The sequence below is a fragment of the Pavona decussata genome, unplaced genomic scaffold, assembly GCF_977016875.1.
Source record: "Pavona decussata unplaced genomic scaffold, jaPavDecu1.1 SCAFFOLD_61, whole genome shotgun sequence".
Taxonomy (NCBI): domain Eukaryota; kingdom Metazoa; phylum Cnidaria; class Anthozoa; order Scleractinia; family Agariciidae; genus Pavona; species Pavona decussata.
Genome location: NW_028145482.1, coordinates 365,284 through 509,462, shown reverse-complemented (window position 1 = coordinate 509,462; position 144,179 = coordinate 365,284). Strand labels below are relative to the sequence as shown.

General features: G+C 38.0%; 8 protein-coding genes and 4 long non-coding RNA genes across 16 annotated transcripts in view; 5 read left to right on the top strand and 7 right to left on the bottom strand.

The window, feature by feature from the left end:
* LOC146478947 (uncharacterized) overlaps window positions 1-7,945 on the bottom strand; it is a 27,323-nt gene extending 19,378 nt beyond the window's left edge. The window contains exons 1-5 of one of the 3 annotated variants that reach the window (XM_085111248.1): window positions 7,776-7,945; window positions 4,699-4,973; window positions 1,598-1,643; window positions 1,168-1,227; window positions 745-792 (exon numbers count right to left, since the gene is read on the bottom strand). In XM_085111248.1, coding sequence (XP_084967374.1) covers window positions 745-792; window positions 1,168-1,227; window positions 1,598-1,643; window positions 4,699-4,866 — 322 coding nt within the window. In that variant the 5' untranslated portion in view covers window positions 4,867-4,973; window positions 7,776-7,945. Of the gene's footprint in view, window positions 1-744; window positions 793-1,167; window positions 1,228-1,597; window positions 1,644-4,698; window positions 4,974-5,166; window positions 5,272-6,707; window positions 6,846-7,775 lie in introns of those variants that run through there. The other 2 variants (XM_085111246.1, XM_085111247.1) reach the window with 2 other exon arrangements.
* Window positions 7,946-13,299: 5,354 nt separating this feature from the next.
* LOC146478946 (uncharacterized) lies at window positions 13,300-16,058 on the bottom strand. Its single transcript, XM_085111268.1, has 2 exons — window positions 15,982-16,058; window positions 13,300-14,485 (listed from the first exon to the last, which is right to left on the bottom strand). Exons 1-2 carry the CDS (start codon window positions 15,997-15,999, stop codon window positions 13,970-13,972), a joined length of 534 nt encoding a protein of 177 aa, XP_084967394.1. The 5' UTR covers window positions 16,000-16,058; the 3' UTR covers window positions 13,300-13,969.
* A 10,949-nt stretch (window positions 16,059-27,007) lies between these two features.
* On the top strand, window positions 27,008-30,040 carry LOC146478945 (uncharacterized). Its single transcript, XM_085111266.1, has one exon. The coding sequence runs from the start codon at window positions 27,649-27,651 to the stop codon at window positions 28,459-28,461; it is 813 nt and encodes a 270-aa protein (XP_084967392.1). The 5' UTR covers window positions 27,008-27,648; the 3' UTR covers window positions 28,462-30,040.
* Window positions 30,041-47,377: 17,337 nt separating this feature from the next.
* LOC146478944 (lutropin-choriogonadotropic hormone receptor-like) lies at window positions 47,378-54,296 on the top strand. Its single transcript, XM_085111206.1, has 4 exons — window positions 47,378-47,557; window positions 48,983-49,054; window positions 49,789-49,860; window positions 52,468-54,296. Exons 1-4 carry the CDS (start codon window positions 47,391-47,393, stop codon window positions 53,921-53,923), a joined length of 1,767 nt encoding a protein of 588 aa, XP_084967332.1. The 5' UTR covers window positions 47,378-47,390; the 3' UTR covers window positions 53,924-54,296.
* A 10,277-nt stretch (window positions 54,297-64,573) lies between these two features.
* On the top strand, window positions 64,574-71,799 carry LOC146478943 (follicle-stimulating hormone receptor-like). Its single transcript, XM_085111205.1, has 4 exons — window positions 64,574-64,828; window positions 66,451-66,522; window positions 67,260-67,331; window positions 70,319-71,799. The coding sequence occupies exons 1-4, from the start codon at window positions 64,617-64,619 to the stop codon at window positions 71,772-71,774; spliced, it is 1,812 nt and encodes a 603-aa protein (XP_084967331.1). The 5' UTR covers window positions 64,574-64,616; the 3' UTR covers window positions 71,775-71,799.
* A 560-nt stretch (window positions 71,800-72,359) lies between these two features.
* Window positions 72,360-77,718, bottom strand: LOC146478942 (adrenocorticotropic hormone receptor-like). Its single transcript, XM_085111263.1, has 3 exons — window positions 77,395-77,718; window positions 75,922-75,999; window positions 72,360-73,408 (listed from the first exon to the last, which is right to left on the bottom strand). Exon 3 carries the CDS (start codon window positions 73,305-73,307, stop codon window positions 72,366-72,368), a length of 942 nt encoding a protein of 313 aa, XP_084967389.1. The 5' UTR covers window positions 73,308-73,408; window positions 75,922-75,999; window positions 77,395-77,718; the 3' UTR covers window positions 72,360-72,365.
* An 11,380-nt stretch (window positions 77,719-89,098) lies between these two features.
* Window positions 89,099-92,375, bottom strand: LOC146478941 (uncharacterized). The gene is made up of 2 exons (XR_014865000.1): window positions 89,873-92,375; window positions 89,099-89,830 (listed from the first exon to the last, which is right to left on the bottom strand). It is a non-coding gene; the product is annotated as an uncharacterized LOC146478941 (long non-coding RNA).
* Window positions 92,376-92,386: 11 nt separating this feature from the next.
* On the top strand, window positions 92,387-103,335 carry LOC146478940 (uncharacterized). 2 transcript variants are annotated; one of them, XR_014864999.1, is made up of 3 exons: window positions 92,387-95,572; window positions 95,699-99,968; window positions 100,757-103,335. It is a non-coding gene; the product is annotated as an uncharacterized LOC146478940 (long non-coding RNA). The 2 variants fall into 2 exon arrangements; XR_014864998.1 differs by having other exon boundaries at window positions 95,699-100,494.
* Window positions 103,336-103,864: 529 nt separating this feature from the next.
* On the bottom strand, window positions 103,865-128,709 carry LOC146478937 (TNF receptor-associated factor 6-like). Of its 2 annotated transcripts, XM_085111262.1 has the most exons (9): window positions 128,588-128,709; window positions 124,075-124,262; window positions 123,892-123,958; window positions 108,944-109,048; window positions 107,312-107,476; window positions 106,250-106,324; window positions 104,762-104,842; window positions 104,373-104,645; window positions 103,865-104,258 (listed from the first exon to the last, which is right to left on the bottom strand). In XM_085111262.1, exons 2-9 carry the CDS (start codon window positions 124,224-124,226, stop codon window positions 104,190-104,192), a joined length of 987 nt encoding a protein of 328 aa, XP_084967388.1. In that variant the 5' UTR covers window positions 124,227-124,262; window positions 128,588-128,709; the 3' UTR covers window positions 103,865-104,189. The 2 variants fall into 2 exon arrangements, with proteins under 2 accessions (XP_084967388.1, XP_084967387.1); XM_085111261.1 differs by having other exon boundaries at window positions 103,865-104,645.
* Window positions 119,136-120,578, bottom strand: LOC146478939 (uncharacterized). Its single transcript, XR_014864989.1, has 2 exons — window positions 120,163-120,578; window positions 119,136-120,013 (listed from the first exon to the last, which is right to left on the bottom strand). It is a non-coding gene; the product is annotated as an uncharacterized LOC146478939 (long non-coding RNA).
* On the top strand, window positions 120,869-122,295 carry LOC146478938 (uncharacterized). The gene is made up of 2 exons (XR_014864996.1): window positions 120,869-121,630; window positions 122,088-122,295. It is a non-coding gene; the product is annotated as an uncharacterized LOC146478938 (long non-coding RNA).
* An 8,214-nt stretch (window positions 128,710-136,923) lies between the features above and the next one.
* The window catches only part of LOC146478935 (TNF receptor-associated factor 2-like), a 15,393-nt gene continuing 8,137 nt past the window's right edge, over window positions 136,924-144,179 (bottom strand). The window contains exons 5-8 of the mRNA XM_085111235.1: window positions 142,789-142,950; window positions 140,689-140,760; window positions 139,801-139,881; window positions 136,924-138,391 (exon numbers count right to left, since the gene is read on the bottom strand). Of these exons, the coding sequence (XP_084967361.1) occupies window positions 137,459-138,391; window positions 139,801-139,881; window positions 140,689-140,760; window positions 142,789-142,950 (1,248 nt within the window). The 3' untranslated portion in view covers window positions 136,924-137,458. The remainder of the gene's footprint in view (window positions 138,392-139,800; window positions 139,882-140,688; window positions 140,761-142,788; window positions 142,951-144,179) is intronic.

Sequence of the window (144,179 nt, the reverse complement as noted above, 5' to 3'; positions counted from 1 at the left end):
CATCACTACCGCTTTCCATAATTTGACAGTTTGAGAAAAGTTAAGGCGGCTCTGGAACCTCTGATTTCTTTTTTTTTTTTTTTTTACTTTGCAAGACGTTTCGTCAAGACATACTGATTACAATTGGATAGTAACAAAATGGTTGTTACCAGCTTCGTTTGTGAGAGGATGTAGGGTTAATTTTTAATGTGTTACATTGCTGTTTTTGTAACCTATAAGTCAAGAAGACAACTGTCACTTGTTTACCATTAATTATGCATTTGTTTGGTACCATTATTGTTTTATCAACTGATAAATGGTGGTAGTATTGACCTATCAAAGTGTAAGTGTTGGAAAGTGCAGGAAACTGGTGCCAGTCACCTTAATTATTACTCACAAAAGGCAATGGCCGTACTCCTTCAGGTTAACATTATGACGGAGTACGTCAAGTTGCGCGCTGCCTTTAAGAATCGCAGCCTCTGGAAAACAAGAGCTGCTTTCCATCAATTAAGCAAATTTCACACCCAATGAATGATTCCATTCTAAAACGGTCAATCTGAGCCATTTGAAGTAATTAACGTCATGGATACATGCATATATTAACGAACACGTTATGTTCATTAATTAATTAATTAATTAATTTAATTATTTATTTATTTTACTTATATTTTTTACTGACGGTAGCACGCATGATGAATTAAGCCTTTGTATTACACTTCTGTCACTAAGCTACAATACTGTACTCATGAATTCGGTTTTACTTACACTTTGAATTTTCGAGAAGGGTAGAATTTCCTTGACTGCTCGTGACGTCTGGAAAAGAGACAGTATGAAAGCAATCAAATTCAATCATCACCACGGTTGATAAGGTGAGTTATAATTAACACTGACAACGAAAATACGTACGTCAGTCGTTCTAACTGTTGGTCAGTTTGTTGGTTGATTACAAGAAGTACTTACAATTTTGTGATATTGATTTATAGTTTTAAATTTTTTTTTTTTTTTTTTTTTAAGTTTTCCTAGCTATTTGACTTTAGAAATGTCTAGTTTGTGCTCAAATACAATTAATTTCGATCACCTTGGACCAATAGTTGGCGATTTCATTGATCCACCAATCGTTTAATTAATCGGACAGGTTTGATGATGGGGCAAAATCGATTTCCTAGGTATGATAACAATTGAGCTCACCTCGCTTTATTCGTCTCAGGAATGGCTTTATGTGCCTACTTCCAAGAAAGCTCATCTTTCCTAAAACCAAAAAGAACTTGTTACGATTAATACGCGAATGAGAGGTTTAGGTGTCTAGTTTGGGCATATGTCACAATATCGTGCTGACAACTCAGTATATGGAGTCCATTTATGCTTGCACCTAGGTCACTCCAGAGAGCCAAGTTGTACTGCAGAAGAGAGTGAAGAATCTCGGGCATGTAAAAGAAATGCGCTATTATTACTGAAACTACTAGATACGCCCCACAAAGCCAAGATATTGTCGTATAAGCACTACAATTGCACAAGCTACCTGCAACTTACTAGTTTGACGAGAGACAGCGTCAAATGATGGCATGGGAAATAGGGGAATCTGTTCGGTGGTAAACTACCCAGTCAAATGCTAACTCACCCCGTTTTTGTAGACACTCCTCAAAGCAAGACTGCCGACTTAATAGCTGCAAAATAAAAGCAAAATAGCACATTCGGCGTTGTAGTTTCATGAACATTGCATGGCTTTGATTCAATTTAGTCAACAAAATTTTAATTTGCTTAAAGGAAACGACTCTTGATCAGATTTCCAAGAGTGTCACTCTAATAACAAAGGGAGCCAAGAAACCAATGGGATCAAAGATAGGTACTGTTAGACATCTTTGCTCCCTGTCCACCAAGTTCCTGTCAGCTCTTTTGGCTTAACCGTGAATATGGAAGTGCCATATTCTTGACATCTGAAGTAACTCTTTAGACCCTATCGGTGGAAGAAGTGCCTTCGTCTCCAATACTTTGCAAGGATGGCGATCGTTCCTTCTCAGGGATAGTATTAAGTAAATATAAAACATTTGATTAGATCCACTTGTTAAGCCTTCATCCACCCAGTGAGAGCAAACGGACTAATCCAGCTTGTAGCCTAAAATGCTTCCAGAAAAGATGGTACAGACTCGAGCAGGTGATGAATGTTTCAGTTTCTTTCAACAGTTTAGCTCCCGCTCGTCCATTATAGTGATCATGACAGACTTCCATCTTATTTTTTGGGTTCTTTCGCCACAGGAAAACCCAAGACTGACCAGTCGTCCTCGGGAGCTACAACTCCAATGAAAATAGCATCGATTCCAGCAGACATGGCTATCGACTCCTGCCGAGGGAGTATTGGGTCTAGATTCAAAATATTAAATAACAGGGCTAACTGCCTAGAGGGTTTTTTGTGACTGTCGCAAGTCTTTGAAACAGTTCATTGTGTAGGATAGAGAATACACTGAATTTCGAAGACATGACAACACAATTCTTGTTCTTTGGCCCTTGCAGCATGAGACAATTTCTATCTCCCGTAATACACGGTACCTGCAGGGTAATGGAAGTTTAGTAGCGGGATGGTTATCCATAGTGGGTGGCATGTGAGTACTGAAGGATGATGCTTCAATATTGCTTTATTTATCCTTAAAGTTGCATTCAGAGGTGTTGGGGCACCAAAATCTCTGTGAACATCAGCCTGGATTTATATTCACTTTTCAACAGATCAGCTTGGTTCAACCGCTTGTCTCTTTTGTGCTTTTTCTATTTGACACCGGCAGGGTGAAAGTGAAAAAGTGTCAATGCCACAGCCATATTCATGCAGATTTTCAACAGCAGTTGATCCCATCTCCATCTTTTCCCTTTGAACCTCTTGTAAACTGTAAGGAGCTTTAACGTTTTTTTTTTTTTTTTTTCTTAAGCGTCCTCTTCAGCTTTTAAACGGACCGCTTCTGCTTCCAAAGCCTTGGTTTTCTGGACTTCCTCAAAAATTGAATGCGGTTTCTCTTGTCCTAGGCCAGATTTAGCTCCGAGCCATGTCCAAACGCGCATTCTCTCAGCTTCTTCCTTAGCTTTTCAAATTTCCTTAGCAACTTGACCTGACCTGAAATTTTTTCATTTGCAGTTTCCCTTTGCTTTCAAGTGACCGCTTGCACTGCCACCACTTTCACTTTCACTGTTGCAGGATCCACCAGAAGCTTTCCCGAGAATGGCCAAATTAAGATCTCACTATCAGCTGAACTCGAACATTCACCTAAATAGACTTAATACAACATCTGTAATGCATCGTTCACTCGACCAAACTCTACAATTTTAACCATTCCAGCACTGTACCGTGTACAGTATCAAGGAAACGCTCGTTGAAGTCATTCATAATTCGGCGAGAGACATGGACTGCAAAAAGGTTCGCAAAGTGGCTTAAGTGCAAGACTAAGAAAAAGTCTGATTATCATTGGGGAGCTGAACCGTCCGGAGCTAGACCATTTACTGGGTTCATATATGATTCACATGCTGCATACTACTAGAATCGGCAATGTCAAAAGTTATATAAAGAGAGATGGTAAATTTTAATCCCGCGCCATGATAAATACTATATCCTCTTCGTTTCACTAACGAGCACACTAGATCCCAAAAGGACTCGGTGTTTTCAACAATTTCGAGATCTACATTTCTGCAGATATCGGCGTCAGGAAATTTAACGAAATAAATATTTCCTTCTAACGGTCTCGAATGGTTTTGAGACGAAAACTGTCCCGGCTCTCAAGGATTGCAGCAGCTCCAAATGGCAAACAAGACAAAAAACTCGCTCGAATTGATCACGGTACAAGCTATCGACATAACAATAACTAATGTTTTAAAGCAACACCTGTCCTTTCAAAGTTCCATGCAAATACAAGAATCACCTTACGCAGAACTTGTCAGGTTTAGATTTCTAAAACATTTAACGTTAATTATTGCTTTCAGTTCACAAGACTGTTGGCGGCGAACCGACATTTAGTACTTTCGAGATAACGAATTTCAACACTTCAAAGTACAATAGTAATATTTTTCCCCGAAGTTCAACAGGGACGGCATCCGGTGGAAACTGAGTCACGTTACAAATAACATTTAATCTAAGATCGTGTTTCATAATCAGATAATGCCCGAATAAGAAAGTAAAATCCATTAATCACCTCAGTCAACATCAGCTTCAGTTTTTTTACCTTAAAAGCAATAAACATGGCCGCCGCTTGTAACGCTACTGACAGTCAGTTCATTGCTTAATTTAAAAATATAAAATTCGTAAAAAGGAATAAAACCAACCAGTTAACCCTGTTCTTCATTATTATCAATGAAATTGATTCAGCCAGTTATTGGTAAAATTTAGGCAACAGTCAGTCTCTCGTTAAAGTGCAGTGGTGTTTAGAAACACTAGAATTTCAAAAGTTATTACAACGAAGCGGTACTAAAATTTCAAGTTAAGAGTCGAGATGCAACCTAAATTAAAACAGGAAGAGCCAAGAAGAAGGACGCGTAAAGGAGGTCGAAGAAAACAACATTAATTTTTAATGAAGCTCTCGTTTACTATCTTGCAGCCTACGAATACAGTTGAGTCTGATCATTCCCTAACTCCTCTAGCGACCAGAAACGCCGGATGACTGGACTACTATGTGGACGAGTGAGTGAAATTGAGAGTTTGCTTAAGACATTGAAATTTTAATAAGCCACTATCAGAGAAGAGCTTACCTTAACACTGGTCGTTGGCCAGAAAACAGGCGAACAATTCTGCAAGCAGTTCTTTATGGTTTGCTGCGACCAGTGAACATCCTGCTTCTCATCAGCAACAAAGCCGTTGCATGGAAGAAAAAATGCATACTGCCAAAGGCTCACAACGAAAAGAAGGCAGTAAAACATGGCAAGCTGTTAACGCTGAGTCGACGACTACTGGTACTCAATGTCGTGACGATAGCGGCAAATTAGTGCTTTGTCGCTGTTGACATCCAGGTCTGTTTTCTTGTTGACTGAAAACAGAAAATTAAAATGGTAAATTCCCGATACCCTTCATGATCACTCAACCCGCTGGATCACGTAATATACCGTTTCTACTTTATTTATTTTGAGTTTACTGCTTCGCTTTTTTAAACCTAAGTATACCTAAACAAAGAATATTCACATTCACTACAATGCATGTGTAGATCCAGAATATAGCCATACCTCCAACAAGGAAGAGGTTTTCTCGTAGACACACTACGCCTCTGGGATTTTGAATTTAGCTTCACGCCTTGCATTAATTTTTTTGGGCCGGTTTGTGGACTCTTCGCCATTCTGTCAATTTATTCTAATTCATACAGTGAGTCGGATGAGTCCTAACACAAAACAACCGGAACTCCATAAGGTGATTCCCCATAAAATGTTTCGTTTATTATCACCCTTTCTTCTAGGAAAGTAGTTCGCGATCGTTCGGTCGGTTTTTGAAAAAAGGGATAAAAAATGTTGAGCCTGCACGATATTTTTCCTGTGACTCCCATTTTACACTGAACGAGCAGGTGTTAGTAAACTCTTTATGGAGTGATGCCAATGCAAGAAAAGTATAGAAACACCCTAGAAAAGAAGGCAAGAAACGACTCAGAGGCATTCTTAAAACAAAATAGGTCGGTCGAACGATGAAAAACGAAATAGTTGATGGGGATGGCCTAATTTAACAGCAGATGTCAGATTGGCACAAGGATGATCGTACACTCACCGATCTTCAAAACACATTTAAATCATTCAAATCGGCTGATTTCCAAAATAAATTATTTTCGATTTCAGGTCAATGGAAACTCTTAATAAATCTTACGCTTGGATTTCTGAACAGGAAGTTTTTCAAAATTCCTGTGTCTCGTAATTTTAAAAAAAAAAGAAGAATAAATTACTGAAAACGACTGGAAAAATTATTAAATATAATACGTTTTCCGCTAGGTACCCGACAGCCCTTGGGGTCCTTCAGTTAAAAATAGCCGTTTAACAGACAGAACATGACTGCTGGTCGATAATGGCCTAAGGGAAAATATAAAGGTGACAAAATGTTTGTCGAACAAAAAGGCATGTCCTCAAAGAGATCTTTTTCCTAATATCGTGGTGTGATATCATTTGAGTCATTGGTAAAAAATTTGCGCTATGTCCTGCTCACACTGGTTCCATGTGGGAAATTCTTTATTGTCTTAAAATACGAGCTTGCGTAACTGTGAACCGATGAATTAACATGACATTTCATAGCGAAACATCTGGTAATACGAAAAACAAATTTAACAACTTTAACCATAGACACATTAATTGTCCCACAGTTGCCTTCAAAATAAAATGTTGCTCAGCGTACGCGCGCAAAGGAAAGGGACATTGGTGGATGGTTGAAACCACAATACCACGAAACAAAGTGTCAATGTCCGCAATACCGAGTCAAAAATCGATGAAATACCGAAAAGGCGTACACAAATGCTAAGTTAATACCGCACGAAAAAGCACTGCTCCGCTATTGGCTTGAAAGGGAAGGGGTAGAGAGATATAAACTCTGGGTAGATCTCTCTGTGATGGCTGTGTTAAGTAAATATATATTTTATTAGTTGGTTTAAATTTTTCGAGTTGACCAATCAGAGATAGTACCGTTCTTGACAGTTTGACGTTTGTTGACCCAAATTCTATTCAGTTAGCATCAGATCAGACTAGCGTACTAATTTAATCCAAACTTCTAATGAAAATATAAAATTCATATTTACCTTCGCAGATTTGCGAGATTTTACACTGTAAGCTCCGATAGTGATTCTCATCTAATTTTTCCTTCCAGACGGCGAACGTCAGATTCGCGTTGATATTTTCTTCAGCGCATTGATGAGAATAGTGAAAACAGCTATGGCCTTTCATGCTAACGACGCAAAACTACTCACGTTTAATGAGCGGCAAAAGAAGGACAAAAATGAGCGGGTGGTCATTTCTATAATTTGCCGTTCGCCGTAAACATTATTCTAACTCTTTAATAACATAAGAAAAATTAACATAAATTATTAGCAAAAGTAGAGCTTTGACGTTCAAACAAATTCTCCCAACTAGTATCATACGATGTGTATATAGAGCAATGAGGAGAATATACACCTTGATATTTGGGTTTAAAGGGTTAAAAGGCAGGTTCACCGCTACTACAGCGCAGCTGGTAATCTCCTACGGTGTAAATTGTCTTAATGACGTCTATACACAATTTGTTATAACTTAAACACATATGAACGGAAGCCGCTTTTATTTTAGGGAGCAAATTATACATGATAAGCACAAATTATCCTTTCCGCAGCATTTTGAGACTCTTTAAAAGACCGATCGGTTGCAAATATTTAGAACTCGCTGTCAAGAAACGAATTTCATGTTGCCCAGGTGAAACCCTCGAATGAACTATGTACGAAAATTACATTCAAACTTTCCACAAAAATTTGAGGATTCTGACCCAAAAGGAAATACTGTTAATACCGCATTCACGTCACAGTCGCTATTCAGAGAATTTCGCCAAGATTTGGTGCATATAGTACGGCGATCGCTCGGGAAGAAAGATGGATCAAAGTTAACTGTGAGGCATCCCTCTAAGAACACTGCATTATGAAAACAACGCGGGGTGATGCATTTTTAAATACAATTGTAAGGCCGGAAGATTCCTATTTTTAGCAATTTGGTAAATACTTGGAAATGTTTACAAACGAAAAACACTTGCCCGGGTTCGGGTACATCGAAATTTGCATTCAATAAGAATTATAATTACAGCGGATGACACACTGAAATATATACATATATGAAATACATACCTGAACTGCGAGTGAATATTTAGTTTAAATGTAGGATATTTTAGATATTTCACTTGCTTGTAGTCATCTTTCGCGGATGTCTTACAAACTCACAAAATGAGCAGCTCCCAGTTGGTTAGTCTGTCAGGAGGGAAGTAATTAGAAACAAGAAGCTGTTACCAGCTTAGGGACCGGTCATTTTTTATCGCCTGGGGCCGGATTTTGGGCTAAACACGATGAAATTTAGCCGATCCCCCCTTTAAATGTTATTATATTGAAGTGATCCCCCCTCATAACTATATATAACTTTACTGATTTCAACCCCCCCCCCCCCCCCCCTTCAAGTCTTTGTACCCATATTCACCTTTCGACGTGTATATTTAGCGTTTTAAACGTTCATGTACAGGTAGTATTTCTAACTATGATGTACTTACAGCATGATAAAGCCGTTATCGCGCAGTCTTTTTTTAAAAGTGTCTCTTGATCCGTGTCTTTCTCTAGTCTGGATCCAGACATCTGAATTCATTTGACATACAAGCAATCTTGCTTCAAACTGCAATCAGTGCTTGAAAATGCAAAGTTACTTTTTTCAGAGTGCCAAATAGCAGTCCGCCAAGTCCCTATCAGCAGGTTATATTTCGCGACAATTCGGCCATCTGGAAGGGCTAGGATCGGTCACTGTTCCTGTCTCCTTTTTTATTTTCATCTATAGTGTAACAGATCAGCCTTTGGAGCTTTGCTCACATTTTTTTTTTGTTCGTTTTTTTGTTTGTTTTCTTTTTGTTTTCCCTTTTTTTTATCCTGTGTTTGCTTGCACAGTAACTTCAGCTATTTGGTCATCTGGTACAAAAGTTAAAACTGGCATACGAACAGTTGACTGTTCATCGAGATCAGCAATGACAAGATCATCTTCGCTACCCTCGTCATCATCTAACTCCGTACCTGATTCTTCACTCTCTTCCTCACTGCTGGACAACTCATTCCCGTTGCCTGGACTTCTCTGTCGATAGTAATGGAAGCGAATTGCCTTCATCTTGTCCAGCTTTATACCAACAGTGGTCAGGCCATGTTTCCTAAGGCACGGGTCGAGCTTCTCACCTTCAGCTTTTCAACTTTGCCATTCTCAATAAGTATGCCCCACTGGTAGTCCTTGTATGTTATTCCTCTTCAAACCTTTTTTTCTCCTTAGCCTCTCTTGTTCTAATATCCTTCCTGATGTTGATATCATTTAGATGGCCTAGGTATTCAATGACATGCTTTTCCCCGACACTATAGTTTGCACAGAAAGCAGCGATGGTATTTGGATTGCCCGCAGAGATGGCGTTTTGATCGTACAAGTCCTTCAGACATTTCCTCGGTTGATAATCGTCTGGAGCACGACCTGTTGTCGGCGTTTCGTACACATCCATAAAGTGCCCGGGATTTTGCTTTTCTGGCACAGGCTGAGGGATTCTTTCTGTTACTGGTCCCACCATTTTCTCTTGGTCCCACCTATCTGTTGTTGGTTCACCAGGAACAGAGTGTGGAGCTTGCATCGCACACTACAAGAAACTGAGGTTTTTTAACAGCATTGTCCAACAAATTGTCGAGTCTGCGTTTCGTCACAAGCAATCTGGGTTCAGGAACTACCTGTTTGAACAACAGCAAACGCGATGGGCGCTAAATAACAAGATAGAGGAGCTGTGAAACAAAGCAAACAATTTACTGAAGAATGAGAGGTATGGAGTGTGCCAAAACATTACAAAGTTCATTTCAGCCACAAACAGCTGCAACAGCAGTGACGTTGCAAAGTGCGAGTCTTGCTTGAGCACTGTAAATGACACTTTGAACAGTGCATCTGATTTACGGTCATTGATCGATAGTAAACGTAAGGAGCTGTTTTCAGAGGATCACACTCTAAAGGAATTTGCAGGCGATGAGTTGGCCTATTTAGTAGTGGCACATGGGCGAATCACTACACTGCACGAGGAACTTCAGTCCGCATTCAACAAGTTGACAACAGCGCATATTAACCTGTCAAAGAAGTTTCCTTTGTGCGCGAGAAAATCAACAATGTCAAGAAGAAAGAAGGAAAATAAGAGGAAGGTGCGAAAAACCAAGGACAGGCGACTCAAGCGGAGAGCACGTCATCTCTTAGGAAACTTGACCTCAATCGAGGTCGCGGGGCAAATTTTCGGTTCAATCGAAGAGAATGATAGAGTTACTCCTGTAGATAGCATCAATGCTGACTTTGCTAAGAAACTAAGAAGGCGTTTGCATCTAGACCCTTTGCTATGGCTACTAGAAAAGGGTATTTTTAGCACGACCCTAGGAAAAAATCTAGAGCAAGTAGCAGCCATTTTAAGGGCACAAACTCCAGGGTTATCCTGCTGAAGGGGACTAAGTGTTGCTGTTGAATCGGATGACGAGGCTCAAGAGGCAAATGAAGTTGTTGAATGGGATGACGAGGCTCAAGATGAGGCAGATAAAGCAGTTGAATCGAATTTAGTATAGAGCTGACACAGGACGCCCATTCCTGGAGAGGCGATAAATGGTTTATGTTTAAACAAACACGCTTTTTACAATGTTTCAGTTATCAGAAGTTTATATAGTTCACAATTTAGAATTCACCTGTCAAGTTTAAAGGTGAATATTAGCTAAGTCATGAACACGTTACGAAAGGAAAATATAGAAGCGTTAAAACAAAGCTTTCTCAATATAAATTGAAATGCACACATTCGCCAGTGTGACAGACTTCCGTTTTTTAAATAAAGTTGTGTTAGAACAAATTGAGATTGCAAATGCTATCATCTCCCAGCAGAATGGGCACATTTACGTTGTATACTTTCAAACTGGCATTGTTCAAGCAGATTTAAGTGGTCCTCCCTCTGAATCCTTCCAACATTTTCAGTGATCCTCCCTTTGGGACTCTCAGGTACGACTGATTCCCCCCCCCCCCCACCCCTCTGTTCTCCTAACAATCAAGTGATCCCCCCCCCCCCAAAAAAAAATCCTCCGACCCCCTCAGGCGATAAATAATGACCGGTGCCTTAAACTCGGGCCATATTTGACCGCGTGGTGCGTAAGCCTACGATCGTTTAGCTGTGATTACCTTCAGCATCGCTAACTCCCCAAAATTTGTAGCACGAATGAAATACAGGGGAAAACAACATTTGTTAAGTAGAATACCTTGTGCTTCATATGGATGCTTTAATTTCCCGGCTTTAATCCTTACGATTTTACCTTTGATTTGGGGACAGAAACCATTTGTGCATTGATTATTTTTCAATACTAACCGTGAGTCAGATACATATTTGTGTAACCCCGGATCTTGATGACGCTAAAAGATCGCAATTTCCGGTATGATCATCGTGAAGGCCACATCCAAGTGTTCTACGCTTTCTACCAAATCTTGTGGTGATCACTGGCATTGTTTTAAAACGCAAACTTTTGAAAGCGTTTTCCGTCATCATTGTTCAAGTCGGGATATTTACAGGTTTGGACAGAAATGATTTAAAGTGGTAATTAAGAATTTCCGATATACTTCTCTTTATGAATGCTTAAGTCTTATTTTTAGTCTTGTGTGCATCCGCCCATCTTGTATGTGACACGTAATTTGGTCATATACAAATTCCCATGCATTATCTCTTGGACAATCGCGACACACACACAAAAAAAATAATAAAAAAAGAACGCGACCGAGAACTTAACTCGGTACCTCACGGCCCGAATAATAATTCTGTCAATTATAAATTGTTAGTTGGTCTCATTTGTAGTTCATACCTAAAACTCCCCAGTTAATAGGTGGTTTTCACCTCACACATCGTCACGCAAGAGAAAAAATAAAATCCTCAACCATTCAATAGATATAGTCGAGAAATTGATATGTTGTAGAAGAGTGATACATAAACAACGTGTGAAAGCCACAGGGCTGTGCGATATCTCCTAATCGAGTTATTCGAGAAAATGTACCACGGAAAATTACAGAGTTTAGTATGGGACGCCATGTTGGTGCCCCGTCTGATGGGCACCAACATGGCGGCCGGAAACCAGCAAAAACATCTGGAGTTTACCTTGGCTATTTCAAAGCCTTTCTCCTCTCTGCTGAACTTTCACACATTGACATTAACGCTTCTATTACATGTTAGCTGATCAGACCTAAAAAAAACACGAGGCGAATCGATGTTTTCATGTACGTGACATGTTTAGAGCAGCAATCCTTCTGTCACGCACTGCGCAAAAATCTAAAATTCAAACTGCTCTATTTTCAAAACAAAGAATGCTATCCTGCTGAAAACAAGCAAGCCGATGGAAATTTAGATTTTCTTATATGTGATGAAGATAAAAACCCAAAATTGTGTTTAGTTATGAATTTTAGTTTTTTATGACGTCATGTGAAAACCAAGAATAGCAAGATATAACTGTATCATTAATCTATTTTATTATACGACTGACTGAACCGCTAGTCCAATTTATAGCAGAGTCAAAGAAATGATTTGCTTGCTTGCTATATTAAAGTTACCGTATACCTTCAGAGGTGTCTCGCGTCCAAGCGATGGAGCGGTGATGTAGCGCGTCCAGTTTAAACTGTAGATACCTAAGCCCATATATCAAATTACAGCTTGTAGAGCTGGCTATCAAACTACACGAAGAATTTTGAAATAAAATGAATTGCAGAGTGTTTAGCACTGTTTTCCCAAATCAATTGTTTTACTTGGAGGAGACACTTTAAATAGCTAAAACTCAAAGGGAATTGTTCGTTTGCCTTCAAATTTGGACAGTAGCTGGTTTAACAAATATAAACAACAAAAACGTGTCTGCGAATTTCTTCTTTCGAAATAGTTTTTTCTCCGAGAGCGATTTTTGTACGATCACTCCACATTTTTTTTATCCTGTTTCGAAAATATTCTTTAACTTTTCACTGCGATTGAATATGGCAAAACGCAGACACGTCTTTTTTAGCGCTTTGGGTCCGGAAACTGAGGAGCAAATTAAATTAGCAAAAAATAAAATTCGCTTTGACTTGTAGCTTTCAAAAGGTGAAAAATTCGACAATTCACTTAATTTCAAAATTCTTGGTATAGTTTGATAGCCAGCTCTATAAACTTTAATTTGATATAAGGGTTCAGGTGTCTACAGTTTAAACCGGACGCGCCACATCCCTTGGACGCGAGACACCTTTCAAGGTATACGGTAACCTTAAAGGAGCACTGTGACGATGATTTCGCTGGATGATTTTGGTCAAAACTGCTCGAACATTTGACAAAGAACCTATTTTGTAACATGAAGTTGCTCTTACAACGTCGGGAGGAAAATATTAAGGTTTTTCTCGCACGAAGAACATACCATAATCAACTTTTAGCGACTTCTCTAAAATACACAGGAAGAACTTGAAAACATTGGCCAATTTTTTTAAGTTGCAATCCACTTCCATTCTAGCCATCCGCAGCTAAACATAATTAATAGTAGTTTCTGTGCACTAGTACTGAGCTCTATTGTTAACAAACTTCAACCAATATTTTAGCTATTCCATTGAAACAATTATGTTTTTTGGCGATTCATAGTGACACTAACAACAGGTGACACTTCCCCTTTAAACTGAGCGGTGTGAAGTGAACGACCCGCCAGTCAAATGATAGACTACGTAGCAGGGGAGAGGGAGCGGGGCCAGAAAAAGTGTGAGAAAAAAGGTGGATCCCAGCGCGGCCTCCTCATTTTGATCCAACTTTTTCTCGCTCCCCGTCATCCTCCCTGATTACGCCTACAAGGCTGGCTAGTCCAGCGACCAACGCAAGTCGAACGTACCAACCAGGAAAGTTTCGCTTAAGGCTGGAACGTTACTACAGGAGTCAATTCACGCATCGTAAACAATATTACCATAATGACATTTCCTTTTGTTTAATATTGCTTAGAAACATAGTTGAAATTACAAAGAAGAAATACTGTTCTTTGTTTGCTTTGCCCTTACAAAATTAATATACAAGTAGTATTTAATATTTCATAAATGATTCTTATTCGATTCATAAAATTCATTAATTTAATGTAAAATAGTCATTGAATTACACGTCTCAAACGTATACATATTTTTTACAGAGTTGTAAATAATAATCAGTGTTCTTTTCGCTTTACATTGTTTATCTCCTATGTACATGGTATATTACCAAATAAATAACCTATAGTAAACATTCCAGAGACAGTCCTGATCCTAAACACCATTTCAACTAGTTCTGAACAAATCATTTGTAACAGTCATAGCGGATTGCATATGTCTTACCGTTTTGAAAAGTTACACTTTTATACTTTGCCTTGCAGTGTTTCTTACACACAGGAATTCGAAAAAAGATATTATAAATAATACGGTAGAAGTACTTTTCAATGCAAGCATTGCCGGGACTCCGAGGATTCCGAGCATTCCTCGCATTCCGATCACTCTTTGCATTGTTCTCTGACGATAACGTGTTTGCATCTCTCTCTGATTCATTGGAGTTTACTTTCACTTGTACTCCAGGTTTTTGAAATACCAGCTTTTCATGCACCTCATTTTCGTTGTCTTCGGGTCTTTGGAGTTCCAAGACTGGAATTTCTTGGACGTCTTCTCCACGTTTTATTGACAGATCCAGAGGATCAATTGTGGCGCCGTTTTCGTCAGGATTAAAGACTTGCAGGACGTCTTTTGGTCTAGCCTTGGTCTGTCCACTTGAAGTTAGGAATATAGTTACGATTAACAAAAAGGAGGCTAGACTGATAGTGTCCTATAAGGTAAATGAATGAAACGTTACCTCAGTGAGACTTTATATTATAATCATTACAATAGACGTTTTGGAGAGGCACTATACCGTTGCCCGATGGATTATTGCTCGTCAGACAACTGATTCACGGACTCAAACTTCAGTCGTTTAAAGCCGAAGCTGTTTAGGTCAGTGATCATTCAGATGCAAGCTTAAATTGAACAATATCTTACTACTGTTCTGATTATCAGACTTCACATGGTGATTTAACCATTCTTACGATTATAATCACGACTTCTGAGCTATAGAGTAATCCCCCGTAAGGAAAAAAAAAAGATGGCGGTTGTTCATTTTACCACAATACCATACGAACCAAACACAGTCAATAAGCACATGAAAAGTTATATTTTTTTGGCGAAGTTAGTCCCTGTAATAACAACATTATTTATGCTAGATTTGAAGTTTTTAGAACTTTTCTGTGCGCTTTTATGAGCGTTTTTAAAGTTTACGTAATTATGGGGAAAATGTATTAGTCGTCATCCTTTTTATTTTGTACGGTGGATTGGATTATTTCTGATGGTACTGCAAACTTGTAACCTCCAAATCTGTAGATGAATCCCAAGGCCAGATGACCATTCAAATAGAAGTTATCTCTGCATAGCTGTTAAGCAGTGCTTTTCTATGATACATGCTTGTTGTCTCTTCCTTAATTAGCATTCTTGGAGGAAAAACAGATACCCAGGGCAAAGTGCCGATGTACTCAATGCCAATGCACTCAATTTTATTTTTTGAGCACTTGAAACACCAAACTGATGCAATACACCCAAAAATAATTTATTATATAGTAAATCATTTTTTCACTTAAAGATGATAACATGCTCCAATATAGAATTGAAGTACGATTTCTGAAGATATTCCAAAGGCATGCCAAGATTTCTGTTCAAAGTTCGAAAAGTCAAAACACGTTTTTTTTTTTTTTTTTTCTAAAGCACTCGTTTAGTTAGTTCTCCAATCAAAAGGCATTCTGCACACTCTTTTTTCAATCACGAAAACCGCTACAAATCCTTGAGCTTTTTGCAAGTTGGTGTAGAAAGTAATTCGGGTTTGGCGAAGCCTTGCGCTTAACTTACTCAGCCTATACAGTACTGTAATTTGCTACAAAAGTCTTGCCACTGTCTAAATCATTGACAAGTGGAATCTACTGCATCAAGTATTCACTCGGGCTTGGGACAAACTATACAGTGAAACAGTTAATATCCTAACTAATAGCTTTGAATGCTGACTGGTTGGCTAGATTCTTGAATTTTTTTTCTAACTGCCAATAACATAACCTTATTTTGCGATCCTAAATAGTCAAACTGATAACCAGATTTAATTTTTTCAACTGACATTATAAGGTTAATTGGTCAGCGCAAAGAGATGCAAAGGCTGACGGACGTTAATAGAGTTTGTTATCGACAGATTAATCGGTTTAACAGCTGAGCCACATCAATAATTGTAACTGGATACGTTTAAATTACCTTCATGCTGAGATTCATTGTGGTTTCTTCTAGCGTACTCCAAGTGCTGTGTCAGTTTGCTTTGCCAGATAGGTGGAAGGAAACTTATGGGTGCATTTCACCTCAGGATATCAGCTTTTATACCCTCAGATCAGGTTACATTCATTAAAACTTTTAGATTGTGATAAATTTAGAACAGAACATGCATTTAAGTTTTTCCGTTTACTTATGTTTTCAACCTGAAACGTAACTTGAAATTTCTAATGCTTAATCAAGAATTATGTATTATTTCCCTATTGTTGTTCAAATCGTAATACAGGTGTAAAAGAGAACTCAACACGATAAAAATAGCCTTTCGAGCTGTAATAGTTTCACAACTGAAAATTTTTGTCGACTTGTAAAAAACAGCACTGTAAGGACAATCCGACTCAGCGTAAATATTTGTATCATCATGTTTTGTTAAACGGCCGGCATGTGATGGTCTAAAATAAGCGATCCTTTGAACACTTCTTAAAGCAAAGTAAACTAATATGACGTTGTGTTCCGTTGTTAACGCTAACTGACTCGCAATGAACATTTCCGGGAAGACCCCTCAAAACAATTGTGGTGAGGATGTGTTGTCTGCCTCCTGAATTCATTCCTTACTTTCAGAATATATCATTTTTACCAACCATTTTCAGACCTGGCCACTTGATATTTTCCCATCTTTAGAGATGAACCACAAAGTGATATCCCATTCAGCCCCAAATCGCTCAAAAACCATGGCTATACCCATCCGACCGACCCCCATGTATGTATGCTCAGTGAATCGAAACCGGACTTTGTTTCGACTTCCTTCCTTAAGATACATCCTCCGCTTCACTCAGTAATCCTTTTAATTTTAGGAAAAAGTGAGATGATGGCTGTAAATCAAACAAAAATGACAACACAGTTCTTGCTTTGACAAAAAGTCGAAACTGGACTCTTTTCTTATCTTCCTTCCTTAGGAAAAATGTTCGGCTCGGTATGCTGGTAATTTCAAGCACAAAGTGAATACCAAGTTGATTAATTGTTTTATTGGAATATAAAAAGAAAAAAGTGGCCATTCTCGTACATACTGTTTTCAAATAATTTTGGGAGAAATAGTTGTAATGTAAGAATCAGAACTTCCTTACCCCTTTCACAACTAAAAAGCGGTTAGGATCGAAACTTAGCTTTCCTTATTTCATTTCGACTCATTTATATTATTTGGTACAAGACCAACACAAAGTACTGCTCGTCAGCGCTTAAATGACAGACCCGTGATTTAAAAAAGTAAGGCGCATTAGCTGAGTAAAAGTTTGGCCAGGAGTAAGCTTAACAGTTAAGAGAACAGTTTAAATAATCCAAAATTGACTCAACATGGTCAAGACAATCTTTCCGATTTTTTATGAGTTTTATGACGTTTGTAAAAGATAAGGGAAGAGAAGCTGTTGAACGCAGCGAAGGACAAGCGAGCCCACAGGAAAAAGCGCTGCAACTCCAATAGTTCAGAGACTATGTAAAGATGAGACCTTTGCGACAGGCTGTTACTCCCGCATTGGTCTATCCAGCCTCAAGCAACACTAGACGGTCAGACTAACTGGGATGCCGGCATCTCGATTGGCAACCGTAAGTGAAGGGTGTTGAATCGAGAAAGTTTGGGGATCAAGAAAATTTAGATTTGTGGGTAGTTAAAAAATTGAAAATAGCCAATCTACTGGCAAACCGAAGTGTTCTCGCGTGGTGAGCGACTGTCTGGTGGTGAGTACAGAATTGCCATTCCTCAGTTATTTCCTTCCTCGTAAATCACATGCTATTTCTGTCATAAAAATCAACTAAACGACTCCCTTAAGGAATATTAAATTTGTTCTCTTATGATCAGTTGTCATGCTTATTGTTGCTAGATTTGTTAACAATGGAAATCCATCAAGAAAACAAAGATCTGTTCTTTTTCAGTACGCATCACCGTTTCACTAAGTGCAAAGAACTGCTCCTCGTCAAAGGCTCAGTATTGTGGACCCCAGAATCAAAGTGGGCCGCGACTTAAAAGGATACCGGAGCCATTTTAATGGAAAAAGGAAGTTTTTTCTTAACCTCCTAGTGGGCCTCAGTCGAAGAAAACCTGCCCTTTCTAAATCGCCCACAATTTGTCGCCATGACAGTCCGTCAGCTATAGAAGTTTGAGTTGCTTTAGTACTAATACAGGATACATTTAAGAAATCGAAGAGTGCCGATTATAAACTCCAACGTTTTAGATTTGCCATTTTTCGCTTCCAAAAAAACACCATGGCAAAGATATGGCTCATTGCAGTATAAATGCATCTCTTAAAATAAGTAGACACTTGCGCGGAATTTTCAAGTTTTGTGTTCATGAATGCTCTTGCAAGTTGAGATACGTACTGACAGATTCATAATGTCAAATAGAAGTCAATATTGACCTGATTTTGCGGCCAGAACTGAGATTCTAAGCAGCGCGCTAGTATTTTATTTCGGTACATGTACATTACATTTCTTTCACTTCAACGTGTTGCAACCTATAACGGGACAATTTCATCAACAAAACCCCACCGCGGTTTTCTGGTACTGGATCGGGCCAAGAGTTCCTTGCTCATAAAAAGAGTAAACACATGTGGAATAATTTTCCTTTTCTTATGATTGCCTTCGCATGCTGATTGACAGCCTTACTATTTATGTAAGATAGAAACTTAGAATACAGTTTCTGATATACTTAAATAATAGGAATTACAGTTCAGAGTTGATCTAGTTTCAGATGCAGATTAATTTTTCTGTCAAAAATTCTATACTGAATCTTTCAACCTGAACAATTTTTAAAAAAGTGATACGGAAGGTATATTAGGTAATTATTATTTCGGACTGGGACGTCATTTAGCTTCTGGTGTTCCTGTTTACGTAGCAACAGCATCATCCAAAGACTTCCATGTAAATATTTGGACATAAAATGGATACGTAATATTTCAGAAACGAGAACGAGTGTTCCAAACTTGAACAATTCAAGAATTTTTATATATGTTCTGTAGTTTGAGTCCCAATAAAAGATGAAGCATTACTCCCATAAATAAACTGAAATAAAATTATCCTTCTTCTTTTTTCTACGGAATGCAAACATGTCAACTCGTACTTAACTTGTCTGATTAACAGCTTTACTGTTTAATACATCATTTCTTTAGTATTACATTCTGATTAAACTTTGTTCATGCTATTAATAGGATCCACACTGAATTCCGTAGTGTATTGCAAAGCACATTGTTTACATTCATTTTACAGGAGTCTGGACATTAATAAAGAGACAAAAGACAATTTATCCAGTCATCATCCCGTGTTAAGCCGATTACGTAATATGACTGGTTGTTACGAAATCAATTGTTTTATGCTGGCCTGTACACGTTGCTCTGCAGAAATGTTTTTTCTTAGCTCGGGGCTACCCAGCCTTTCGCGTCGGTCAATATTTCCTCTGAAGGCTAAAATGTGTCACATATTCTCAGATTTTATTGTAATGAGACACTAGTGTTTGCTTTGGTGATCGTGTTGAGCTGTCATAACTCAGGAAATTATAATTCAGCCGTTTCTTATGGAGGATAAACAAGACACGGTATCAACATACTGGAAGGAAGAAGCAGAGGGAATCAGATTAGACATCCGGCAAGCTGCTTCGTCAAGATCGCTTTCAGGGTCCTATTGTTCGAAAGCCGATTAACCCTTATCCCCGAATAAAACTTAACCGAGGTTTTCAACTATCTTGTTTAAAATGCTTTTCAAACTCTAATTTTAAGCTCATGATAAAGAGATCAGAAGTCTACTTCAAAGTTAAGGGACTAAAATGTTTTGGGAGAATCTTTTACTGATTAGCAATTAAATTCGAATCAAAGTTCACGGTAACCCAGGATTAACTTAATCGAGCTTTGAACAACTGGGCCCAGGTCTTGATAGCTATATTTCTGTGAGGGTCTCAATGGGATGGACGCATTTACGGCTGACCGCTAATATCGTTTGGCTTTTCTATGGCTAACGGTTAATACGCGCTACGGTTAACAGACATCTGAAAAGAAAGTCAATTGCTTTAGAGAAAGTTCAAAATAATTTTCCATTCTTTCAAAACACATTTTTAAGGTCTGTAGGTCTCTAAAGACCTTTCGCGGATGAAAAAAGGCTGAAATAGGGTACATCAACCACTAGACAAGACAAAAAAAGTCCTAACAAGTGATCTCAACAAACTCCAACATGCAATTTTGAATAGAAATTTTTTACGATTAACCTTTTTTTTACGACTAACAGTTAAACCTTTCCATTTTTTACGCCTAACGACTAAAATTTTTGGTCATTTTATGACTAACGATTAGCCCCTGTTATGTGTTCTAACAGTTTAATCTGTCTGCCATTGTAGGGCGGCAAGGATCATCTTCAACTTTCCCAAGGACATGCTATCGGCGGAAGCACTTGCACGCGCTAAATGATAAAACTTTGAGAACTAGGTACAAGCAAGAGAAGATGCATTCATCTTCTCTTGCCAGCTATCTATTCTGAAGCTCATCTACAAGATGTTCCATGATGTCTCGCCCTTGTGCATGTCCTTACATATTTTAAAGTTCCAGTCATCGTACAAATCTTAGAAAAAACCACCTACTAGTCATCCTATCTTGTAAAACAAACATCATGAAATTTTCAATAGCTTACAGAGGGGATAGTATATTAATACTAGGGAAATTATACCGGAAGAGTGCTGCAAGGCAATATCTTTAGAAAGTTTTATTAAAAGGATACATGAATTGAATATAGTTGAAAATATTATTTTAGTAACTTATACAGTAAGAATTTTTAGATGTTTTGATCGTTCAGTTGATAAAGTTTTAGTCTAGATCTTAACAAGTTATCTTAGTCGAAACAATTGTGTAATTACATATGTTTTTTTTTAATCAGCTAGTGTGCACAACCCCACAAGATACCTAGGTTTAATCCTTATTGTGTCTAAATAAAGGTTTTGATGATTGATTGATTGATTGATTGATTGATTGATTGATTGATTGATTGATTGATTGATTGATTGATTGATTGATTGATTGATTGATTGATTGATTGACTAATACTCAAGCTGAATTTTTAAGTGACAGCAAATAAGCCGTGGGTGTATGAGCTGCTAAACAGCCATATTGGATCCGGGAATAGTGCAGCGCACACAAAAATCAAATGTGTCACGCTACAAATTTCTCTCCGATCCGTACATTAACGACACAAGCTTATGGAAGAATAGTTGAGATCTTGTGTGGGTATTGGGCGCCCTCGTTACGTCGCACTTGTCAGTTCAAAACCAAATTCCCCATTTGAGACTCCAGGTACTAATAATTTTACATCGTGTTTGAGGGAGGAGAAGGGGGGGGGGGGGGGGGGGGAGGCAGAGTGGTGAGGACCCATACACAACAAATACACTCAACTTCAAATTATAAATCACCTGCCCTAGTGGGAAATTGAAACGCTGGTGTACTGGTAAAGACCACAAGCTAAGTTTGTTAACCTTCACGCCATAATATGAACTTGTATATTCTCCACACTCGTCTCTATACATTTCCTTTAATACTAGTTGAGAGAATTCGTTTGAACGTCAGTTATTTACCTTTGACGATAATTTCCTCTTTTCTTGCGATCTACATATATTTGATCTAGCAGTAAATGACAAGAAAGTAAATGAAGGTCGCTAAGTTAGAGCTCACACAGGGCCAGCTGAATTTATTTAAAATTTTCTCCCTCACCATAGCCTGCGTTGCAGCCGGACTTGTCACTCAAGACCTATACCAGGGATTGTATAGACCGTCTGCGACGCAGGCTACCTCGCCAATGCGTATATATGTTTCCTTCGTGTGCTTTTCGTTTCTTAGCGTTTCTTTACTCTCTATCGGGTCTTTTCACTGTGCCCCTGACGAGAATGACAGACCTTCTGAGCAGACGAAACTTTGTTTTGCTTTTGTCAATCTATGCTCTTTCTCAATTTTCTTTTTGGTGAGCTCACTAAAATGCGTGCGTGAGATTATCGTTATTTACTTAACATTTAAACGATAGGAACGAGAGCTGACATCGCTTTTCACTCGTTCCTAAAGGATGTGTGCTTTTAAGTTTGCTTTAAAATATCAGAAAATCGATCCTAATAAACGATTATGACTGCAAACAAAAAGAGCTGTCCAGTCGGTCGTTCAGCTGTTCATCTAGTAGTGTCACAAGTTCGTGCACTCGGTTTTTCGTTGGTTTTTTTTCGCCGGCGAGAGCTCGGTGGACCGATTGATAGTTAACATAACTCGGTCATTCGGTTATCCGTTCGCTCGCTCGGTTGTTCGTTCGCACGGGCTTCCGCTTGTTCGTTTGTTTGCGTTTCTGGTTTGTTCAGTTGTTCCTCTGTTTGTCCAGTTCTTCTTGCTATTCTTGGGCATAAACATGTTATAATCAATAAAATTTAACCAATTAAAAGCTGTATTAAAACATTACGAAGAAGTTTCTTCATGTTTTAATACTTTTGGCTGTCGTGCGACTTCTTCTTTCTCCACTGATCTGACACACAAAGAGGTTGCAGTACAAGTTAATCAAGTTAATTAACTTAATTAACTAGTTCTAAAACCAGGTTCTTGATTTCCTGTTGTCTTACTGCATTTTATTTTCTTCATGTAAATCGCTCCACACGTGCACCACCTGCGGCTTCAAGTGCGTCACGCATGCGTGCGTAGACGTACGTGTCCGATTCTCTCTTACGAAGGGTTAAACGCCAGCAATCAAATCTCGGAAGCCAAATTACTCTGTTGGTAAAACTAAACATTCATATATGTCCCGAAAACAATGTGTCTTATTTTCTAAAAATATCTTCTCAAATCTTACGGGTACTTTCATTGCATTGATTATATTTTCAACACTAAATTTTCTCCTAGTCCGATTGGTTTAAATTGATCAAATGACGAGACTGTCATTCTGTCAATCCGACGAAAATGCCCGAATGTATACTTTTCGTCCGCGAAAAAATTCTCCTAGGTATTATTTGAATTCAGTAACTGCAAAGGCTGCTTTCATTGCATTTTTATCAAATACATTGTTCGTCTTTTTCATTTCAGCCTTTTGCCTTAAAGGTCAAATTGGTGATCTGTAAATTTAAAATAATTATGGCAATCTCAGTGGCTTTTGTACAGAAGAATTAATCTAAATGATAGAGATTTTCTTTCTCGAGATTATTGGTCTGACATTTGTCCTTTGGAATTTGATATTATTAAAAATAGCAATAAGGCCTCAAAGCCCTCTACTAGGGCTAATATTTGTTTTAATAAGAACATTAATTACGTAATCAATTAATTAATCAATTAATTAACTAATTAATTAAATTAGCGAACCAGCCAACCACCCAATGCTATGAAATAGAAGATATGTACAAGATGGAGATTCTTGGAAAAAATTTCCCGAGCCCCCAGCAGGACCATCCAGTTACTAGTCTGGAAGCTCTAACCACTAAGCTATAGATGATGCAATTGGACAGCATCGTAACCGCGCGTAATGTTACGTAAGAAATAGGTGAGAGGAAAGCCAATCAAAATCGAGATAGATGCGATTGCTCCTTGGATTGCACTGCTCCTAGTACACGACTCCGCTCAGATGATTACCTTTTCGAAACGTTTACCCCCTACCCAGTAGCAGAAGTGCATTATTCATTGACACAAAAAATGCTTGAAATAATATTTAAAAAAAGAGGAGAAGAGGAAGTAAAGTAAACGTTGTCGACATTTACTTTGATCCCGTATACGTAAACAGACCAGTATAAAATGCGTGATTGCTGCATTTGTTTACAGTTCTGTTTTCTAGGGTTAGAGTGAAAGAAACGTCACACAGTTATACAAGACTGTTCCATCATTTGTGTTTGGTTCATTAATTTCGTGGTGCTAAAAACTTAAAATATAAATAAACTATAAACATTTTTTTTTGTGATATTACGAGTTTAGATCTTGGTCGTTTATTTATTTATTTTATTTTTTTTGCTTTTTTTTTTGTTTGTTTTTGGTTTTTTTTCTTTTTTTTTTCTTTTTTTTTACATACTTTGCTTCTTTATTTTCACCACACATGTTACAAAAAAAGCAAAACAAGAGTAAGAAAGATATATTTTACAATACATTTGAAAATACTAATGACTAAATGTTACAGTTTTTGCAGTTTACAACCCGAAAAGAAAAAAATGATCTAGTAAATGCCTTTCTAATAATGTAATGTACGCGGAGTAGGACATTTTTAATAGGTAAGAGCATCCTTTAAAGCGAGTATTTAGGATATAAGTTATGAAAAGCTTTCTATTTGATATTTGAGAGTGATATCATCATCTTGGTCGTTTATGATAAAGGAACTAGATAATTTTTTTTATTATTATTCTCAGCTTCTCATTTTGAGTTCATAGCCGCGTTCATTATATACAGCTCAAAAGACAAGGGATGGGTGAAAACAACTTTTAGCGATAACTCTTGTCCCGCAAAACAGTAACCGTTGCCTCCCGAAATTTTTTTAGCAGTGGTTTTTGCGAAAGGGAATTCGAACATGTACTTCGTTGAGTTATGCATCAGTCCGATTCCAGGAGAGCACAACCGTTACAAAGTAATAGTCAAACTGTTACGGAGTAATAGTCAGAATAAATGAATAGTTTGAATTTAGAGACAGGGCAATTCTAGCAAGAGGGGGTGTTCGTGCGAGTATAATTTTTAGGTTAACTGTGTAATTAATGTTTACCTTAACTGTATATTTTTGCCTCTGAAAATCCTCTTTGGGGAAGTGGTAATAAAGTATGAATGTATGTATGTGTATGTGTATATATGGTAATTAACTGTAGTATACAAATACTAAGCCAATTATATATATATTTTTTCCATATCACCATATAATCAGGAAATCTAAGATTACACAAATACACACAAATTGAATTGCACGCAAGGACGGAGAATCTAAAATCTGAAGTAAACTGCAAGATAAGATATAATCAACAGATTAAAGCAGGCGGTCGTTAAAAGCTCTCTGCTAGACCTTTCCTTTCCTCGGTAGATAAAGGGTATTATTAAAACCTGGATCATTGTATAAATGCAATTCCAGGAGTTTGATTGGCTTAGCAGCCATGGCATATGAGCCATTTATACACCATGCCCGAGAAAGAGCGAACATTGAATAGTCTTCTTTTGTTCCTGCAAAGCGAAATCAGCAACATCTAGCAATATTTGTTAATCAATTATTCCACAATATTTGTTAAAACATAAGCTAGCGAAAATTAAAGTTTAATTTAATTTTGAAGTTGATTTTCGCTTGCTTATGTTTTAAGAAATCATTATTGATCAAAATATTTGTTAAATAATTATTCCACTTGCACTTGTTGGATATGAGATGGTATTATCTCATATCCAACGCGCGCTAATGGAAAAAAAATACGATGCCGTGCGAGTAAAATATCAGTTGCGAGCGCAAAAAAAAAAAGAAAAGAAAAAAGAACGGGAAGCGATCGCAATTTTCCGCGCGGCACTGAAACCTAACTTGAAAGCTTATAAAATTTTCCTCTTCCTTAAAACTTAATTGGATTCATTTGAGGCAAAAGTTTGCCCATTGCAATATAACATTACTGAGCGGACGTGACCTTTTTACAGCTTCCTCGGGCAAATTAATCCCAGTCGCAAATAATTATGTGATGAGTTTCCCTTTTTTTTTTTTAAGTTGCTTATTTTATTTTCAGTATTGATGAAATCAAAATCACCTTTAGATGCACGTAGTCACGACGTCTTTGAAGCTATCCCCTTTTGAAAATTCGCCACAACTGCCAAACGTTCACACTTAAGCTTTTTTATGTTCCTAAGTCGTACGTATCTGATTTGTTTAAGGTAAACTCAGAATCATATTTCGCCACCACGCTGTAGTTTCGCAAAGTTAAATAGTCACACAACTGGCACTTTCGCAATATTTTCCTTGACAAACAAACATATTAGAATTCAGTGACTCCTGCAGTTTCGTTGTTCCTTGTTTTGAAGGGAATCTCCTTATTAAATTCGTCACAACTACCAAACCTTTAACCTTTTTATGTTGGAATTAAAATCGCCATTTCAGGTTTGAACGGTGGCGAATTCAGAAACATATTTCGCCATGACCGTTGCTGTTTCGTTGTTGACTGCTTTGAAGCAAATCTCTTTTTAAATTCGCCATAACTACCAAGCTTTATACTTTTTATTTTGGAAAGTCGCTATTACAGGTTTGGACGGTAAATTATTGTATTTTCGCTGTGACAGCTGCAGTTGCGCAAAGTTAAATAGTATTGCCTCACAACTCCCACTTTCGCAATATTTTCCTTGTTAAACAAACATATCTGCCATCAAGAAATTTTTTTTAGTACGTATTTCTCTCTCAATTATATTTCCTTTTTAATCAGGTGTCGGTATTGTAATAGTCACAATGTAAAATGACATCCCTCCTTTTTCAATTCGTTGCATTCAGACATCTCTACACGTACTTCCTGTCAAAACGACTTCACAAAGGTGGCCTAAAATGCTAGACAGCAAGGAAGGTCTTAGCTACACTTACTTGGCCAACTGCTAAACAAATTATTACTTATTGTACATTTTCAAACAAGCCACGAACAGGCAGGTTGTCTCTGACGTCACTGGAGAAACAGCTATTCAATACTGATAACTTCTCATGATCATATTTGTTTCAAAAAATTTGGAGCGGCATACGCAAACAAAATAAGCTAGTATTTGTCATGCTTGTCAGTTCGTTGCATAAAAAGGTTTGGCAATAGTATTGGGGCAACGTCATAAAGGCGAAAACTGATCGCATGATGGGGCAAATGATCTGAAAAACATTATTGTATGTTCCACGTAATCCATCATTTAAACTGAACAAAGCTAATGCATTTTAAGCCTGCCAATGTAACAATTTATTACGTGTTTATCACCGCTCAGGTTAAAAAGCGACTATTCTGCAGACATAAGGCCAGTTACATTCAAAAAGAAAACCTTCAATTTTTTTTCCGCAGGGACTCAGTCAATCAAGTCAATACTTCCTGCTATTTCCGTCTAAGCTGTTTTCAGCCGTAGAAAAAAAAGAGCTCCTTTTCTTATATAATATCGTTCCCCATCATTCGAATCACTATTTTTTTAATTTTAATAAGCGTCTCGCGTTTGTCTGGTACTTAGTTTATCCCATGCCATTATTATTCATCCTGCCGCTTGTCATTCAAGATGCGCCAATTCAATACGCCAATGAAGCAGGTGCTCATACAAGTTTTTCTCAAAACATGACATGCCTGGAAGATTTACACAGCTTTGTAAAATTAGCAAATAAAGCAGCAACCCCTTTTACCGAACTGCTTTAGGCAAGTCTTTTTAAACGTGCCTGATATCACACGCGTGACTCGCTTCTATTTTTCGGGGATCCATAATGATTTCCGGCCACAAAAAGGTGTTGAGTCACAATTAATTCCCAAATGCAATAATGACGAACAAGCCAAATAAATGCAAAAATTGAAATTCAAGCACGTCTCCTTTTCTGTCAAGTAGAGTAAATACCAATTTATCAGCCAAGCAATCACAGTTGGAAAAGTCTCCGAGCTGATTATGAACCCAAGGCAACAGATAAAACGTCGTCATATCAGGAGAGCATTACCAATATCAACAAGCCAACCTTTTATTTGGAATGGCGTCGACTAGGGCTATATCCCTGTGTATTATCAACGGTTTACTGAGCATTGTTGGTAGCCTTATGAACGCTCTTGTCACTTTAGCGATCCTACAAAAAACTGAGCTTCAGAAGGGTTTGAATTTACTGATAGTTTCGTTAACGAGCGCAAACATCATCAACTGTCTTGTTGCTCAGCCAATGTACATCTACTTTCTTATTAACGGTGATGTCAGCAGTAGCTTCCTTATAACATTCGAAATTATCGCCTATATCGGTCTTCACGCAGTTGTCTCCAACCTCATAACTCTAACATACCACCGAATGAAAGCTTTGTCGCGGCCTTTCACCTATCTGTTGCAAGTCTCTAGGAAGAATCTTTTCATCACGATTGTTTTAATGTGGATCGTTTCTATCATTATTGGCGTCGTCTTCGCGCCGTCCCTACCGGGAAAAGCTGTGGCTTGCTATTTCCATGCAGTGATGATCGCTCTCTTGATTCTCACTTACACCAAGATTTTGTGGGTATCTAGGCGCAAACGAATCCAGATTGCGGAACAAGTGGGAACAGCCAGTTACCAATACCAAGCCGCTACCATAGAGCAAGAAAACGCCACGGCTACGACATCAGCCATTTTGGTGTGTACAACTCTGCTTTGTTTCTTGCCCGATGTGGTATGTGATCTGATGAACTGGCGGGATGCAAGAGAACAAAGACGGATTTGGACTTACACTCTTCTGTTTTCTTGTTCAACACTGTCTCCCTGCATAGTGATTTGGCGCAGTCAGCAACTGAGGAGGGCACTTCTCCAAATGATCAACATCGTGTAACTGGCCTACAGTGAAACAACTAAAGCGAGTGAATCCTCCTATACCAGGGGTAAACTATTGTCTCCTGTGTTCTTATCTGTATATTTATAAGCTCATGCCGTTTGAACTGCGGTTCGGATGTTTTTGCTGAAAATATAAGTTGCAGAAGGATTTAGGAAACGAAATCTTATTCTCCTCAGGGGATTTACGCGCTATTGTTGACTTTACAAAAATTCTAGCTGATCGTCATATTTTCCATTTTTCTCTTCATATTTGTTTCTCAGAAAAAAAAATGGAATTAGTTCAGTTTCTAGTGCGAACCTTTTGAGCTGGCATTTTGGCATTTTGTGAAAAAAAAAACTGAAATTACCTTCAGTTAAAAGTAAATTCACTGAAATAATGCTTTGGTTGCTCTTATGTAGTACACTGATTTTCTTACAGTTTAATTCAGCTGTGTTATTCGACACGTTTGGTTAATATTAAGCTATCAAAAAAAAAAAAACAAACTCGCCAAAGAAAGCGCACACTTGACCAGTGACAGAAAACAGCTAAGCTTCGTTGTATGAAATTGGTTAAATACCCTAACTGGTAAACGTGACTGGAACTTGGTTATCATTGTCATTGTAAAGCTACTCAGTGATAAAATGGTCATATATGTGTCACTGGCCGATATTGAAAACCGGTTCTAGTTTCAGGTTTGTTTCGACGAACGGCGCTAAATTTCGCAGTTACCTTTCTATGAATTACAAAATGTGTCTATTTAAAGGTTATTTACAAGAGTATGATGGCAATGGTTGCATCGTTGTCGCAATGCTTAATTAATGAGGGAGCGGTCTTCTTGGAGGGTGAACTCATTATTCTTCACTTTTTACCGCCACATAAAATTATAAAAATGTTGGATTCAAACTGACGTAAACCCAATGTTTCCCATTCAAACAAAACTGGCAGCGCTCCCGGTTAGTTCGTTGAACAATTCTGGAATAAAACTCCATAGATCTGACTTGGAATAAAATGGACACATGGGTTAAGATTAGTATGTTTCGAGTAAATCTTGTAAAGCTTCCTATATTTTCTTAATATTAAACTTCAAAGCAGCTGTCCTATTGTTAAGATAGACAGTCAATCAATCTTCTAAGCAATCTACAGTCAAAGTTTAAATTTACATAAATTGAGAAGGGTAATAAAACTTTAAGAGCTTTCCAACAGCCTTGCCAAGTTTTAATGAGTGGTAAAGCGAAACTTTAAAATCAAAAAATATTCGTGGCTACTCAACCGAAGCTTGTTTTTTCTTGGTAGGCAAGAGAATTTTTGACAAAATTGACGAATTACCAAAGCCACGACGAAAATATATATATAACGAGAAGCAACCCTGTCACAGGCGACGCGATAGCTAAAACAATCGCAGAAGTTGATATTTTCGAGAAAAAAAAGTGTGGGCTTGTCGCCCGGCCTCAAGAATAATTTTTGCCGCGCACTTCGACGATTGTTGTCATAGATTGGTTGGACTTTTAATTTGGTTTCCAAACTCTACGAAAACTGATGCCTTTGCACACACGGTGCAGAGGAGTCATATTCCGTCGTATTATTCACCGTTCAGTTAAATAATCCCAAAGCGATCTTTTGCCTTTCAAAAATTAAACGTCTTAAAATAGACCGTTCTGCGATCTTGCTATGCCTCTAGTAAAATTAATGCATAAGACGACAAAAACCGTAAAGGGCCGCTAGGGCTAAGTGGTCGTCGCCCGGTAAGGTTGCCTTTTTCCCGGATGAAAACAACGCTGAAGGAATTTCTTTGCCCATTAGTACTGTGCAGTTTTCGACTTTTTCTTTATTGTTAATTCTGATAAATACATCTCTTGCCAAACCGTTCTGCATGCAAACAACTAAATTTAGTCGTTGGTTAGGGCACGTACACCATCTCGGGCACATTTTCTTTTTCCACGATTCGTGCTCAACACAACGCTGGACATAATGGGCTGACTGTAAATACAAAATGTTTCCCCCCAAGAAAACACCGTTGCAATTCATGTAACACAAGTCATAATTATGAAAAATTCCCTATTGCCTACACAATAGGTATATTTTCCCACCGTTGCAATTCATGTAACACAAGTAATAATTATGAAAAATTCCCTATTGCCTACACAATAGGTATATTTTCCCTACAACGTCACTTCAATAAGCGCATGTTATTCATTTTTTCTTGACAGGTGACAGCCTGTCAGTTCGGAATCAACGCTTTAATATCTATAAGCGATACGAAAAAAAATCCTCGAGAAAATAACCCAAATTAAATAAATTCGCGGGCAGGGGCAAAAAACTCCCTCCCATTTATTAAGAGTTCTATGTACGGTTTCAGTAAGATCTTACCAATAAATAAATAAGTGGCTTTCGGGCGTTCATCTCATATTCAAAGTATTGTTTGTTGTCTAAAAACAAGTATCATGTCAGCTCTTATTGAACAACATTGGGGAGTCGGAAATGACTACTTCAGCTGAAGTGTTCGTTTTTGAAAACTGCATGTCGTGTACCAATTAGCATTTCCGTTTGCTAAGTTAGATGTTAAACTTCTGTAAATGATTGTGTTTAATATAAAAACCACATTCAATGAGCAACCCCATTCGCTCACGGCAAAGGTCTTCCTTGTTAGTAGCGTGGCGGAAAGTTAATTCGAGCAGTAAGCATGATTATGAACGGCACGGTCCACACACGATTTCGGTTAAACGTTCAGAACAAATCTATTTATTGCTAGTGACCTTGGATAGTATAGCTAGAATTATCAACATATTCTGTGAAATCGATTTTTTTGTTAATATTTTCAAATCAAAAGCATTCTGGCTCGTGGTTCTTTTAGAAGACAAAAACGTTCCCAACTCTTTCAAATACTACACAGGTCCAACAGTCAAATTCGAATTGAGGAAAAGTAAAGATTGAGGCCGGAAAAGCTGTGTGATAATTGAAAGCAGCCATGCATGCTTTATTAACATCTTCAAGTGCAGATTTTAACCATTTGGCCGGTGCACAAGGACAAGGACTCCAATCATTCACAATGTCTATGTTTAAAATAGTCGGTAAATGCTCCCATGAGATGCAAGCAAAGCATTTAAACCAAGCCTATTTTCAAAAGGAAGAAGGACTAGAAAATTTTGGAGACGATTTTCCTCACTGCCTAAGTAACTGTCCCTTCTGAAAATATAATTATCTCTTGGGCAAAATCCTAGTAAGCCTGATCTTTAAGCCCGGCCAAACAGATGCGACATGTTGATGCAACATCGTCCAACATTGTTGAATCAGTGTTGTACTCGTTTGGCCACCATCTTGCACGATGTTGGATGATGTTGAACCAAGTTTGATTTCCATCAAACATCGTCCAACATTTCTTTTGTTCTCAGGTGTAAACAACAATGTTGAATTCGTTTGGCCGCCGCATTCAACATTGTTTAACGCGCGCATGCACCACTGACCAGGCAGACTTTGTGGATTTCTGTATCCATGGCGATGACTTTATGTTTATATTATATTTTGCCTCGCTCGTTGCTACGCAAGTATTTAAGCTACAGTATGGCGCCGAACGAACGTTGATTTGCATCTCTCGATGACGAGAGCTTAAACACAAACGATCTCTCTTGAAATAGAAAAAGAAAGGGCAAAGGAGTAAGTGAACCTGTAAGACCACGAAAAGCGGGAAGATGGTCCGACGCGAAGGTCGATAGGTCTCGCGCCATTTTTTTTAAGCAAACAAATATAGCGCGGTTGTTTTCTAAGTACTCTGGGTATATTTTGGTCCCAGACCCTTGACTCCAAGTGTTGCTTGTTCAACACGGTGCAACATCGTCAAGCAATGTTGGATTCAACAACGTTGGGTAATGTTGCAATCGTTTGGCCGGGCCTTTTATAATGATAATGCGAAACATAGGCCATTATTTGTTCTTTGTTGTCGGTGTCATGTAAACCGGTGAAATATTCTCGTGATGAGAGATTTTCTAGGGCCCAATTTTTACCGCACGTTGAATTTCAACCCGAAATTTCGTAGGGAACTGCCAGTATGTTGTTGAACTTGTGCTGCAATTTCTCGAGAGTTCAGGGTTTCCATTGGAAACCCGGTCCGAAAATGGCCACCGCTCACAGAGAAGACACGACGGACAACAACTGTTCTTATTTATATATTTATTTATTTATTTATTTATTTATTTATTTATTTATTTATTTATTTATTTATTTATTTATTTATTTATTTATTTATTTATTTATTTGTTTACTTTATAATTGATGGGAGGGTCGCTGTGGAACGAAGTTACATTCGACGTGGCGGAAATACAGGCTAAAGAAAGGCTAAAAGCCAATTATTTTATTGTTACATGATACTGTATTCAACACTACGTGAACCTCCAATCTGTTTTTAACTTATTCAGAAAGGTCATATTGCTGGTCATAGTGCCACTCTTGCACTCACATTTTTTTCTCTCGCTTCTATTATACCAATCCGGTTCTGGAAGATCCTCGAAACTGGGCCAATGAGATACTAAAGAGAGTGGACGGCCACAGGTAGAGTGACTCTTCAACGTCTGTATATTAATAATTTACAATTTTAGTTGTACAAGAGAGTTTGAAGTTGAACGCATTATCTTTTAACTTTCCGATTGATAATTCATTTATTTCTCAAGTGCGAAGTGAACTTTCTAAATATAACATTATGATCAAAAAAAGCAGCAGAATTTTTTCAGTTCTCGTTTCATTAAAGATACGTATTAATAAAAAAAAAAAAATAGCGCACGATAAAACCAAAATGTAAAAGCAGACGACCTTTTGAATCATTTTGAAGAATTATCTTCCGGCTAAACCATTTTTAAGTTATAAATTTGGGACCCTCCTTCTTGAGAATTGTCGTATGGATTATTCATTTAGTATACTTTGCAATTTGAGCCTGAAAAAGTTTTTAAGATCTTCATAAGTAACGATTGTTATAGTGAGAATGATGTATTTTTTTCAGTGAGTGCCAGAGGAAAACGAAATCCGAGTCATTTTTCGTTTTCCTTTAAATTTGGACACTAGCTAGTTTAATATATAAACAACAAAACACGTGTCCGCGAATTTTTTATTTCCAAATATTTTTCTCCGAGAGCGATTTCTGTTTAATCACTCCACATCTTTTTAATCCTATTTTGAAAATGTTCTGTAACTTTTCACTGCAATTTAATATGGCAAAAACTGTTTCTGTTCCTGTAGTCGAGAATATCTAATTAAAGTGTACTCTGGTCTTACTACTCAATTTTAGGAGAGTGGTGATTAGGCTGATCCAATTGCGTAAAATTGACAGAAACAAAAAAGGCTACAAAACTACATTTCATTTGGTGCCGATATCATTATTCACTCTTTACCTTCAGCTAGGGCCTTATTTGAATAGGATTTACTTTATTTTATCTCAGTTTTATTTGTTCGCTAAAAGGAAACACAAAGTAAAGTTTCCGAGGAATGTCATATTATGGCGGAAGCGGAATTCTTTACTTTTGAATCCTAATTTGGTAAAGAATACTTCTTGAACTTCACGGTTTCCGTGAGAAGATGGAGGCGAGAAAGCAGCTGACGATATATTCATTTCGCAAAAAATTACACAATTCCTAAAAAAAAAAACACTCGATCTCATTATGGATTTCGCAATTTAAAATTCGATTTTCCCTTCCATTCGGACTGTAAGACGGAAACTTAAATCTGATATTTGATCCACTTGTAAGGCTGGATTGATCGCATTACTTTTGATGCAAATAATACAGGAGGAAGAATGTTTCTATCCGCTAAATTCTAAACACCGAGATTTTTTTGCCTATGTTTTGTTTTTGTTTTTACGTGTTTACAATTCGGATGAAACACTCTTGGATCGTTTGATACAGCTTTTCAAACCATTCTTGTTTCTTGCCAAACTTCCCCCTGAATTAAAAGTTCACTAAATGATATTTGAAATCGCATTTCCAAACCTTCTTCATTTATCTTCAAGAATTATTGGTGAGTTTGATGGTTTTGCTCTTGATTTTTCAAAGAGCCTCAGGTAAGGAAATCAAAAGTCACGTGGCCGCATACTTCGTGAACGCCTTTTCACCGGCTCATTTATGATTGGTTCTTTTGGGGACTCATTCTTATGTTACGTTAGAGCTTCTTTTTATCGAGTTGGCTGTTTAATGAATAGAGAATGGCAGCTGCGCTTAATATAAACTCCTGACAATAAAACAGTAGTCAAAACATTAGGTGTACAGGAAGCCATGGCCTTATTTTTCCCTTGCTGAAAAAACATGTTGTATTCGAATATTTTTATTTATTTATTTATTTATTTATTTATTTATTATTATTATTATTATTATTATTATTATTATGATTATTATTATGATGATGATTATGATTATGATTATGATTATGATTATGATTATGATTATGATTATTATTATTATTATTATTATTATTATTATTATTATTATTATTATTATTATTATTTACAAACATTCTTTGGTAAGTACAGAAACTGTTTGTCGCGAAATTTTCGAAAGCTTTTGCGATGGCGGAAAAGCAAAAAATCCTGCAACGAACTGTATGCAAATTAGTCTCAACCAGGCTTTACTGCGCATTTGCCTCAGCTGACATAGCCCCTTAAGGCTTCAACGAGATGCATGGCGCCAGTCGGATCTATCTTGTGCTAATTTCACTGCCCTCTCTTGACCAATGTCAACTTCATTCAGCTTACTTAACATCATATCCATTCCCATGTTATCCTTGGCCGCCCCCGCTTAATCCTTCTTCTCTCTGGTTCCCAGGTAATGCCACTCTTGCAACAGCTGCAGGATTGTTTTTGAATTTGCAGCTTCGTAAATGGTATCCCTGTTGTTTCTCAGCACTACTAGGTTTTGTTTATAGATTTTCTTTTATGTTTGCGGTTTAAAAAATGGCAAGACAATGAATAATTTTACGGTTTCAGATAGAAAATTCGTCAAGGTTGTGAGTAACTGTAATCATATCATCATCAAAAACATTGGACACTTTTAGAAGCCAAAGAGAGAAAAAGCAAATTAGCACTTCTCGATAGTCACGATAAGGAAATTGCAGCAAACTTGTTCTTTCTGGGCACACAAAACAAAAGACATCCAACTCATTAGTCTCCAACTCAGTTTCATGTCTCTAAACAGAAAACAAGAACAAGATAGGCTTCTCTTATTCTAATTCAATTCTCGTTCAACATTTGTATTGATCATGAATTCCCTTACTGGACTTCCTGTTTGCTCTGGCTGCCGAGTTATATTTTTCTTTTTTGTTTTGTACTCAGTTTGATTACAAGCTATAGTTGACGGGAAAATAGGCCAGCATAGTCCAGTTCACGTTTTCCTGGCCTTAAATCACTAAGGGCCTCTTCATATGAGCCCGGTCGACCGGGCTGGCGCGGTTACCGAGATCTCACCTCGCCGCTCTTTTCTTTACAAAAATTTCGATATGTTCATATGAGAAGGAGGGCTGGCCCAGTTGCCGAGATCTCGGTAACCGAGCTGGAAATGTTCCCGTATGAACACTCCAGCCCGGGTACCGGGACTGTCTGTGACGAAACATTTTCAACTGCGCATCCCCCAGCGGCTTGTAAGGTCACTGAAAAGTCGGAACGCGGTTACACGGGTATTTTGGGACCTTTTGGGCATTTTTCATCTCGATAACCTAGATTAAATTTCCCATATAAACAGAAGACAAAATTCGTCCCGCCAACCGGGCTCATATGAAGAGGCCCTAAGTACATGAAAAAGGAGTCCTAAAGTGCGTATGAAACGAGATTTCATTATAAGATTTCAGTAAAAGTCTTGGAATCACTCCAATACTTTTTTATTGTTTTTTTTTTTTTATTTTCTTTGCGCTGAGGTCCAAACTCGATAACTGTAAGATGCTCCTTTTTTGCGCGCTGCCAAAACGATCAGAATACATGTCTTTGACGAATAAAACTGATAAAAAAAACTTGCAATAACAGTGGTGGAAAAAGGATGAGAAAAGGGAAAGGCTTTATTTGGCTGCGCCTTGCATTGAGTAATGACATGGCTGGTTAAATGACGAGTTCTAATGACTATGCAATATTTACCAAGGCCCCTCTTCACGGCAGAGTTATAAGCCAAAATACAGTTAATTCTGTTGACAACGAGAATTCGAGTGACGATCCTTATATTTATAATAGTTTATTTTGAAAAACACAAGGCTTATATCCTAAAGGCGCAGAGAATCGGTAAAAGGTAGGAATTGTTTAATATATGTATATTCTGTTTTCTGCCTTGGGATTTATTCGTCTAATAGTATCTATACTCCTTTTATTTTTATTTTTTTTAACCAATGTTGGTCAGGCCGCTCATCAACACTGATAAAACAACATACGCTTCAAAAATACATTTTGTTTTGCACCAATTCCATTTGACATTTTAAGTTTAGCAAGGTCCTGTGTCTAGCCTCTGTTTCTCTTTCATTCGTCAGTGAAAATTGTAAGTAAAGAACAGTACGTTTTCGTGTAATGTGATAATGGCGGAAGCTCAATACATTTTTCGCTTTGGAACTCCCTCTAACAATTTGGTAAAGAATACTTTTATAGTTTAGTTTTCGAGAAAAGACGGCAGATGAAAAAAAAAAAACACTGACGACATTTTCATGTCACAAAAATGATAAAATTCGTTTTTAAAAACTCGATCTCACTACGAATTTTGCAATTTAAAATTCAATTTTTCCTTTCATCATAAGTAAATAAAGACAAAAATCCACCTGCAGGGATGAATAATGGTAATGGTAATGCATTTATATACTGCATTTTCTATTCATATATATTCAAATGCGGTTTACATCAGCATATGTCCTTTAGCGACCTCATCCTACCCACCCAACCCATGAAATCATGAAACAGCACAAAGACCAGACCAGCACACCGGGAACTCCATGCCCTACTCTTTGCGATTAGTGTGTGGGTTCTTTAACGTCCCACAGGGTTATGAACATTGAAGTTGTTGTGAGACGGGGCCTACGGTTTATCGTCCTTATCCAAGAAGACTAGAAAGTCTAACCATTTGCAGATGTCATTACATAGGCAGCACTTTCTCCTCAGTTATTTAAAGACCCTAAGTGTTGGTCCGGCCGGATGGATGGTTGTATGTATCGACGTTTTTGATGATATGTTCATCCTTTAGGGAGCTCGGATATTTTCGATCCTATTATATATTGCACGTGTGACTATGCAAGCCAGAAAACACTATTGCTTTGTTTTCGATGTATTGCTCCTGTTTTTACAGAGAACTCGAGTACTTAAGTACTTTCCTATCTTAAGGTCATGAAGTTCAACTTTTTCAGCTTAGAAAATTAACAATCACGTGGCTACATATTTCTCGGACGCTGCTCATTTTATGATTGGTTCATTTGGTGACTCAGCCTTATGTCCTGTAAGTCAATCTTTTTATCGTATTTATTGTATAGACACGAGTGTTTTACTGGAAACTACACCGCTCGTAAAATTCACAGGAAACTACATCGGGGACCCGAGTGGCGTATTTTTCAGGCTCACTAATGAGGATATTGAAGAAATCATTTCCTACCTTTTCACGGTTGTTTGTGCAAACACTGTCGGTGAAAAATGGCGAGCGGTAGATTTGTCTATATAATATTTAAAAAAAATTACACGATGTCTTGAAAATATGAATTTTATTTTCTCGTGTTAAAAACAATGTTTTACTCACTCGTTACGCTCGTTCGTAAAATATTGTTTTTACCACTAGAAAATAAAATTCATATCTTCGCTCCGCCGTGATAATATCCTCTATGTATTAGCCCGTAGGGAGAGCAGTGAGAACGACTCTAAACAACGTGATGCACGTGGAGACTGGTTGTCGACGTGTGATTCATTCACCTAATGGTTCCTGTAACTTATTCAGTAAATCGTAAAATGATTTAATAAACCCACAGACTCACAACAAAAACGGATGAGCGAAAATGTTTTTGCTTGGCAATGTTAAAAAGACATTCAAATATAGATGAGAGACAAGAACAAGGTAGGCTGCTTTTTCTAATTTCGCTTTAATTTTCTATTGAACCAAATGTTTTTAAAGTCTGACTCCAATAAATGTGCGAAAATAAAAGATTAAGTTTCTCTTTAATAGCAAACTCATCAAGGTTATGAATAACTGTTCTCATCATCAAAAACACTAGACACTTTAGAAGCCAATGAGAAAAAGGCAAATAACCAAGTCTTGATGAATGATAGATAGTGGTGACAAGGGAATTTTCGCGAAATTGTTCTAGATTGGCACAAAAATCATAAGACATCCAACGCCTTAGATATCCAACGCTCAAATTCAGCTGTATCAAAATAGAAAACAAGCAAGAGCAAGGTAGGTCCCTATTATAATTCTAGTTTAACATTTGTATTGAATTCCTCGCTGTTTAGAGCCAGGGTTATATTTTTCCTTTTGTACTTTGTACTCAATTGCAAGTATCACAACGTGATTAAAACATTTGCACACCTAGTCGAATTCAGGTTTTCACAACAAAACTTTACTACTTAAGCTTAGTTAAAACGAGATTTCCGACAACTGAACGGCAGAATCAAAACTAAAGCAAACATAGTTTAGGTTAGGGCAAAGCTGGAAATGGTCCAGAAAAATTTCCCTTCATATCTTAATATGTGGAGTTGGTCCTTGGAGTGGAAGCACTCCGGTGATGATGTTGTTTCATCTTTCGTATTAAATAAATCTAAACTTGAACTCGTTGAAGGCATTTTTGACACTGAAAAACTAGGCATTGGCAAACGCATAGTGTCTAACTGCCCCAGTGATATCCATATTTCGACCATATTAATTTGAAGCTGGAAATGAATATTGCATCCTTTTTCAATCTTTGCGTACGGCAAAAATTCGTTGGAACTCGAGCTTTTTTATGTACAGTGCACAAACCAGATCTTGGGAAAATGACATTTTTTTCAATATCTTATACATTTAACCGTAATAGTTTGTAAAACTGAAAACTGTAATTTTTTCTATCATTTATAGTTGTTATTACTGCTCTTACAGTCAGCTTACGATCCAGAAGATCAAACGGTCTCAGATTGAACGACTATTGTTCTTAACAGCAATCACCAACATCTGCAGTTTTCTCAAGCACTCCCAATTTCCGCAATAAGGTGTTAAAAGCACCTTTAAAAAGGTCGTTTGCCGCAACTAATCAGGGTCCATTTACAAAATCACCATGATGAACTAACACTCCGTCAGAGGCCAATGAAAGGAAAACTGAATTGGCGGGTATCCACTGGGGATTGTGGAGGAAAAATATCGCGACAAAGATGAATTTGCTCTTAGCAAATGCATCAAGTTAATGAAAAGTGGTAATCGTAAAACAACGTGAGACACGTTGCAAACCAATGAGAGAAAAAGCAAATTATCGAGACTTGTTGAGCGATAAACATGACAAAAAGTTACAAAATTATCAGTCCTAAACGACATCAAATACAAATACAAAAGGAGCACAGGGCATTAGTCTGAAAGGCCAGCTGTGTCTTCATGAGTAGCTGTACAGTTTGCGGAACTGTTTACTCTATATAATAGGAGACCAAGAGACAAACTTAGTACACAAGTCATTCAAGGTAGGCTTCTAATCTTTTTAAGGGAATTTCAGTGAGGCATCAATCCTATACTATAGCTCTCAAATAGAACTATGGTTTCGAGTTTGCATTTTGGAATATGTTCCGTTTAAAATCAGTAGGTTTTCCAGGCAATTTCAGTCAGTTATATATGAAATACATAAAACTCAAATAGAAGGTGAAATTTGAACTGGAAAAGACTTTGAAAATGCTTGTACACATTATCTGATCATGCAGCTCATCAAACTGACACAAAAACTTCGAAAATGGAAATCGAGAAGAAAACAAATTTGTGAGTTAGACAGCGTCATTTTACAATCGGGTACCAAAATTACAAAAACTGGGGAAAATTGAATATTTGAGTAGAGAGTTTTTTTTTTTAATTGTTCATTTCCACATAATATTGCAGTTTAGAATGTCTACTAGTTTATTCTCACCCATTGATTGCATACACGACTTCAGAAACTTCAGTATTCTCCTAGTTTGTCTCAGCAAAAACTGAGGCAGCGAGTTTTCTGTCAGTAACGTTTGGAGAATAGATATTAAACATTTCAAAACAACAACACAACGTTTGAGTTTAGATGACACAATTGTTTCTTATCGTCAGTTCTAGGGTGTTTACAAATTTCTGACTATACATAAAGCGGATAACAATTGGAAGTGATGATTACGAATTGTAGATTGTAGCTATTATATCTACAATTTATAATTAACACTCACTCGTAATCTCTTTCAGTATCTATAGTCACAAATTTGTAAACACCCTTGAACTGACGTTGGATACTGAAGTATCAGAAACATGCCTTCTGAACGTTGTGTCTTGGTTTTGAAATAATTAATATTATTTTGCATTGTTTTCATTTGCTTACCTACGGACGTTATTTTTGCATATAAATTGAAAAATTATTTACTGAAAAGACCAGACGAATTGAAGTTTAACCTGGTGCATTAACATTTAAAGGTGCCAGGTATCATCACAATAATATCATAGGTCGGACTCAATTAGCATCAAATATATACCAAGGTATGAAAAAAAAGGAAAAGCAATCATTAAAAATATAGAAACGGCCCCCTTTTCCCTAATGAGTTGCATGAAAGCTTCCATGACAAACGACGCAAAGAAATAAGCCACAACCGAGTTGCTGTAAACCTCATTATAAAAGCGAGGTTACTGCAAAGCCTTGCATACGGAAATTAGTTTTGTTTGCATATAAATTGAAAAATTATTTACTGAAAAGACCTGACGAATTGAAGTTTTACCTGGACTGGTGTATTAACATTTAAAGGTGCCAGGTATCGTCACAATAATATCATAGGTCGGACTCAATTAGCATCAAATATATACCAAGGTATGAAAAAAAAGGAAAAGCTATCGTAAAAAATCCAGAGATAAGGCCGCCTTTTCCCTAATGATTTGCATAAAAATTTCCATGACAAGCGACGCAAAGAAATAAGCCAATACCGAGATGCTGTAAACCTCATTATAAAAGCGAGGTTACTGCAAAGCTTTGCATACGAAAATTAGTTTCATATTAGTTTCAAATTAGTTTCATAATACAATGAACAGCGAACTTTTAAAAGTTTTAGTTTTATCTTCCAGAAAATGATGTTCTTGCAAGATATTGATTTTATGATTTAAGCCTGGTGAATAAATGGTAGATGCATTTCTCAGTTAGTGGTGACCTTCCGACCGTACTAGTTCGGATACTCTACCACTAAGCTACTGCAGTGTGAAACTTGGTTCATGTGACAAACCTGCTGCATACTGCTAGCATTTGGTCTACCTACCCACGATTCTCAGCCCTGTAGCTCAGTGCTGGAGCATCCGAACTAGTAATCGGAAGGTCATCGGTTCTTTTTCCGAGTATGCCTGAGGTACTAACAGAAAAAAAAAAAAATCATCTACTAACATTTTCTTTTCCCATATCAATGTTAAGGTTTTTGAATACGCGCAAACACACTGAAAAAAAGATTAGCGTGGTACGCTCTCAGATTTTCGATCAAAATGTTCTATAATTCAAGTATTTTATAAGCATGTTCCTTCCCTTCCTATTGTCAATTGCTAACCTTGGAAGATTGTTTTCTTGGAAACCAATGGCTTTTCCTTGTTTACTGCCAATGCGCCATTTTCTCTGGCGTGCCAAAACGAGTCATTGTAAAGCAAGTCGGTCTTTCCATCGAGAATAAGAGATGCTCACAAACGATATCCAACCCGTTTCGCTACTGAGTTTTGTATTTGCATCAGTTCAACGTCTTGACCCAAAAGAAATACGTTTGGACGTTTTTAGCCTAGCGAATTTATTAAGACAGTTTACCTGAAGTTTAACCCTCTCTGTATGTCCAGAAATGCACCTAACCCTAAATTTGGGTACTTCATATAAAACAGGCCTTTTTTTCGTTTTCATATGACTTAATGTTTAACAGAATTATGTGTTTTAGTTAGAATTAAGGTCAGGGGACACTGAAAAGCAATTTACCTCGTGGTGGCTATTCAACGTTTGACTGCATGAACAAACTTATAACTCCATTGCCTTGCACCAACTTTCTGAAAAGCAGCTTTAGCTATATATAGTGGTTCGGTACTTTGGAACAGCTTACTATCAGATTTATGGCAAGAAGAATCACTCCTAAGTGATACATGTCACTACATGTATTTTTACAAACATGGCATTCGTGTTAACTAGCTTTTTTCCAGACCGTTTTTAATCTTAGAGTAAATTTTTACGTATGGAATATCTAGGACAGACTTTGTCAATTTTATTCTGCACTGATTAATTAACTGTGTTTTAATAATGTTATCCAAACCAATTCATTTCATTTCTATTCAATTTTTAATCTTGTGAACGGCAGCAGATTTTCTCAGTGAAGAGTGCCCAAAATAGCATTTGCAGTTTATCAGGAGAGATTTGTTTGGGTATAAACGATGAATAACCAATCATTATCACTTGTCATACTTCTTCCGGACCCCTGACTAAGTTTGAATAAGTTGCACATGAAATTCTACTGATTATTCAGCCGACTCATGTTAAACCACTCACTTATACCAGATGTGATTTTAATCGAAGTCGAAAATAGACTAAGACAAGACCCTTAGGCTAAATAATGCTTTAATTTTCAGGCAATGACTGCCTGGAGAGTTGACTAGTTGGAAGTAACTTATAACATCTGCTTTGTACCACCTACGTGAAAATATTAAATAATTTACTAGCTGTTAAATAAGGAGCATATTTTAATTTCGTTATCAGTGAAAGTAATATCAAATGTCAAATACTAGAATGAGAGGCCTGATTCGTCCCCGATTAAGAAAGGTTTCTTTGAGTATAATTGTTCAATATAAGCATCTCTATTTCAATTTTAATGTATCATCGCCATCTCTACAAACAGAGCCTTAACAAGACACTTTTAACATGCTAATATGGCTTCTTACTCTCCTAAAGCTGATTGGTAGATACATGACATCACGCTGGTGAGGTGTTAAAGTTTTAAATTACATCTTGCAATTGAGAGTGAAAGACGTCTTGAATAAACTAGGAGAAGACAACGGTTAAAGTAATCAAGGTAAGCGGGTCTCATATTGTTTAAGGTCTAAGGAAAACTTTAAGATTAGTGAGCTGTATTTGGGCTGATCACTAGGCTGGTAGGAATGGTCTGGATAAATAATTTTCTTGTTAAGTTATGTTTAAATGCTTGAGTGCGTAGCGAAACATTTTTACAAGCGTGCATTGTGGTCAAGGAAACCAAGCGATCTCCTTAACAAAGGTGATTCAATATAGAGTTAACAAAAAACGGTGGTTTCTTTCCATCCAAATGAAGTCAGTTTCTTTGCTGTACGTTCACCAGTGCCTCTTTCACGAAGGAGATGCAGTTTTAGAAAACAGGCGTACCATTTTTTTTTTTTTACTTTGATCTGCATCTTTGATAAAATAACAAGTAAATTCGATAAATTCGATAAATTTATTGACCACGACATACACTCATAGAAAATTGCAGTAAATAATAGACTAAGATCTTACATAAGTTTACAGTGAATAATAATAGTAAAAGAAAAAGTAAGAAGTGGCGAGGAGACCTCAAGAAACCCCCCGGGCTTATACTGAGAGGTCTCCTCGGAGATATGTTAGGACTTTAAGACCAGTAAAGACATTGTTATGTATTTAGATTTTTTAACATACGGTGGTAAGACTATAAAGACATAACAGAGTCGGATGTTTCACACAATTAACTGAGGAAATCAAGAAGCTTTCTTTTGAAGGCGGATAGACTAGGGGAAGACGTAATTGATAATAGCAAAGCATTCCATATTTTTGGCCGTCTAAAGAGTATAGTAAATTGCTTGATAGTAGTTCGGCAGGTGTGAGGTCGAAAATGAGCTGAGGTTCCAGTATCATAATTATGAATTTGACCACCAGTCAGAAATAAATTTAAAAAGGCCGAGGGCAGCAAACGTCGATAGTAGGAAAACATAAATGTTGCAATATAAAGGGAATTCACTTTAAAAATATCTAGGATATTCAATTGTGCAAATAAAGGTGCAGAATGGGCAAGGTGATTAGAGTTTGTCATAGCTCGCACAGCTCGTTTTTGAAGACGAAAAATGCAATTTAAGTTTGTTACATAAGTAGAAGACCAAACTGTAGTACAATAAGTTAAATAGGGATAAATTAAGGTATAATACAAATATTTTTCAGTGTTTCATGACAAAAAGAAACGAAATCTTGCATTATACCAACGGACTTAGAGACTTTCTTGCAAATATAACTGATATGCGATCTCCAGGTAAGACCTTAATCAATATAAATACCTAAGAACTTAACTTCTGTTACTTGCTTGAGGGGTATACTGTCAAATGAAATTTGGGAGCTAAGGTGGAGAGATTTTTGTTTGGGCTTAATATAACATGGATACAGTTTACATGGATACAGGTGCATGGATACAGTTTAAACGGGTCAGTCCATTTCGAAACACTTCAGAGTAAATAACATATCCGAGTTTAAATTCGATTATTGAGTTTAATTTCCAGTCATGACACTCGTTACATTTGGTCTTTGACGAAGAGTTGCTGTAATTATTTAAAAGTAATTAGTTATTATTCGCGCCAAAGCCAATGCTCTAGTTAATGCTAAGTGAAATTTATCCCAAAATATGACAATTTTCACTATTTACATTCGCTATGTACATTCAGATCATTCGTTATAACTAGTAAATATCCAACTGCTGTCAATTATGACCAAATTCAGCTCCATGCAGTTGGACTTTGCTCCCGGAAACTGTTCAGGGGCACCCAATGGTTCGTTTGGTTGGAATATCTGTTCGAAAAGAAAACAAAAACAAGGACAACAACAGTTATTCCACCTCAGAAATGTGGATTGAATTTTAAACAAAAACTAACGTTGTCTTTGGCGAAAGGTCCGTCAAACTTTCACAACACGGAAAACTAATTCCTTTTTTTTTCGAAGGAGAAGTACTTTAAAAAGTGTGAAAGAAGGCCAGCTAGCATTTTCGGAAAGCCAGCAGTAACTCGTGAATTCGGGGTTTAAGGTTCCGTTCCCTAAAATTTTCGGCAATTTAATTTTTCGGCTAAAGAATCCCAACAGACCAAACCCTGCGTGATTGACAAACTTGCCTTTTCAAAGCTCGTAAAATGAGCTGGGAATCCAGGAAACAACATTTTAAATATCTTACTTTAATATTCACGTTAAGTTGGCTGTTCCCCCATCGGAGCAAAAAATTTCCACGTCCAAATATCCATGCACATTTTAGCGCCAAATAAATATGCCACTTAAGGACGGTGCCTACTAATACCGAAGTATTTTTGTGTAGTTTAAGACTATGCAGGAAAAGCAGATCTTAGCAAGGGCTATTGGAATCCAAAAAGAAAATTGGGGGTAACCATGCATTTTTCAGAGATAGCTAAGCAATAATATCTCTAAAAACCGCCAAAATATAAAGCAATGTATGGGATTTTTTTCCTAAATCGAGGCTTACTTATCTCTGAAAAATGCATGGCTACCCCCAATTTTCTTATGAGATACCAAAATCATTTGCTAAGTTCTGCTTTCTCCGTATAGTTTTAAACCGCGCAAAAATATTCCTGTATTAGTAGGCACCACCCATAGGAAACTCGAGTATCTCGAGATGCGCAGAACGTATGCGCAGTAACAATAGTAGGCACCGTCCTTAAATTTGTAGAATGATTGTTAATGATAATAATTGTTCTCACCAGGGATTTGTATACCGCTGTTTGCTTGGTATCCCATGGTGCATACGCACTGGCTAATGTGATACCCAGGCAGTGATTGGTGGTATAGGATAGGTTTGTTTAAACAAAAAGTTTATAATTATTTCATCGAGACATGAGGTCGTCCTGAACGAGCTTTTGACTGAAACAAACACCCACAAACAACCATCACCTTGCCTGACTCCAAGCATCTGTCGCGTATGGCAATAATAATAATAATAATAATAATAATAATAATAATAATAATAATAATAATGTTACCCTAAAAAGCTGACCTGTAACAAACACTTACAGATTAAGGTGGGACCTTCTCATCATAACCATTCTAGTATATCGTACCGTTTAGTGCCAAAAATCGTAAAACTCTGCATCCCATTTTCTTTTATAATTGATTGTTTTTTTAGTTAAGTCTGTGTATGTCCGTTACCCGGGAAACGTTTGCTTAATTAAGTATCTTATTGCTAACTGGAAAGACAGCTTTAATTCTCCTGAAATCAGTCTCAAGAATTTTTTTTTTTTTGTTAACTGTTTTCAGCTCGATAATAGCTTCTTTCTGCTTTCGTCTGAGTGGGCCGTATGTGATGAAAGTAGTAAATTAATATTCGTAAAAGGACGACAATCAATGAACTTTAAGTTACTTTGATGTTTTAAGTGCTTACCCACCATGAATAATGATTGAAGTTATTTTTGACAAGCACAGTATGAAATATTTGTGTTTCCCAGCTGAAGATACGAAAACCGTAAACACCAGTCATATTATAGATATTTAGTACAACCGAAATTCATTGTAGTATTTTCGTTTGGTAAAGAAGAAGTGAAAATTACAGGAGAAGCTCAATATTTTGTAGAGAGTATAATTACGCTTCTTCCAGTACAGCATTAATTTTTAAGCAAACTTATTTCTGAAGCCCGAATTAGAATATTCTAAATAGAGCACGTATGTTGACACACTGAAGTTGCATGTATCACAGTGCTTGCTGTTAATGAACATATCTGTCAAGCTTGCTCGGTATGTGTTAACTTCTGTTTTCATGGTCTTTTCTAAGAATGAATCATCGAAAGTTCCTCAGTTTCGTTTTGGTTTCCGTTCTCATGCGTGTCATTAATGGAGAAAGTTCCGCGTCAAATGAAACAGACTGGGAACAGTGTTCTCCTCACTGCAACTGTTCATTGGCGGATGATTTAGTCTTTGCTAAATGTGACATAACAACGATGGAACAATGTGAGAGCTTTTTGCTTCCAGATGAGACGTCCATTTTGTAAGTAAAACTAACTTGAGTGCGACTGTTCATTGATTCCATTTCAATATACTGATACCTTCAGGTCCTTCAGTTAGCAAGTTAGTACCAAGTTGTCTAACCAGAGATCTGTGACCCACTTATAATTCAGTATATACCACGTCACATTCATCAATCGTCAGTTTTGTCTCAAAAACTATGATCTTAATGTCATAATCATAGTCATAGTCACAGTAGTAGTAGTAGTAGTAGTAGTAGTAGTAGTAGTAGTAGTAGTAGTAGTAGTAGTAGTAGTAGTAGTAGTAGTAGTAGTAGTAGTAGTAGTAGTAGTAGTAGTAGTAGTAGTAGTAGTAGTAGGAGCTCCACTACAAAAAGAAACTATTGGACAGTTAATTGCACAAAAATTAACCTAAGCTTTAGCTAAATAAGTACTATCGCAACTCCCTCAATCCGCCCAATTTCTAGACAAAGTCAGGGTGGACTTGAAATAGTTGAGATTTGTCTCATCTTTGTTACCAAGGCCATTCCACATGACAGCCACCCTATAGCTATAACTCCCTCTTAGGAGCCACTACGGTGCCTGGCATATAAAACATTGTTTGAGGAGCCTCGTACATGAACCCAGGAGGTTGGTTTAAACATATTCTTCAAACCCTATGTCACGTAGAGTCACATTTTCCATCCGTTGAAGACAAACAGGACCGAGTTGTCGGAAGCTCATAGAGTTTTAAACTTTTTACCGGAGAACGTTTTATCATTAGTACTACTGATGAATCCTGGTTACGAATCCGGAGTCTTTGATTTTCTTACGATCCTTTCATTTTTTTACCCTCCTGATTTTCCACGTATAACACGCAAACTTCCAAATTTGGAACTGCACATCACACTGATTGGACTGATAACGTTTTGGTTAAAAATGATAGTCGCGCAGCCAGACGTGTTCTTTATGGCTATACGACACTCTTCATTATATACAAGAACGTCTAATTTGGGGGGCTGAGGCTCGACAGTCTATTTTATTCTATTTTTTGGTAATTTGAGCCTGAAAAGTTCTTAAGATGTTCTTAATTGAGTTACCTGTTAAAATATTTCAATCAATCTATGCGGACGTGACCAAGACACCGGCCTATTTATTTGGGTTAATTTGACAATACAGACTGAATTTTTAACTGTATTACCTTATCCGTATTGGTACTGTTCACTTCAAAAACATTTGGTCAAAATAAAAATGTTCTCAGTAACTGACTTTCAGCCTAGGTCATGATGTTCTGAGTATGTTCTTAAAACTTTTAGTTAATCTCAGCCTCAACATTCCTTTAAAGTTAGGTTCTTATAAAAAAAAAAGGGGGTGTATTTACAAATGGTGCTTCTCTTTAAAATCAGACCTTTGTCATAGCCAGAAAGTCTACCATTGTCATAATTTGTTTTCTTTTTCTAAAAATGCAGAGATCTATCAAGAAACGGTCTGGTGGAAGTTCCTTATTGTGCGTTGAATAAAAGTACAAACATTACGTCTCTGTAAGTAAAAAAAAAGAACAATTTATTTTTATTTTTTAAACAGAGTTATGTTCTGCAGGTTTTGTTTGTCTGGGTTTTTTTCTACTACTTTGAAACTTTTCGCTTATTTAGTGAAAGTTGTAGTATTAAATGGTAAAATTTGTTACACTACACACCTCGATTTAGCCTTTAATATGCCTGTTAAGTTATTATCAATAAATTTCAAATCAGATCACAATGTGATTGAATAGGCCCCTTACCTTTATGGATGATACTAGCTTACATACTGCTGTAAGGACACTTGCCAAGAGGAATTAAGGGTGTTTGTCAATTGAAAGTTCAATCTCTTTAAATTCAATATTATTATTAATATTATTAATATTATTATTGAAAGGAAATGTGTAGCCACGTCAACAAATTTGTACAAATAGTAAAGGAGTTACCCTATTGAAATGAAGGTTTCCTATCTTATCTAAATTTTTACGAATACGGTCAATTTCCCACACACACACGTTTTCATTGTCAAATTTGTCCAAATATACCACATTCATGGGTATATGTTGATAAGCTTTTAGTTGTCCTTGCGATCCGTTAAACGACTTTTATTCACAGCGGTGATCGGTTGCCAGAGTCCAGAGTAAGCTGACAGTCTTCATTGCAATTGGTGATCAGACCAAGACTACTCAGCGCATTAGATTAGATTACGATCCGAGACTAAACCGATTTCTGTTTTTTTTTTCCTCTCTCTCGCACAGGTATCTTTCAGACAACAACATAAAGGCGATAAACGAAAGCTCGTTTCCAGTACTGCCTCATCTTTTTCACTTGTGAGTATTTGGAAGCATTTCATCTAATAACTATTTAATTAATGATCCAGGTTGAAGAGATTTCTCCGATCTATATCACTGGGAATCAACCTTAGGGTTTGATTTTTGGAGCAAGTGCGCAAACCTGGAAACGGTTGAAAGATGAGCCTACCACAACCAGGCAAATACGATGGCGGGGAGTAAGATAAACTCTCTTATAACCAACCGATTTATACCCTCGGGGCTCAATGGTTGAAACACGTCACGTACAAATAGGCGACAAAAAATCTCTGCTCAGATACGCGTATGTGCTCATTACCATGCCACCGAGGGAACGGTAGCATGATGACGAAACTCTGTGAGACTGCAAACAGCGGAAAGTTGCAATGTTCATATCACAGTGGTTATCAATGATCACATGAGATTGAGGTCATCTGTGCCAGCCAGTTCAAGATAGCATCCAAACGCTAAAATCGTTCAACATTGCAGTCGCTACTTACTGGATATAGAACTCGCGGGACTGATTTCGGGCACAAAAAATGCCACGGATAGTGTGCGTTGGACGATAAATCCTTTCCGGCTTGCTGGCATTTTGGATGATTATGCCCTTACAGTCAACCCAGGTCACGCATGACAATATTTCCAAGAATGAAATGAACATTCGAATTTCTCTTTGTAATGTCCGACGTGTGAATGGAATGTTGGACATTTCTTTGGAAATCGTTCCGAAAAAGACGCATTAAGGCCCTGTCTACAAGCAGGTAAGGTAACCCTAGTGCTAGCTATAGGGTTACCCTAGCAGGAGGGTTACCCTAGCGCTCCCACATTTCTTCTTTTTTCATCGACGTGTTTACAGGTAGGGTTACCCTAGCCCTAGGGTAACCGTAGCTGAGCGCTAAGGTTACCCTATAGCGGTATCGAATGGTCTTTGCGAGCATTTGCGAGCATGCGAGCAGTGTGTTTATTTTCGCGAGCACGAGCACTTGTCAAATTGTTCTTAAAAGGATGCGTTGCAAAATTTTTGCGAGCACGAGCCAGCGAGCACCCGTGTAATTTTTGCGAGCAATTCGAGTAAAGGCCAAATTTTGCGAGCACTTTAAAATTGAATGGGACCATTTGATACCCCTCAGCTCCCTATCGCCAGGGTAACCCTACCTGCCTTGTAAACGCTCTGCTAGGGATAACTCGCCTACCCGGGACAACTTTTTACTTGTTTCCAGACCCTTTGAACGTTGATAACAAACGGCCAGCTTACACCGTGGTGCAGGCCGTGGGGTTAGATGGAGATAAACTTTGCCAGAAACCAAAAATATTTCGAATCCAAGGTCGGCAAGTCTTCTCGTATTTCGTTCTTCCACAGGCAAGCATGATGATGAGTCAAATCAAACATCCGGACTGGACAAAAATAATTACTTGCAATCTGGCGAAAACTATCAAGTGATCATGATTCTGATTTGATCCAGCAAGGAGAAGAAAAAGACAAATTGAGTTTGGTTCGATGACAAGGTAGAAGAGATACTCAAGTTTGTGCGAGAGTGCAAATCGACCTGTGACTTTCATCTTCGTCGAATAATTCTCCTTTTCACATGTCGCATTCGAGCAAGTGCTTTATTGTATTCCATAGCCGCGTTTATTTAACAGGGCAACTAGTACTTTCTGTCGCTTTCTAGAACTGCGAAGGTAACACAGCAAAAATCCATCGCATTGATAAGCAGCCATAACTGGTAGCAACGACAGTAGAATCGAAGTAACTGCTAGAACCCTTCCCTTGTCGGCCATTTTGTTTGCAATGCGTGCGGTTATTAAGTTGTCCTGGGTGGTAGGGTAACCCTACCTGTGAAATCTTGCTTACAAACCTGGGCTATCTTTGACCCGCCTGCTAGGGTAACCCTAGCACTAGGGTTACCCTCCCTGTTGTAAACAGGGCCTTACTGAAAAAAAGATTCAAAATACCAGGGAAACAATTGTTATTCTTGAAATATTCACTTTTGCAATGTAAAGAAAAATTCACAGCTTTATACCGTCAATAAGCTAGGGAAATTCATACGGGAACTCTGAAATCTCGTTGGCGATTTTCAAAACGGACATGTAAATTTCAAAACTCCGTTCAAATTTCAAAAATATTGTTCACGCGTGGCCTGGGTTGACTGTAACAGATATATTGTCCTCGGAATTACATAGCTGCCCTTGAAGCTTCGCTTCTCATTCTTCGGGCAATCTTCCTCGGGCATTATCATCCGATGTATTAACAAATTATGTCGGCTGTCGGATGGAATAAAAAGCAATATTGTCGAGTTGCAACACGCAAAAGCGAGACCAGAATATGGCTAATAGTTAATTTTACAAGGGAAATTCCATTAGACAATGTTGCATTATATTTCCTTTTTTTTTTTTTTGAAATTTGAAAATAAATCTTACCTCATATAATAAATTTAGACGGCCAAATGTAATCAAAAGAGGATTTCGAGCGAGGCATATATCTTTATCAGAACTTTTCTTTTAACTTGGATCGTTGATTAAAATTTATCTTTAGGCACGAGCTTACTTTTACGTATACTTAAACATTAATTAAACATTTTCTAGTTTACAAAATAAAATTGAAAAACTATTCACCTTCATGTCTTGCAGAGACCTATCTAACACCGGACTCAAGGAGTGGGAAGGCGACATCTCGACCACCCTCCCCTCCCTGGAATACCTGGACGTTACAGGAAATCGTTTCTACTTCCCTGGCAGCAATCTCTTCAGTGTTAACACTCTTGTACATATCACTGGGGTCATGTGGAGTGCTGCATGCGGAGAATGTGTTTTGATCAACACCGAAGTACTTCTGAGCTTGAATGACAGTGACTCGTTTTGCGTAGTCGAGCCAGAAAAGTACGTGTATGCGGAAGAGATCGGATACGGAAAATCGTTCTACTTCGCGAAACAAGGTTTTTCTCCTCAGTGTTTGTGTGAGCAACGAGAGTGTGGTTTTGATGAAATAGCCAAGCCATATAACATGGAACTCAACTCGCTTCCGAGAAAATTGTTCTACCTTGAGTATTTATTTGGCGTCATAGCAGTTGCCTTGAATCTCGTTGTTGTTTTTATTTCATTCGGTTCCAGTTCATTACGAAAAAGCACGTCGTTTATTTTGATTGGCAACATTGGTTTCTGTGACATCATGATTGGCGTGTACTCAATCTTGATTGGCAGATTCACCGTGTATGAATTTATCGTCAACGAAATCGAATACCCTGACATGGATTGGTTTGTTAACGCGTATTGCACAATAATGGGAGTTATTTTTACAACATCTCAACTAACTTCTGTAACAACATCATTCTTGGCAACACTAGAGCGGTATTTGGCTATTGTGCACTGTATGAATCCGGAAGCGAGGCTCAGGAAACCGGTGGCTCTGTGGTGTTTGGCGGGAATTTGGTGCGTTTCGATTAGCTATTCACTTTTGGCGGTTTTTCAAGTCGGTGGCTTGAGATATCACGGCGAGTTCACATGTATGATGCCGTTCCTAAACGGCCCTAACATAAAGGATACATCTATCGTAGGTCTCGCTGTACCTGCTCTGTTGGTAGTACTCTACCATATAAGTTTTGCTTTGTACCTCCACATCTTCCTCCACGTCAAGAAAACTGAAGTAAGCGCTGGCGTGAAGCGAAAAGCCTCCTTGGCTAAGAACATTTCATTGATGGTGTTCACAAACTTTTTCTTCTTTGTCATACCGATGGTGTGCACTTTATTGTTTGTTTATTGCTACTATGAACTCGGGGAAGCTTTCAAAGTTGACACCTTGAAAGAATTGCAGATTTCTTTTATTATGTTATCGTGGCTTCCCATAGTGTTTCTGACTTTCAACTCATGTCTAAATCCTTTCTTGTGTGCATTTAGACATCCAAAATTTCAAGGAGAGTTGAAGGCTCGTATTCATCGATGCAGGTGCAGCTGTCCGCGGCAATCACAAGAAACCTTTCCCCAGGCATGGACACTTACGGCAACAAAACGCTTCGATCTGACTTCAACAGAAACTGTAGTTCAAAGCGAGATTGTGAGTGAAAGATACCGGTCCTTGGATACTTTATGAACTAAGAACTTTGATTGCAGCCATTCTTATTATTTTATAATTAAGAAAGAACTTCGAACTTTTATGTCTTAACTGTTCCAATCTAATCAGAGTATAATGAAATAGAGCGTAGGACTTATCAGTCACTACAGTGCGTATTCCAAGCACTTTATTTCGATTATCGGCCACAGTACCTGAAACTCGAACAACACATACCAGCAAGATCAGAGATCCACGCTCGTCCCGTAAAGTTAGATTAAAGGTGCCAATCGAAAGTGGCACCTTTCAAGACAGTTCAGCAGCCATGTTCAACGCACTACCAAGTTATTTGCGGAACTGTACTGACTTTCGATCTTTTAATAAAAATTTGACATCATATCTTATCAATAATGCTCGAAAGAGATGAAAGTTACATAAATTTCATTACATCTATGTTTTAGTTTCTTTATATTTCAATTCTTAAATTAAAATATGATATTATTGTAAATTATTATATTATACCATGTTCTGTGCAGTGATTAAAGTAGAATAGGAAATTTTTTGGAATGCTTATAAACCTTTATTATGGCAGTAAAAACTTCTGGATGCCCAGTAATCCTAAACAATGATTGGGCAGCCAGCCGTAGCCAATCAATGCAACGACCAAAGTCCTTACAATTAAAATCCCAACTCCTAATCATAAAGATCATAATATTATTATTATTATTATTATTATTATTATTATTATTATTATTATTATTATTATTATTATTATTATTATTATCATTATTATTATTATTATGATCATCATCATCATCATCATCATCATCATCATCATCATCATCATCATTATTATTATTATTATTATTATTATTATTATTATTATTATTATTATTATTATTAAAATAGACTAAGACAAGACCCTTAAGGTAAATAAGGCTTTAATTTTCAGGGAATGACTACCTGGAGAGTTGACTAGTTGTAAGTAATTTGTAACATCTGCTTTGTACCAGCTGTTAAGAGCGGCTGCCTGAAAGAATCGAGAATTGCATTTCAGCGACCACTTGGTCGGATTTCTTATATTTCGCCTGAAGATACCCTTGGATTAACTATTTTCGAAAATCATATTTTAAAGTTCCAGGGTATTTTATTTTTTGAGAAAATTGCAAGAGTTTGAAATGCGGCCTAGGTGTGGTCACAGGCCGATGAAAATTTAGGTCAAAGGACGAATTCCCGTTCACGGTGTAAAATAACCCAATACACCGTATTCACAAATGGCGGACACGCGCGGAAAAGACTGGCACTACGCACCAAAACGAGGCGTTTTAGGATAAACAAAAAAAAATTTCCAGCGAATGTAAGCTTCTAGAGGGTCAATAAGTGCTGAGTTTCTAAAAATTGAGTTTTTCTGATCACTTAGTCCGAACGAGTTCAAGTTCTAGTGTTTATTATTTATTGGTTGGCTTCTTGTAGCAATCTCAAATGCAAACTAGACACTCACGGGAAAAAACTGAGTTAGATTGCTTGTTTCAAAACTTCGAGTGTAATGTCTACAGAAAATATGAAAAGTTGTTAGAAAGATCTTCACTCTAGCAGAAGCCACAAAGGTTTATTCAATGTATTTTTTGGAAAGGGAATTAAAACAGGTTTCGAAGGAAAGAAAATAAATCTACAAACGGACGCAGTTTCAAAGAGTGTTCCGTGGTGATAACTACTCGGAAGTTCCGATCACAAAAGCTACAAAAACCGACTCCTACTACTATTGTGAACAGCTCTAATGCCTAAAAAACGAAAACAAAAGGAGGTGGAGGAAAGCTACTGAAAGAAAAGTTTAACTAAGGAAGCAATATGTGAGCCAACACTTGAATATTTCGGTACATTTTAGGCGCTTTTCCCCCGAAATAAAAAAAGATATCGGGCATCGCAAGATTGGCCAAGATTCATGCAAGTCATTGAAAATGTGGCAGTTACCAAAGTCAAGGGGAACTACTGGAAGTAAGGTATGAATTTTAAGAAAACGATCCTGCAAGGAAATTCAGGAATGTCACTCTCAAATGCGTTATGTTGTAACTGCATTACAAGGAATGGCAAGTTTAGGAACCCAGTGTAAAGCGAAATACGATAATCTAATTCTAACAAATTACCTAATTAAGTATGCAAATCTTTAATGATTTCAACCGAAATGCCGGTTAAAAAGCTGTGTTCTCTAGTCCCTCTGCCTGTTTCACGGAATACAATTTTCTCATTCAGGCAAGAAATGTTCCTTCTGAGCTTGTTCCATTATTAAACAGTTGGATTTTGATGACTTGTTTGATTTAACAAATTATGAATTTTGACGTGACTGCATTCTCTGCTTGTTGTTTACAGTACGGTTACAATGTTAATGAATCGAAACAGACAAGTCTTGGTTCACCTGTTGCTTCTTTTTAAATCATTCGTCCCGCCGTTTCTCTCCACATCCTTCACGTCTTTTTGTTGTCGTCTTCGTCTTTTTTTTCTTGGTATTATAGCGGTTTAGAGCGGTTTAGACAAATGGTTGTAGTCTCTCTTGCGCTTGGAACGTCCGATACGACGTTGATCACGCAACTCTCGTTAGAAATGCATCCTTTTGTATCTTTATTTTGTTTACCCTCGGATTCCGAAAGACATACCAAACAAACTTCCGTAGTATCTCTATCCATCTGCGCTCGAAAGTTGGATCCGATTTGTTTCCGTGTTTGTCTATTTTGCATTTGGGATTGCTACAAGAAACGAACCAAGAAACACTAGACCTCTCTCGTTCGGAATAAAGCCAGCATTCCGAAAAACTTGCTGTGTAAGAGCTTATCAGCTAAATAGTCTATCTGTGAGCTTGCACTCGCAGGCAAATTATTTTTTGTTTATCCTAAAACGCCTCGTTTTTATGCCTAGTGCCAGTTTTTTCCCGCGCATCCCTCATTTGTGAATACGGTGTATGAACTTGAAACATCACACAAACGTAGATCAACCATCTCACAAGAAAATCAATACAATAAAAATTACAAACTTGCTGGCTGCTTTCTAAAGCATGCAGATTTGTGTACGCTACTCAAAATGGCCTTGAAACTAATGCCTATTTTCATTAAAATAAAAGTGTTTCTGGTATGTAATTTTCTCTAAATTAAATCTCATATCTCGAAAGACGAAGAAAAGAACTTTATTTGTTCCATGTTTCAAGCTCTGATTCAAACTCTTTCCCACTGAAAGAAGATCGAATATGCGTGCGATACTTGCGGCTCGCAATTCACGTCACGAATTATGAGATCAGAACCGATTTACAAACACTTGACATCTGGAGCCCGTAAATGTTTCCAAACATCACATATTGGTCCCTAAAACTAGTCAGACTGACTGAAGACAGCGATTCAAAGTTTTCCGATTCCAGATGTCTCTCCTTTTCTGCTCTAAAATATAAATATATTTATTCCGGTCAATTTGCCTACGAATCATGTGCAAACATTTGCATACCATTTCGATGTCGCAGGAAAAAGTAGTGCAAATCAAACTTTACAACTCCTTTATCTTCTTAAATGAAGCAGTCGATCAGTAAAATGAAGAAAAACGCGTGACTATGTTCCTGTCGTGTTGTTTTGAGTGTTCGTTTTTAGCAGCGACGGCTCAAATCAGTAAGCCAATGTGACACTGAACATCCACTTCGCTGATGTCGGTAACGCGCACGTGATCTTTCGGTATGGAATCCTGCGTGTAGAGGGCGCTTTAAGAAACTGAAACTTAAAGTTCTTTTCTTCGTCTTTCGAGATATGAGATTTAATTTAGAGAAAATCACATACCAGAAACACTTTCATTTTAATGAAAATAGGCATTAGTTTCAAGGCCATTTTGACTAGCGTACACAAATCTGCACGCTTTCGAGTATCGAAATAATTCATCAATACGATCCATCCAGGAAGTTAAATAGATGCATCAAGATCACAGATAAGCAAATGCATTTCTGCGGCGATTCTGAATAAAGTCTTTGGCTATATCGAGCCGTACATTCCGTGGTGCATGGTTGAGAAGCGAAGAACTCGTTGTTTACGACCAAACGTATGTAGACCGGAAATGCGAGGGGCTGCTGACCGGATGTACTTTAAAATGCGACATACGCGCTTTTTATTTGTTTGTTTGTTTGTTTGTTTGTTTGTTTTTGTAGCTTCAGATAAAACGACATTCTCGCTATGGCATTGTCTCTTCTTTAGATATTTTTGGTACAAAATATCATTGATAGAGGGATAAAGGGACGACTTTTGATCCGCTTTTATGACTGTTTTACAGTGGTGAATAAAGAGGACAAAATAAAAGCGCTTCACTGATCGTTTTACGAAGCCATAACAACCACATAAGCCGCCCATGTTTTCCTGGGTTTTTTTTTTTTTTTTTTTTTTTATTCATTGCTTATCGGATGTTAAGGATGACCTGCACATAAGATACGTCGCTGATCTGGGGCATTAGCGTACACATTAGAAGTTACGAAGTTGGAAGTATTTGACCGACCTCTCCTCCAGAAATAAATAACTCTTCTCCAGGCCGATAAATTTTCACATTTAGTACCTAATACCTGCCCAAATTTTGGCATTTTTTCTGTTTGTTTATTTATTTGTTTGTTGTTGTTTTTTTCTTTTTTTTTGTGGGAAAAGGGGTGACCGGAAGTAAATTTGTGCCGTCGATCAAAAACACTGTAAGGGAAATTTGCATATCGTCGTGCGAAGGTTAAATATCTTGGTCGGGACAATGCAAAGTTGTTCTTTTTCAAATCCCATAAGGGACGTTTGTGAGTGCAGTGGAAACAACATAAAACTCAGTGAATGTCAAAGGGATATTTCCAGGCATGTTCAAGCCTACGGACTTGGTATTGCTGGTATGCACTGTCACGCAATAAAAAATAAATCAAAAACCATCCAGTGGAAAAAGTTTAGAAGTTGTGATATTATAGAGAACGACTAAAGGAGACAATTTACCAAATTTTAGGCCTGTACGTCTCCCCAAACGTCAGTTATCCGTCGAAATGTTTTGCCGAAATTTACAGAGCCCAGTATGGATCCGCCATCTTGGTGTACCTCTGTGGAACACCAATATGGCGGCCGAAGAATAGCGTTAACATCTGGAACCTACTTGGGCTATCTAGCGACTGATTAGCATTACTGAACGCCAAAACCACTTACATAAGCACTTTTTCTAATGTTCTAACTTCTAAAAGGCTGAAAATAATGAGATAAGCATATATTTTTCAACAAAGTCGATCATAGCTCTTTGTCACGCAACTCCATAACCGTGAAATTCAAACTGCTCTGATTTCCAAACGAAGGACGCTATGGAGCTGTAGAATTGTAAACGGTTATAAATATACAGCCTTTTTATGCCTGATGAGGATAAAAACTTTGGAGGCTCTTTAGATTTGGATTATAGAAAATTATGACGTCACATGCATACGAGCAATAAACCGTAATGAAACCAGCGAGAAAATGAATCTTATTCTTTGCGGTGCAAGTAAATAAATGTAACATTTCAAGTGCGAGTTTTTCATTCTCTTGTCACGAACAGTTAATCAGAACTGAATTTGTAATTGCATTTTCACAGTCTAAGAAGCAATCTTTTTTTTTTAGGGTGCGGCTATTATGATCATGTGTTCAACTTCAGTTCAGCTTCATTTCCTTTGTTTTTGTTTTCATTCGTTTTTTTTGTTTTCGTTTTGTTGTTGTTGTTGTAGTTTTGGCTTTCTTCACCATTGCCATTGTAAAACAACCCCATAACAAGAGGATATCATTACACTTACATCCGGTGTTACATCTATTACGTTGTGTTACATCCGGTCAGCAGTCGTGCTTCTCGGACTTCCGGCCTATGCGTTCAGTTTATTCACCATCCTTGACCATTCTTGGCTTGTCGACTATCGCAATATCTGACTCGATTTTAGCCAAAGACACTTACTTTGGATTGTTCAAAGGCATGCAATTGCTTTGTACGTTGATCTCGACACATTTATCTTTAATACTTCCTGGTTGGATAACATTGATGAATTTAGGTGCTCGACGGCAGAAATCGCAAGTATCACGACCATGTTTTGGACCTTGTCAACTATTCTTTGTCAAGTGTATGCGGGCTACTTGTATCATCATCTCTGGTCTGAAACACGGGAAACTGGATACTCGATGGGAGTAACTGTTAGATTGGAGTCTGCGCTAGATTTGGTAAAAAAAAAAAACGGAGCGTGCGAAGGAGAGACACTGGAGAGAACCACGCGACAAAAGCATCCTGAAGAAATTCCCAATACCTCCAAGGTAGCTTTTGTATCAATAATATTTCATCAAATTTGTAGGCCAAAACCTTATTTACTAAATGTAGGTAGCAGACAAGATGATAAAAGATACTTTTGAAGCTGATTTTCTCTCTCTAAAGCCAAATACTAATTCTAACTGTGCTACTAGTAGCACAGTAATATTTAGTCTTCCATTTAAAGATCAAGTGGCCGGTTAATGCGGTTCGTAAGCAGTTACGCGATCTTAACCAAAAGATTAGCCCTGCTTTGCAGCCAGTTTTCGTGAGCAAGAAATTGGGGCAACTCTTAAACCCAAAGAAATCAAGCCGTCAATTGTGAATAAGCAGTGTGTTGTTTACCATTTTCATGTGATCTGTGTGATGCAGATTTTGTCGGCTACACAGCCCGAGACCTTCATCAACGCATTGCTGAGCACAAAAATTCGGCAATCGGTAGACATTTCTTAGAAACTCACGGTAACGGTAACCTTTTGAAAGAAAACCAATTTAGGGTCTTAAGAAAGTGCCAGGGCAAATTTGATTGTTGAGTTTTTTTAATGCTTTTCATCAAGAAGCTCAAGCCCAATTTAAACATCCAGACGGACTCCATACGTGCGAAACTTTTTGTTTGATATTTTTATTTCTTTCTCACGTTACAGCTTTTAGTTAACCTATCTTTGTTTTTTAGTATTTATCGACTGCTACTATCGAACATATTTTGACTTGATAATGACGTTTAGCTAACGTCGAAACGTCGTCGTTTTTAGCAAAGTTTTTTTTTTAATCTTAAAATGATTTTAAAAAATATTTTTTCGCAATTTTTATAGTTAAATGCTTTTCAAAATCACTTCTTGTTAGTATACACTAGATTGCAAAAACGTTGACATCTAAAAAGCATAAACCGTGAACGATGAGACCCAACAGATTTGTGGGTAGTTTTTAAACAATAACCTCATTTCCATAATCAATAATTAACAATTCTCGTTCTTTGCAATAAAAAGTGCTGACTTAATTATTCCGAATAATTTTCTACGAAATACTGCTTAAGTTTATTTTCCGTTTTGAACTTAGGCAAATCGCGAATTGTATATCACTCAACAGCGCTCAAATTGGCCCTTGTTGGCCAAATCACAGGCAGCCCAAGCTCAATAGCAGAGAACCGTTGAGTTATAAGGATTTGTGTGGGAATACAACGGATTTGTGTAAAACGGTAGAAACCAACATTGTTTTGTCAATAAAGTGAACTTACCTTACTGCTTATTGTATTCTTTGTCATTTACCAGCTTTTTAAGCCGATTCAAAGCGATTTCGGCGAGTTAGCGTCATTCGGCTTTGTATTGCTAGGTGTAACGAAAGGCCGAACAGTATTTCAGCCATGCCCGAAACACGAAACGGAATAAATCCGTTGAAATCATCCTTAGTGTCCCAATTCCTTCATAGAATCAAAGTAGAGATGCATACCTATCCTGCATACCTATCCTGCCATCCGGCGTTCTGGCCACGGGTCTTTCGAAATCTCAGAAGCGAGCTGGCTTGAAAGAAAATCTTTCTAGCAAACGTGATACGCCATCCGGCGTTCTGGCCACGGGTCTTTCGAAATCTCAGAAGCGAGCTGGCTTGAAAGAAAATCTTTCTAGCAAACGTGATACGGCTTCAATTGAGTCGGAGTTGGGCTGGCAGGATAGGTATGCATCTCTACTTTGATTCTATGAAGGAATTGGGACACTAGGGATGGTTTCAACGGATTTATTTCGTTTCGTTCTTCGGGCATGGCTGAACACTGTTCGGCCTTTCGTTACAACGGTTACCAATGACACGCGACCTACGGCATTGAAAAGAGTCGGATAAAGCTGCGTTTTGGTGGACATCTGATCAAAGAAAAGCCGTTGAAATTATTTTGAATTCTGAGAAGATTCCAAGGTAACCCTGCAAGAAACTAAGAATTTTACCTCGCTAAGAGAAGGTAAACTTTATCTAAATTGATTCTCCAGCGCAAATAAAGGGTATTTTTGAATTAAAAATTTCGATTTTCACTGCACGTGATAATTTGCTCACTTGCACGCATCGCTGATTTAATTGTCAGGTGTAGCGATTTCAATTGTTTCATAAAGAAATACGGCTTCGTCTAAACAATGCGCATTTTTTAGACAAGCTGTCTTGGAAATCAACTTTCATAATGTTACCATCCGTCAGCGGATAAAACTGTCAATTTCTTCGTTCTGTTGCCTTGAAATGTTCTCAGAATTCAAAACAATTTCAACGGCTTTTCTTTGATTGACGTCCACCAAAACGCAACTTTATCGGAGTCTTTTGAAGGCGATAGGTCGCGTGTTATTGGTACAACCTCGTTCCCAGGGTCTCTCCTCTAACCGCCCCAGCGAGAGAGAGAGAGACCCTGGTTGGAGCTGGTCACGTGGCACCCAAAATCTGGGTGCTTGACACAATTTGTCGTTAGGGAGGGGTAGTAGAGTATGCAGTTGTCGCTTTCTCAAAAGGACGGAGAAGCCAGCTACGAACTTTACGACGACAAGCGGTTTTACAACCAAGCATTTCGACATCACACGCTCACTTGAGACCTGGAAGAGGTTCACGTTTCTTCCACTCAGGTAGAGTGTTGTTAATCCAAAAGAATTATTTTAAAAACAGTCGTAACGTTTCGGGACGCCAGAGGGAAACCGACAGACGATGGGGACGCTTGAGTCAAAACCTAAACAGGCATGGTGATTAGAACAGAAGTATCGCTGGCTTTACGCCTTTGAGAGCTCCAAATGGGGTGAAATGGGAAAGAAGGTCAATTTTAATATTGCCGAGTGGAACACCAAGAATTTTTGGCAATAGAATGTAAGCAGGCGAAGTGTCCAGAAATACCAACGGACTGAAGCAAGCCGCGTGTGAATATAATTCAAAGGTACTTTTCATCTTAGTTTATTCCCTACGTTCTTGACTTTAAGACGTAGTTAAACGAAAAATATTGAGCTCAGAGCGCTGATTGTGATCGAAAACAATGTATTTACAGTGTATTTAATCACAGGAAATCGGTGACCAAATAAATATTCAATATTGTGCTTCGCGAATTACATGTAAATAAACAGATTACTATTAACAAGAAGAATGTATTGGTATTTTCTTGTGAGTGATAAATTATAATGCTGTTATAATATATAGAGCAAAAAATGTACTTATTACCGCAGTTTATTTAAAGCTTGAATAAATGCTATTTCCGGGAGAATTCATGGAATCAGTTCCAACTAGTGTAGATAAATAACTTCGGTTCAAGTTGTAGAATTTATAAACCTCTGCTTCATTGACCGTTTGAAATTCCCTAGATTGTACTTAATATACGATTTTTGCAGACGGCATGAAACTGCGCCAAATCTCTCGCATTTCACTTGCTTAAATCGCACCCGCTTGAAAATCTCTGATCGGCTCTTGCAAATAAAATAATTGAGCGAGTGTACCCCGACCGGGAAGAAGTTTGTCGTGTGCTGTCACGTGACCAGCTCCAACCAGGTTCTCTCTCTCTCTCGCTGGGGCGGGAAGAAGAGAGACCCTGGGAACGAGGTTGGTATTGGTACCGCTGTAAACTTAGCAGTAAAAAGTCGAATGACGCTAACTCGCCGAAATCGCTTTGAATCGGCTTAAAAAGCTGGTAAATGACAAAGAATACAATAAGCAGTAAGGTAAGTTCACTTTATTAACAAAACAATATTTGTTTCTACCATTTTACACAAATCCGTTGTATTCCCATACAAATCCTTATAACTCAACGGCCCTCTGATATTAAGCTTGGGCTGCCGGTGGTGGAATTAATTTTGGTCATCAGCCGTCGTACGAAAATAGAATATTATGCAAATAAATTAACTACACTTATACCGATAAAGCCATTAGGTCTCATCGTTCACGGATTATGCTTTTTGGGTGTCAACGTTTTTGCAATCGAGTGCATGGTATCGTTTGGTACCAAAAATCGTAAAACTTTGACTCCCATTTTCTGTTATAATTGATTGTTTTTTTAGTTAAGTTTGTGTATGTCCGGTACCCGGGAAACGTTTGCTTAAGTGCTTACCCAGCATAAATTATGATTGAAGTTGTTTTGACAAGCACGGTATGAAATATTTGTGTTGTCCAGCTGAAGATACAAAAACCGTAATCACCAGTCATATTATAGATATTTAGTAAAACCGAAATTCATTTTAGTATTTTCGTTTGGTAAGGAAAAAGTGAAAATTACAGGAGAATCTCAACATTTTGTAGAGAGTATAATTACGCATCTTCTAGTACAGCATTAATTTTTAAAAAAAACTAATTTTGGGAGCCCGAATTAGAATAATTATTCTGAATGGAGCACGTTTGTTGACACACTGAAGTTGCATGTATTACAGTGCTTGCTGTTAATGAACAGATGACTCTGTCAAACTTGCTCCCAATGTGGTAACTTCTGTTTTCATGGTCTTTTCTTAGAATGAATCATCGAAAGTTCCTCAGTTTCGTTTTGGTTTCCGTTCTCATGCGTGTCATTAATGGAGAAAGTTCCGCGTCAAATGAAACAGACTGGAAACAGTGTTCTCCTCACTGCAACTGTTCATTGGCGAATGATTTAGCCGTTGCTAAATGTGACATAACAACGATGGAACAATGTGAGAGCTTTTTGCTTCCAGATGAGACGTCCATTTTGTAAGTAAAACTAATTTGAGTGCGACTTTTTATTGATTCAATTTCAATATGCTGATACCTTAAGGTCCTTCAGTTAGCAAGTTAGTAAGTTGTCTCACCAGAGGTCTGTGACCCACTTATAATTAACAATTATTCCACGAGCGCGCGTTGGATATGAGATGAGTTGGCCATAATCATCTCATACGGCAACAAGCGTGAGTGGAATAATTTATGGGCGGCTATCACCGCCAAAAATACAAGCAGCGCAAACGATATAGAATAAACAGAAATGGTTTAATTGTCCTTTGTAAATTGGTTTAGACAATTTAGAAACGATGCAGTTGGAATGCATTGGGACAGGTTGTCTTTGATGGAATGATAAAGCCAAACAATAAATGGTTTAGACAATTGCAAAACTGTCCAGCTATCAATGGCAAAACGGTACACGAAAGACAGAAATGATCTAGTCTGAATGTGACAAACGGAAGTTAAATTATTCTCATTCAGACTGGATCATTTTTTGTTTGCGATATCATATTTCCATCAAAGAAAACCTGTCGTAGTAGTAGCAGCAGCAGCAGCAGCAGCAGTAGTAGTAGTAGTAGTAGTAGTAGTAGTAGTAGTAGTAGTAGTAGTAGTAGTAGTAGTAGTAGTAGTAGTAGTAGTAGTAGTAGTAGTAGTAGTAGTAGTAGTAGTAGTAGTAGTAGTAGTAGTGGTAGTGGTAGTGGTAGTGGTAGTGGTAGTGGTAGTGGTAGTGGTAGTGGTAGTGGTAGTGGTAGTGGTAGTGGTAGTGGTGGTGGTGGTGGTGGTGGTGGTGGTGGTAGTGGTAGTGGTAGTGGTAGTGGTAGTGGTAGTGGTAGTGGTAGTGGTAGTGGTAGTGGTAGTGGTAGTGGTGGTAGTGGTAGTGGTAGTGGTAGTGGAAGTGGTAGTGGTAGTGGTAGTGGTAGTGGTAGTGGTAGTGGTAGTGGTAGTGGTAGTGGTAGTGGTAGTGGTAGTGGTAGTGGTAGTGGTAGTGGCAGTAGTAGTAGTAGTAGTAGTAGGAGGCTCCACTACTAACTACTTTAGCTTTAGCTAAATAAGTACTATCGCAACTCCATCAGTCCACCCAAGTTCTAGACAAAGTCAGAGTGGACTTGAAATAGTTGAGATTTGTCTCATCTCTAAATGTTTACCAAGGCCATTCCACATGACAGCCGTTCTACAGCTACACGCCCTCTTAGCAGCCAGTACGGTGTCTGGCATAAAAACGTTGTTTAAGGCGCCTCGCACATGAACCCAGGAGGTCGGTTTATATCAAACCTTCAGTCACGTACAGTCACAGGATTTACTGTTTACTGATTTCAAAAACATTTGGTCAAAATAAAAATGTTCTCAGTAACTGACTTTCACTCTGGGTAAAGTCCTGAGTATGTTCTTAAAACTTTTTCTTAATCTCAGCCTCAACGTTCTTATTAAGTTAGGTTCTTATAAAAAAAAAAGTGTATTTACAACTGAATACTGCTTCTCTTTAAAATCAGACCTTCGTCATAGCCAGAAGGTCGACCAGTGTATTTACAAAAAGCGATTCTCTTTAAAATCAGACCTTCGTGATAGCCAGAAGGTCGACCAATGTCATAATTTGTTTTCTTTTCCTTAAAATGCAGAGATCTATCAAGAAACGGTCTGGTGGAAGTTCCTTATTGTGTGCTAAATAAAACTGCAAACATTACGTCTCTGTAAGTAAAAAAAAAAAGAGAACAATTTATTATTATTTTTTAAACAGAGTTATGTTGTGCAGGTTTTGTTTGTCAGGGTTTTTTCTACTACTTTGCAACTTTTCGCTTTTTTAGTGAATATTGTAATATTTAAAGGTTATATTTGTTATAGTAACACCTCGATTTAACCTTTAGTATGCCTGTTAAGTTGTTATCAATAAATTACAAATCAGATCACCATGTGATTAAATAGGCCCCTTACCTTTATGGATGATACTAGCCTACATACTGCCGTAAGTACACTTGCCAAGAGGAATTAAGGGTGTTTGTCAATTGAAAGTTCCACCTCTTTAAATTCAACATTATTATCAATATTATTAATATTATTATTGAAAGGAAATGTGTAGCCACTGCCACAAATTTGTACAAAAACCTTCTTACCTTCTTGAAATAAAGGTTTCTTATCTTATCTAAATTTTTATAAATCTGGCCAATTTTCATACACACACTCGTTTTCATTGTCAAATTTGTCCAAATATACCACATTCATGGGTACGTGTTGATGAGCTTTTAATTGTCCTCGTGATCTCCTAAACGACTAGTATTCATAGTGGTGATCGGTCGCCAGAGTCCAGAGTAAGCTGACAGTCTTCATTGCAATTGGTGATCAGACCAAGACTACTCAGCGCATGAGATTAGATTACGATCCGAGACTAAACTGATTTCTGTTTTTTTTTTCCTCTCTCTCTCTCGCACAGGTATCTTACAGACAACAATATAAGTGCGATAAAAGAAGGATCGTTTCCAGTACTGCCTCATCTTTTTCACTTGTGAGTATTATGAAGTATTTCATCTATTAACTATTCAATGATCCCGGTTACAGAGATTTTTCCGATCACTGGGAATCATCCTTAGGGTTTTATTTTTAGACCAAGTGCGCAAACCTGGACTCACAAAACGGTCGGAAGTAAAGCCTACCACAACGAGACAAAAGACCATGGCGGGGAGAAAGATAAACTCTATTATAACCCACCGATTAATTTCCTCGGGCTCTCAATGGTTGAAACACGTCACGTACAAGTCGGACGAAGAAAAATCTCTGCTCAGATACGCGTATGTGCTCATTACTATACTACCGAGCCAACGACAATCTTTATTTTCCTCATGATTAATTAGAAAGATTGTTATAATTACATTCTTGCATAGTAAAATTTTGTTTAATTTATTTTGAATAATTTTGAGGTAGTGATTGGGGATAGAGGCCAAGTTAACCATTCGATTCTCTAGTTTGCCTCCATATTAAGTAATAATGTTTAGAAATTAATGATAGGTGACGAGCCAAAAATGAAGAAATTTAAAATAAAAAGTACTCAGGAAGTAAGTGACAATAACTAATAAAAGAAGATTATGATATTTTATTGTTACAAGTGAACGGTAAACAACAACAACAACAACAACAACAACAAGAATCTTTATTCGTGCCCAGAAATTATACAGAGTTACATTAATACAAGAAAGAAAAATTACTAAAGAAGAGGGCACAGCCACTTAGAAATAGCAAGCTAATCGAGCTAAGTGGCTGAGCCAAGCGGAAAGGTCAGCTAAAAGTATTTTTAAAAGTTGTTCAGACATGTTTCTCGTAAGGTTATCGGTACAGAAGCTTACAAAGGAACAGCATAACGCCAGTTACAAATACGGTTAATTTAGTTGTTGCTCCACCAGTACATAACGTTTATTTAATTTGCTTGGAAAAGCAATTGCATTTATGTATTTAAAGTGTTGTGGGATATTTTTCAAAGATCAATTGCCACAAAAGAAATCATCCGTTTACCAGTATTCGTTCTAACGCATGGTTTGTACAGATTTTGTTGAGTTGCATATCTTGTGTCATAATTATGTATACGACTTGCGTATTGGAATATGAACGCAAAAAAAGTATTGGGTAATAATCCTTTATGCCAGAAGTGGGTGGATGTTAGAGCATGGAGGTAATAAACGTTTTTTCCTTTAAAAATATCTAGCAAGTTTAACAGTGGGCGAGCACTCTTGACATCCTTGCCATGAGTTGTTAGTAGCAAAAAAATTAACCTAGCTACGTGAACGACATTTCTGTGAGCCTGCAAACAGAGAAAAGTTGCGATGTTCATATCATAGTGGCTATCAGTTATCACATGAGATCGAGGTCATCTGTGCCAGCCGGTCCAAGATAGCGTCCAAACCCTAAAATCGTATGGCATCGCAGTCGCTACTCACTGGACATAGACCCCGCGGGGTTCTAAATAAAAGGTACAGATAGACACGGCACAGATAGTGTGCGTTTGAAGATAAATCCTTTCAGATTTGCTGGCATATTGGATGATAATGCCCTTGGCAGAAAGATTGTCCTCGAAATTTCACAGTTATTCTCGAAGCGTCGCTTCTCATTCTTCGGGCAATCTTCCTCGGGCATTATCGTCCGATGTATTAACAAATTATGTCGGCTGGAATAAAAAACAATACTGTCGACTTGCAACACGCAAAAGCGAGATCAGAATGACAGTAGCCATGGGCTCAACGGCAATATAGGAATCACAATGTAAAGAATAAATGCTATTAGTATAATGACTCAGGTGATTATAGAGATTCTGCTGATCTGATTGGTCGAGGATTGTGTCATATCCTGCTATAATCACCTCGCGCGAGGTGATTATAGCGGGAGCACTAACTTTCAAAATGGCCGCTTAGCTATTTGCTGACATTTCTGAAAAAGATGTAAATAGGATGAAAGAAAATGCAATTCCGAAAGGCACTAAAGATGCAGCTAAGCCCGAGGTGATACTTTTCGAAGGCAAGAGATGAAAATTTTGCTTATTGTAATAAAAAAAACCCTTGTAAATTGCATGTTGTCGATCTCGATGACTTAAAATGAAGACAACAAATAAAGTTAAATTCGAGCAAGATTTTCTTTATTAACAGAATGATTTCACAAACAAAACGAGTTTAAGCATGGAAGTAACCAAGATGAATAAATGTCTCTCTAAGTTTTACGTTTCAGTGACGAGGAAAGAAAACGGTTTTTATAATCTGAAAACTAGTTTGTTGTCGGTTCGAGCGGCTCTCGACCACCATTTAAAGTCACCGCCTCACAACAAAATATTTTCATCTGCGACAACCGTGTACTTGTTTAGTGAAGCCAACAAATGACTTAATTCCTACCTGAAGCAGCTTGTCTCCGAGGGCACTTTGTAAACGTCCGTTAAAGGGTTAACAAGAAATTGTGCAATAAAATGCTATCGCTAACACTTGTGATCCTAGCTCGAGTTTTACACCAAACAGCCTGGTTCATCTCCATCTATTTTGTTAAACGGGCCGGAGAAACCCAACAATCATTCACAGAAGTCAGTTTTTCGTCTCAATGAAGCGGCAGTTAAAGAATACTGACATTCTGCTGGAGGCCGTGTGCAGTTTATCGATTGCGCATGTGATTTCGATTGAACATCATGTGATCGGCAGACTGCGCTTCTCTGTTCATTGAAGCGTGACGATTTGAAACAAACAAAAAAATCGACATTTTTCGGACGGTACTTGTTTTTGCTCTGATAATCACCTGAATAATTATACTAAAACAATTGTTAAATAGTATATTTTTGCAAGGGAAATTATATAAGACAATATTGCATTACATTTCATTCTTTGGTATTTGAAAATAAACCTTAGCTCATAAAATAAATTTGGACGGCCAAATGCAATCAAAAGAGGATTTCATGCGAAGCATATCTCTTTACCAGATCTTTTCTTTTAAGTCGGATTGTTGATTAAAATTTGTTTTGTCTTGCAGAGACCTATCTTACAACGGACTCAAGGAGTGGGAAGGCGACATCTCGACTACCCTCCCCTCCCTGAAATACCTGGACGTTACAGGAAATCGTTTCTACTTCCCTGGCAGCAATCTCTTCAGTGTTAACACTCTTGTACATATCACTGGGGTCATGTGGAGTGCTGCATGCGGAGAATGTGTTTTGATCAACACCGAAGTACTTCTGGGCTTGAATGACAGTGACTCATTTTGTGTAGTCGAGCCAGAAGAGTACGAGTATGCGGAAGAGATCGAATACGGAAAATCGTTCTACTTCGCGAAACAAGGATTTTCTCCTCAGTGTTTGTGTGAGAGACGAGAGTGTGATCTTGATGAAAAAGGCAAGCCATATAACGTAGAACTCAACACGCTTCCGAGAAAATTGTTCTACCTTGAGTACTTATTTGGCGTCATAGCAGTTGCCTTGAATCTCGTTGTTGTTTTTATTTCATTCGGTTCCAGTTCATTACGAAAGAGCACGTCGTTTATTTTGATTGGCAACATTGGTTTCTGTGACATCATGATTGGCGTGTACTCAATCTTGATTGGTAGATTCAACGTGTGTGAATTCATCGTGAACGAAATCGAATACCCTGACATGGATGTGTTTGTTAACGCGTATTGCACAATAATGGGAGTTATTTTTACAACATCTCAACTAACTTCTGTAACAACGTCATTCTTGGTAACACTAGAGCGTTATTTGGCTATTGTGCACTGTATGAATCCGGAAGCGAGGCTGACGAGGCCGGTGGCTCTGTGGTGTTTGGCGGGAATTTGGTGCGTTTCGATTGGCTATTCACTTTTGGCGGTTTTTCAAGTCGGTGGCTTGAGATATCACGGCGAGTTCACATGTATGATGCCGTTCCTAAACGGCCCTGAGGAAAAGGATACATCTATCGTAGGTCTCGCTGCATCTTCTCTGTTGGTAGTACTCTACCTTATCAGTTTTGCTTTGTACCTCCACATCTTCTTCCACGTCAAGAAAAGTGAAGTAAGCGCTGGCGTGAAGCGAAAAGCCTCCTTGGCTAAGAATATTTCATTGATGGTGTTCACAAACTTTTTCTTCTTTGTCATACCGATGGTGTGCACTTTACTGTTTGTGTATCGCAACAATAAACTTGTGCAAGCTTTCAAAGTTGACACCTTGAAAGAATTTCAGATTTATTATATTATGTTTTCGTGGCTTCCCGTAGTGTTTCTGAGTTTCAATTCGTGTTTAAATCCTTTCTTGTGTGCATTTAAACATCCGAAATTTCAAGGAGAGTTGAAGGCTCGTATTCCTCGATGCAAGTGCAGCTGTCCGCGGCAATCACAAGAAACCTTTACCCAGGCATGGACACTCACGGCAACAAAACGCTTAGATTTGATTTCAACAGAAACTAAAGTTCAAAGCGAGATTGTGAGTGAAAGATACCGGTCTTTGGATACTTTATGAGCTAAGAATTTTGATTGCAGCCATTCTTATTATTTTATTATTAAGAAAGAACTTCGAATTTTTATGTCTTAACTGTTCCAATCTAATCAGAGTATAATTAAATAGACTAAGCCAGTTTGTTTGCCAGCAATCAGGCTTTGGTCACGGCCATTGGCTGCTCTGTATTTTTCAACAGTTAAAGGTGCTCGCCTTTAAGAAATTATTTAATTTAAACAAAGGGTTATTTTAAAGAAATACAGCTGTAAAAACTTTTCACAAAAAAATCTTTTCAGTGGAAGAACTGTAGACCAGACGGTTTGCTTGCAAAAATGGAAAGATTAGCTCATGTTTGCACCTTATTGTCCAAGAACTAGGTGGATAACTCGTTAACTTTGTGTAACTAGGGAAACAAACTACGGCTGACTGAGGTTTTTAGGTTACGTCAGTAAGCGGAAATACTGTCATCTTACGGACGCTGAATTTGCAGAAAAAAGAGCAGGGAAAACGTTTACAAGTAGCTTATAACTAAATAAAGGGATTAATACATTGGATGTCACAACTACATGTTCAGATGGATTTATTCCCAGTTTTCGGCGGAATTCGACTATCAAGTTAAATTGAAAACTCTGTTACCCTTGTCACAAACAACGCTCGATTCGCGCAAAATAAATTTTTCACAGCTTGTCGAATGCTTCCCATTTTCCAGTAGTACAATAACGGGTTCACGCTAGCATTCATCAAAGCCACAGTTTCTGTTATCTCCCATAAGATGTTCTGATCAATATTAAAGTCTTTTGTAACGTTAAAACGAATGGTGGCGTAGGCGCACGGAGAGTAAAACAGAAAAAATAGAACAACAACGTGTAATACCACAGCCGCTGATTTTCTTCTCCGTGATAACGTTCTAGCATCCACGTTTAACTTGCATTGATCTAGAATCACCATCTGGTGCCGACGTATAATGCGAAATATTACTGCACAGGTTAGGGCCAACGCTATGCCTACTACCACTATTATTATAACGCTAACGAGAGATAACATATATATGTCTAATCCTAAGGGCCACGCACACACCACAAGGCCCCACGTTAGCCAAGTTGCTATGGCAACTGCTAACACGCGAGGAATAGTGACGATCTCTCGGTATCGCAAATGGACGCTTAAAGCGATCAAACGTTCCAAGCTTATGGCAAGAAGGCTCAGCATGGAGACAATACCAGTGTATATAACCAACCCTTCTTTTACAAGCAACAACGGGCACATGAAGTCGCCATGCAGAAGCCGGGCCTTAAAGGCCACAAATATAGGATGGACCACGATACCAACTGCCAAATCAGTGACAGCTAAGGAGCAGAGTAAAACGTTCGGAGGCGTGTGAAGAGACGGAGTTCGTATTATGGCCAGGATTACAGGCAAGTTCTGCACGGTGGCTGTTAAACAAAATACGCAGTTCAAGACCAGGACCGCCACGTTGGTGGGTAACATGCGAACACGTCTCAAGGGACTGTCGACAAAAAATGAACAATAGAAAGAGTTGTTTTCCATTTGCGCCATCAGTCCTAATCAGCGCCGAGAGCGAGACCACTGGAGTTGTTATCAAATCCTTAACTTTGATCTATTGTTTGTTTTGGCCAAGTTTCTTCTTCTGATAAAATCTAAAATGGGGAAAAAAAACAAGGCAGTTTCAGCGTAAGCAAGTTAGCATTCGTGTATATTGTAAAATTATGATTCACACCTGCCTTGTTTAATTAAGAATTCTTCGTAGCTACATGCTGCGTGCTAATATCGCTCTGAGAACGTATTTGTTTGGATAGAAATAATCATAAACTTAAGACTGTGGAAAACTAATTTCTCAACCAGTCACTGATGTATTAACAACTAAAATGTAAATCAGTAAACTTAGCTGGATTTGCTTCAAACTCTGGACTGCCTTTCTATTCACCTTGTTTTCAACTTTATTTGAGTTAATAACGGTCCAACTCAAACAAAGCCAACTAAACCAATACCGTAAACAAATAGTAAAAAAGCTGCGCAATACTCATTAGATTTTTAATTTTCTCATTTTAAGTGATGCACGCATTCGGGCTCTTTTAAGCCAAACAACAGAGAATGAAAGCAAAGTCCCAAAACGGTGTTCCTACGTTTTCTGTAAATAAATCCCTGTATTGACCCTAGGCGGACACCTGAAAAGTGGCGTAAAATGGTCACTTCTATAGACGGAATTCTTTATAAAGCGGACACTTGCAATGAAATTTGTTCCCACTGAAAACTGATAAATCCAACCGGTTTCTGGTGAATTCTACACAGAGATGAAGTGTGAATTACGTTACTGGTGCAAAATTGTACAATTTAGGAAGGGAAAGCAAACAAACAAAGGTTGTTCTTTCTCTCACTAGCTACGTTAATTTAGAATCAATGCCAGCACGAAAGCATCTATTTATGAAGACTGGAAGTGGGAAGCCACAGCGTGATCTGGCGACCAACTGGAGCTATAAATTAAAGCTGCAATGATGAATATAAGGAAATCAGGCTTCCCTCCTTCGCCTTTGCTGAAAGAATATATATCTTTACAAAAGCCCATTCCTTGATTAATATAATACTGGACACAGCAAAAGAAAACTCCCGCTTCCTGAATGTCACTCGTATCGTAACCGCGTGGCAGTGCGCGCCAAAGCCTGCCAATCAGACTTGCCTCTTTCGACGTTAGAAAGCTCCCAGTGCCGCCGGACGAAATCGGGAGGCTGTTGCATATGCGGCTTCTCCGCGCTTCAACGTAAACAACACTCAGGTAATTGAAAACATAACAGCTCTTCAAGGTTTCTCTTAGTTTTGACACCTGAATTCTGAATTCATAAATGCAAGAGTCAATATGATGACCTGCATAGGTATACTTAGACAAAACAATGATTTCTTTTACTCGATAATTTTATTATGATCCAGTAACTTTTACTGCCTTTTAAGAGCAATTTTGAGGCGAGTGTCTATGATTTTTGGATCAGTAATGGAGCTTGAAAGATCTTCATACAGCAGATAGATCCAAAGCTGTTTTTGCTCTGAATTTATTGTTAATTAAGAAATGGATAAATAAAAATAGACGCGTATTCAACGATAAACAAAAAAAAACTTCCAAAAGATTTTCACGATCTGACCCATTAGAGAGGAATCTAACCCACTTTAAAAAAATACGCATTTTGGAAAGCGATCTGTTCAACGACTGAATTTGCAGGAATGAAAAACACGAAGAACCTTCTTTACAAAGCAAATATGTACCTAGAAAAGGTGCAGTGGTAGAGTTAATGAGTTGCAACTTTGTCAAACCGGCGGTAATAGCTGAAGTGACTCTCGTCAGTCGATTTAAATAACTCTTCTTTTTCTTTAAAAGTTATTTAGCGCTAGTATCTAAAAAGCTCTCTTTCGATTCTTCGTTTGGTTGTTATGAATTCACCTTTAACCACCTAGAAGCGTCCACTGTGACACAACGCGGCCTTGTTAGAATATTTGCGGTTAGTTGCCCCGGCCTCTCCTCCCTACTCTACCTCCTCTGCCGACGCATTCAAATATTAAGGCCGATTTCCAATTGCAAAGGAATTAGAATTCGAGTTGGAAACCGAAAGCAGGCCTTGCATACGTACAACACCCTAACGACCACCCTGAATAAGTGCAAGCATGGATGTTAATCAAGCACACACTATAAATAACTTCACAAGCCGCGCCGATTGTCGTTTACAACATGGAGACATGGTAAAATCTGAATTTCGCATTACGCGAGTAGCACGGCAAAAGTCCCAGTCTATAGCTGAAACTTAAACAAGGAAACACTGGAGCTCGTATGAATGTGTCCACAGAAACGATTTCTCGTTTCAAATGCCTCATCGCCAACGCAATGACTGCAAATAAAAGTCTCAACGAAATGAGTTCCTTTATCAAATTAATGGCGAACTGAACTGCTTCTCCCCGTCAGATTTTAATACAAACTTTTATGCACAGAAATAAAACTTGTCTAGAAAGTAAAAATATATTAGCACCAGGGATTAAATAAAAATAATTAATAATTGAGATTTTACCAAATTGCAATATTGGTTTTAAAATGGTCACAATTCAAAAATAAATGATTTTAATATATAAATGCAATTCTGATTATTCTTGCCATTATTGTATGAATGCTAACCTTCTGATGTCTTGAGATCTGAGCTTTCCTGAATAACCTCCTTTTCGACCAAAGACAAGTAAACGTAATAACCACCCGCTGAAACAAATGAATTATTAATACATCAGACACCAGTTTACCTTATTGTAAAACACACCAACGCGTCTAATTTTCATCGCTTTTGTTTTCTCCGTCATTTAAGCACGGTCCTTGAAAAAAAATAATAGGCGCTTTCATTTGCTACGGGTTCCTTGAGTTTGAAGCTTCAGCAACAAAAACGAAAATGGATCTGACAGCAGGTGATATGGCAAACAACCTCCTTTTCAGCATGAAATGATCATGAAACATTTTACGGAATTGGGAACATTTGTTATTGCAGTCAGATGAAAATTAAGAAAATATTTAAAATCGTGTTGTCTTCTGTGCTCCCACGCCGTCGCCTTGTGCCCTTTGAAAGACATATTTGTGTAAGCTAATACAGATATTTGTTCAAGCTGAAAATTTCAGCTGCAGAAAGTTTAGGAGAGGGAATGTTTTGTTTTGTTTTGGTTTTTTTTTTTTTTTTTTTGCCCGAATAAACGTACCAGCAGTTGTTTGTTTTACAAAAATGCTAGCTGACTGTTTTCGACATATTTTCCCCCACCAAAACGAAAGGAATTAGTTTTGCTGTGTTACGAAATTGTGAGCTGGCATAATGCCAAGGAAAACTGTAAGATTTTCTTTGCGACTAAATCCGAATTTCTGGGGTATTTAAGGCTATCCAAACGGATATACACCGGGAAAGGTTCGGTGTCCCTGATTAAACCCTCCTTTTCATTTGGCATCGTTTACCTCTGTGCAATAGCGTAGCTTTTACAACGCGCTTTTAGAATCCGAAGGTGTATAGACAATGCAAAAGAAACTTTACTTGCAGCTCGACAGTAGTAGATTGAGGCTTAGATTGTAGTTATGATCAAGTACTGTATGTTGGGGCTACAGCGCTGCTCTTTCTTCAAAACTAGTCCACGTTCTGAAATGATATCAAATTTAGTTGCTCCATCGATTTTACTGTACTAGTGTATGTAGGAGGAAATTTATTGTGAAAAAGTTATATACTTCGCAAACCGTTTGCGCGTTCCTATTGCCGAAGAAACATTTCAGTATTGCGGAGCTTCAAGGAGGAACTACAACATTTGTTTGCAAGTGGTCTCGTTTCTATATTAGGGATGTTCAGATTCGACTACGAGTACGACTTTTCAAATCTAGTTTGCGTGCAGGCTTAGACAACCGCTTGCCACACAAATCTTGTTTCTTGGGTATCCTTATATGCTGGTAAAGAACGGGAAGGGGCGAGAGTTCTGTGGACGTGACTGATATGAAATTTGAAAGTCGTACTCGTACTCAATCTCGTAGTCGGTTCCTGATCTGAAGGTCCCTAAAATTGGCAAACCAACGACGGCTATGACATATAAAAGCAATTCTGACGCTTCTTCCCATTATTGTATGGATACTCACCTTCTGCTATCTTGAATTCTGAGTTGTAGATGTATATCGTAGTTCTTTCCTTTCCAATAATACGTGATGACGACCAGCTGAAGCAATGAATGACTAATTCACAAATGCTGATTCTGAAAAGCGGGAAGACGTGTGATTTTTTATCGCTTTTGTTCTCTTCTTTAAGCAAGTTCCTCAAAAAAGTGATAGGCGCTTTTGTTAGTTGGGAGATTTCCGAGTACGCTTCAGCGATTACAACAAAAATAGGTCTAACAGCAGGTCATTATCACCTCATTAGTTTTCTTGGCAACCGCTAACATATACAAAACGATGGAGGGGTCTGGGGATGAGTATCTAAAAAAAAAAAACGGGAACCGATAGCGGATTAGGGAGATTTAGAGGGAAAATAAATTTTGCGTTTTATTGGGATAAGAACTGAGAAAAATAGGGAAAAAACTTAAAATCGCGTCGTATTCTCAAATCCTCCCTCCCCCTAAACCCCCTCCAAGAAAAAGAAAGAAAGAAAGAAAGAAAAAGATAAATAAGAGATAGCATTATTGTTATTCGAAAACTAGGTGTCTTCAGCTGCTAATTGAGCCGGAAAAGCGAAAATAATGTGAAATTAGCTAAGGTGTCTTAGTTCGTGCAAACACTTGGAAAACATAAGATATCTGAAAGGTTGACTTCCAACACCGAAATCCAGGTCGCTAGTTTAAAAGTAACCAGACTTTACTAAGAGTCTGTCGAAACGGATTTTAGTTTAAGGCTGAAAAGAAGAGTAAAAATTCAACTGAAAACGATTGAATGCAGTAAGCGCGCCCCAATGATTGAACTGTAGATTTTAGCTCTTGGTCATTTTTAAATTCTTTATGCAGTTCTTTCTGGTCTTAGCCCGGTTTAAATAGCCGAACCTGCAAAAAGCCCATCAAGTTCTACCTGGTATCATCTGTTCAGTCCGCTTTTAAACGTCGCTACCGACAGCTTTTATCAAATATTCCCAACCACATTGCGACCACTTCAAGGCTAACCTAGACGAGCGTCATGCTACGATCTCTGAAGCGTTTTTGCAGGCCCCAGACTCCAACACCTCCTAAACTTTGAAATCTCTTGGTCTACTGAGGCTCACAAGGGGTAACCGAACTGACAGATTAGTACAAGAACGAAGTACACGATTATTATCGCCGCAACCTAGAAATAATCGAATCAGCGAAAAGCAATTAAAACTGTGTGAGGATTTCACCCACAAATGCCGCACAGGTACGCTCCACGCACCACCGTCTATTCTACTTTCAAATGCATGCCATTTAAGCAACAATATCGAAGAAATCCGCAACACACCAGTTGTATTTAACCGAATCCTGGCTGTCTAGAGATATACCAACATCTGCTATCACCTTGAAGAAAAAATACAACATACACCGGAAAGACCGGGAAAATCGTCAAGGCGGGGGAGTTGTAGCTTGAAATAGCGATCTAAAATCGAAACGTTTATTAGATCTCGAAAATGAAGGGAAGGAGGTTCTCTGACGTTATTTCCTAAGAGAATTCCTCAGCCTTTCAGTTGTATCTTTGCAGCCGGTGTACTACTCGCCTGGAAGATATGCCGTAGAGGGAAGGGAGATGGTTAATAGGCCTTATCATGGTTTCCGACGCCATTTTGTCGAGTAGGCTTGGAATAACAGTGTTTGTATGGAAATCCGATGTCAAATGATTTTCGCAAAACATCGCTTCTGAAAAATTCTTGAATTGGAAACTTTTGGCACTAGGAAAAGGATTTTAAGACCAAAATTGGACGGATGCAGCAGTGCAAGAAAGTGTTCAGTCGTGTTTTGAACTATACATACATTTCGCTGCATTTTTTTTCCCGCGAACTATTTTTTTTTAGTAGCAGTTCACGGCTGGTTCGCTATACAAACAAATGCACGACTGGACTCAGCTTTCTGGCACAGCTACACGCTCCAATCTTTTTTCTTAAAATCCTTTTCCTAGTGACAAAAGTTTCCAATTCATGAATTTTTCAAAAGCGATGTTTTATGAGAATTATTTGATATCGGATTTCCATACAAACACCGTTATTTCAAGCCTGTTTGCCTACTCGTCAAAATGGCGTCGAAAACCGTGATAAGGTTATCTACCTAACTCAATTCTTGGACACGGTGCTCAAGGATAACCAGTCAAGGATCTGTTATATCTCCGGTCCTTTATTGGAAAGGGTATCAAAGTTTAATTTACTGGGGGTATGGCAACAAGATAACCTGTGTTGGAACTATCATATTGAACAGACAGTAAAGAAAGCCATGAACAGACTGCATTACTTGCGCGAATCAAGTGCAGGAAAGCAAATCTACCCACAGAGATCGGCATCACAGTATATTGAACTAAGATACGTCAACTCCTCGAATATACATCCCCAGTTTCGGGCGGTCTGCCGAAATACCTCTCAGATGAGTTGGAGTCCACACAAAACAGGTGTTTGGACATCATTGGGATACCGAGAACATCCCTCCCGACGTTGGAGGAAAGACGAAAAGTAGCGACAAAGCGTGAATTGGAAATAATTGTAAATAATAAAAACCACCAAAATCAAATTTTCACTAAAAAGCCAAATATCAGCTACACTAACCTGAGATCAACACCAGGACCAGTAGCAATACCAAGGTCAAGAACCAAAACACATGCGAACTCCTTTATGGCGTGGGCAGCAAGGCTCCTTTCAGTTTAATATGATTGTGTAATTTTAACTTTAGATCCAATTATGTTAATCCATCAGTATATTTTAAGATGGATGAATAAAACTTATTTTTATTTTATTAGTTGGCAACGCGGACTTAGAGGTGTTAAAGTGTGCGAGTGAAGTTAGATTTTAATGAGGTTCGCTAACTAAAGCTAATTGTTATGGCTTCAAGGTGCGAGCGAGCACGAGCCTAAAACAAACCTTCATTAAAGATCAGCTATATCATTTTCCAATTTCTCAGCTGAAAACACCTCCCAAAGGAAGTAATAACTTCTTTACAACAGGTTTCGCTCAATACGACTGAACCATTTAAATCAAAGACTACTTTTTACACCGACGGATTCGCAAAAGGTTGAGACACTACCGCTCTTGTCGCGAATGTAATAATCAGTGGTCAATGCAAGGATTCCTTCTAAAGGGTATGTCATTGATCTTGAATCGAATTTGTAGAGGTGATAACAACCTCGCTTAAGAAAGGATACTTGTGAGTGACAAGAGCAGAGGCCCCGAATTGCTAAACCGTTCGTGATCGGAAAGCCGAGCTGAAGGCGTTCGATACCGACTTCCAAACGAAATAGGTATAAGGTTGTTTTCTGTTTTGGCTTAAAAGCTCACGAGGTAATAAGGCTGTCCTCGCAACCAAACTCGTTGTATCCGTGGAACACTCATTGATCTAAGCCGCGAGGATACATAAGGAAATGATGTTTACATCTTTTGGACCCTTAAAATTTAAGCAATAGAGTATAACTTGAGTATTATGAAATAGTCCCATAAACCCGTTCACCAATATATAATCTTAAAATGAACATAGAAACGCAGGGAGAAAAACAATTGACTTTTTAGTCAAAAGATCAATTTCTCTGCCTGTTTCCACTTGGAATAAATGTGTGTTATTCCTTTTTCAAGCGTTTTCCTACAAGAGTAAACCGAGTTTTCCAGCCGAATTCCTCCCACACCTTTCCATGCAGCAAGAGAAGTGGATTAATATTTTAAGAAAAAATGCACAAAAATATCGATCAAAGCGCGGCCTTTCTTAAAATTTTATCTATCTTCATTTGGAGTTTGTAGCGAGGTATTAGTGAGTTTTGGAAGGTTCGGGGTTTATTTTTAAAAATACGGCCAAATTTAATTTTAGAAATATTTGAGAAAATCGATTTCGCGCTCTCGCTGGCCAAAGAATGTTCGGATTAATTAGCAAAAATTAGCATTCGGAAAAACGTTCTCGTGATAATCGTTGAGGCTATATCATCGGAATTTAGAAACTGAACTTAAAGGAAGGATTGTTTGGCACTAAATATCAGTTTGTTTTTCGGTTCTAGATGATATTTACTTAAGGTGAGAAAACGCATTCTTTGATATAGATCTAACAACAGCCTTGGTGAAGCGAGTTTGACCTTATAATTACAAGCTGAATTTTCAATATGTGGGCACTCTCCAATCGGGTTAATTTTACGGATGTAAAGTGTGCAAAGAACTCCTCTTACACAGCATATAAAAATTGGTTTGGCTTATTAAGCGAGGGCATTGAAATCTGGGTTGATTGACTGAAATTAGCATTATTGTCATGTCGTTGACATCAATGACATGGCAAGGCGTAATCACTTGTTAAAGCCGACAACTCAGGTTTTGATTGAAATTATGAATCTAAACTCCTGCTTCATACTTAAAAAGCCGGACTTACTTCAGCGTGTGCTACAGCAATGGTCCATGTGATGCGTCGTTTTCAGAACGAAAATTAACTGCGTTGAAAGCGAAAAATGTCTCTATTTCTACCGTAAACCCACCGTAAGCTACTGTGATGCGCCCACAGTCATTGATGCATGCGGCTTGTGTCTTGGGGATAATCTTTCAACAGACGCCTACACTGTAAAAAGATCCCAAGACGCTATGTTCGATCACGTTCTTGTTTTTTAATCGACAAAATCGGTTTGCACCGCAATTTTCCAGGGATTTTAGCCGGAATTTACATCAAATTTGACTCCTCTGCACCCTAATGCTTGGATTCGAATATGGATGTGCCGCGTATGCGCAATAAAAGAACTGTAAGCGTGTTTTAAGTAACGCGGTCATTTGTACTGTCGGTTTTGTAAGTTGAAGGCACGAGAACTTCTTTTGTAACTTAGGTGACAGGTCAGGGTCCCAAAGGGGTTTAGGGCTCCAGGGCTCCGGCCTTAAAAATGGAGGGCACCAGGGCTCCAAGGCGAAAATTTCGGGGCTCTAGGGATCCACATCATCTGCTTTAGGGCTCCGGGCTCCACTCTAGTCTACAACCTTGATATGTAAAAATTCTATTTTTAATGCTAAATCAAATACGCAAATAAAAAAGTCAGCAATTCCGATCAATTTTTTAAACCCAAGCAGCCAGTTATATTATCTCCTACTATTTAAAAGTAGATTAAATATTAAACTTGTTTAAACGGGGTTGACAGACCTGCACGACTCCTGCTGTGTGCCCATTGAGTTGATAAAAGCCTTTATATAGTTTTGCTTTAACAAGCATGTCTTTAAGCGACTTCCCTTTTCTATAAGAGATCAAAGGAGGTTCCTTGTATATCTCTCTTAGTAGCGGCTGATTTTGTATTAAATGCCATTTGTCCATTAGAATATTTTTCAAACATGGCAGTGATTGTTGAAATTGTGTCACGAAGGGTAGAATTTTCTTGTGAGCTTTCTGTTTTTCTGTAAGAGCGTTCTTTCTTAATTTCTGTGAAGTTAACTTCGGAAAGGATTTTGTCCTCCAGGTTACTAGGATAACCTCTCGATGCCAGGCGTGTTTTAAAGCTTTTAATATTTTCCTCAAACACTACTTTAGAAGAATTTGTTCTCAGAAACCTAAGGGCTTCTCCTTTTTGACGCCTGATGGGTGGCAACTGTTGTAGTTTGTGTACTGAAATGTTTCAGTAGGTTTGTAATGTGTGCGCACGCCGAGAATCGATTCTTTCTCAAATCTCTCTCCCTTATAGACTGTTGTATCCAAGAATGTTGTTTCTAATTGTGACACTTCAGCGGTAAACTTTATGGTAGGGTGGTACGAATTTGCTTGCTCAATGAAATGTTCTATTTCTTCTTTGTTTGTATCCCACAAGCAAAATACATCGTCAATGAACCTTTTCCACGTTAGTGGTTTGTTTACGCTCTACCTTAAGATCTCCTTCCCTATAGATGCCATAAAGATGTTGGCAAAAGCTACTGCCATTTTAGTGCCCATGGCAGTTCCGTGTGTTTGGAGATAGTAGTGATAGTCTTTCCCGATAATTTGGAAGGAGTTCTCCTTCAGTATAAGGCTGAGCATTTCTCTGAGGAAATTTGTAGCTATATAGGAGGGTTATTGGCATTAAAGTTCTCGTATGCATTGCATACTATAGTGATTCCTTCCTCCTGTGGGATATTCGTGTAAAGGCTAGCCAGTGGCATCCATTGAGACTAGAAAAGCGTTTTTAGGCACCCTAGTGCTTTCAATAAACCTTATGAAGTGTGTCGTATCTTTAAGATACGAGTCCTGCATTTGTGCTATTGGCTGAAGTAGTTTGTCTACGAATGATGATAGGCGTTCTGTTGGGCCATCACACCCAGATATGATAGGTCTTCCGACTAATGTCGGTTTGTGAATTTTGTGAGGGTATAAAACACTGGGATTCGAGGCGGATTTGGTGTTAGGTTAAATCCTTTAACTGTCATTTCGTCTATGCATCCTGCTTGGTGAAGACCCGAAAGTCAGGATGGAAAGGGTCATACATCAGATGAACAGTAAACAATATATATATGTTATTGAACTAGCGTGAGGTCCGTATTGGGAAAATATTGGTCGAGTTCCTTTTTTTGCAAGTTTATGGACCGAGCCGAAGGCGAGGTCCATAAACTTGCAAAAAAAGGACGAGACCAATATTTTCCCAATACGGACTGAACAAGCTAGTTCAATAAGGTTTTTATTATATAGGCTTTCACGCTTGTTGCTTTCTAGTCCGCGTGAAACTTGTTTATGATCAAGTTGTGCGAGAAAAAGTGCAAGAAAGCCTTCTCAATGCTGACGCGTACTCACAAACAAAAACCACGTGGAATAATTCTGATTGGCTCGCGCACGAAAAGGCGACTTTTTATTGGTCAAGGTTTGACACGAAAGTTTAACATGTCTCGTCAATCGAAGTGAAAAAGTTCGAAAAATGAAAATTTAGCTCATTTGAGATTCCGAAGAAAATGCATTTCTTAAACGTGTTGAATGTTTAAAAGTGTCAACTTTGAGAAAGACTTACTATGGAATGAATGAAAATAGATGAAATTGAAGCTTTTGTAGTCAAAATTGCATTTCAATCGTCTTCATCGTCACTTAAAATGGCTCGGCGCTTGCGAAGCGGTGGCTGATCATGATTCGTAATCTGGATGTTAAACGAGCAGTTTTGGAAATTTGCTCCTTGAAAAATAGCCGATCCGGCTTCTTTTGTGGTCGTCATACTAATACTTTCCACTGTAGTTGTTGCCTGTGTATTGCCAACTACTTGGAGCTCGCTTGTGGTTGTTGATGAGCGACTGAGGGCTAACGACATTCTTCGTTGATGCTGAATGGAAGCCGATTTGTAAGAATCCAAGCTTTTCAGATTTCGATGTCCACTCAGTTGGGCCACGTAATTTTCAGGAACATCTGAATCCAGCAATCGTGAAATGCAGGTCTTTCGAACCGAGTGATTGGTAACGCGTCCTTGCAAACCAGCATTTTGGGCAGCTTTGGTGAGTAGCTTCCCGATTTCATTCTTGCCAAGCGGACTTTTCTTGTACCACACTGCATCAGTAGCCTTTCTTTGATGTTTTACGGCCAAGTAGAATGGTGCCTCTGGCTGATTCATCTCGATGGGCCTGTGACTTCTGAACAGCTTATAGTACTTGACTGGACATCGCTCGTTATCAGTAGCTTGAGCAGTAGGATAAAATGCTCGGTGACCGCTTGCTTTGTCCTGCCCCTGGCGCGTCTTCGAGCCTCTCTCAGCTTTCCAGACCAGCATTTCATTGCCTGTGTCCGGGTCAGTTTCAAGGCTGACGTCGCCCCACTGAAGCCTTCTACTTTCATCTCTTGCTCTAAAGCCAAAATGTAAAGCCAGGAGCCACCAAACTGTGCGCTGTAGAGCAACCGGGTTGTGCTCGCCAAATTCTCCTTCGGCAAAGAGCTTGTCTTCTTCAACAGCGGTGACTTCTCGGCTTGCTTGTGGACGATTGCCTTTCCCTCTCTCCACGACAAGCTGTTTTCTTTTTGCACTGAGGACTTCTCGGGATAGCTTGAATTCGTCACCTTGAATGAGATTGGATTGTGACCCGTGGGTATTAAGATAACGCTGGATGCTTCGTTGCAGGCATGTCAGAGTTCCAGGTTCGTATTCGTCGCCATTTTTCTTTCTTACATCTTTAAAAAACGCGCAGAGCAGCATATTAAGTTCCACCCAGGGTATTGCCTCAATATTCCTGAACTCGTTCCGTTGGTAGCAAAATTTTCCCCATATTTTAAGGTCAGATTTGGTTTTCTCTGTAGTGCTTCTGGCCTGCTGTTGCTCAATGAAGTCGCGGTACTCTGAAGCCTTGTCAACGGAATCTTCTTTGGTTTTTTCGTCGAGTTTGTTGTTTTCAGAGCTTGTTTTCGTTCCTTCGTCAGTGCTCTTGGAGTTAAACTCCGACATCACGATTTAAACCGACAGTTTCTACTATATTAAGTTAATTGGAAACAGTTTTTACTTTGCGTTGTCAAAACTGAAACAGTAACCACGAAACACTTGACGCTAGCGGTCCATCTTAGCGGTCCGTATAGGAAAATTCGGACCGCTTAGGGAGCCAATTAAGGACGGTGCCTACTATTGTTACTGCGCATACGTTTTGCGCATCTTGAGATACTCGGGTTTCCTGTAGGTGGTGCCTGCTAATACAGGAATATTTTTGCGCGGTTTAAAACTACACGGAGAAAGCAGAACTTAGCAAACGCTTTTGGTATCTCGAAAGAAAATTGGGGGTAACCATGCATTTTTCAGAGATAATTAAGCTTCAATTTAGGAAAAAATCCCATACATTGCTTCATATTTTGGCGCTTTTTAGAGATATTATTGCTTAATTATCTCTGAAAAATGCGTGGCTACCCCCTATTTTCGTTTTGAATTCCAATAGGCCTTCCTAAGATCTGCTTTTCCCGCATACTCATAAACTGCACAAAAATACTTCGATATTAGTAGGCACCGTCCTTAAAATGCTCCTTTTCATCGCGGACCAGTTCAGCTATATAATAAAATCTATTAAGGACTGGGTAAGTATTGAAATTATTAATCTTCATCAATTATTATTTGTATCTTCAAAATGATCTGTCAAGTTTTTTTTTAAATTATAACAAAGTTCTCATTAAATCCTTAAATAAGATAACCGCGTATACTTGTATTATATACTGTCCTCTATTCAGATCTGTTTCTTTATGCCCGTTAACACGCACAAACAAACACAAAAAGGCAGTAATCAAGAATCAATGCAATATGGGAACTCGAATGACCAAACATTAACTTGAAAGGCTGGGCTCCGGGCTTCGCGCAAAATGTCTTTGGGCTCCGGGCTCCAAAGCCAAAAAAGGATCAGGGCTCCAGTCAGTAAAATGATAGGGCTCCGGGCTCCACAGCAGAAAATTCAGGGCTCCAGGGCTCCGGGGACCCCCCCTTTGGGACCCTTACAGGTGATCAATTCTTTTCTTATTCCACAAGCAAGCCTGGCTGATGAATTATTTCGACCAAACCCAGCAAAATAGTGAACAAAAGTAGCCAAGATGAACGTACACGGGAAATGTGCATGTTACCATCGTCGGCTATCCTCCAAGTTTTGTCTGTAATTCAATAAACCAAATGATCGAGAAAGCAGCAAATGGATCGCGCTTTTTAAAAAGACAATGATACTTTTTAATTTCTAAAACATGTTTCGATGTGACTCACATCTTCAACAGTTACAAAACTATTCGAAAAACAGTTTTAATTTATAACAAGCTACAGAAGTATGCATAATTAAATATAATGTTATACAGAAATTAATAACAAAGAGATTGACAATGCTTAAAGCGTAATCAGACGGAACTTTATAAGACCATTCTTGCTAGACCTCTGCCACAAAGTTTCCCATTTTTCACCTCTGATAGGCCAAATTTCCGGGATTTTATAAATTTCTCTGAAGGGTACGAATGAATGTTTAAGATCTTCATCAAATTCAAAATAAAGAGGTTTTAAAATAAGAGAAACAGAACACCTCATGCAAAAATGGCATTGTTGTTATACATACGATGGTTAAATGCAAGGCCGGCTATCAGATTCTTTAAACCCGCTACAAAATACGCAGCAGTGCAGACAACCATTTTAACTCTGAAAGATATACATGCTTGCAAGCTAAGCAAACAAAATTGTAAAAGGCTAAAACACGCGCGGGCAACTCGCGTAGGCTTGTCACTCTTTATTACCAATGGCAAAGAGAAAACTGCCGCGCCAACAGTGAAAGAATCATGTTCTGATGACAATGACACTTTCCAATTGGATGATTCATTACGCGATTAAATTAAGTTAAGATTTCTATTGGCTGGTAAACGCTAATAACCATACAAGTGATCAAACAGTTTTACCTACCTTACAGGCTCTGTGCGCTGTTTTTGTGGAGGTTTGATTGTAAATAGGTTATTGGTAGCGATAAGACATCGTAAATACTTAATACATGATATTTTTGTGCACGGCATGTTGTTTGCCGCCATGCTGAAGTATATGACGAGGGAAACCTGGTGTGAACGCTGATTAAACAGCTTCTTTAGGAACCACCAACTAGGCCGGGCGCCTTCTTTAGTTAGATGCAGTTTCACCACTTGTTCGAATCGACTTATCCGCTTCGTTGCTGAGATGCCAGCCCACTACTTGGACCAGAATTAAACGTCATGTTATTTTCGTGAAAAGTATCACACTCAACCTTGCCCCAGTCGTGCGACTCGTATAAATCTTACGAGTTGAATCTTCACTTTAACGACTTGAACAAGTGGTGAGTATGGACATGACTAACATGATTTGGGGGAGGGGGTGTTCGAGGGTTAGAATGAGTTTATTTTTGAGGCCATTAATAGCGGAATGAGTACAAAATAACAACCTTACTGAAATGAATTTACTTCTTCAGAGATGACCTTAAGGTTTTTGCCGGGTGAGTGTTCAGACTACAATATGGCGAAGACTTAAAATTTAAAATTTTTAAGTTTTGCGCCGCCGCGGCGTGGGAAAACTACCAGTGAATCAATGAACCGTACTTTTTTCACAATAATCAAAGCCAGCTGACCCCAAAACGATTTTTAAAGTCTAAATTCATAGAAAATTACCGGACAACGTTCTGTACAGTTCCTGAGAACCTTCGAGCTCGAAACGAAATAATTATTAAAATCTTTCGCGGAACTTCGAAACACGTTTGTCCACTGAAAGGATTAACATTCTTAAACTCATAAAATAAAATACAATTGCTTTGGTAAGGGCAGAGAAAAATCACCACTGTGACCGTGGTTTGTATACGTGTTCCTTATTACATGTTGCCAACTTTAGTCTTGAATTTCTCCAAGAATTATTGATCATTTGAGGAGCCATATCAAATACTCGAAAGTTTTTCACCAGATATCCAAACACTGAGAAGCCGTCTTGAAAAAAAGTCGGCTGCGCCTCGTTTTTTCAGCCTACTTCTCAGTGTTTGGATATCTGATGAAACACCTTCTCGTGTTTGAAATATCACTTCTAATAGCAGACATAGCAAATTAGAAACGAATAGCACCCTTTCATTTTGAAAGTTATCAATTGCGACATCGTTTAGTTCACAGTTAATAACAAGAGTAAAAACATAACCCGGGCAGCTGGGTGACGTTTGCATGGAAAAAAAAAATGCTGCCCAGCCTACGAGCCAGACTAGCTATACGTACAAGGCTAGGCGCGGCGAGGATGCTTTATTGAAAAAATAAACTCAAACCAGAGACTAATATCTATAACTCGGTGGTTTATTTACTTTTGGCAAAAACAGAATTGGTGCTTACAAGAATAATTTACTAACCCACTCATAAATCAAACTAGTGGAAGAATACGTTCTCTCATTACTTGCCTTCATTCCAGAATAGTTAGAATGGCACCCTATGCCATTTCAGCCATTCGACTATTTGGGGCTGACTCGTCCCCAGTCGTCTCTTATGATCTCCTACGGTGGAGAGCAGACTAGGAGATGAGTCAGCTATTTGGGCAAAAGGAACAGAATGATCAAGCTTTTATTGTTACTCCGGAATGGTCTTTTTTTACTGGTTTATATTCCAGTTATTCTGATCTGTTCATTCATATTTCAGAAAAAAAACAAAATGAACGCGACCCTTCTTAAACCGAGCGTCTCTTAACCCTTTCACTCCCACGATTTGAATGTTAATTCTCCTAACTGACTGCCATATATTTCTTTTTGAAGTTAGTTCACAGAATTTGGTATTACATGAAACAGTATCACCCAGTTGATGATTACTTAATTCTCATCACCTGTCCGGTTGACAAGGTATTGATAATGTCAGAATGTCCTGGGAGTGAAAGGGTTTAAGGCGCCTTACAAAAACATAGCACCCACATAGCAAATAGCTTATCTGGAAGAAAATCCAGACAATCACTTAAACAAATGCCATAGTGATTTTCACACCTTATGAAAAACATCTTCCAGTAACACTATCCCCTTCTCGATTGACTGAGTATTACCATTTTTTTTTTCAAGGGTAAAGAAAATCACAAGCTAAGTAAATAAAACCACTGATTTGTTTTAAGAGTTACCAGAAGTGATTATTTGAATTTTTAAATTTTCTAAATTTGCCGTATTCTCTGACAGCCTAAGAAACTTATAATTCTCTCCAAGATTCAGTTTTGATTTTTGATTAACTAACACTGAAGGCACTGGACCCAGAATAGTTGTGATAATGTGAACATATATCTGAAAACATTAATTTTTTTCCTACTGTCGCCAACGGCATATCAAAGAAGTGAACAACTGGTGATCACACCGTATTAGAATCAGTTTTTAAACCCCGACGTGATAAATTTGGGAGTAACGACCTTTCCCCTGACGTGATGAAAGGTGCCATCTAGAATTTGGATGAACAGTCGGAACATTGAAGCAAAAGAGACCGCCAGAAAATAAAGCTATAAAAAATTAAAAATTCACATCACCCCCATTTAGTTTAGTTAACAGTAAACATTACCTATTATTTTCTAATAATTCATTAACTAAGCCCCCGTTCAGAGTTAGTGCAATTTGTTCAGAACCAAAGACCTATTTTACAACTTGTAATCCAGACAAATGGAATACAATTGGAGTTGCAAACAAGAATCTAATCTGCACTAAGCTCTCTTTTTGTCTAATTACTTCTATCGTCGTTAACTACATCTAGGGTTTGGATAATCATGGAATAATAGGTATCCCTCTAGCCTGTTCCAGGCTCCTAGAGGGATGCGCGAAGGAGAGTGCGAGGGGACGAAAACGCCCTCGTCTTCGTCCCCTCGCACTCTCCTTCGCGCATCTCTCTAGGAGCCTGGCATTCCCCCCTCGCTCTTCGTCCCCTCGCACTCTCCTTCGCGCATCTCTCTAGGAGCCTGGAACAGGCTAGTATCCCTCTTGGAAGAGCACTATTCCAAAGCACTAAGACTACTGAACGGGGTCTAACTATGGCCTAATTAGATTTCATAGTTTCACATGTTGTTAAAATTAATTGAACGTTAAATTAAAGTGTCACTATTGACAAGCCTTCGAACGCACTTTTGAAGTTTGCCCCACTCTGGGAAATCCCAAATCCCTCCATCTAGCGAAGGCTTACATAAGAGCAATCAACAGCTCAACACAATCTCCCTGGCATATGTCCCATCATGACGCTCTACCTAAAAATTACACTTAATTAAACACTATGGCGGAGCGTGTTAGTTTTGGTTTTCCTCCCCTCGTCGTTTCAGTTCGTTATTCATTTACTTTTAAAAATAAATTTTGGGTTACCTAAGCAAAAAACGTCTTCTTCGTCAAAAATAGTGCACTATGTTCATTGCAGGTCCTTTAGATTGTATAATTTAGTTACACTTTGTTTCTTTAAAAAAATAGATGCTAAAATAAAAGTATTATTTTCATTACATTATTTGCTAACGAACAAGTCGGAAAGAAACGAAAGCCAAAATTAGCAGTGCTCCACCACCACAACATAAGGATTCATTTCCCTTCATTAATTAATAACTTAGTACTTAGTTAACATAGTTAACTTAGTACTTACTTCATTACTTTACGAAAATGTACAAACTTCTAAGTCTATACTCGTTGGGCAAAGTCACTGCTAAGCAGCACAACGAACAGTGAATCCTTAAGAAGTTTTGCAAGCACAAAGCAGCGGTCATCAGTTAAAAAAAGGAGACTTCTTATACCCGTTCCTAAATTTCGGTTTTTGGTTTATTTGTTTTTTCGTTCTCTCTTTCTATCGTCGGTTTGTTTGTTTTGTTTAGTGCGAAGAATATTAACTGGAAAACACACGATAGGAATACTGACAGTAAACATAAAGTGTATTTTCATTAGGCTTCATTTTCCTTGGACAATTCCAGAAAAACACAAAATGTCAGAAATTGTGAATGTATCGATCAGCTGACCACTATGTGCTGCTCGCGTACCTCTGAACGTTACCCACCCCCTCCCCCCCACACTAGCCCTGATTAAACACAATCTATACCAAAAGATCAAAACAAAATGTCACTACTCACATATAAGGTGACTGCTTCACCAACCTAATACTAAAAATTCTCAAATCACAGGCACTCTTAAATATCCTATCATAATATCCTTTTAACTTAACTGATTCTTGGTCAAGCATTTAGACTACATCTCTTACGACTCACTTAAACGCTAATATAAATGATAATATGAATGATTTCCAACTATATTTAATTTATTTATATACTAATTCTAAACTTAACGCAATAACTATTGCTTGAGGTTTTGAATCCACTCGGGATAAGGAAGGCTGTTTGCCTACGTTTAAGGTCCAAAGTTTAAGCATTTTAAACAATGAAAACATTAAAAAATCAACCTCGTCACCAAAGTAATGAAATAGCTATTGCTGATATTGCAACTTAAACTGCCAAACTTATATCACCAGTTTATACACATCAAATAATTAATATATTACCGTAAAGTTCCGATAATAGCGACCCTCGTTACTTTCGGAATTAGCAGCGTTTGGGGCTCGTTACTGTCGGAGAGTCGTTACTTTCGGGGGGGTCGTTACTTTCGGGGGGTCGTTGCTATCGGAACTTTACGGTAAACTTGAAACAACAGTATTTACACACAAATGCTTTTGAAGCTAACCGCAACTGTTTCAAGCTCATTTTAACCGAAAATTAAATTTTCTAACTTTATGCTTTGAGCAATATAAGGTCTCTAATACTTGATATAACGTAACTAAATACTCGTCCGTATTTACAAATAACTGCTTTTAAAGCTAAACTAATACGTCGACGGTTATTTCTGAAGATCGATAATTTTAAATAAATTACTTTGAGCAATAAAAGAACATTCAACATTTAATATACTAATTGATAAATAGGGACGAGGGATATATTAGAATGTAATTGAATTTTAATAACTTATATACCTACTTTGTAAATATACTGATTTGGTCCATTGTTAATCACGTAAATATTGCATGGCAAGATATATGAAACGCGCGTAAATTCTGCGTATATCGGATTCTTGGAAGCATTAAATAATTTTGTGGAGAGACCTTCACCATAACCCCTAATAATAACAAATAAAATCAGGGCCGTGCCTAGGATTTTTTTTTTTTTTTTTAAGGGGGGGGGGGGGGGGCAAACTCCGCACATTCCTCCGCCAGGGGTCTCCCGTAGACAGACAAGGTTGCTAGTTGGAATTTTTTTGTATCCACCCCTACACAGAAAGTTGCCTCTAAGACCTTTAAAGAAAACAAAACACACTGAATTCACATTGAAGGGAGATTTTCTCAGTCAATTAGTTGATTTTCTTGTGATTTCGGACCAATATAGATACAAGAAATAGCACAGCAAACTCAAACACTGTGTTAGAAAAAAAAAATTCAGTTTTCCTGGCGGGGGCTGCTGCCCCCGTTGCCCCCACCCCCCCCCCCCCCCCTCCCTTAGCTATGTACGGCCCTTAAAATAAACCCCAACACAGAATCGTCACAAACCTAAAATTGAAAAACCCAATGTGCAATTTTTGAATTATAACATATTCAATCTAGTCAACGATGACAAGCAATCTAATTACCTGTCAAACAATGAACAAGTTACCACGAGCCTATGTCGCTATAGCTTGCAGCTTGGAAGGGTGAGAAATTTTGTCGTACCACAATATCCCAAACTGAAATTTGTAATGAAAGGAAGGGCGTTAGATGTACAATTCGTCTGCTTTAAGGTACATTTACAAATATTTGCTCTTGAAAATATACAAGATTTACAAGAAGGCGCGTTTCTAAGAATACAAAATTAGGCTGTGTAGCCAGGGATAAAACTTTGTTCTGCTCCTCAGACTTGACATTTTTCGAACATGTACAACTAGCTTCGCAGACTACTACAAAATGAGCAAAAGGCTTGTACAAAAGGCTAGTTCACAATCACTAGTAACAACTAACTCCTAATGATCGCTGCATGTCCATTGTTGAGGACGGTGCCTACTATTGTCACTGCACATACGTTCTGTGCATCTCGAGATACTCGGGTTTCCTATTGGTGGTGCCTACTAATACAGGAATATTTTTGCGCGATTTAAAACTATACGGAGAAAGCAGAACTTAACAAATGCTTTTGCTATCTCATAAAAAAAATTGGGGGTAGCCACGCATTTTTCAGAGATGATTAAGCTTCAATTTAGGAAAAAATCCCATACATTGCTTTATATTTTGGCGCTGTTTAGAGATATTATTGCTTAGTTATCTCTGAAAAATGCACGGTTACCCCAAATTTTCTTTTTGGATTCCAATAGCTATTGCTAAGATCTGCTTTCCCGCATAGTCATAAACCGGACAAAAATACTTCGATATTAGCAGGCACCGTCCTTAATACGTCTTTCCATTTTATGGCTGAAATATTTGGCAAGCGCTCGTACGATCGCAGCTTGCGACTGGTGACTGTATAATATGACTATCTTGAGCTAAGTTAGCCTGCGAGAGCACACGCCTTTCCAGGCTTTTGTTTCGCGGCATGCGAAACAAAAGCCGGGAAAAGAGTTTACACCGGAGGAAAAGTTTGTCAAGCATATTAACAATATTACCTGATTCGTCACGTATACAGACTGATATTCGGATTTCTAGCACCTTGATTAAATTACACTACATGTCCGGAGATTACAACTGATTGCGTCGCAAGTAAAGACGATGTTTAGCGAAAAAAGTGTGAAAATGTCCAAAATACCGTACCAAAGAGGTGCGAGAAGGACAGGATATGTATTTATTGTCCGTCAAACTCCACTTCGAATGTACCAAAAAAACAATCTCGTACTACACGAGAAAAACACGTTATGTTCCGACTAAAAGACATGAAGAGATTTATAGCGATCTACGTGACAGAAATATTTTGCATGTCCCTCGGGCAAAACAAAACAATTTAATTCCTAACGAAAAAGTCTTGGCGTTCTTTCTTTTGTCCAGAGACTTCTTCTCTGGTATAGCTCGATATTATTCGCCGTAGATTTCGCTATCAGTGCAGAATTAGCACGAAACGTCAAAAATTGTCAAGTGAGTAGCACGATACTATAAGCGCATGTAAGTCCGAATATCAGTTCCAAGCGAATTAAAACTTTTATTTCTAGCAAGATCAGCTAAACATTGAGAACGCAAAAGTCAATAAGTCTTCCGCATTTATAAGATACAAAGAATACACTTAGATTTTCGGTTTAGAAATCGGAATCGGTAGTTTTTTCAACTCACATTTTAATCCTTTTGTACAATGTTCACGCGAAAACGAATCAGAAACGGGTCACTAATCGCCTGATAACTTTTCCTCCAAGGCCCAGTTGTTCGAAAGCCGATTAACGATAATCCACGATTAAAACTTAACCGAGGTTTTAATCTCGCTCACTAAAAAAGACCTTAAAGGCTCATTTTAAGCCAATGGTAAAGAAACGTCTAAGGCAAAACTAAGCGACAAAAATCTTTTGGACGAATCCTTACGGATTAGTAAATATACTCGAGTCAAAGTTTAGGTTAACCCAGGATTAGCTTAATCGGGCTTTGAACAACTGGGCCCAGTAGTTTAATTTAAAACTGCAAAGACCGCAAGAAGCAGCACTCTGTTGCATAAGATTTCTCACATCATAAAACTAGATAATGACAACAAACATAGTTATATCGGGTCTTTATTCTAAGTATATACAATTTAACGTACGTCTAAGGTAAAAATATTCCCACGCGCGATAGATATAAACACGTCTAAGGTAAAAATATTCCCACGCGCGATAGATATAAACACGTCTAAGGTAAAAATATTCCCACGCGCGATAGATATAAACACGTCTAAGGTAAAAATATTCCCACGCGCGATAGATATAAACACGTCTAAGGTAAAAATATTCCCACGTACGATAGATATAAACATTTCGATTCAGGCCTAGCAAACACACCAATTTTCTTTTATGTACAATCTAAGGTTTATAACTGTAAGTCTTTGGTTTGAAACGAAAATACTGTACAAAATTTGGAAGAAAGGAGGTGAAGAAGGGATGATTTCAAAACCAAACGGCAAGAAACGCGACATGTTAAAGAGGCCGAGAAGAGATTGCTTAGAGTTTATACTCGAATGCCTTCTAATTTACATAACTCCGCGTTAAGTATATTAGACTCATCATTTACTTTACCCTTTATTGCCAAAAACTTTCTATAGCTAAAAATCATCGTCTTATGTTACGTCCTCTATTAACCCCAAGTTTTTAATTCCGTGTTGCCGTGAAGGAAGACATTTCAGAAACAATCCAAACTGAAAAACCACTGCAGGTGTAGTGAACAGTGTTCCGGATTCCTTAACTTCCCCTTCTAATTAACTCAGTCTGTGTTTCGGTGGAGTTCGATCACTCTCAGTTTGTTAAAGAGGCTACATCAAGGAGATTTTCACGCTTTGGGGTCAAAGGTGCAATGGGATTAAAGGTAAGTACGTCTTATCGTTCCCTTGATGTTCTTAACACCACGGGAAGAACATTTGAAATGATTTTCTCAAGGAGAGAACTACTATTATCAGTTTTTAGCGATTTCCCAAAACCCCAGGGAAGTTGCAATCCATTTTCAACCTGGCCAGTTTCAGGACACCAGTGAGGGAAATTTCAAAGAAAGCAGAACTGTATATTTTGGGTTAGCATCAATTCAAAGTATGACTTTTCCTTTTTAAAGTAATACTAAAAAGGGGCAACCTAGGGGTAAGTAGCAAACCGTTGAGGAGTGCTGAATAACGTCTGCGCATGTTCAGGATATACACGTGTTGTCACTGACTGAATCATCACTCTTAATTACTCATAACCACGCTTAAAATACACCATCACATTTATTCCATTGTGCCTTTGCCACACATCGACATCCGAATCCTAGCAGTATGCAGGATGTTTTCAGCCATATGAACTTCGTTTAATGGCCGAACTAGAAATCGGAAGGTCATAGCTTCTACTCCTGTTAGGAGAACTCGAATTATCTTTCATCCGAGTATATACAATCAATCAATCAATCAATCAATCAATCAATCAATCAATCAATCAATCAATCAATCAATCAATCAATCAATCAATCAATCAATTATCCAATCAATCAATCAATCAATCAATCAATCAAAGGTCTTTATTATGTTTCAAGCAAAAATACATGCTAAAACTGAGAAACACTTACAGTGACAATAATCAAAAGCTAGAAGTTCATCAAAACGCTACTTCATATTTAAAAAAAAAGTCTATTGATAAAACTATTTTTAAAACGCTGGGTATTGACCCTAGGAAGTTGGCTGCTTGGAACTCTGAGGCGCAATGATCTTCCTTTTATTTTGGGGAGGGAAGGATACAAAGGGTGACCAGGCATGCTAGAAATCTTCTTGAACAGCGCGAGATCTGCCTCTTCTGAAACATCATATATGTTAATTTGATAAGATATGTATTTACATTTAAGGCTGTGGAAATTTCTGGACCGTTGTTACACCTGTACGTGTGTCACTGACTGAATAACAACATCATCCTCAATTTGTAAAGGATTTGTAGAGAAGTGGTGGAGGGCTAAAACACTTAATTTTCCGATTTTTATCGCACATTCTATGGATTTAAGCTTAACATTATCCCGCATGTAGATCTTTTCACGTTTAATGTAATTCTCGTTTCTACCTTCCAAATTTTTCTTCCACCTTTTACTATAAATATTCAGAGTTGGTGCGTAGTAACCAAAACTGCTCCATGCACAAATCCTTGTACCGAAAATGGGTCTTCAACACTTAGGTCAATTTTTTTTTAAAGAAATCCGTTGGAAATCTTTAGTCAATTTAAACGATACAGTCTTAACCTACTTGTCTCGATGTGAAAGTCGAGCTTTCGAGCCCATTTTAACTCGTGAATGCGCGCATGCGCAATGGACGAGTTATCGTAATGCGGGCTAAATGCCACTCGGTCGATCTGTCATAAATTTTCAAATGTAGCGTACTCTCACTGCTCGCTTTAGGTTCTTTCCTCCTTCAATTATAAATATCCACGTCTTTTGGAGTTCGAAATTTAAAGAAAGAGCCTAAAGAACAGTCGACCGACATACGTAGTCTTTGTACGTTTTTTTTTTTTTTTGGTGACTGAAAGCGCCCCGTTAATCTTCGCTACATAGTTCGACACCCTCAACAATTTTAAGTACAAGCCGTGGACATGTTGTGTAGTGGCGTGGTGCGCTGACTTAGAAGCAAAGGGACTCGGGTTCGATCCCGAGATAACGGGAAAAAAATTTCCTTTTTTTTTTTCTTTTTCGCCTTTAAAAGCCAACCAATTCAAAGGCTCCAAACAATTTCCAAACTTGAAGCTTTCTTAGGAAAATTAACACAAAACTATTCAAGGAGCTCAGTCTTGCTGAGGAGAACGGCTAAAAATCTAAGCAGCCTAAGATGCGGAATAAATATCCGCGAGGCCCCTTATTGAGCCTGTATGGCTTATATTTCGAGCCCTGGGCCAACAAACAGAAAGCGAACAATCTTTTAAACATTGTTTAAGGCCATTGTTTAATGGTCTTAGCTCCCACGAGTCTCCTGTAGCTCAGTGGTAGAGCATCCGAACTAGTAATCGGAAAGTCTTAGGTTCGACTCCTGATAGGAGCATTTGGATTTCTTTTTTTTTTCCGAGTTTGCCTGCGTCACTTTCTAGAATAATACATCATTCTCATTCATTCACCAGGCTGGAAATATACCATCACATTTCTTTCATATACCACACGTTCGACATTCAAATCCTAGCAGTATGCAGGATGTTTGTCCCATGAACCTAGTTTAATGGCCTTAGATACCACGAGTCTCCTGTAGCTCAGTGACAGAGCATCCAAACTAGTAATCGGAAGGTCTTACGTTCGACTCCTGATAGGAGCACTCGGATTTCTCTTTTCCGAGTATGCCTGCGTCACTTTCTAGACTAACACATCATTCTCATTCATTCACCAGACTGGAAATATACCATCACATTTCTTTCATATACCACACGTTCGACATTCATATCCTAGCAGTATGCAGGATGTTTGTCCCATGAACCTAGTTTAATGGCCTTAGCTCCCACGAGTCTATCACCTCTTATCACTCGGATTTCTTTTTTCCGAGTATGCCTGCGTCACTTTCTAGAATAATACATCATTCTCATTCATTCACCAGCCGAGACTGGAAATATACCATCACATTTCTGTCATATACCACACGTTCCACATTCAAATCCTAGCAGTATGTAGGATGTTTGTCCCATGAACCTAGTTTAATGGCCTTAGCTCCCACGAGTCCCCTGTAGCTCAGTGGTAGAGCATCCGAACTAGTAATCGGAAGGTCTTAGGTTCGACTCCTGATAGGAGCACTCGGATTTTTTTTTTCGGAGTGTGCCTGCGTCACTTTCTAGAATAATACATCATTCTCATTCATTCACCAGGCTGGAAATATACCATCACATTTCTTTCATATACCACACGTTCGACATTTAAATGCTCAGTAGTAGTATGCAGGATGTTTCTCCCATGAACCTAGTTTAATGGCCTTAGCTCCCACGAGTCTCCTGTAGCTCAGTGGTAGAGCATCCGAACTAGTAATCGGAAGGTCTTAGGTTCGACTCCTTATAGGAGTACTCAAATTTCTTTTTTCCAAGTATGCCTGCGTCAGTTTCTAGAATGATACATCATTCTTATTCATTCACCAAGCTGGAAATATACCATCACATTTCTTTCATATACCACACGTTCGACATTCAAATCCTAACAGTATGTAGGATGTTTGTCCCATAAACCTAGTTTGATGGCCTTAGCTCCCACGAGTCTCCTGTAACTCAGTGGTAGAGCATCCAAACTAGCACAGTGTAATCAACAGGTTTTAAGGTTGACTCCTGATAGGAGCTCTCGGATTTCTTTTTTTTTCCAAATATGCCTGCGTCACTTTCTAGAATAATACATCATTCTCATTCATTCACCTGGCTGGAAATATACCATCACATTTCTTTCATATACCATACGTTCGACATTTAAATCCTAGCAGTATGCAGGATGTTTGTTCCCGATATGAACCTGGTTTAATGGCCTTAGCTCCCACGAGTCTCCTGTAGGTCAGTGGTAGAGCATCCGAACTAGTACAGTGTAATCGGAAGGTCTTAGGTTCGACTCCTGATAGGAGCATTAGGATTTCTTTTTTCCGAGTATGCCTGCGTCACTTCTAGAATAATACATCATTCTCATTCATTCACCAGGCTGAAAATATACCATCACATTTCTTTCATATACCACACGTTCCACATTCAAATCCTAGCAGTATGCAGGATGTTTGTCCCATGAATCTAGCTTAATGGCCTTAGCTCCCACGAGTCTCCTGTAGCTCAGTGATAGAGCATCCGAACTAGTAATCGGAAGGTCTTAGGTTCGACTCCTGTTAGGAGCACTTGGATTTCTTTTTTTTTTTTCTGAGTATGCCTGCGTCACTTTCTAGAATAATACATTATTCTCATTCATTCACCAGCCTGGAAATATACCATCACATTTCTTTCATATACCACACGTTCCACATTCAAATCCTAGCAGTATGCAGGATGTTTGTCCCACGAATCTAGTTTAATGGCCTTAGCTCCCACGAGTCTCCTGTAGCTCAGTGATAGAGCATCCGAACTAGTAATCGGAAGGTCTTGGGGTTCGACTCCTGATAGGAGCACTCGGATTTCTTTTTTTTCTGAGTATGCCTGCGTCACTTTCTAGAATAATACATTATTCTCATTCATTCACCAGGCTGGAAATATACCATCACATTTCTTTCATATACCACACGTTCGACATTCAAATCCTAGCAGTATGCAGGATGTTTGTCCCATCAACCTAGTTTAATGGCCGTAGCTTTCAGAAGTCTCCTGTAGCTCAGTGATAGAGCATCCGAACTAGTAATCGGAAGGTCTTAGGTTCGACTCCTGATAGGAGCACTCGGATTTCTTTTTTCCGAGTATGCCTGCGTCACTTTCTAGAATAATACATCATTCTCATTCATTCACCAGGCTGGAAATATACCATCACATTTCTTTCATATACCACACGTTCGACATTCAAATCCTAGCAGTATGCAGGATGTTTGTCCCATGAATCTAGTTTAATGGCCTTAGCTCCCACGAATCTCCTGTAGCTCAGTGGTAGAGCATCCGAACTAGTAATCAGAAGGTCTTAGGGTCGACTCCTGATAGGAGCACTCGGATTTTTTTTTTCTGAGTATGCCTACGTCACTTTCTAGAATAATACATTATTCTCATTCATTCACCAGGCTGGAAATATACCATCACATTTCTTTCATATACCACACGTTCGACATTCAAATCCTAGCAGTATGCAGGATGTTTGTCCCATCAACCTAGTTTAATGGCCGTAGCTTTCAGAAGTCTCCTGTAGCTCAGTGATAGAGCATCCGAACTAGTAATCGGAAGGTCTTAGGTTCGACTCCTGATAGGAGCACTCGGATTTCTTTTTTCCGAGTATGCCTGCGTCACTTTCTACACTAACACATCATTCTCATTCATTCACCAGACTGGAAATATACCATCACATTTCTTTCATATACCACACGTTCGACATTCATATCCTAGGAGTATGCAGGATGTTTGTCCCATCAACCTAGTTTAATGGCCTTAGCTCCCACGAGTCTATCACCTCTTATCACTCGGATTTCTTTTTTCCGAGTATGCCTGCGTCACTTTCTAGAATAATACATCATTCTCATTCATTCACCAGACTGGAAATATACCATCACATTTCTTTCATATACCACACGTTCCACATTCAAATCCTAGCAGTATGTAGGATGTTTGTCCCATGAACCTAGTTTAATGGCCTTAGCTCCCACGAGTCTCCTGTAGCTCAGTGGTAGAGCATCCGAACTAGTAATCGGAAGGTCTTAGGTTCGACTCCTGATAGGAGCACTCGGATTTTTTTTTTCGGAGTGTGCCTGCGTCACTTTCTAGAATAATACATCATTCTCATTCATTCACCAGGCTGGAAATATACCATCACATTTCTTTCATATACCACACGTTCGACATTTAAATGCCCAGTAGCAGTATGCAGGATGTTTGTCCCATGAACCTTGTTTAATGGCCTTAGCTCCCACGAGTCTCCTGTAGCTCAGTGATAGAGCATCCGAACTAGTAATCGGAAGGTCTTAGGTTCGACTCCTGATAGGAGCACTCGGATTTCTTTTTTTTCTGAGTATGCCTGCGTCACTTTCTAGAATAATACATTATTCTCATTCATTCACCAGGCTGGAAATATACCATTACATTTCTTTCATATACCACACGTTCGACATTCAAATCCTAGCAGTATGCAGGATGTTTGTCCCATGAACCTAGTTTAATGGCCTTAGATACCACGAGTCCCCTGTAGCTCAGTGATAGAGCATCCGAACTAGTAATCGGAAGGTCTTAGGTTCGACTCCTGATAGGAGCACTCGGATTTTTTTTTTTCTGAGTATGCCTACGTCACTTTCTAGAATAATACATTATTCTCATTCATTCACCAGGCTGGAAATATACCATCACATTTCTTTCATATACCACACGTTCCACATTCAAATCCTAGCAGTATGCAGGATGTTTGTCCCATGAACCTAGTTTAATGACCTTAGCTGCCAGGAGTCTCCTTTAGCTCAGTGGTAGAGCATCCGAACTAGTAATCAGAAGATCTTAGGTTCGACTCCTGATAGGAGCATTAGGATTTCTTTTTTCCGAGTATGCTTTTTTCACTTTCTAGAATAATACATCATTCTCAATGTTTTAAACCTTGACACTATTTACTTCTGCATTCACGAGTTGGCTCACAGGAGCCTTTGATATGACATCAAAAAACATCATTCAGTGGCACTTGTGAAACTATTGCTAAATTTCATGACATTAATAAACTAACAGATTCTTTCTTTTATTAGCGTGGTGGTGAATAGTTTACACAATAATCATGCAGTAATGTCATTATTCAACGACGCGTAACCTGTTTCAAGATTACAACACCATTCGCCAATCAGAGAGCAGCTTATTTGGCTGCTGCAAACCCTGTTAGATGGTCAACATGCACCATGCGTAGCTGCCTCCTTCCTCCTCAGAACATGAGGTATTCAACAGGTTTCAACCCTTATCACTCCTGTACTACCGTACTCTCTTGACTCTAGGGTAACAATCCCAGGAAGGTATTTTATGGACCCCTCCTTCAAATCAGTTGGCTGGGCTTCAATCCCTTGGCATTTAAAAAGTGAAAAGTACAGAGGTAAGTTATTTTAAGTCATAGAGGTACGTACAGAAAAAACAACTTGACCAGTAACAAAGACAAAGAAGAGTGACAAGGAAGTCTCAAAGGAACACCTGTGAGCATGCAAAAATACAAACAAGTGAAGCATCTTTAGAAGGTATTTCAACAGGGAGCCCACGTCGTAGAGGGTGGTTTTCGGGGTTTTCAGCGGGGCCCTGCAATAAATAAAAAAAAAAAATTAAACAAAAAAACAAAGTGGTAAAAAATTCAAACAAAAACATAAAAATGCCTTTAAGCTGAGAAAAATGTTGCAAGCAAGTCTGCACAATTAGTCTTGATTTATCTTAAATTTCGTTGACCGAGTGATACACGTTTTGGGAGCCAATTACACAGAATAGTAAAAGCAAAACCAGAGCAAACAGAAAAACTAGTTTTGATACTTAATTGAAGGTTAATCGGCGTCCATCAAATCTGGGCCATTGCGTGCTTTAAGAGCTATCCCTCCACTATTCTCTGCACCAACTCTCAGATTTCCTAAAAAGAAAGGATGAACCAAACTGAAAGTGATACACAGGGTACATCATACACTTCTCGACATTTCAATCCTGATTTTGGAGCCGCCAAAGATCTATTCCATCGCGTTAATGGCTACATAGATCATTTTTGCCCGTGTGAGTGATTTTTCGGTCGCACAAAAAAATTATTACCTGTATCATACGTAATAAGTCAGCCATAACTTCACAAGCCGAGAAACAACAGGTCAAAGACATTAGCTTCCTCGTAAGCACTAATACAACAAAAATTAAATAACAAAACAAAAAAAATAATGCTGGAAAACAATATACAGTTAAATACAGCAACGCATTATGAATACACAAACACATAATCACACTCCAACTTATCCAAATAGGTAATAAGGATTATAATTATTATAATATATTATTAATAGTAATAATGATTACTATTACATGTAATTTGACATACTGTACCTTTAGACACTAGAAGTTATGAAATTCTTTAACACACACATACCTTTCTGTACGTGATTAAGGTCTCTAACCATTACGTACATGTAGGATCATGGATGAGGTACTAACCTCATAAAATTATTCAGTCCGCCCCACCCCCACTCCCACCTACCGTGGAGTGGTGGGGATGACGCAAGATGGTACCTATGAACTGAACAAGAACAGTGATATTTACGCCTTGTTGTGCAACCGTCGCTTCTAATTGCTCAACACGGTTTCTCAATGCTAACATCTCCTGCACACGTGCTGTGTCAGTGGCACTTACTTGGTGAAGTCCAGCTGCTAGACCCGCTGAGGTGTTTACCAAGGTCCTTACTTGACCTTCAAGCTCTCCCAGCTGCCTATAATGTGTTGATAAGGCCCAGTTGTGAGCTTCGGTTTCAGCTTCAACTCTGCGCAGGTCCTGTCTTACACTTCCCTCTGCAGGGGGAGCTTGATGGTGATTTTGATTGACAACTTCCTCCAACCGGCGCCCCGGAAGATGTGAAACAAAGCCTTCAGTCAGACGCCTGCTCAAGGCTTCACGACTCATCAATTCCTATTTGTTTTAGGGCAAGATAAACATGACATGTTTTAATGCGTGATATTTGACTGAAACCTTTAACAAGTCTAGATGCAAAGATGAAAGTTTGAGAATGAGGCAACCAAACTTACATCACGTGTACATCCACAAGATGTAAATGGACCGTTGCTGTGGGTGCAATCACCATCAACTACGTCTCTGTGGCGAGCCAGCTGAAAAGAAACAAACAGAACGGACAGACATGATTTACATGTGAAACACAGTATGGCAATTCTGTTGTACTGCATTGAACATTCTCACTGTGCAAAATTATTGTATGTCCACATCAAGATCTAATCGCAAGCTTTTACATACACTGTATGCTGTTTCTTGCGACTGTAGTTAGTGCATTGTAGGAGTAATCTGGCATGCTGACTATAAACAAAAAAATAGGACTATTGTATACAGTGACTGTAGTACCCAGGACCGCGTCAACAACATCAGAGAAAAATGAACTAAAATTGATTTTAAAATTTGCGTTTAAAAATCATGCTATTTGCATTTCTTGTGTCTAAATATGAATTGTTCCAGTCATTAATTGCTGAGTAATTTTCTCCCTGCTTTCCCCAGCTCCTTGTCAAACAGGGTAGTCTCAGGTTAACTTTGTTCCGAGTACTGTAGTCATGATAATAATGTTCACCCATATTACATATAAAGTCTCATCATCAACTAAGGCCAACAACAGACATAATAATAATAATAATAATAATAATAATAATAATAATAATAATAATAATAATAATAATAATAATAATAATAATAATAATAATAGAGCGCTATTTACAAACACAGATCAAATAGCGCTTTACAATCAAAAATACTTAAATAACAACTTACATCTCTAATTCTAATTACTGATATTAAAATGTCAATCAATACAAGTATAATGATTTACAATACAATTCTGGTTGGTTATATAGAATTGAACCACTACTGAAATGATTTCTTTAAAAGAAAAGTCTTAATAGAATTCTTAAAAGTTTCTATAGATCTAATAGTTCGTAATTGTAATGGGAGCTTGTTCCACAGATGCGGTGCAGCCGCCTGAAATGCACGCTCACCCAAGGTTGCCAGCATCTTACCCCTAGGTTGCTTTAATAAAATGCCTGAGTTGGATCTAAGATTATACAAGGACTTTCATTTCATAACTAGAAGATTGCTAATGTATGCAGGTGTGAGGCCATGAATGGCTTTGAAAGCTAATAATAGAATCTTAAAATGTATGCACGCTAGTACTGGTAGCCGGTGTAATTCGTAGAGTAGTGGGGTGATGTGGGAATGCTTCCCGATATCCATAATTAATCTGGCGGCAGCATTTTTGCACGCGTTGTAACTTAGCTATTTGCTCTTTGGGAAGGCCATACTGTAAAGCATTACAGTAATCTAACCTGCTCATGATGAATGCGTGCACCAACGTGAGCAAGCTATTTCTTGATAAATACTTCTTAATGCGTCTAACGTTGCACAAAATAATTATTGACTTCACTATCTACAATGATGAATAAGCAATTTGACATGAGTCCTTCCTAAAGCCAAGAGCACAATTTATTATAATTATAATATAATTTATTTTAACCAACCTGGTTACGTGGTATGTTCTCCCTACCACAATTCACACAGGTAATAGGAACATTGGGGCAAATTTCATGATGATCCTAAAAACGAGTGAGGAAATTAAATGTCATTACAACAATAATGCCTAAAAAGGCTAAATGATTAAAGTTTGCCAAAAGAAAGCAGTCAGGTAAAAGGGTACCCTCACCAGAAAAGACCCTGGAGAATTCACATCATGATGTTTTAGTATTGCATGACTTTTTGTGGTGAGCTTGCCTGCCTTAGTAACATGATTGTATGTGTTTGTTGTTGTCGTTTTGATTGGACCTGAATACATACAAGTCAACAAAACATTGCTCCATTTCTCACCCACTCACTTACTCATTCAGGTGATCACACACCATGGTCAGCCACCATGGTCACAACACTGTCAACCATGGTCAAACATACAATGGCAATGAAAAAACATGCTACCATGGTCAACCTGACGCATATGCATGGATACAGTGAAAATTCCTTCCAGGCAAAAGGCTTCTTAATTCAGTTACATTAGTAGGCTAGCTTGCATAAGCATAGCATTAAATTACTGCTTAGACTGCAAGGCTTCATCAGCCAAAGAGCCTGCTGATCATGTGACACCATGTATTTGTGCTACAATGATCGGCTGTAATTTGTGCATTTTGGTCATCACTATTTGACTGAGACACTGTTTCTCTGCAGCTCACCATTGAACAAATCAAGAAGCTTTAAAAGAGCCTGAACCAATTATAATATTTTTAAGTCATCAAAAACACAACAGATTTGTTCAGTAAGACTACAGTCTGCCTCAGGGTAAAATTTCTCATCTCACCTGAATATTAGGAGGATCCAAATGCACCGGTCAAAGACAACCACCATGATACAAATAATGATTAATAATTTATTTTGTATTAAACCAGTCAGCTTTATTGTCTAATGAAGACTAGCAGTAATTACTGTACACTGTAAGTAGTCAAAACCTCATGATTCATTATAATCTCAAGTGCCACATCATGAGGTCAAAGAAATGTTAATACACTTTACTTTATGAATCATTGATAATCAATTACTTGTAAACCTCCAAATGTCTCCGGAGAACTGCAGTATTGACACACTACGAGGCGATGGGCACATTCCTGTTGTTTATGCAGTGCCAACTGGCATCTTGGTACAATAATGGTACAGCCATCATTATCGCAGCACAGGGGTTTGTATTCACAGCTGTCATGATGGCCCTTAAAAATATTAATTGAAATAATCTAGTGAAATTTTAAAACATACATAATTAACTAAATCCAGTCAGCACCAACAAATCTCTAGAATACAACTACAGGGCAGCTGGAATGCAAGCTGCACTGATCTTTATTTCATTTGGTTGTTGCTGCTCATGATCAGTGTTGTTTGTTTTTTTGTTAAATTTATTCCCTGATTTTTTAGCAGTCTGCCTTAATTAATCCACACTGTGACTGGTTGATTGGTACAATTGTAATCACAGTATGTAACTGAGGGATCATTAGGGACTGACTGACTGACTGACTGACTGATTGATTGATTGATTGATTGATTGATTGATTGATTGATTGATTGATTGATTGATTGATTGGTTGGTTGATTGATTGATTCCAGATAAGAGAGGGATCTCAGATAAAAAAAAACCCTAGCCTCCTGACCTGGCAAATTAAAATAATGGTAAACTTTCTAAGGGATGTGAAGAGACCTGAACCTTTAAACCCCTAAAAATTCTTCATTGATTCCTAGCCTTTTAAACTTACCTGTGTCAACATCATGTAACATTTACATGTCACATACATGTATTTATTGTTAACATGTTATTACAGTCAAACCTCCCATCAGTGACCACCCCAAATACAGTATGTCAAGCCTACAATGTACACGTAGGTGGTCGTTTACCCTAAAAGTGGTCACAGTCGCCTATGAGAGGTGATCCCTTACTTGTAAGAGGCTCCAACTATAGTGATTTGACTGGCAAAATTTTGGTATTTTGGAAACGTGGTCGCTTACAAGAGGGTAGTTGAAAGGGGACGTTCTACAGTACAGTGGAACCTCAATTTAATGAAGTCGCTGGGGACCAGCCAAATTTGTTTGTTAAATCGAGGGTTCATTAACTCGAGGGGAAACGACTAAAATATTCGTTATATCGAGGTCATAGTTAATGATTGATTTTCAACACAGGTGACTTCTGTCACGCAATTCAATGCAATTTTCGTCACCCAGAATTGCCACGTTTTGAGATGCAATTCATTAAGCGTCACAGGTAGCTTTCAGTAGTAATTATTTTCACTTTTGAGCAGACGCACAGCTTTTGTTTACAAAAAAATGACACTTTCAGAGTGTTGATCTGTTCAGCGTTTATCTTCTGTCGCGTGTTGACATTGTAATTTGTTATATTGAGGTAGATTTCACGTTTGGGCTTCCGGATTATGTTCGTTATATCGAAGAATTCGTTACTATTCCATATATTTTACTGTAACTTTGACCAGGACATTGAATATTGTTCCTTTTATCAAGGACTTCGTTAAATAGAGGTTCGTTAAATCGAGGTTCCTCTGTCTCTGTAACTGTATGTCACATGCAAAAATCCTTGAATACAGGTTTGAAAATGGATTTCATTACTTGTACAGGTAAATACATGCAGTGTAATTGCTGCATTAAAGTTTTACATCAAATTATATGTCACTTACATCTACTTCCCTGACTTTACCCTGCCAGACACAGCCACTATCTTTGTTTAAACATGATGTGTCCAAATCTAAAATCTCTCTTCGGACATAGTTGTCAGCAAACATCTGCAACACAGACAAATTTTTTTCAACAAAAAGATCAATTAATAATTGTCCCAGGTCAAACATACATAAAGTTTTACAACATAATTGTAAAACGCAGTTAATGGAGCGTGACGCTCTTGAGCTCAGTTGTTACTGTGTCAACAGTTCCCCAGTAAAAATATTTTGTGATCACAGCGTGATCACAGATCACGCCCGTGATCACGGGCGTGATCACTCCTTTCACCGTGATCACGCCTTCACAAGGCGTGATTGGAGTGATCACACCCGTGATCACGGTGTGATCACTCCAGTGACCGTGATTTTCTACAGTGATGGCGTGATCACGTATGATCGGTGATGGCTTAACTGTCCAAACATTATTCATTAGAGTAAAATTGAACAACAAAAACAGCCAAACCGCATATAAATCTCATTCAAATGGTCCAAAATATCTGTAACACTAATGGAGTGAAAAAATCTTTTATTCTAGTAAATTAAAGATGTGGTTCAATAATCAGTTATAGCGGGCACCGTGACTTACCGCGCTTAAAACTCGGGACAATTAAATCTTTCTTTACTGCGTGTCGTTCAATCTTTAACTCACAGGTTTCATGGTTTCACGCGTTTTTTTCTCCGTTCATCAGTCCTGTACAACATTTTATAGCAGCTTTTTAAACGACTAAAAATGAATATTTACATTTGGACGATCAAATGCAAATTCAAACCTGATAGTTGTTGTAGCATATGTTGCCTTCTATGCTTGATTCATTTCACTTACTTGATCCAAGGCGAAAACTCAAGGCTGCTTTTTTGCATGTTCCCGACGAAGCACTGAAAAATATTTCCATTAGATACGATTTCGAGAAAAATAGCGCCTCCGAATTCCGTGACACGTGCGTGCCGGAATTTTATCTACAAGGTCTCTTGAGACATATGCGTGTTTAATCTTATTGGCCAAATGTCATTAACCTGTTTCGAATTACCTCCTCCTGATCGCGTTACAAAAATTGTCCTGAAAATAAACTTGACCGTTGGTAATTTGACTTACAAGAGCGTTCCCAAGAGCGGGAACGTTTTCAATGCGAAGTATCTTCTCTTATCACTTTGGGAAACAGTTTAATGTTTGCTTTACTGAAGCGAAGATCTGCACCCGGCCGTTTTCTAAACAACAGACTGTTCCTTCGGATTGTCTCCGACTGTGTATTGCCGCTTGGATGTTTGGAGTTCGTCGCGATAAATGTACTCTGATCGAGAACTCTGAGGACTTCTTTGGTCTGCTGTAAAACGAAATGATTCTTGCAAGTTGTCAATGTTAGTCCACGTTTATAGACGGGAAAGTCAATATCGAAGAACGTTCCGATTATCGAGGTGAGCAACACGATCACATATAAATATAATAACGATGATTTTAGAATTTAAGTGATTCCCGTTTAGTATTCTTCGAAACCATGATGAAAAATATTAGTTCACGTTTAATAAACCTGTTTGTAGTTCTCAACTTGTCAAAATGTATACTATTTTAGCTTGTTCCACTGCGCAACAGATCGAAACAGACTGCCCCGTGTGGTGTTCATTTTTATTCTGTACACAAAAATAAATAAACTTACGTGCTGCAAAACAACTTTTTACTGCAGACTGCTGTGTTTATAATGTTTAAAGCCCGGTGTTAAGGCACGCGCACTGTACTAAAATAAATTGTTACGCTTGTCAACTATACTAGATAATTTGCTTATTATCAAAGCGGTTCAATTCGAAATTCATTCCTCTATTGAAAAAGTGCGTGATCACGCCACCGTGATTTTAAGGGAGTGATCACGGTCAGCAGCCATTCAGGCGTGATTCTGGTTTTTCTGTGATCACGCGTAAAAAGTTTTTACGCGTGATCACGGCGTGATCACACCCTGTGATCACACCCGTGATCACGCCTTTATTTTTACTGGGGTTAGCATTACGTAATGCAATTTGGTCATGGATGTACTTTTACTCTCCTTGTACAATACCTATTCTTCTAGCATGTTGCAATACCGTCTGTTACATTTATATCCTTCGTTTTGTATGGCTAAAAGGTATAAATACCTCTATTCATGTCTCGTTCAGCGCTACGTGAATCTCTTGTATTCGATAGTACTTTACTTGCCATTGGCTTAGTCCTAGACATATGTCTAACTATAAAAGGTCTAGTAAAAGTCCGAGTATCACTCGCTTGCTGTATTACCTACTGTAAGGTCTACCTTTAGTGTCTCTATTTTGTAATTCCCACCCTTCCCTCCCTTTGGAGGTTTGGTTGTTGTTTTTTCCAATAAATTTGGGTTCACCTCTCAGGTTCGCGTTCGGTTATTAAAGTCTCGCAGCGACTTCCCCAAGCTTTGTGTTTTTAGGCTATTTTTAGCTCTATAACCTTGAAGCTCGTTATATGCTTTTATCCAGCGCATGCCGGCGGAGTCGGCTCGTAGCGCTGCGGAATATTAGGCTTGAGCTGGTTTTAAAAAATGCCAATACTCTTTGCACTATGCTGGCCGGAGGTTTCAGTTCGTAGTGCCGTGGAGAGTTAGGCTATTAGATTGTTTTAGTTTTGGACCTGCCTACAACTTGTCCGATCCAGCGCTGGTCATTAATACAGTTTAATAGCGCTAGGGAGATAAGTAAGGCTTTATGGTCACGCTATGGGAGTCGTCTGTCACGCCGATCGCGGAGCGGTGTTCCCCCTTTACGTCAAACATCACGTTGTTATTATTTGTCTGTTGAGATCTCTAGTTAACTTTATGGTAATAGGAACTGCGACATTAATGAAACAATTACATGAAGCATTACCCTTTTCATAAAACAACCGGTAGGCTTAAAAAAGATGAAATACTCTGTGTCAGCATGGGATTATAATAAAAGAAAAAAATAATAATTTGGCAGATTATCAAAAATTATGTCAGTCAGGGTTAAACTACAAACTAAGGATATTAATTTTTAAGAAGGGTGTAATGATTGTACATGTAGCAAGGAAAGTGAATAGAAAAAAGTAACCAAAGGTACATGTGGGTATGCTTTCTTTGGAGTACTTTTTGCCCCAATAATGAAGATGCATATGTGCTTGCATGTATATGACTGCCTTTATTTGAAAACCTCAGATGCTAAGATCCAGTGTATAACTAAAAGCAGCTATAATATTCTTACTCATAATCATGTGATAATGGGATGTTATATAAATTAAATCATTTTTTTACAATTACATAATTTCTATACAGTTCAAAATTAAAATATTTTTGCTTTTTTTTATTTCTTTTTCTTTATAATTGAACCGTTGCTATACAGAGTAATCCTGCTCCCCTACCCTGGGTACCTGAGGTTTCTTCTTGCACACCACAAGGACTTGCTGACATGGGGATCGGCTAAATGAAGGCTGTCATTGCTGTTGTTTGAAGGCAAATGCCACAAGCGGCAAAGCCGCAAGAAAAAACCTCTGGTGCAGAGCACGATCTCTTTGAACTTTGAGCTTTTTTACTGTATTTAATAAAACCACCATGATAATTAATGCATGTCTCACAGCCTTGTAAATCACATGCTTTGGCACATGGAGACATACAGTTGTACATGTAGGATAAAATTGGGGTAACGTTTATAAAAACATGTGGCAAAACTCAGGAAACAAGATATCAAATACACAAGCAAAAACTGCAGAGCCATAATTTATATTAGCCATGAAGAAAAATGTTGTCAAAACCAAAAAACAAACATGTGATAGTTAAGCACATTTAGCTCTTTTCAGTCACTATCGTGCAAAATTATCCTCCAAATCATGATGTTAACCCAGTAGTTGACAGTTAACCATACTGTACATGTACATGTAGTTGAACAATAATGCAGTATTACAATTGATTTCTAAAACAAACTTACAGGTCATATTAAACGTTTACTTCCTTGGGCCAACTGCAAACAGGAGTTGCAACTAAATTTGACCTGCATTACCGGCAGAGACTAGTGAACAGTAATTTTGTACATGACGTGTTGTACATTTAACTGATCCTGTGAACCATCCCATCAAACAATATTATTGTTCACCACCTAACTGATTGAAGGATGGAACAGACAGAATTTGGAACAAAATGGCCAGCCAGCATCAAACCAACCAAACTACAGTAAACACCCACATTTAAGAACCTTATATACTTTTTTCAAGGTAAGCCTGTCAATAAGTCTTCATATATAATTTTATTGTAAGGTTCTATAATGCACTGTATATAACAAGTGTAAAATGATAAATTTCAGTCTGGAGGTTCTTACCCTGGTGAAAAACCTCACAGGATCTTCAAGGATCTTTAAAGATCTTCAAAGACCTGCCAAAGATCTTTAAAGATAAAGATCCTCAAAGGATCCTTATAGGATCTTTGAAGATCCTCCAAAGATCTTCAAAGATCCTGCATATGCAAGATCTTGTTAATTACTATCTGCAAAGATCCTCCAGGAATTGGTAAGGATCTTGCAAGGATCTTTGTAAGATCCTTGCAAAGATTCCTGCAAAGATCTTTGCAAGGATCCTTCAAGATCCTCAAAGATTTGATGAGGATCTTTGAAGAATCTTACAAAGATCCTTTTAAAGATCTTGCAAAGATCTTTGCAAGGATCCTTCAGGATCCTCAAGGATTTAATGAGGATCTTTGAAGAATCTTACAAGATCCTTTTAAAGATCTTGCAAAGATCTTTGCCAGGATCCTCAAGGATTTAATGAGGATCTTTGAAGAATCTTACAAGATCCTTTTAAAGATCTTGCAAAGATCTTTGCCAGGATCCTCAAGGATTTAATGAGGATCTTTAAAGAATCTTAGAAAGATCCTTTTAAAGATCTTGCAAAGATCTTTGCCAGGATCCTCAAGGATTTAATGAGGATCTTTGAAGAATCTTTAAAAGATCCTTTCAAAGATCTTGCAAGAGATCTTTGCCAAAATCTTCAACAATTTAATAAGGATCCTTCGAAGATCTTGCAAAGATCTTTGTCAGGATCCTTAGGGCTCCTAAAGGATTTTTAAATTAAGCTGAATTATCTTGGACGGATCTTAAAAGGATCCTTGATAGTAAGGATCTTGCAAAGACCTTTGCCAGGATCCTTCATGAGCTTCAAGGATTTAATGAGGATGTTTGCAAGACCCCTATGATAAATAGAAAAAAAAGGTGATGGAAAATAAAAGGCCATTACACTTGCAATTACAGTGTAGGCATTTGGTAATTTATTTTATTAATCAATAAGACTGTTTATTCAAATACACTTCGCAGTCCAAAGACTGAATTGCGTGTACAAACCCTGGTGAAAATCTTTGGAGGATCTTCAAAGATCTTCAAGGATCCTCCAAGATCTGCAAAGATCTGCAAAGGTCTTCTAAAGATCCTTGAAGACAAGGATCCTTTAAAGATCCTCACAGATCCTAGAGGATTTCTTGAGGATCCTATAAAGATCTCTTGAAGATCCTGATGAGGATCCTTTCAAAGATCTTCTAAAAGATCCTGCAGGATCCTCAGAGATTTCATTAGGATCCTACAGGATCTTGAAAAAGATCCTTAAAAGGATCCTTTCAAAAATCTTTGTCAGGATCCTTAAGGATCCTCAAGGATATGATGAGGATCTTACAAGGGTCTTGTAAAGAACTGTCCAAGGATCCTCCAAAGATCTTTATTAGGATCCTTAAGGATCCTCAAGGGTCTTACAAGGTTCTTAAAAAGATCTTAGAAGGATCCTATAAAAGATCTTTGTCAGGATCCTTAAGGATCCTCAAGGATATGATGAAGATCTTACAAGGTTCTTGGTAAGAACTGTTCAAGGATCTTCCAAAGATCTTTGTCAGGATCCTTAAGGATCCTGAAGGGTCTTACAAGGTTCTTAAAAAGATCTTAGAAGGATCCTATAAAAGATCTTTGTCAGGATCCTTAAGGATCCTCAAGGATATGATGAGGATCTTACAAGGTTCTTGGTAAGAACTGTTCAAGGATCTTCCAAAGATCTTTGTCAGGATCCTTTAGGATCCTCAAGGGACTTATGAGGTTCTTAAAAAGATCTTTAGAGGATCCTATAAAAGATCTTTGTCAGGATCCTTCAGGATCCCCAAAGATCTGATGAGGATCTTACAAGGTTAAGGATCTTTCAAAGATCTTTTTCAGGATCCTCAAGGGTCTTAAGAGGTTCTTTAAAAGATCTTTAGAGGATCCTATAAAAGATTTTTGTCAGGATCCTTAAGGATCCTCAAGGATCTGATGAGGATCTTACAATGATCTTCAAAGGATCCTATCAGGGATCCTTGAAAAATCTTTGTCAGGATCCTTAGGAATCTTCGAAGGTTTGATGAGGATCTTACAAGGATCTTAAAGGGATCCTATTTTATCTCTTTCAAAGAACTTTCCCAAAATCCTTAACAGTCATCATGGATCTGATGAGAATCTTAGAAGGATTTAAAGAAGATCCTTTCAAGGAGACAAAGAGGAGTCTTAGAAAGATTTTTGAGGATCCTTTCAATGATTTTTGTCAGGATCCTTAAGGCTATAATTATTATAATGATCTTACAAGGATCTTTAGACAAACTTGTAATGAGAATCTTATCAGTTTGTTAGAGAGAACTTTGAAAATCATGGTCTTGTGATTGACCAAAATATAGAATAAACAATTCACTAAAAAATAATTGGGGTTGCTTTGGAACCAAACAGGCTAATTGTACCAATTTTGCAGTCGTGGATGAAATCACCTTTCAATCATGCATAAACCATACACCGTCACATGGCAATGCAGTTATAAACCTCACCTCAAAGGCAACAGAACTAAATATTTTTTTCTTGCAAAGAAAGTGATCAGCCACATAAAATCTCAACAAAACAAGATTTCCTGGGTCTACAAATATTTTCACAAAATGTGAAGACAAGCAATGACTGAAAATCTCTTTCTTCGACTTTGACAACACAAGAAGCTAAAGGACGAAACTTTACAACATTAGATTGTGATCAGTCGATTCAATATTAATTTTTGTGATTTTTGGAGCTGCAATGGGCCAATACTGTGGAATTTCCAGGTAACAACTGATGTTAGCCATATCCATGCATGAGTTATATTTTATTCCTATTTTACCTGATAGGAAAAAAATAGAGAATCTATTTTATTTGTGTTTTATTTTTAATTTTAAGCCTATTATAAAGCAAGATAGAACAAGGTGTTCTATTTTATTACTATTTTATCATAACAAACTGAAAAATAGCCTGTAAAACAGCCTGTAATCTTATATCACTATTGCTCAATAACATAGTAACACACTGTTTTATTTATATTTTTTCTACAAATAGGATAGGCAATGGCCAGTTAGATTGCCTGTATCACATGTTGTATGTACATATTTTGTATACACCAAGGGAAACTTCAGCTTCCTAATCTAAGGTGAAGTTACTATTTGTATTCATCATTGTTGATGTATACACCGTCAATGTTGAGCCAGATAAAAAAGACAAATGCATGATGTATACTTATTGCATGTACACTTTTTTGCTCAATCTAACAATTACATATACCGGGTACTTCTTTGCAATAAACTTATAAACTTTAAGCTTATGTATGAAATAATAACAAATGGTTTAGAAGAAAGAGCAAGGATGTACTTATTTTCTATACCACAAGATTGAGCTGAATTTTTGTTATTTTAATTGGGCAAATAAACACATAAAACCAAGATGAGCAACTGATATTAGTATTTGTAACTGGCCTGCTTTCCAGGAAAAGCTTTAATAAAAAAAATGAAGCTTATATTAAACTTGACTTACAAGTACATGTCACTGAAATGCATTTGTGAAAACAATATTATATTCAGACCTTCTTCGATGGATCTCGACTCCATTTGATGCCAAAAAGAACAACAAGGCTTTCAATCATAATTCATACAACTTTCATGCACAGTGCTAGCTTTTAAAATGAGCAAGAAAACATGGGGTCACAGCAACACTGGCAGCCATCTTGGATTTCATTCAGACTGGGTAGACTGGGCACGAACAAGGCCATTTTGGTCAGCAGATATGCCACTGCAGGCTCGCGGAAAAAACCGTTTCATTTTCGATTCAGGCGGAATATTCAAGAAAACAGGAGACATTTCCCGTGGATTTTTACCTCTGTGAAGCTTCAAAATGTTTAGTTCAAGCAAAAAAATGTGGATAACTACTTTTAGCAAGAGGTAAGCTTTGAAATCAATAATTTTGATGAAAAAGACTGCATGAAAATGTGTGATTTTATAGATCGTCTATATATGGGAATTTCGAATTCATGTGCTTCTTGAATCTTATTTGAGCTTAACTGCAAATTCGAGATTGTTAAGGTAAACATTCCCTATTTATTTTTGTTATACATGTAAAGCCTTTGCAAACGTTTTTCCAGAGTAATTTGTAGCCAGGTTGTTATCATGTCTTGGTATAAGCTGAAGACATATTGATCTTGGTTTGATTGACGTTGCATGAAGATCTAGAGTTCATGATCAACTTCATGGAGTGTATAAGCTTATATTTTCTGTAGCACCATGAGTTAAAGGTCGGATACCCTTGTTTTGCTCAGAAATCAACAAGATTGTTACAGATGAGAAGCTCACTGAAACATGTGTCTAAAAGCGTATACTTGGCACTGCCCAGATCACTGTCACAGTGATCACTGAGTGACCACTGGTCACTCAGAAGAACTGACTTAAATGCACTTTTTTCTGTCTTACTGCAGATTTTCAGCTCAATAATGTTGTCAAGGCTGATACTCAATCGTGCAGCTTCAGAGTCAAGTCAGCAAATCCTGCTCAATAAGCTAAGTCACTTATGACCGTTGGACTCTATTTTAACTGATTTGATTTTGTTGCAAATCGTGACTTCTGCTACTCCTACTGAGAAACAATAATTATTACCAAATGAACTTTTGTAACTTGCATAATGGAGTATTGGTCATTACTTGATATCATATACATGTACATGAAGTTGAAAACAGCAAGGGTACAATCAATCTTTTTTTTTTTTTTTACGAAATATCCAATCATTTTTCTTTTTTTATTTAGCACTTCCCCTGAACCTTTACATAATTCAAGACAAAGCCATTTTCTGAATGTTTCTTTCCTGAGAAGTTTACTGTGAAATTGTTTTTCGCTGTTACTTTTTTGTAGCTCTGGCTGTGGAATACGGTCTGTGAATGACAAATTTATATTGTGTGCAATGCATGTAATTAACCATCCAGATATAGTTAGGTGCAGGAATATATGAAGTATTGACCATGAAATCATTTGCAGTGGCAAATGCTACAACTAATTAAAACACATGAACTATGATAATTCTAGGCTTAGAACAAGGATTTAAACCATCATCTATTTTCAACCTAAATGTATTTTATAGCTATTTTATTTCTGGATCTATAAACCAGCAGAGTGCTATTTTAACCCTATTTTAACCTGCATGACATACATTTAATGCCCTATTTTAAACCTGTTTTAAAGGTATTTTTGTACCATTTTCCCTTTTTTTTTTCCCATTAAATTATCCCTGTTTTATGTTTATTTTAAGCCTATTTAAGCCACTGGCTAAATAGGTTCTTATATATTTAGGTATTAAAATGCCCAATTTCAGCCTGTAGGTTCTTAAATCACTAGGTTCTTATACGTGGGTTTTTACCGTATTTTCAATTTTGTCAAAATTCATATTCATTAGAGTGAATGATTTCTTTTAATTTTCAATGTAACATAAATGCATAACTGTTACAAATTTATTGAAGGGTATTATTTTGATAGCTGACATTGTACTAGGCACTGTAGGCAACATTTTCTTTTAACTTGTCATCCAACCATGTAAAAGTGTTGTTGTGGATGTTACCACCCTGTTGCAAGTTGTGATAGCATTGTACATTGAAGTAGACATTAGTTCAACTTTGTACAGCACGTTTCTGCTGCTTGCAACATCGGTTGCAATACATGTAGGTATAACAATGTCTTTCAACTTTCAAGTCATAACAATGTTGTGCTACAGCTTGAAAGAAAAATAATTAATGCTGTCTGTATTTCTCATCCTTTATTCGTAATAATTTTTTTCATGTCTTTCTGCATGTAAGTGGCCTCATTTTCATGACAACAAAGGACTCACACAAAAGGAAGAAATAAGAAGAAAAAGAACAAGTTTGCTTTATGAGACATTTTTACCCTTTCTTTTAGATTTTTACATTTTGCATTAACTGTTGTGTTTCATGGTAAGGGATTGATGATTGTAAACCATGAGATTTTTACAAGTGTAAAACATCAAAGATCTATTTGTAAAAAGATGAGAATAATCTGAGAAATAAAATACATTTGGCATAAAATTTACTGCTTGTTAAATAGGATACTTATTTTGTGCATGAAAATTAAGAGTATTGACTGAGAGATGCACAAAAGGATCTTTCTACCATTTTTCAGAAAATCTCTGAGTAGTTACGATCCTTGAGAATTTGTGCAGAAGCCTTGAGAAGATCCTTCACGTCCCTTCCTTGCAAAAATCCTTAAACATCCTTCAGGATCTTTGCAAATTTTTTACTATCCTTGCAAGAACCTGAAGGATCTTTAATAGCAGAACCCTATAACAATCCATCAGGTCCCAGCAAGGCTCCTACAAGGACCATGAAGAATCCTGCAAAGCCCCTGTCAAGATCCATAAGGTCCCTGCAAAGAACCTTTAAGATCCTTCAGGATCTTTTTAGGTTTTTTCATGATCCTAAGAGAACCTGAACCTGAAGGATCTTAGCAGGACCCTGTAAGGATCCATCAGGTCCCTTTAAGGATCCTACAGTACAAGGACCATGAAGAATCCTGCTAATACCCTGTTAAGATCCTTCAGTTCCCAGAAAGATCCTTCAGGTCCCTGCAAAGATCCATTAAGATCCTTAAGGATCTTTAAAGATCTACTTAAGGATCTTTTGTGGATCTTTTTGAGGATCTTTAAGGATCTTGATTTGATATCCTCAAAGATCTTGCAGGATCTTGTAAGAACCTTGAAGTCCCTGCAAAGATCCGTTAAGATCCTTGAGGATCTTTGCAGATTTTTATAAAGATCCTTACAAGAACCTTAAGGATCTTGGCAGGGTCCTGTGAGGATCCTTAAGGTTCCTCCTACAGGATCCTGCAGGATCTTGTAAGAACCTTGAAGTCCCTGCAAAGATCCTTCAGGTCCCTGCAAAGATCCTTGAGGATCCTGCAGGATCTTTGCAGATTAAGCAAGATCCTTGCTGGATCTTGCAGGATCTAAACAGGATCCTGAAGGATCTTTGCAGGGCCCTGTGAGGATCCTAAAGGTTCCTGCTAAGTTCCTACCGGATCCTGTTAAGATCCAGCGAGGATCTTGCATAATCTGCAAAGATCTTGCAGGATCCTCAAGGATCTTTGCAGGGACCTGAAGGATCTTTGCAGGGACTTCAAGGTTCTTACAAGATCCTGCAAGATCTTTGAGGACATGAATCAAGATCCTTAAAGATCCTCCAAAAGATCCACAAAAGATCCTCATGTGGATCTTTAAAGATCTTTAAAGATCCTCAAGGATCTTAAAAAGATTTTCACCAGGGAATAATTAAATTGTATGAAACTGAAAAACATAAATATATATACAAAATATAGAAAAAAGTTAATAATTACAGGTAACATATAATAAAGAAGAATGCATACTACTACTAATGACTAATAATAAAAGAGTTCTTTTAATGATTGGTCTTGCACACCGGAATTATAAAACGGTTATTGCTCCTACGCTTGTGGGATGAAAGGGCAGGTGGAGGCAGCAAATTTGAGCGTTTGTGGTTTCTTGATGAAGATATAGAGTTAAAATAGTTTGTTCGGAAGAAAGTCACACAGATCTGCCCGCTTTAGTAACAAATACATTTGTCACTTTTATAATTAAGAATCAAAATTTCTGTTTCTACTGAGTTTGAGCTTCCAGAGTAAATAATTATACCTTAAAGGTGTTGGAAAGTACAGACTGTTGACTAAAACTCTGAAAGTTGCAATAATGCAATGTCATCAATACTGCTGGTTTTTTGCTTGGAACTATTGCTTGGATGTCTCAGAGAAACGGGTACGTGGAATATGGAATTTCGTTTTGGCAATTTAAATTTGTGATATGTTGCACCAAGATTCCTGCTTTATATGGCTTCCCACCAAAGGATATAATTCAATAGACAAATAAATAAGTTTACTCAGCTGATTGTCTGATCAGTGCTTGTCATGCAGCATGATAGTGTCTTAGTGATACTCAGACTCAGTAATTCATTCTTATAAATAAAGAGTGATTTCCAATAGCTAAAAGTTTGCTCACAGTCTTCATCAAATGATTACCCTGTCGCTTTCTTGCACAATACTTCTTTTATAAAGGAAACAAGGAAACCACCGGGCCAAGAGCGGCAGCCATCTTGGATTTCCATCAGACTTGGAAGACTGGGCACGAGCAAAGCCAAATTTGGTCAGTAGCTATACACTGCAGGCTCGCAGAAAGACCGTTTCTTTTGGATTTTCGCAGGACTCAAGAAAACAAGGCACATTTCCTCGGTTTTTTCTTCTTTTAAGCTAGAAAATGATGGCTTTAAGCAACAAATCGTGGACAACTACTTTTTAGAAACAGGTAGGCTTTAATATCAATGATTTTGATAAAAGACTGGCTTGAAAATGTGATGCACAATTCAACCAAATGAATGCATGTGCTTCTGTGAATTTAGCTACAAATTCATCTGATCTCGGTTGTCGAGGTAGCCATTTCCTATTTATTTTTAAAATAAAACATTTAGAAACGGTTTTATGGGGTACGTTTGTAGTTGTAGCGCTAGTTGAAATGAACAATCAGATGATTGTAGTTGTACTGAGAATCAATTGCAAGCTTTATTTGTGTGGTGACTTATTCGATCGAGTATAACATTACTTTAATTTGCCTGTGATTTGATTGAAGTTGAAGGTCATTTGGTGGAGTATTATAATGCCCACATGTACAATAAAATAGCACCATCAGTTAAAAACGAATGTGAACACTGTAATCACACAGAAGAACTGACTAAAGTGCATGATTTTTTCTCTTTTTGCTGTAGATCTTCAACTCAATGTTGTTGTCAAGGCCGATACCCAAGACTGCAGCTTCAGAGTGTGTGAAGTCACCAAATCCTGCTCAATAAGCTAAGTCACTTGTAAGCAGGGGAGCCTATTTTTAACTGATTTAGTATGGTTATGAATTGTGACTTCTACTACTATATATACTACTCAGGAACAATGAAAAAATAAAAAATTTTGTAACTTTGAGCCTTGAATTCTTGATGTTTGATAGTTTAATAGAAAATTAGAGGGTCACATTGTTTTGGTCATGTAAATTACAAGCAAATTGGTACTTTTTTGTCTTTTAGCACTGTGCTTGCACAATTATTATGCCTATCAAATTTTTATAGTAGCACAACATTTGCTGATGTTGTGATTGCACTGTTTTGTTACATTATTCATTATCTAGAATATAGTTATTCCACATTTTGTGGGTCATCACGAGGGAAAAACTACAATTTTTCTGAGCCACTATAAATGTGTTAAAGTTGTGCAGACAAGGCAGTAACTTTTAAGTTTTGTTAAAGACTGATAATTTAGAGAGGGATTTTGACTTGCACTAATGTTGTGAACAACATCTGTTGAAATTTGTTGCACTGTGTAGCCTTGTCATTAGAACTTTTGTACATAATCAGAGCTTGCTATAAGTTATTGTTTTTCTGTTATTATGTTTTCTTGTACAAACGTTTTCACTGGCAATTGTCAAACCAAATTTTAGAATAAAAATTATTACAGTTTCTTGTACATTAACATTAGGATCGTGATCACCCAGGCTTCATGTTGTAGTCAAAATTTTGTCCATCATGGTTGAGGTAAAATATCCATCTGCTAAATATTATTCTTTTACAATACATATACATATTAAAAGTTATGTTTCTATTTCTGATTTTATTTACACAAGTTATTTTGTATTGATTTAGCATTGTAGACCTACATTTATATACAAATAAATTCCTGAATCTTAACTAAAATAAGTTAGGGATTGTTCAATAAAATTATCCCTTTTATGACATGCTGATGTTCTTTTTCATCTACATACTACATGTACATTCTCAACAGCTTATTCTGAGACTCACCGGAAATTTCAGTCACAAATGTTTTTGTGATTTTGGAAAGTTCAAAGTAGTACAAGATCTTGAAAAGGTTCATTCAAGATCTTTGAAGATCTTTTGCAAGATTATTGAAGATCTTCAAAGATCTTGGCAAGAGCTGCAAAGGATCCTGTAGGATCCTTGAAGATCTTTGGCAAGGTTATTGAAGATCCTCAAAGATCTTGAAAAGGTCTGCAAAGGATCCTTGAAAATCCTTTTAAGATCTTTGGCGACATAATTGAAGATCCTCAAAGATCTTGGCAAGTTCTGCAAAGGATCTTTGCAGATCCTCAAAGATCCTGGCAAGATCTGCAAAGGATCCTTAAAGATCTTGACAAGATCTTGGCAAGATCTGCAAGGATCCTTAAGGATCTTTGAGGATCCTCAAAGATCTTGGCCAAGATCTTCAAGGATCTTGGCAAGAAAGTTGAGGATCCTTAAGGATCTTGGCAAGGATTTTTGAGGATCCTTAAAGATCTTTGCAAGATTGTTTAAGGATCCTTAAAGATCTTCATAAGGATCCTCGAAGATCTTCATGAAGATCTTTGAGGATCTTTAAAGATCCTCAAAAGATTTTCAAAAGTGGATTAAATCCACTTTCTTTTATGCAGGTGTTTACTGTATAACAATACATGTACATCCGAGTCTCGTACTGTACATTGTTTGCTGCCTTAATCAAACATTAGAGAAGTGATCAGCAGTATCTAATTACCTGGTATGGATCATTTTGAGCCTGATCCAAAGATGCTCCACACCCTAGGCACAACGGATTTTGCTGGCTGAAATTGTGAAAATATTAATACAATATTAACATTATGAACATCCATGTTATTTAACATAATATTTTAAACTGTAAACACCATTGAATAAAATGATTCTGAGCAAACTACCATACCTTAGTACATTGATTAGACAACTTTGACAGTACAAGTCTCCACAGGCTGTCTGTACTGCATCTCTCAACAAAAAGCCACAAGATGGGCAGATATAATTACAATGAACTGCATCCAAGTCAGAATAACAAATCCTATATCCAGGCATTGTCATAAAATTAACTTGAAGTGATGTGTCTTCTCTTATATCCTAAAACCAAACAAAACAAAAAACATGAATAAAGGTGGGCTAGTTTAACAGTTACATGTAAAATAATTATAAGAAACACATTTTCCCTACTGGTTAATTGGAAAAATTGAACGACAGCTCCCCCAAGTCTGTCAGTTGGCTGAGTGACAGACAGATGGCTGACAAATATCCAACAGACAGCCCACCTAAATATTAATCAACAGTCATCAAGTGGACAGTTTACAGTACATTAACAGCCTATCAACAGTTGCACATTAGACTGAAGTACTGTACAGTACCAGTGCACCAGTGCTCTACATGTTGCTGCTTTGCAAGCTGCCTAGTAGTTGATTAATCTGTGTTAATATTAAGAGCCACTGTCACCTAAGCACTTGTTCCAACTATTCTCAATTTGAAACTTAAAAATTCAGGCTGAAATCTCCAAGTTCAAAGTGACCTCAAAAATGAAGGCACGTCTAACTCCAGTTTTCCAGCATTTCAATTCCCCTTGTCCCAGTCTTTCTGAAGTCTTTCCCAAAGAGAGTATTATACTGTGCATGTTCTATTATTGCATATTGTACTGATTGCAGTTGATTAGCACCTTCCTACCATTCCTTCATTATGATGGTTTTCAATTAGACCAAACCCTAGACTTCCTACTTTTGTGGGCACGTTCTTCTCGAAAAAAATTGTATTCTTATACTGACTTATGTCCCAGTTTTGAGAAAACTTTGCCTAAATACATATCAATGGACAGCTGCAGTTTCTGACAAAAATAGAATTTTAGCAATCATTATTTAACATTATGACATACTAGGAGCCCGTAAACTCCCAAATGACCAAGGCCTGTTCGATTTAATTTATTGAACCCCATGAGAAGAGCAAAACATCTGCACAGTGTTATAATTATTACAAAACATCATGATCAATCAACAAAACAATGTCAGGCTTTTTCATATTTTGATCATCAAGATTTCTGAGTTCAAAGTTGGAAATTATAGCAAAAACCTATCCAAAAGTGTTGCACAATAATTGTGCACAATAATTGACCAATTATTGGTCATTTGCTAAACATTATTTTGAATTTCAAACTTTCCTAACACCATTTATTTTGTCATTACCCCTGGAATCGTTTGGCAAATTTTATGAAAATCAATCAAATTTATACATAAATTATACCCAAGTATTAATGTCTCTACAAGGGATTATTAATATCTCATAACACCACGAGCCATTAACAACAATTGTCGTAAGTGGAGGTACTGATGCCCAAGGAGAAGACAAACACAACACTAAAACTGCAACCCCAGACCCACAATGGGAGACCACCCCCATCACAGGCACTGCCACATTGACAACCCAGCCACAAGCTACCCACACCTCACAATGATCTTGGGCACTAGTCATACTGAAACAAGAATCTCAGAGAGTATGAAATAATAAATAGGCACATTAATAGCAAAAAACTATTATTAATAAATAAAACTGTCCTATAAATTATTACAATTAAGGGAAAGGAGTATATTAGGAGAAAAAAAAAGCAAGCAGTGGACAAACACCTTAAAGTCTTTAACTAAACCTACAGATACTGTTAGTTGCTTGAGCTAATTCAGGTATACACAGGAAAATGTCTTATAGTCTGCATACATGTAGGTGGTCAGGAGCCTGCAAGGATCATTGTAACTGCAGGAATTTCAAGGGTGGCCGCTGGCACTCTTTAAAGACAAGATCATCCAGGCTGGATAACAAGGTGAGTTTAAAGGTCTGTCGGCATGACTTCGGCATGGTAGGATTAACACTGGTTAATATTCCCGGGATAGTAAATCGAACGTTCAAAAATCGAACTCAATCCGTGGATTGAGTTCGATTGAGTTCGGCAATCGAATGAAATCGAACACCAGACTTTCAGTGAGTTCGATTTCCGAACAAGTCAAATTTAATCAAACAAATCGAACTCAATCGACCTAAATCCATCTGATTGTGTTCAATTGAGTTCGGGAACACAAGTTAATTGATTGAGTTTGATTGGCTCTGATAAACCTATACAAAGCAAGCCCATCAAAGCAGGTTTTTCTCGTGCTTTGTTACAATTTATTCAATAACAGAAACCCCATTTATAAACTGTCCACGGCAGTTAAGAAAACAGAACAGAACAGAACAAAGCTATCATTATTCCCGCGGGCGTATTCCGAAATTGTCCTACCCTTTCCTTTTTAACTCGTGAAGGCGCGTAGCCCAATGAACGAGTTATAGCGATAGCTGGCTGTTGACTTGGTTGGTTGGTCGTTCGGTTCTGTCGTTAACTTTCGAGCATGCGCAGTGAATGAGTTTTAAATTCAATTAGTGGAAAAAACACGCGAACATTTTTTGTTCACGGTGCATCAGGAAATTCTTATTCAATATGTAGAGAATAATTTGACGATCATTTACTGCAAGAATGGAGATTTTTCGTTCAATCTGAGCAAAGTTACAAGTTTTTCCAGTTTTTCAGAAAGTCCGGGGTCGTAAACTCAATTAGTGAAAAAAAAAAATGTGAAAATTTTTTTCAGGATGCATCAGAATTCTCTCATTCATTCTGTAGGGAATAATTTGACAATCATTTTAGTACAAGAATGGAGATTTTTCGTTGAATCTGAGCAAAGTTACAGGTTTTTTCGTTTTTATCCCCAAAAATCGGTGTCTTTTAAGAATTAAAAATAATTTAATTTAGAAATAATTGAATTAAAAATAATTTAATTTAAAAGTAATTGTTGGCATGGACTTTGAATAAACAAGACGCTTTTTGGAGCTTTTACCTTTAGCACTGGTGGCCTTATTTATTGTAGGCCTCACCAATTTTTTAACCCATACTCCCTTCGCGATTGAACTAACTGAATCGCTTTAGTCAGAAAGAATGCGTGAGATAGCGGAAAGTGCCATGTCACGCATCAGTGACGTCGTAAACAAAATTACGCAAATTTCTGGTGAAATGAACACTTTAAGATGTTGTCAGCTTTCATAGAGGTTTCAAAGGGAAAAAATTTTTCATTTTCGCAATTTACAACTGGTAATTTATGGGAAAGCAAAAATACACGGTTGATAAATAATTCTTATTTAGCAAGAGCTTGTCATATGTCATTATTTTACTTGAGGATTGCGTGGACTGAACTCCAAAGGAAAAATTTCACGCATTTATGTCGGGCATGAAATGTAATGCGATACTTTGTTAAACAGATTTCCTTTTGTGAGATCGGCTTAAAAAACAGAAATCTACCTAGAAGTTAAAAAAAGTATGCCCTACAGTAATTTTGTAATTTTAATTCCCAAAAAAACTTCACTTGCCCATCGGGCAAGTGATGGTGAGAATCCACTGGCCCGATCGCAAAATCCAGTAGCCCCGGACTATCGGACACGAATTTCCATGACGTAGCTGCACGTGGCGTGCCTCTATGAACTTTCAATAAAAAAACACGTGATTTTTTTTAATCGTCGCATCAGAATAATCGGCTTATTCAATCTGTACAGAATAATAAGACAATCATAATTATAGTACAAGAATGGTTATTTTTCGTTACATAATCGGGCAAAGATATAATTTCTTTTAGCTTTCAAGGAAGTTTCCGTAGCCATCTAAATTTTACTATGTGTCATCTGCATTCACGAGTTGGCTCACAGAAGCCTTTGATTTAGCTAACCTACAATTGCTGAATGACAAATCGAAGGGTTACTTTTATGCAAAAATACAAGCAAATTACTAAAACCTTCGCCATCCTTGACGTCAAAGCAGCATTCCTGGTAGCCTTTTTACTGCGCATTTGAAGCTTACAATCCACAGGGCATCTGAAGCCATTTCTGCGCAATTTCTTCGTTTACGAAAAACACGTGCCCTACACTCCGGACTGAAGGAACTCGAGTTTCCAAGATGGTTAGGGATTTTAAATGTTTTCCTGTTTTACACAAATCACGAATTCGAAAATCGAACGTTCGATTTGGTTCGATTGATTTTTTTTCTTTTCGGTGAGTTCGATTTTGTTCGATTGCCGAACTCAATCGAACTCAGCCCACGGATTGAGTTCGATTGAAATTTAGTTCGATTGGGTTCGATTTACTATGCCGGGTATATTAAATCACAAATCGAAATGACAATTTTTCGAACCGACCTAGGATGTTAGCAAAACGACCTAAGCGTTAGCGAACTGACATAAAGACGTCAGCGAAGCCAAACTGACCATTGCATGTAACGAAGGAACCACAATATTCGAAATTCGAAAAACAAAATGAATGCCAAACCTAACAAGATTGGTTACGACTTGATACCATGCATGATAACATTCATTTAACAACGTAAAAATAAAACCTGAGCTTACCTTTACACTGCGTAGTGCCTTGAACAAGACAAGTAGAGGAATTTGCTTTGTTAAGAGCTATAGTTAGGCAGATATATAGACGGTAGCAGAATACTATAGTCTGAAGTCATTTAAGAGTTTTCAAAATGGCGGCTCCAACGCGTTGCTCCCCCCGAAACGAGGCTGGGGAATCCCCATTACCCAGAGTCCTCTACGACGCAGTGGAGCCAACCGCTGACCAAAAGATCGTAGGCTCTGGGAACGAGGATGCAGTGCGCAGTGGACCTTGCAGAATTTTTATTCTTATTTTATTGTTTTAATTTTTTTTTCAAAATTGAAGCTTTACTATCTCTGAAAAAAGGATAGTTACCCCCCAATTTTCTTTTTGGATACCAAGAGCACTTGCTAAGTTCTCCTTTCTCTGCATTGTTTTAAGCCGCGCAAAAATATCTCCGTATTAGTAGGCACCACCCATAGGAAACCCGAATATCTCGAGATGCGCAGAACGTATGCGCAGTGACAAAAGTAGCACCGTCCTTTTAACTTAGAGTTTGTTCACATGAAGGTGGGGGACCCCGGAAAGGTGAGGTACCCCGCCTCGGTGGGGTTACCATACAATCTCTCTTTATTTCTTGATCGCGTTCACATGTGAAGTGGGGTACCTCACCGAGGCGGGTTGCCCGGTCAGCCGGGCCGGGTAACCCGCTTTGCTGAGGTGAGTTTTCTCCATGTGAATGCTGAAGGTGGGGTAACCCGCCTAGCTGGGGTAATGTTCATCCGGGCATTTGTCTTTAATCAGGCTGATTTCTGAATTTCTGAATTTCTGAATTCCGCCTGAGCAGCCTAAGCCCGCCAAAACAACATGACTGCCAACCACTACAAGTCTGGCGACCTTTTCGGTCGATTTCATCTTCAAAACGTCGAGAAAAACAGTTTTAGTGAAGAAAATACTGACCATGCGTTAGCTTTTAAACCTCACCCCAGTACCTCGGGGTTGCATGTGAAGGCTAGCTTTTTTTGACCACGGGTAGGCGGGGTACTCATCTTCCCGGCGTCCCCAACCTCCATGTGAACAGGCCCTTTCAGGTTAGTGAAACTGTACGCACATGATGACACGTAATCTAGCCTTTCAAGCGTCGCATCATTCTATTGATCCACTTTATTTGCGGCCTTTATACGACAGTGAACTTTGTTCTAATATTAGAAAGTTTTATCTCTGATACTATCTTATGTCGGTTGCCTGCCAAGCAACTCAGTTATCGGAGTTACCAACTATTTAATGGTCAGCATATTCAGCTCATGCACACTCAAATATCGTACTTGCCTGAATTACTGGATGTTTCTCGAAATACTGACAACAAGTATTAAACACAAGTGACGCTTACTGAAATGAAATCGAGATTTTGTGCATAAGAATTGAAAACAGTCTTTAGGACCATAAGTTGTACGGTAAAAATGCTTTCGCATCTGCCATGACCATTAACATTCCATGCAAAAGATGACCGAAGTTTTCAGAGGGCATGGCTACCCCGCAAATTTATTACGCTCGGATTGTGACGGAGAAACGTCTATTGGCCTTCATCCATGAACTACAAAAGCGAATTGCGGGGGGTGATGGCAGAGACCCCCCCGCCCTTCCCTCTACTTACCATCCTTAACCTCCAAGATTAAAGAACACTTCCCGACAATTCCTAGGCTCAAGCCATTCATTTCCAAACCCACCCGTTGCTGCCTTCAGGCGTGAACAGTAACTTCGGATACACAAGTAAGTGCCATACAGAACAGTCAGGTTCATTCTCGTCAGTACCCCCGTGCAGAGTCCCATCTACTACTACATCACATCCAGGGTCCAGGGAGGCGGACACAGCTGTTCCATCACCCTCCGTAAGCACTTTATATGCCGAACAGAAAACGTGACCTACTGTATCCCTTGTAGCGTTGCACTCTTCTTCGCATCAGTGGAACTGGTCGGAGTCTAAACGAACACATCTGAAAAAATCTTAGAAGCGATGAAAATAAAACTCTCGGTCTGCCTGTCGCCGAACATTTTAACACTGGCAACCACAACTTGTGTATCATCCTTATCGAGGGATTGCGACTTTGTACGGGATCCGATCGCCAAAGGAAATGCCTCGAAATGCAAAACGTTTTTAGGCTCGGCACCGTCCAACATGAAATGTTGTGAGAGCAGCACTGGTTTATACAACCGGGATACAACTAAGAAATCAGACAACTTAAATTTAATAGACCATTTCCGAGTTGCTTTGTACCTCACTATGAAAGCGAGGCTAAGTGCAAAGTTTTTGTTATGAAAATTAGTTTTTATTCATATGCAAATAAAACCATGGATCCTAGATAAAACTAATTTTCATATGAAAAGTTTTGCACTTAGCCTCGCTTTCATAGTGAGGTTCACAGCAACTCGGAAATGGCCTATTTAGTACACTGCAGGGTTCAATTCTCTGATTTCTCACATGCATAAGCAGAATTGTACAGCGCAGCATTTTATGTACCCCTCATATCTTCATTGCCGCGAATTACCAGCTCAATTACCCACTAGTTGCTCCCGTCTGGTCTCGTAGTCGGTAGAGCATCGGTGATGGTCGTGGGTCCGAATCCCGCCGAGGTCGAATATGTTACAGTTCCGATCTAGTTCGACAATGTCAACAAGAAAGCAAGGAATAATGGAAAACCAGAAAGCTTCACGGATAATTTTATGTAATTACAAACTCAAAAAGAGACCGTAATTAAATATCAGTGGTTTATTGGTGCACATAACCAAGCAAACCTAATAGATCTTAGTTCATATCACAGGAGGTAACTTAAAAACAGCCATCAATATGTTTGCCTGTAGTAAAATATAACCACTTCATAATGGAGGGTCACTTCACAGATCCAGTCACCTGTATGACTGATAATACGAAGGTGGAAAAAATTTCCAGGCCCTCAACCCTCTTTGAAGAAAAAGTAGCTATAAGGTAAAATATTACTCTGAACTTGAAAGAAATATTTTTCACTCAGTAACACAGACATACTAGTGAAAAATAAAACTAGGGTTTACCCAGCAGGAGTCGAACCTATGACAGTAGCTAGTAGAGTATTCAAACTAGAGCAAATCCTAGCAGTATTTAGGACTATACTTGTCACATGAACCTATTTCAATGGAATAACTCCCACGAGTCTCCTGTAGCTAAGTGGTAGAGCATCCGACCTAGTAATCGGAAGGTCTTAGGTTCAACTCCTGTTAGGAGCACTCGGATTTTTTTCCGAGTATGCCTGTATCACTTACTAAAAAATTTCCTCTATCATTTATTAACCAGGCTTAAAACATAACATTACATTTCCGGTCTTTCAATACTTTGAACTTGTTGGTAAGTAAACAGATAAAAACGCGGGACTTGAGGATGGTACACTACATTGAAAATAGCGTCATGAAATAAGAAAACTGTATTTAGCACCTCACAAGCATAGAACTGATCGATAGAGTCACTCACGACCAACGATCCTAGCAGTATAAAGTCGCATTTAGTCCTGGTAAATGGTCTTGCCCGTCACCAGTCCCTAAGAAGCTCAGTTGTGGAGCAACCGACCAGTATGTGAAAGGTGACAAAGATTTCATCATGCAGTCACTACATGCTTGTGACACGTTGAATAAAGTTTACTTAAAACCAGAACTATTTCAAGATTTTGTTGAACGGGAGTTAAAATAAATCCACATCCGTCAAGAATGAAACCACTGATTTATTCTAACCGTGGGGCGATATAAATTTTCACATTTTTGTACGTCGGTAGTCAAAGAAACTCGTATGCAGATATAGATTACAACGAGTAAGGCCCTGTCTAAAAGAAAAAAGGGTCTCTTACTAACAGCAGCGCACGGTAGCTGCCATTCATACATATGGTCTTAACAGAGTTCATTTGTGTAAAGAACGCCTTTGATTGACTGATGATCACTGTAGACAAATTTCAACAAAAATACAGCAAGCTAGAAAACAAAACCTTATGAGAGAAGCAAGTGGAGGAGAAACAAGATAGAGTGGAAAGTAAATAGGCCGTTGCACCCGTTTCCCCATCTACATGTAACCTTTCTTTTCATCCTTTTCCCTGACTAAAGAAAAAGGTTTCAGCTTTGAAAATAAAGAGAACGAAATCTATATCGTCCCACAGTATTTAAGAGTTTAAGTTAATCAATTACCTAGCATGACTTAGTTTCCACGATTGTATGTTTTTAAAGCATAACTAAGGGGAAGTGTCGCAGGTTGCAACCTTCACAAATCACAAACCCAGCTGAGCTTTCGAAGTCTACCCTTACCAAAAAAAAAAAAATTCGAGAGGAAAAACATTCATTCAAAACTCAAAACATGTCAATTATTTCATTAGTCAACAGCTGCTACCGCTGAAAAAATTCGTTCGTTCAATATATTCCTTTACGACACTTCCCCCTTTAACTACACATCAAGATGGAGCGTAACACATGACAAAGGCTGGTTTTCACTGCAACACCTACGCGCACAATTATGAGACGTTAGCATAAATGTAAGAAAAAACTCACAGATTTTGTCTTTGTCTTGTTTAAGGACAGCTCATGCTTGATGCTAGTAAAAACCAGCCTTATCAGGCGTTACCAAGATTCTATTCGCAATGCCTAGTGAATGCTATCAAAAATCCAATTAAGTTCCCCTCTCTAAAAAGTCCTCCTAGAGTTCCAATTTTTTTAATAAGCTCCTTCCTTCAGTGTTCTTTACTGCGCATAAGAGCTAAGATAAAAATGACTTTTTTCTATACGTAAGCTATTATATGCTGTTTCCGTTCGCCGAGTGGTAAAACTTTGGAAACACGGGGGCTTAATAGAGCTTTCATGACATTTATTTAGTTCACATTTAAGGTTAAAAAATTAAAATTTAAAACAACATAGGAGACTACATTTTTTTTTTTCAATTTTTGAAACATAACTAAAAGAAACTAATTAAAAATAGTTTTAAGTATCGCTCCACCTTGAAGTAAAACTTTCCCTTCACCTGTTATATCGCATTTAGAGACAACCTTAAAACATTTAGACATAGATAAATATATTTTTCTGATTAGTCGAAAAATTATTCCAACACGAATCAGAATTGTGACACCATTAGTTCAAACAAAAGAACCTCACTCAAGGACCCTCTCTGTTATGTGACAACATCCTTAGTAAAACAGGTAAGAAACACTAAACAAGTTCCTTGAGGGGGATTGGCAATACCAGGTTCCACAGCAGTAAAGCGTTTGACCTTTAATGGTGTATTAAACGACCATGCATGTCCTTGGCGTTGTTTTTGTTTATGTTGTTACTACTGCTGTTATTGTTTGATTCCGTCAGTGATATTGTCGTTGACGAACTTTTTTTGCCAATGCTAAAAGAATTGTTGCTGTTATTATTGTTGTTGTCACTCTTGTTGTTGTTGCTGTTGTTGTTATTGTTTCTGTTGTTATCATTATCATTGTTGTGTTATCTTTACTCTCACTGTTACGTTTTTTTTTTTTTTTTTTTGCCACGCTACACACATGACAAAATAAAGGTTTTCGAGTTGAAATAACAACATGATAAGTTCCTGCATCAAATGGAAACTCGGAAAAAAAATCCGAGGTAAGGAAGTATTAAAAAAACTTTAAGCCTTGAAAGAAAACAGAAATTGTCTGATATTTGTTCTGTAAAATAGTAAGCCAAAAAAAAATGCATGCCTGGGGTTATAGCTACGGGTACGATCACTTTAGGAAAAAGGACAATCAAGTTTTGAAGGACGATACGAGTCGCAAAATGAATACATAAATTGATCGATTGACTGTCATATTTGTTACTGCTCTAGTTGTTGTTTTAGAGCCTCGTGTCTAATCGACCCAGAACACTAAAGAAAAAAATGTTAAAGGAAATATTTCGAAACTCACAGCTTAAATACGATTACATCACAGTCTAAGATGAGAAGCGGTTACGGTCCGTTCGTTAGTACAATAGTGTGGGTTCACTCCAATTTTGTCTCTAGGACAACATACTACCTTTCTTTGGAACGCAAGACCAATAATTAAGTTTAACTTGTGCCCCTTAATGGATACTAGTCTACGCAGATGACTGTAGAGTATATACGTATATATACAAACTTTACAATAGAAAAGGCCACATTTGTATCAAAGTTTCAATGAAGAAAAAAAAGTTTCAATGTAGAAAGTTATTATAAATGATGGCCTACACTGTACACAGACAACTGCTAACAGTAGGTTGATTCTGTCTGCAATGCAGACTACATATTAAGCAGGCTCGCAACAGTTTCTCTGCCCTTGGGGTGGATCTCTCCAAATTGGAATTTATATAGTATGGTATGTTGACATGATTCGACTTCCCCCACATTAACAGCTACAGCTACTACCATGGCAACGGTAACGCAAGGCCGTTCACTTTACATAGCGTAGATTTCATCGAATCTAGTCAGACACTGGTTTAACAACGAAACTCTCACAATTTGAAGTACTCCACCACGACAACTTTAGGGTGAACTTAGAAATAAATCTGTGAGAGTGTTGTCAAGTAAATAACGAGTCACTGTTCACAGGATTTATGTTATCGCATTTTTCGTTGATAAAATCTCAAGAAAAATAAAACTTGTCACTTTCGTATTTCTGTCCAAAGCATGACATTTTAAGGGTACATTGAACTTCTTAGGTGGTTGTGATCTTAAGATATTTGTGTTTTAAAAAAGCTAAACTAAAAGTACAAATAAGTCGAAAGGTCCTGATTTACATAAATCGAGATATTTCACAAACTCCCTTTAATCTTTTTCCTTTAAACTGTAGGGCGTTCTTTCCAAGCAAGTTTTAGGGTTCAGAACCATTTCTGGCGTAAGATAAGACGGCTGAAACGCGGTCAAGTTTCAGTTATTTTTCACATAATAGGAACAAGACATTCACGAGCGATGAATATTTACAATTGTATGCAATCAGGCAAGAGCGAAAGATATACATAAATAGACGTGCATCCCGTAAAAGTAGATCGGTTATCCAAGAACAAGATCAGAAGATGAAGGCCGTTTTCTTTCTACAAAAAAAAGTAACTATGATTATTGCGGTTGTTATTAAGTTTAGTTTATTATAAGATGTTTTATTGTAAGGTGCGAATAACAACACAAAACATGGATACAAATGTAGTACCATAAGTATTCATCGCAAAAGAACAGTAGTGAAAAGGACAAGAAAAACAAAATAAACTCATGTTCAGAGAAAGAGAACAACGACTGAAACTTGGCCAAGTTTCAGTCTTGTTATCTAACAACAGAAATGGTTCTTTAGGTTATCATTTCAAAGGGGGGCTTACAGTTTAAAAGAAAAATCAATAAAGGCATTTTTAAAGTATCTCGATTTATACAAATTTCCTGCTTTTCGACTAATTTGTGCGTTATTTTTACTTTTAAGACACAAATATCTTAAAATCGCAGCGACCGAAGAAGTTCAATGTACGTTTAGAATGCTTCGCTACGATAATAAATCTTTGGATAAAAATGAGAAAGCGATATAAATGAGAAAATTTTATTTTTCTTGAGATTTTAACAAAAAAATGCGAGAATAACTTAAATCAGCCCGTTAGAATTGATCCTTTCTTAACTTGGAAACGCTCCTACGGATTTTGTTCTAAGCTCACCCACAAGTTGACTTGGTTGAGTAGTATCATGAAAGTTTCGTTGCAATATGCCTGACTAGATTGCGAAGTTATTCAAAATCAAGGGTTTTGCGTCACCAGCTGTCGCTTGGAAACCAAAGAAAATAGAAGATTTAATCATAGGTTGAACAAGTTATGCAGTATGAGGGAAATCAAAACAAGCCTTTAAAAACATCGACTCCAAGGCCAGAAAAATTGTTGTGAGACTCCGTTGATAACATCTAAGAGAACTGGTAGCAGTAGAAAAAACAAGAAAACCCCAGTAGCCTAGAATAACTACATGTACGTACAATTAATGGCTCACTTTAGAACGGTCTGAGGCGTGCATGGCATCTGTTAAGGCTGACAGAATCCATTGTGCTGCAAAGGCTCCAGAAAGGATTTGACATTAATTAGATTTTCAGCGCTCTCAAATCTTTCCTTTAGGGCGCTTTTAACGGCTCTTCTGGCATCACCATGAACAGAATGGGATGATTGGAATAAACCGAATAAAAAAAATGACCATTGCAAAAAAGAAGAAGGATAGCGTGTTCATTCTGACCTTAATAGTTAATCTCGTACTGATCTTCTCTCCAGAAGAGCGGAAAGATCAATACGAGATAACTAAATAGCTGAATGACTGAAGTAGCATTCAAACGATTCCGGAATGAAAATGCTTTTTGTGGCACATATTCCGGTTAATATATATTTTTCTTCGATTCGTCTTCTTTAGCCATTTCGATATTTTTCGTAACCTGGCAATAGAAACAACATAGATTTTACAGTGTATTCCTTTCTCAGAATAATAATGTCCCAAAATCAAAACACAAAACCAAAAACAAAAATCACGCAAAAATGCTCGTGTCAACTCGATCTGTCTTCAAAAATGAGTTCTATAGATGCTTATGCACGCCTTTTAGACATCTTCTAATGTGTACCATTACAGAAGCAAAACACTTCTGGCTAAATATTTACACAACTAAATATGGATTTCTACACTTATTTACACCTAAAAACATGTACTGTACCTTTGAATCGCCAGAGTCGGTGAATGTTCTTTCTTCTTCCCAAACACTTGAGGCGTCAGAGCAAATTTACATGTATGTTTATAGTCCTGATATGGATTGTTGGACTCTGCGTTAAGAAAGTCACTGAGTTCCTCAAATATGCTGTCAAAACGCAGTTGAAAGTCTCAAAGTCGGTATTTTATGTCAAAGTTAAAAACAAGTTTCTGTTCACTTCTCACGAACGATAACTTTTACAAACAAGGTGTCGTCATCCACATACGCTTGATTGCGAAGGTGTACCAAGGGAATAGCACAATGAGCATGAGCATCATCTGGAAAATTTCTCCCTGCAACTGGACGAGCAAACGCTGGATCCCTGGGGTTTGGCTGCAGATGTTCAATTACATCGTTACCGGTGCTGGCGCCTTGACCCATTAAACTGAACTGAACGTGATGGTTGAATGGCCATGTACGAACTGGGTCATATTCCCCTTTCATTATCACCAAAAAGAAAGACATGTTTAAGCCCCAATCCTGTCCACGGCCATTCAGGTACAGGTCGATGCGAGCTTTGTAACCACTGGGACTGGTGTAGAATGGTGGGCTTGACAGAACGCTGTCTGGGTTATTTCCAGCCTCGGCCCATTTTAGGCGCACGTCAGGAATTATCCAGACTAGTTCCCCATTGTACGAATGGACTTCATTTTTTCGGAGTAATCCCTGAACACTACGAGACAATGAGCCACAAGAAGCACGTGTAAAATCCAACTGGTTATTCACTCTGTTATCCCGACGCTCAGCCTGGTTTTCGACTGCTTCAATGCGGCTCTTTAACTCTGCAACCTCTTGCCGAAGTGCTACAATTGTGGCTTGTTCATCTTGAACTCGTTCTCCCACTTGTGCCAGGGCATGAAACAGGGTTCTCGTATCTTCCTTGACCTCAATAAAATGACGATACTGGGTTTTCAACGCCCACTCATGAGCTTCGAGTCCAGCTTCAGCTGCATTGAGGGATTGCCTTAAGTTGGTGTTTGTTGTTGAGCAACAGCATTCTTCACTCGTAGGAATGAGCTTGGTTTCTACTAATCTTAGTAGAAGAAGAAGATGTGTACTAAGACCACCTAGCAAATGATTGCCCAACGTTGCTTGGTCCATTTGTTCCTGTTCAGACAAAGTATACAATAACCTCTTAACGAAAGGGCTCGAAGATAAAAAAGAGATTTTAACTAGTTTCACGAGACAGTTGTCGTGAAGAGCCGGTTGTATATCACACCAACAAGACTGTACACGAAAAGACTGCGACTTCATCGTAAGCTCAACAACTCAAGTATTTTTTAATCGATTGTAACATTTGACTTTGAACTATGGACCTTTATACAAAGGCTATTGTTCGTCTTTCTTGACAACTTGTCCCTCGATTCTGCTGCTGGGATTTGCTGGCCGGTCAAACTGAAAGCCCTCGGTCATGGTTGATTTTTAGAAAAGACTCTGCGTTGTAAAGATGTGAATTTTAGTTTGCTGGCTCTAAAAGGTGGCGGCACTGCTTTACTTTGCCTTAAGTTTACTAAAGGGACGGAAAAACATTTTCCCCTGCAAAACGTTTAGGCAACCAGTATGTCTATTACCCTTATTTTCATTACAGCTATATGAAGGTGACAGGAACAGGTTTGGAGCGTCTCGGATGCAATTTCAGCCTCCATTGAGGGGTCACCTAATATTCTAACTGAACTGGTATAAGCCATTCCTTTCCTTATAGCTGGCCATCAAAGAGGACTGATAAGATTTGGCTGTACTCTAATTAAACTTCTGTCTACATTTCCTTAAAAAAAACCCTGCACATCACGAATTGTAATTGTTGTTTGCGGTTTGAACTCACCAAAGCTGCCGTTAGTGGAAATCTCTTGTATAAATCAAATATAATTATTTACAACGCCAGCCAAGCTTCCCTTCGGTAGACACTTTTCATTGTCCCAAAAGGTGCTCCCTTTTTTGCATTTGTTTCGCGTCAGACTAGCCACAAACATTTCATAAGTATTTGACAATTTTTTAATGTACAAATTTCAACTCGTGTACGTGCGGTTGGGAAGCCCTCTGCGATAGAGGGCCAGACTGCTAACATCTTGAATCTGCGAACGGGACTTCGAGCGTGATGCTCAACGAGTTTGCCTATAAATTTTGAAAGGTCTCTGAAGAGTCTCTCGGCCGAGACGAAACGCCGCGTCAGACTAGCCAAGAACATTTCACAAGTATCTAACACAACGTTTAGAGTAAAGTACACGGACACAATTAAAAATCAAGGAGGCAGTGCATATTCACTGGGAGAAACCCTCCCTAAATCAACAATAGTTTCCTGTAAATCTTAATCTTTCTTTGTAATTAGTTGTTGTATCATACCATTGTTATTGTAATTTTCCGCTATATATTGTTCATCAATGTAATTCCATCCGTAAACTGACGATGGCACAGGAGTTGCCGAAACATGTCTTTCAAATTTAAAAGTCCTGTTCTCTTCATTAAGACTTTTTAGATATTAGTCAACACATACATCACACACGGAGAAATTAACTTACATCGTGCTCACATCCGTGCTGTCTAAAAGGACAGTATTTTCTCGGGCAATCTCCATTAATAGCATCGGTGTGACTTTCCATCTGTATGTAGGAAAACCAAACAAAGGAAAGCTGTTAATTATTTAAAAACCAACTAAGAGGGGCTACAGGTTATGGAAGTGTAATTTATTATTGGCGATATTAGAGCGGTCTTCAGTCGAGTGACGAAAGTAACTTGTGTTTGCCTTGCATTTCCTTTACGTTTTGTGTTTTGCGACTCGCGTTTCTACTTTTTGCAACCTGGAAATTTGTTGCGCGCATAGGTGGTAGTACGGGCAACAAACAGTTTCAACTTGCAAAGCAATATTTGTTGCACGACAACTCAGTTGCAAGAAAATGTTTGCCCGTATTACTTAGCCTTACAATGTGTTGTTACAGGTCTTCCTTCAATTGAATTCTGAATGGACCATTGTGTTGTTTACGTTTGTTGGGACTAACCAAGGCAAAACTTTGATCCTGGTTTTGGTTTTACGACCCCAGCTCAATTGGAAATTTGTATACTGAACCTCGGTAGTTATCACAGTTATCACAACAATACGAAAACACACCACACGAGTGCAATTTTTATTTTATACTTATTTGCACTGAGGAAAGGAGGAGGGAAAGCAACAGAGAACCTGATCTCGAACAGAAAGAAGTCGGTTAGAAAAAGATTATGTATAGACAATATAGTCCAGTGTAATGTGTAGGACTTGTGCTACCTGTTTTAATTTACTGCTAATTAATTCAGCAACCGTGACGTGGATCACGCCAAACGTAAATGTACAAGCTATATGACATGAATCAAAAATTAAATAGAACGCTTGAAAAATAAATTTGATGTAATCACCCAAACATATAGCAACCAACCTGGTTTCTTGGAATTTGTATGCCACAAGCGTCACAGTTTAACAGAGCATCAGGACAAGTCTGATAGTGATTCTGTGGTCATACGGGAATAAAAAAGACACGAAATGAACAAATTTACCTGACTATGGGTAAATTACCGTGTTTTAATATCCCCTATCACAGTTGAGCCTGCAGTGAAATATTCTTTCGTTTGAGAAAAAAAAAAAGAAAGAAGGCGAACAAGTCAATACAATGTACTCAATGGACCAACTGTCAACTGAAAATGACCATGACTTGCTCAACAATGATTAGACATTGTTTCATACATTATTGTGATGTATTAGCTGAACAAGAGTGGAGGTATATGTATTGATCCTCAAAGTCAAAAGTCAAAGTATAAAACTGTATGTAAGTGATGGATACTTTTGTTAGCCACCTCAATGCAGCCTAATAACTATTTACTGTTATGGTAATAATTGTAAGTTGTACCAAAGTAGCCTCCTAGAAGAAACTTTCTAAGCTTTGATCACCAATCTAAAAGTGGTTAGAATCCCTTGCGGAGGGTAGTCAATTTTCAGTCCCGTCAGTGGGGATTAGACTTGGAAAACTGTGGTACGGATGGATGATTTCCAAGAGGTGTTTACACAAGGAGGTTCATCTGTATACACTGCATACATCTACATAAATGATTGATATCTTATAACACAGGCAGCTACAGTTGCATAGATATTATATAGGCCCAATTCGGTTTATACATTGTAAGTTGTACTATGCTTGGACAGTTAAAATTGAAGGAGTTACTGCTGTAAATAAAAACATCATAACAGATAAAACGATAGGCTCCTGTAAGCCAACTCGTGAATGCAGAAGTAAATAGTGGCAAGTTATTTAACATTGTTCGCAATTGTGTTTGGTTGTCCCAGGACTCTAAATATTAGCCATAAAGGTTTGATAAGGGGCCTCACGAGCATTTTATTCTGCATCTTATGCCGCTTGGAGTTTAAGTTGTTCCCCTCAGCAAGATTGAGCTCCTTGAGTAGTTTTGTATTTTTTAAGAAAGTTTTAATTTCAAAAATTGTTTAGAGCCTGTCGAGTGATTGGGTTTTGAAGGCGAAAAAGAAAAAAAGAAAAAGGAACAAAAAATCAAAAGAAAAACGTTTCAGGGGCACCCAACGGATCGTTTCGGTAAATTATCTCTTCGGAAGGTCCTTAATCCCCTCCAATTTTCCGAGGGGAATTTTCACCTCGAACTTTCGCGATATGGAAAATTTAAGGCCTAGTGTTTTCTGATTGATAAAAATGTCGTTTCGGGCACCGAAAAAGGTCAGCTAAGATTTTCGGAAAGGAAATAAGACTTAAGGTTTTCGGGAAATGGACAAAAATGCCCTAGTTATTTCGAAAAGACCGAAGCTCCCCTAGAATGACCGAACAGATAAAAAATATTATAGCGCATCCTAAAATGAACCTACAGAGCTTTAAAAAATAGCGTTTCAAAGGATCTGAGAGAAAACTGTCGTTGGTTGCCCCTGACGCTTTCTCCGTTATCTCGGGAATCGAACCCAGGACCCTTTGCATCGAGGGCAGCGCACCACACCATTACAAGCTTACTGAAGGAGAGATAAATATTTGTATTTATAAGTTGTTCAGGGTTTTAAATTTGGCACCCGTGACCCTACGATTTTAACGGTCAAATGACTTCGGACCGCCAAAAAAGAATAGGCGAATGAGCAGGGAACACCGTCAGACGTTTTTCCATCATATTTTCTGATTCTTTTTAGGGCGAAATCCCTGTTGACTTGGACGACAATCTCGGCCTTGAGCAGCTTTCAACGCGGAGCTATCAGTCACCAAAATAAAAACGTACTAAGACTATATACACATCGGTCAAGTGTTCTTTAGGCCATTTCTTTAAATTTTCAACTCCAAAAAACGTGAATTTTTGTAATTGCAGGAGGAGAGAACCTAAAGCAAGCCGTGAGAGCATGCCACATTTGAACGTTTACGACAGATCGACCGACCGACCGACCGAGTGTCATACCATAACTCTTTCACTGCCCATATGCACATTCACGAGTTAAAAATTGTTCCAATTTAAGGCCTATGTCAAAAAATAATATTTACCATTATACTTCCCACTGTCTGTTGAGAATTGCAGTATATACACTGCACTTGGCGATGAGGGCAGGCTTCTCGGTGGGCCTCTAGGTAACATGCTGGCACTAGATCATTGCACCCATGGTTTCTGCATCTCGTCAGAATGTGTGGGCAGCTTTCATAATGTTCCTAGAGTAGGCAAATCGTTTTATTCTAAATTAATTGTCTAAAGAAAAACAATAATTTTATAGAGTTTTAATGTGGCTAAATAATTTATTTAGGCAAAGTTAATCTTGAGCCAATGCGGTCAGCGGTTTTTTCCCTTAGTGTACGTGAAAAAGAGGGGGGGGGCGTGGGGTGATTATAGGGCGGTTCAGCATTTCTCACAGTTGCATTTGTGTTGCTTTGCTGATCGTTGTGGACCACTTAATGCGAATCTTAATGCGAATGCTTGCCCCTCCCTTTTGGTAAGTATACTCTGGTCAGGTAAGCATGATTTTCCACAGAATTCCTTTTAGTGTGACGGTGCCAATTGGCTGGCTGTTGCATGGGTGGTTCCCGCTCGCAGGGTTGTCAGGGATACCTTCATACTCTGCCTGGACTGCGTCACTGAGGCCCCCATGCTAACACCTCAGGCACCGATTCCCAAGCTCATCTATTGGCGACGAGTTTAAGTAGAATTTATTGCATTCAAGTGACTGTCAGCGTTTGTAAGGTAATAGCGAACGGTCAGGCAAATTGTGCTAGATGTCATTTCCATAGTTTTACAACCTCGTTAATCCGACCACCCTGTTATTACGACCTCATTTTCATGGCCTGAAGGTAGTCTTATTATCGGGGTTCCACTGAATAAATTATGTACACGCAGTGTATCACAAGATAGGACGCTAGTACACAAGCCAGCAGGGATAACCTCATTACTCAAGGGCCTTTGCAGAGATAAGACTGAAAGAACCTTAATGTTAGGTTTGCTGACTGAGTAGGCCTGGGTAAATCTGGGTAATCCCCCAGCGGCCCTCGGAATTGAAAGAAAAAAAAATAGAGGCACGTCATGTATTTTAGTAACACTATATTGTCACTGTGTTTACTTTCAAGTAATTAATGGACTGGTCCTGACTTCTCTTTGAATTTGATCAAAGAAACTTTTTTGTGTTTGCTTCAATTTTTTTATTTATTTATTTATTTATTTATTTAAATTTACAAATTATAGAGGATACTACACGACCGCGCAGAGATACGCAACTTCTCTTCGTATCTCCAAGCGGCCATGTAATGTTCTGTTTATTATATAAACATTAGTGAAAATACCAAATCATTGCAAAAAGCACGATTTATTATGTAACCATAGCAATGGTGATCTTTTCACGTGTGAAGATAACATGTTATTTTCACTTGTGAAGATATCATGTTTTCGTGTG

What these genes read in the sequence shown, in the direction of transcription:
- LOC146478943 (XM_085111205.1), top strand. Translation starts at nt 64,617, where the DNA reads ATGAATCATCGAAAGTTCCTCAGTTTCGTTTTGGTTTCCGTTCTCATG. An exon ending in CCAGATGAGACGTCCATTTT is followed by an intron (nt 64,829 to 66,450) that starts GTAAGTAAAACT and finishes CTTAAAATGCAG; the next exon opens with AGATCTATCAAGAAACGGTC. An exon ending in ACTGCAAACATTACGTCTCT is followed by an intron (nt 66,523 to 67,259) that starts GTAAGTAAAAAA and finishes TCTCTCGCACAG; the next exon opens with GTATCTTACAGACAACAATA.
- LOC146478945 (XM_085111266.1), top strand. Translation starts at nt 27,649, where the DNA reads ATGGCGTCGACTAGGGCTATATCCCTGTGTATTATCAACGGTTTACTG.
- LOC146478937 (XM_085111261.1), bottom strand. Translation starts at nt 124,226, where the DNA reads ATGACAATGCCTGGATATAGGATTTGTTATTCTGACTTGGATGCAGTT. An exon ending in GTAAAGTCAGGGAAGTAGAT is followed by an intron (nt 107,477 to 108,943) that starts GTAAGTGACATA and finishes AATATTTTTAAG; the next exon opens with GGCCATCATGACAGCTGTGA. An exon ending in AGACATTTGGAGGTTTACAA is followed by an intron (nt 106,325 to 107,311) that starts GTAATTGATTAT and finishes ACTCGTTTTTAG; the next exon opens with GATCATCATGAAATTTGCCC.
- LOC146478944 (XM_085111206.1), top strand. Translation starts at nt 47,391, where the DNA reads ATGCGTGTCATTAATGGAGAAAGTTCCGCGTCAAATGAAACAGACTGG. An exon ending in CCAGATGAGACGTCCATTTT is followed by an intron (nt 47,558 to 48,982) that starts GTAAGTAAAACT and finishes CTAAAAATGCAG; the next exon opens with AGATCTATCAAGAAACGGTC. An exon ending in AGTACAAACATTACGTCTCT is followed by an intron (nt 49,055 to 49,788) that starts GTAAGTAAAAAA and finishes TCTCTCGCACAG; the next exon opens with GTATCTTTCAGACAACAACA.
- LOC146478942 (XM_085111263.1), bottom strand. Translation starts at nt 73,307, where the DNA reads ATGGCGCAAATGGAAAACAACTCTTTCTATTGTTCATTTTTTGTCGAC.